The sequence below is a fragment of the Lepisosteus oculatus genome, chromosome 9 (assembly GCF_040954835.1).
Source record: "Lepisosteus oculatus isolate fLepOcu1 chromosome 9, fLepOcu1.hap2, whole genome shotgun sequence".
Taxonomy (NCBI): Eukaryota; Metazoa; Chordata; class Actinopteri; order Semionotiformes; family Lepisosteidae; genus Lepisosteus; species Lepisosteus oculatus.
In genome coordinates, this window is record NC_090704.1 from 1,047,142 (window position 1) to 1,187,595 (window position 140,454).

General features: G+C 45.9%; 6 protein-coding genes and 1 long non-coding RNA gene across 25 annotated transcripts in view; 4 read left to right on the plus strand and 3 right to left on the minus strand.

The window, feature by feature from the left end:
* Positions 1-5,707: 5,707 nt before the first annotated feature.
* Positions 5,708-17,917, minus strand: LOC107078355 (uncharacterized). Of its 4 annotated transcripts, XR_011190363.1 has the most exons (4): positions 17,147-17,917; positions 11,910-12,076; positions 8,018-9,061; positions 5,708-7,274 (listed from the first exon to the last, which is right to left on the minus strand). It is a non-coding gene; the product is annotated as an uncharacterized lncRNA (long non-coding RNA). The 4 variants fall into 4 exon arrangements; XR_011190362.1 differs by lacking the exon at positions 5,708-7,274 and having other exon boundaries at positions 7,439-9,061; positions 11,910-12,070; XR_011190361.1 differs by lacking the exon at positions 5,708-7,274 and having other exon boundaries at positions 7,439-9,061.
* Positions 16,930-51,888, plus strand: LOC102689813 (serine/threonine-protein kinase N2). 4 transcript variants are annotated; one of them, XM_015355239.2, is made up of 22 exons: positions 16,930-17,208; positions 28,720-29,020; positions 37,039-37,193; positions 39,449-39,578; positions 40,115-40,260; positions 40,369-40,582; positions 41,164-41,349; positions 41,879-41,988; positions 42,905-43,048; positions 43,159-43,234; positions 43,575-43,746; positions 44,356-44,479; positions 44,796-44,944; positions 45,172-45,247; positions 45,541-45,632; positions 46,015-46,191; positions 46,419-46,481; positions 48,212-48,288; positions 48,373-48,515; positions 49,167-49,274; positions 49,489-49,569; positions 49,752-51,888. In XM_015355239.2, the coding sequence occupies exons 1-22, from the start codon at positions 17,020-17,022 to the stop codon at positions 49,953-49,955; spliced, it is 3,117 nt and encodes a 1,038-aa protein (XP_015210725.2). In that variant the 5' UTR covers positions 16,930-17,019; the 3' UTR covers positions 49,956-51,888. The 4 variants fall into 4 exon arrangements, with proteins under 4 accessions (XP_015210725.2, XP_069049968.1, XP_015210724.1 ...); XM_069193867.1 differs by having other exon boundaries at positions 16,931-17,208; positions 44,811-44,944; XM_015355238.2 differs by lacking the exon at positions 16,930-17,208 and adding an exon at positions 26,816-27,205.
* Positions 51,889-54,182: 2,294 nt separating this feature from the next.
* On the minus strand, positions 54,183-64,505 carry gtf2b (general transcription factor IIB). Its single transcript, XM_006634711.3, has 7 exons — positions 64,399-64,505; positions 62,094-62,200; positions 56,701-56,834; positions 56,230-56,376; positions 55,969-56,098; positions 55,058-55,339; positions 54,183-54,691 (listed from the first exon to the last, which is right to left on the minus strand). Exons 1-7 carry the CDS (start codon positions 64,413-64,415, stop codon positions 54,558-54,560), a joined length of 951 nt encoding a protein of 316 aa, XP_006634774.1. The 5' UTR covers positions 64,416-64,505; the 3' UTR covers positions 54,183-54,557.
* Positions 64,506-65,782: 1,277 nt separating this feature from the next.
* Positions 65,783-75,712, minus strand: LOC102689615 (kynurenine--oxoglutarate transaminase 3). 6 transcript variants are annotated; one of them, XM_015355303.2, is made up of 15 exons: positions 74,091-74,481; positions 73,758-73,849; positions 73,268-73,362; positions 72,937-72,995; positions 72,379-72,523; positions 71,776-71,925; positions 71,585-71,671; positions 71,041-71,166; positions 70,588-70,708; positions 69,959-70,035; positions 69,465-69,554; positions 68,599-68,785; positions 66,995-67,068; positions 66,711-66,797; positions 65,783-66,064 (listed from the first exon to the last, which is right to left on the minus strand). In XM_015355303.2, the coding sequence occupies exons 3-15, from the start codon at positions 73,358-73,360 to the stop codon at positions 65,999-66,001; spliced, it is 1,362 nt and encodes a 453-aa protein (XP_015210789.2). In that variant the 5' UTR covers positions 73,361-73,362; positions 73,758-73,849; positions 74,091-74,481; the 3' UTR covers positions 65,783-65,998. The 6 variants fall into 6 exon arrangements, with proteins under 6 accessions (XP_015210789.2, XP_015210786.2, XP_015210791.2 ...); XM_015355300.2 differs by lacking the exons at positions 73,758-73,849; positions 74,091-74,481 and adding an exon at positions 75,589-75,712; XM_015355305.2 differs by lacking the exons at positions 73,758-73,849; positions 74,091-74,481 and adding an exon at positions 74,551-74,907.
* Positions 75,713-84,247: 8,535 nt separating this feature from the next.
* On the plus strand, positions 84,248-98,992 carry lrrc8c (leucine rich repeat containing 8 VRAC subunit C). Of its 6 annotated transcripts, XM_006634709.3 has the most exons (3): positions 84,248-85,162; positions 90,417-90,559; positions 93,894-98,992. In XM_006634709.3, exons 2-3 carry the CDS (start codon positions 90,422-90,424, stop codon positions 96,159-96,161), a joined length of 2,406 nt encoding a protein of 801 aa, XP_006634772.1. In that variant the 5' UTR covers positions 84,248-85,162; positions 90,417-90,421; the 3' UTR covers positions 96,162-98,992. The 6 variants fall into 6 exon arrangements, with proteins under 6 accessions (XP_006634772.1, XP_015210785.1, XP_069049974.1 ...); XM_015355299.2 differs by lacking the exons at positions 84,248-85,162; positions 90,417-90,559 and adding an exon at positions 90,674-90,751; XM_069193873.1 differs by lacking the exons at positions 84,248-85,162; positions 90,417-90,559 and adding an exon at positions 91,179-91,383.
* Positions 98,993-109,134: 10,142 nt separating this feature from the next.
* On the plus strand, positions 109,135-126,804 carry LOC102684942 (leucine rich repeat containing 8 VRAC subunit D). 2 transcript variants are annotated; one of them, XM_015355291.2, is made up of 2 exons: positions 109,135-110,478; positions 120,563-126,804. In XM_015355291.2, the coding sequence occupies exon 2, from the start codon at positions 120,565-120,567 to the stop codon at positions 123,055-123,057; it is 2,493 nt and encodes an 830-aa protein (XP_015210777.1). In that variant the 5' UTR covers positions 109,135-110,478; positions 120,563-120,564; the 3' UTR covers positions 123,058-126,804. The 2 variants fall into 2 exon arrangements, with proteins under 2 accessions (XP_015210777.1, XP_015210778.1); XM_015355292.2 differs by lacking the exon at positions 109,135-110,478 and adding an exon at positions 110,627-110,900.
* Positions 126,805-128,093: 1,289 nt separating this feature from the next.
* The window catches only part of znf326 (zinc finger protein 326), a 12,511-nt gene continuing 150 nt past the window's right edge, over positions 128,094-140,454 (plus strand). The window contains exons 1-14 of one of the 2 annotated variants that reach the window (XM_015355397.2): positions 128,094-128,154; positions 129,260-129,338; positions 129,578-129,624; positions 130,353-130,437; positions 131,911-132,268; positions 135,107-135,272; positions 135,804-135,823; positions 136,061-136,106; positions 136,191-136,290; positions 137,035-137,182; positions 137,466-137,565; positions 138,321-138,451; positions 138,970-139,065; positions 140,005-140,454. The exon at positions 140,005-140,454 is cut by the window's right edge and continues 150 nt beyond it. In XM_015355397.2, coding sequence (XP_015210883.2) covers positions 129,262-129,338; positions 129,578-129,624; positions 130,353-130,437; positions 131,911-132,268; positions 135,107-135,272; positions 135,804-135,823; positions 136,061-136,106; positions 136,191-136,290; positions 137,035-137,182; positions 137,466-137,565; positions 138,321-138,451; positions 138,970-139,065; positions 140,005-140,142 — 1,512 coding nt within the window. In that variant the 5' untranslated portion in view covers positions 128,094-128,154; positions 129,260-129,261 and the 3' untranslated portion in view covers positions 140,143-140,454. Of the gene's footprint in view, positions 128,155-129,259; positions 129,339-129,577; positions 129,625-130,347; positions 130,438-131,910; positions 132,269-135,106; positions 135,273-135,803; positions 135,824-136,060; positions 136,107-136,190; positions 136,291-137,034; positions 137,183-137,465; positions 137,566-138,320; positions 138,452-138,969; positions 139,066-140,004 lie in introns of those variants that run through there. The other variant, XM_069193874.1, reaches the window with a different exon arrangement.

Genomic DNA, 140,454 nt, shown 5'->3' on the forward strand with positions numbered 1-140,454 from the left:
TAATGGCATGCATTCTCATTAAGTCATTATTTACATGTCCTGGGGCTTTGCAGAAGCAATGTGTCTTGAATTGTGCTCTGAACTGCTGCGCTGTGGTTGCCGAGCTTTGTAGTACAATCTTCTAGTTGTCAATAAAGACAGCTGTTCCTTCCAGCCAGTGCCAGCGCTGATGCCCTGGCTGGCCAGGCACTTTCTGTGCTTGCTGACGCTCCTGTTGGACTTGGGTTGAGGCGCCGAATGCTGTCTGAAATAGTAACGCACTGCAGGGCACGAAAATGTCAGTGAATTCATCAGTCTTGTGTTTTCCATCCTGTGACAAAGCCCTTCAGTTAAGGAAGCAAGCCCTCGCTAGGAAGTGAGGCAGGCCTGTACCTCTCCATGAACTCACAAGTCCTGGTGGCTGGAGACGCTGACACCTGGTGGGTCTGTCAGGCCAGAACTAACCATCCAAACTGGGAGGTTGTAACGGAGCCACTGACAAACCTGGGTTTAGACCCCTGATGGTTTTAAGAGCTTGTCAAGAATAGGGCTGCGGGATGAGAGTCTTTCAGAACATGTCCTGTTTGATCAAACAGAGTAAATAACACAACCTACATTAGCGATGTGCACGCACAAATGAGGCCTCCTCGAACAGCTTGATTGGACTGCAAAATATGATTTCCTGGTCACCATTTGGGCCATTATTTCTTGAATTTTTCATAACAGATGTGCTGCTTTGGGTTCTGGGTAGGATGTCAACTGATGCCCCTTGTCAATGTGGGTCCAAAAAACCTGTGGAATGTCGTCATGCTTCAGTGGTGTTTCTGATTCTTGACACTTTCTGCAAGTTGTTTTTCTGAGAACACCAGTGACTCCTTGAGTGAAAAAAGTATCTGTCCTAATTGAGCTGAGCCTTTAAGGGAAACCATACCCCCACAGAAACCATTCAAGGAAGAAAATCAATATCTACTGACAACCTTAAGGAGCAGTATTATTCAATTAAATTTTTCGGGCTTCTGAAAATTCTGAAATTCTACAGCAGGACCTGCAGAGTTAAAAGACAGTGCGTCCCTGAAAAACACTCACTTCTTTTGTAAGACCCTTGGTACCTCTCTAGAACACATGGTGTCAATGTTGTAAAAATTTGCTTGCACACAAGCTAGAACAATACATGCCAAGACAATGGGGGCTTGGAATTCCTGCACAGAATATGTACAAAAGTAGTGTCCTACCTATTGTGTTCAGCACACCCCAGTGATCATGTGCAAATACAGAGAGAGTGATATCTGCTGCAGCTCTTGGTAGTGATGCTCGTGTCAGTCTCAGTGAATGTGTACAACGAGCTTAACTGGTAGCACTATTTTTGGCAATTAAAAAAATAATTACTGTACAGTACAGTAATTGTTTCAGATAAAGTATGCAACTGCTATGAATAGTGACTGCTCTAAATAAATATCCTCCCCATCTAGCAGTCAAGGGAAAAGGGTTAAGAAGGAAAAAGATTTTTCTTCTCCCCAGAGTTCAAATGCTTTTAAACTCTGAAATGTGTGTTCAATTAGGAGTTTGTAATAAGGATTAACATTCTATCTTGAATGCATGACAATATTTAAATTGCTGGTTTATACATGTCTGGAAAAAGCGTGGTGACGGTTACAATGAATGGAAATGAGAATGTCTACTTAGGGTACATCCTATTTCGTCTGAGCGCGCTTACTATAAAGCTTTAATGCTGCTATCTGTCCTCCGATCGAGTTAAAATTGGTATTCTTTATTGAGTCTCTGTTGCTGCCTGAGACTGCCTTTGAAAAACAAATTCCTCAGAATAAAGAAAAGAGATTAATTTATCATTAAGGCTCTGCTTAATTGAAGTCAATTCTGAACAAACTTGAATTCAATTTCTGCTCATTAAATTGAATGTGCTCTGCTTTTCTCCCATCATTGCTTTGAGCTCGCAGCTGAGAACAAGGGACTAACTTCAAAATTATTAAATTGAGGAGAGTTTATTTGGCCTTCACATGCCAAAGCTGCTTTGATGAGGAGCTTTTTTGGCACAGAAAGGAAGGAAGAGCAGCTGGAGGAAAAATCAAATTGAAACTAAGCCTTGGAAAATTGAAGAAATCGCAAGCTTAATAATATTTAATAATTAAATTTCCACAAACAATAGCAGCAAATGAAGTAATCTGCAAAGTGCGCGAAGTCATTTGCATAATTGACGCCAGTCCCCTGTAAATGAATAATGAAGATAATAAAAGATGTTGCTAAAATTGGGCACAATAACAGCAAAATTTCATCAAGCCATGCTCTCTGATTAATCTGCTCTTGCAAATCATCGCTGAGAGGGGGAGCGTGATTAACCGCGCGAGGGACTGCTGCAGCAGGCAGCCTGCCCTGTTTCCCCGTTTCTGTGTCCCCGGGCCACGAGCGAGCTCCTCTCCCTGCAGCTGCTGCGGGCTCTGTCTGGCACAGCACCCCTGCAGGAGCGCAACCAGCTCCCCCTCGCCCGCACGCTCGTTAACCCCTGCTGCACCGGCCCCCGCTGCCAGCGCTCGTTAGCCTCCTTCTGCTTCTCCTCTGCAGCCACTTCAGGAAACAAGAAGCAAAGGCCTGGAGGAAAGAGTTCGGGATCTTAAAAGAGACAATGGAAAGGAATTGCATGGCGCCCTCATTTCCCAGCTTGCTGGATGCTTTTCGAACCCGGCACCTGCTCTCAGGTGTGCAAGAGGCCTGGTCTTCACACCCACGGTTCCTGTCTTGTTTTGGGGAGGGGTGGTTATCACCATCAAATAGGTTTTCTTTTTTTTTAAAAAAAAAAAGAGAAACGCTGCTGTTTTCATTCCAAGCTTATCTATAGATAATGCATTTAAAGCCAGAAACATCACGAAACCTGTGCAGATTTCATTAATGGGGATTCATCAGAAATGATTAACTGTAAGTTCTTCCACAGGCAACGAGGGAAGAGGCACCACCTGAGAGGACTGTACTCTGGAGCACAGAGAGATTCTGAATTGGATGTTTCCGTCATTTCTAGTTAAATACACCCATTGTGCAGGGACGCTTTTATCTCACCATATTTTACACTGCTTAAAACAAACAAGGGAGCATACACCATTCTTATTGTCTGTGACATTTTATCATTACTTACTATTCCCGTATTATTTCAGAGAATTGCTTCTGCCCTTTATTAACCTGAAACAGCAGCTGCCAGAGACTGTCTTCAGCTGTGATATTAAGCTGATAAGATGCATTAGCAGCGAATGCAAATCTTAGGTGGAGTGACAACCATCTCGTCTTAATGGGGAAAAGACCTAGGAATAGGAATACCTGGCTATAAAGGGGCACAGAAAATCGAAGACGCCCCATTAGAAACACAAGGCTCAGCCTCACAGGCAGGCAGGAGAACAGAGCCAGAGGGGGCTGGCACTAACGCTCACCACGGAGAGGGTTGGCAGGAACATGTGCTGCAGCCGGACCCCGTTACCGTTCTCTGTCCGGTGTGCAGCAGTTCAGGCCCTGCAATGTGATCCTATATTGTACACAGAACATGCTTATTGACCTATGAGGTGCCTTTTTACCTGAGCATTATCGTCCTGTAACACAGGCCTGCAGCACAGACCAGTATACAAATGCATGAATAGTGTCACGAAGACTAAGCCAAACACCAGGCAGTGTCCTTTTCTGCCCACAAGCTCAAAGCAGGACATCAGCTCACTGCCTGGACGTTTTGGGGTGTTGGTTCATCTAGAAGCATTGTTGCTTCCCTGGTACTTTTCAACCTTCCTGCTACAGATCTACAGGCTCACCCCTCTTTTCCAGTATCGGAGATGGAGGCCTCATGGCTCAGAAATCCAGGAGAAACAGCTTGTTTTCTCTAAAAAGAAGCCTGGGTCCGACCTTAAATGTGGGACTATTGCAGGAGAAACAGGACATAAGGTCCCCCTACAAATAAGTATGTAGAATTTTAAAAATAGATTCTTTCAATTACTTCCCCTTTACAGATGACAAGTGCTTCACACTGTCATGATTGCCTATTGAAAAAGCTGATGAACTGTTAGGATTTTTTCAAAGATAATACTAATACTAGCAAAAGTCTTCTTCTAATGTTTACAAGATCTGAAGCTAGGCATCACTTAGATGTATTTTCTGTCTATTATATCCTTAATTGTGTTTGCACTTCATAGTCAATTTACTTGATTAAATTCACATTCAGAACGATCCAGCTTCAGGGGGCAGGGGGAGTCCTTCAATACACTCTCATACAAATCAAATAAAAGTGCTGTGAAATAATCTACAGCCCAGTTCAGGGTCGGCATCCTTTAAACTGCACTCTGTCCAGTGTCAGGTTTCATTACGTGTCAATGAAGCAGCTGGGTCAGGTTTCAGCAGCACAAGCACCTTCCGGGACCTTTTAGCAGAATTTTAGCGTTTGGTGACGATATTTTCTGTGTGTCGCCTGCTACTGCACGTTAGATATCTTCTGAGCACATCCCCATTTTCCTTTCTGTGACCAGCTCGCCATAAAACTCACAAACAGAAGTGGCTATCCAGTCGTTTATTAAGTTGTGTCCCAAGTGTACAGCCCCACACGTACACCCTGTCTCCTATCAGTGCGTCTATCTGGAAAAATTATATTTTGGCCTTGTAGAAAATATGTAGAATTGTAAATACCTTTAGGTCCCGCTGTTTGTTTTTTACATTTGTGTCCTTGGTTTTGCTTGAAGCTTAACTAGCACACCTCAGGCAATGCCACAGTCTCCAGTGAATTCCAGTGAAAAAGCATATAAAGGACACCTCTAGTCAGCCACCACCAGTCTGACAGTACTTTAATTTTGGTACTCCTCAAAAATGGATTTTACTTAACTGTTTTTACTTCAATATTTTTATATTTCAATTATACTTCAATATTTTTATTTTGTTATCCGATTTTACTTTTTCAAAAGTTGTGGCTGTCGGACAGAGCATTTCCACTGCTTTGAAGAAAGGCATACTCAAAATAGAACAAACTGAAACTTGAAAGGCATGAAGAAGGTCAAAGGAAACATTGCTTACTATTTGGATGCATATAAAATATATTTTAAAAACTCAGTGTTCTGCAACTGAGCCCATTTGTATTCCTACCATATACAAATGCACAGCTGAAAAGTGTGCACACACTCACCCTGAACTGACTTGAGTCTAATCCTGATTGAGCTATGAAAGCAATAGAAAGCCGAAGAAGCTTTAATCATCTTAAACAGTCCACTCCTTGCACATCTAACGGTGTTCAGGACTCAGATGTCAGAGTGGTAAGTAAAGGAACAGATCGGGGTCACAGCAGCATCAGAGCTGCTGCAGGCTCTGGAAACAGCCAGCCATGCTCCGGGCTCGCTCTACTGACAGGAAGCAGCGCTCTCAGAAGCCCAACTCTTCAGATGCACTTCCCTTGTCAACACGTGCTGCGGTATATCACATCAGGAAAAACATAATATACTGCAGGACACTTAAGTGCAGAAGAATCCAGGTTATCACCCAGTAATGTTTATTATTAGGACCATCAGATTAATGTCTTATTGCACCGTTTCATATTTAATTATATCTGTATTATTTCTGTAAAGGTTTATTACACTGCTTGGCAAGCCGTGTCCACCAGAATGTGTTTCCTGTTGCTGTTCATATTGTGTATTTTTTTTAATCAATGAAATAATTTTATTTCAGTTAATGAGATTTACAAATCATTTGAGTTCAGAGAGTACTTTAAGACGACAGGTAATTTGTAAGTTGCACATTCGCACACACATTAAATGGATTAAAACTTCATCAGCCCAATTTCTAGAATGTACACTGGAAATAAACAGCGGAGAGCTGAACAAATCAATTATCTGTTTAGAGAGCTGTTTCTTCCGCACTTCCGAGTCCTGGCCCTGGTACCTCCTGCCTGCTCGGGCCTCAGCTGTCAGAGAGCACAGATACTGTACGTCGGTCAGCCTGCTGGGGTTCCAGTCTGGTGGACACGTCCCAAAGGTCAGCCATCAGAGTTTCTCCCAGTTTGCCCTCTTCCATCAGTTCAGAGGCGCATCTCAACAGACATGGTGGAACTTCTTCTTTGAAACACTTGCAATTCAGACTGGATTTCTGCACCCCAGGACAGTGGACAGTGCACACTGTCAATTGCACATCATTGAAGTGCAATATAACTTCAGAAAGCAGCAGGTCCGCTATTCCTGCAGTCCGTTACATTTGGCCCTTAGATATTTTTGCAATGATTAAGGCACAGAGTTGGCTGTTTACTTTCAGAAGGCAATGTGTCATTAAGATTAACCTCAAATTATACCTCCCAAATTACCACTCACTTTTGATTTGAATGCCCCTATTTATTAATGTAAATGAAGCTGTATGAAACTCTTCAGATCTTTTGATCTGTAGCTCTTTTTATAAAGAATAGAAGTACAAGATACAGTTTTTCAGAACAGTACGATGCTGTAACCATGTTTTTGAGGATGTATACTGTGAAAATTGGCTCTACCTTGTGAAGGAATGAGATTAACATCCCTAAAACTATTCAAGGAAAGCAAACATTCTGTGTACTATATCTCCCCCTAGAGGCAAAAGGGCAAAAAACATACAATATACAAAAAACTGATGTATATCAACATATTTTTCCATGTCCCTCTGTGCATATATGAAATATGCAAAATATACACAGCTCTTAAAATACCCCCCACAGCAATGGTGGGTTAATGACTTCATCTCAAAGTGCTTTACAGAACGACAACAACAATAAATAAAAAGAATTGACAAGATAAAACAAAATTACAATACATAGAGGAGACCGTGGATGGTGGTGCTAAGTATCGCAGGAGCAGAGGGGTGAAGAATGGAACCAGTAAAGTAAAGGCTTTTCTGAAGAAGAGGGTTTTGAGTCTGGATTTGAAGGAGTTTGGAGAATCAAAGGGTGGCATAGAGCATGTGAAGCTTTTCAAAAGCACCTGGCATTACACGCTGGTGGTGAGACTGCTGAGTCCCTTCAGAAGGAAGACTTCACTGCGGAGACTCGAAGAGTGCACAAGTGTACTGGCAGGGGAAGCGTTTTAGGGCAAACACGCTCTTGATACAGGAAGCACAGTCATGAGACCCAGGACCATTGCCCACACATTGCACATTGTGCAGTAGGTCTCTGCCCAGCCTCGGCAGGGATGTCCATTTTAATGATCTCGTACCCGACTGGACTGTGATGAACAGGCTGGTTGGGTGCAGAAAGGTAATTTCATAGCTGGCTGACATAAGCAAAGGGGAATATTAATTGACGCTGGTGGACATTTCTGAAACACACAAAAACAATTTGTGAATGAGTCATGTACTGATACAGTCCACGCTTCGGCAAGCACAATATTAATCAATGAGGTATTCTAGTTTTAAGAACCAAGGATGGCAACGAATGTGTAAAGAGATCTACTTCAGCCGAACAAACAACAATAAACAAACGTTTTATATCCATGAGAGCTTTATCAGCCCCTTCCAATCCAAGGACCCCGGTGTGTGTTATTTACAGGAGAGGTGCAGTCCCTCTACGCTACACAGCAGGGAGAGCAGAGAGAAGCTGCTGCTCCAGGTGAATCCAGAGACCTTCAGGGAGGCCAGACTGTGCAGCCCAGAGGACACGCTTCCTCTCGTGAGCAGCGACACGGGATCTTGCATGACCACGCAGTGTTAGACCTCACAATGACCTGAGCAAAAATAAGTCCCTTCCTACACCTTGTCACTGTGTCGCAAGACACGTGGCTAAAAAGTCAGATTGGGGCTATACCGCAGCTCATACCAGCGGCGCTAATTCAGGAAATGCCCCTTTCCGGACACAGGGAGCTCCTCCACGCAGACGGCCGGTGCCCGTGGCAGCAGCACTGCCGGCTGCCTCCCCTGCAAGCGCACACGATCGGGCCTGACCTGGGGAACAGTGCGCGGTCAGCCCCCCGCTCTCATTACCCTGATTAGCAGGCGAGTGTAACTGGAGCCCCAGCCCTGTGACTATTCAGGCTGTTTGTCATGAAAACCCCCACCGGCGTACCGAGCCTCAGAACCAGGCACGACAGGTCGGCCTCTGTCCCCCGGCTCCTGCGTCACACGTCCGCCGGGCGCCGTGTCACTGAGAACCCCAGCTGAAATACACCCGACCAGCAGCATCCCTGCGCCTCCTGTCGCTGCACCGAGCGTTTCATAAACATTATTCCCACCATCTGCTCCGCACCGGGTGGATTAAACTTGGGGTAAGGTGATCCGGGGCGTGAGCAGGCTCTGGCGGTGATTGGAGGGGCAACAGTAAATGACTCTGCTAACTGAATCTCGAACTCCGGCGTCTTGAAACGCAATAGCTCCGTGAGCGCAAAAGCCAGGGTTTGATTTCAACGCGTGTGTATATTTTAACCAAAGAAGGCTCTGTTTTGCTAGAGCTGCAAATTAAATCAAATCAGGACTGATATTCATGAAGCCTGGTGTCACATCAGCATTGCTCTGCTCAATATGCACCCGAGCGGCTTCTGGCTTCGTGGACCAACTGTCTGCGCGCAGGCTGACCTGGAAGCGGCTGTGCTCAGCTTCGCCCTCACTCGCTCCCCTGAAGTCGAGGTCTGCAGTGAAAATGTTCCAGCATTATTTCTCTATCATCAATTCAAAAAGGAGCTAGAATACTAAAACCTACATTACAACACAGGCTGAAAATCCTGCTTTATACACAACAGTGATTAATTAATAGTGACAAAGATTTAAGTCAGGAAACCGGTTAATATTTCAAAGCCTTGAATATCTGGGTATTACTTTTAAGAATTAGCAATGATGATGATTATTGTTATTGTTATTAGATATTATTCTGTGGCTGAATTAGGCCAGGGCTCCAGTGTGCAGAAGAGGAGAGACGTTTCTCATTGTCACACAGGGGAAGGTCTGAGGGCCTGAGCCCACCTGCAACACAGTTTTTCAACAGGTCGTGTTAAGTGGTGGCAGCTTTGGCGCTGGCAGGCACAGGAGCCAAAGGGAGGTTTAGGCATGGTCCCAGCATGAGCCCAGCCACGGGTGAGCGGGTCACAGGTCGGGGGTCGCAGGTCACGGGTCGCACCTGAAAGAGAAAGGCACCTGAGCTTCATCCCTGCTGAAGGACTCCTCTGAGCCCTCAGTGGGATCAGCTGACACAGCAGGCTGCTTTTAGCTTCAGCAACAAGACCTCTGTGACGGGAGCTTTCTGAGCCTCAGGTTGAAATTGGATCATCGGCTCTGAAAAGCTTTAATGACTTCATCCCTTCCTGCTGCAGAGGGCAATAAGATGGACCGTTCAGGAATGCTTTCTGCAGAAGCCCCTGCTGCAAAGTTCTGTGGCAAGTGTATTATTCTCAGTGTGCAACGACCAGCATTTTAAAGATGTTCTTTTCCGTATTCGAAGTTGTTTGGCCACTCTGCGTAAAAGAAGTCACCAGTGGTCTAGGTCACAAGGTGAGGGGAAAGAAAGAGCCATTTGTGAATGCTGCCGCAAAAACATGCACTTCTTCCTGATTCAGCGGGGAAGGACAGGGCGAGACAGCAAGCACAAAATTAGCCGAAAACCCCAACAAACAGGCGGACAGTCCGGAAATTTATTTTTCCTCACACACCCCTTTCTGAACCAAGACCTGGTCTCATTTCACTGTCCTTATTCTCTTCCTTGCCAAAATCCTCTTTCTAGCGGTTTTTACTGTGTGGGTCCTGTTCTGCGTTATCAACTTCTGGACTCGTTCTGTCATTCCAGGGGTTGCCAGCTCTGCCCCTGGAGCCACAGCCCAGCAGGGCAGGAAAACTGGGACCACATCTGCGTTTCGAGCAGTTTAGTGAATTAATCGATCCCGTCAGGAGTGATAACCTTGTGGTCCCTCAGTGCTGTAAAGATTTCATATGACTCCTACATTACTTAATTGAACAAACACCTGATACAGTGATCAAAACAAACTGTTCCAAAGTGCTTCTGTTAAATTATTTATCATTATAGTAATAAGTGTAGGTGTAGCACTAGGAATTCACATTTTGTGGCATACAGCAAAATGATCTTAATTTGTATGGATGTCATTAAGTAGTGAACAGAGCAGTGTTTCAAAGTGTACAAGATCTTCAGTTACTTCTCTTCAAGAAAGTGCATATCACTTCAGTTATATAAGAAATAACAACAGCTTTCGTTGCTCTTAAGTACTTGTGCCGAATGGTCTCCTCTCTTGGAACCTCTCCTATGTCTTCACAATGGGAAAACATGTATTGAGTTACGCAGTGTGTAGTCTCCCTCTAGTGGTAGGTGGGGCTTCTGCAGCGCAAACCCTCAGACAGGTAGACAGAGCACTTTATAGAACAACATAAAATGTAAAATGTACCCTACGTACTCATTATCTGTGCATCCTTTAGATTTTCACGATTAGACTTGAAACCTAACAAAACAATAACCTAGTAACATTAAACCTATCAAAACAATAAAAATAAGTTCGTAAGTGTTCATCTAAATTTCACATTGGTAAATAAACGAATCCACTGGGCTGCTATATGGCTTATTGTTCTTATTGTTTGGTGCTGTATTTTGCAGTAACAGTGTATCCAGGTCACTAAAGGTTCGGCTGTTAGTTTTACTGTGAGAAACTGCGCAAACACAACACAGACCTGCGCCGACTACAGCCCCCCCAAAAACGATCAGCAGAGGACGTGATTCAGCCCATCGATTGGCCCGTCTACTGCCTGGACAATTTGGTCTCCATAACATACAGTATTCTCACTTATTTGTCCACTCGTACCCAAAGTGATGCACAGCAAATAAGCTATTTGCACTTGTTTTGTCACGAGGTCTTATTACGCTGTATAGTCATCAAAAACGGCAGCAGATCACCGTGCCGTAAAAACAGCGGAGACTCTAACTTGCTCTGGACATGCGGACTCTAGGCAGAGTTAGGCACATGCCAGCCCACAGAGTAACAAAACTGCCCTGAAGACACCGCGCAGCCCTCAGGAAAACTGCTGCTGCGCTGATTAGCACGTTTAAAACAGCTGCATGGAGCTTCGGTTTTTAAACACCTGGTGGAGCCCAACTCCAGTCCTGGAGGGACCGTCCAGCTCCAGTCCTGGAGGGACAGTCCAGCAGGAGTTATAAATCCGGACCGTCCAGCTCCAGTCCTGGAGGGACAGTCCTGCGGGAGTTATAGATCAGGACCGTCCAGCTCCAGTCCTGGAGGGACAGTCCTGCGGGAGTTATAGATCAGGACCGTCGAGCTCCAGTGTAAGCATCTTATTGTCCACCACAACAACACATACAGACAAGTGCTCTCAGAGTGGACTTTTTGAAGAAGAATCTAAGGAAGAATTGAAGTGCACTTTCTCCTTTGGTTCACAGCTTATTTCATTTTCTGCTCTCCACAGATAACAGCAATGAAAGCAATGGCAGACATCAGCGAACCCTGTCCATTGTGTCATGACATAATTAACCACCAGAGGGAGCCAGATTGACACTATCACTCTGAGACCAATAATTATAATTATCCTTACACTTTAAACAGCTCTTTTCAGGACACTCTACTCAAAGTGCTTTACAGGTAATGGGGATCCCCTCCACCACTACCAATGTGTAGCCCCACCTGGTTGATGCAACAGCAGCCAAAGTATGCCAATAGTCTCACCACACACTAGCTGTCAATGGGGGGGAGTGCAGACTAATGAAGCCAGTTAATAGATGGGGATTATTAAGAGACCATGATTGGTAAAGGCCAGGGGGAAATTTGGCCAGGACTCCAGGGTAACACCCCCACTCTTTTCGTGAAATTGTGCAATAGCTTTCTGACTTATTTCATTGGTAACACTTTATCTGAATGAAGCGATAAAAACTCTGTCATAACTTCTTTATAAACACAATGCAACAAGATAAAACAACATGCATCAAAACCGTAGAAACTGTTAAAAAAACACACCTGGACCCCTGTTACTGAGCTGCATCTGCAGCAGGTCCTTCCTCACCAGGACAAGCCAGAAGGCTTCAGTGCCCAGCTGGAGCTGCTCTGTCATGCCTTCACCTGCCTCGGTTGGGACAGCACAGCCCTCAGCTGCTCGCTCAGCCCCGTCTCAGCTCAGCCTGTTTCTGGCCCAAAGACAAAGACAACACAGCAGACAGCTCAGCCCCTCTGCATGAACCCAAGACCTGTAAGCTCTGCAAGCACACACTCCTGGCACCAGGCATTTCTTATAGACCTCTTCAATCACAGCAGCTCCCTATGCTGCACCAGCGACTCCCAGCGCAGGAACACCCAAACTCAAAGGCAGACACGTAGTAAGGAAGAAATGGAAGAGATGTGCTTTGCCAACTTGGACACTTTATAGAAATCCCTTCCAGGAGAGGAATGGTTGTAAAACAGCTCAAGACTAAACTGAGCTTTAAGCAGTACCATTAAAACAAATCAACTCTTTCCAATTTTTAATCAGGCAAACACATAAATCTATCTATAATCTACAAAAGCGACTGTGTTTTTAGAGTTACCAACACCGATCTGGACCAATACTATAATAAGAACAGACAGCAGAACTACACACAAAAAAACAGCTTACATTTCATCAGGTTTATTTTATTTGGAAAAGCTGTAATAGAGACATTTATGGTTGTTTTGTCTCTGTCCCCCTTTGCAAAGTAACCCTTTTTTATACCACATAAAAAGGTATTATTAAAAACACCACGAGATTATCAAGTGCGATAAGGCAGCACATGGTTTATCGCAGGATGTGCAATTGTTAACACAGGAAGCTTCTGGGTCGCTGTCGCAGTGAGCAGTGGTGTCGGAGAGCTGGCCGAGCCGGCTGCGGGCTTTCACACCCAAACGGCTCTCCCCCAGGGTCAGCCGCGGCCAGCCACACACCCGCCGAGGCTCCGAGACGTCCAGAAGCCCCCCCCTCTCGGCCGTTCGCTTCCTGCGTGGGCCGGCGGGCAGCACAGAACAGACTCGGACGCCATGCGCCAGGCTAGCTCAGGGGTACCTTCACAAGGAGCCCCGAGAGCTGCACAGAGACCGAGGTCCCCAAGCGCATGCCGTTCAAATGGATGTTCTTCTCCAACCTGAGGAACAGCATCTCTACAATATAAGCAACTACAAGGAGTGGAACTTCGTCAGGTCCATATTTATACTGCTGGGAAAAGTTATTTTAGCATTGCTTACAAAGCATTCAACGTGTGGAAATAAAAGTGATAAAAAGACCCTGTGAGGTAGTCCCCTGTGCTGCCTCCACGTGATCGACCAGCAGCTAAGAGTCAGCCTCTGGTTAAAAGTTCTAACAAAGGAGCTTCATGCTGGCTGGAGTCCTAGAGCCTCACTGGTCAGGCTGTCACGGATGCTAAAAGAAGTCATTTCTCTGCCATGTTCATAAAACGTCACCCTGATCCCTATCCCATAGGTTTGTGTAAATCACAGAGACATCATCTTTGCATAACGCGGAAGGTAAAAATAAAGTAAATGAACTGCATAAAACCTTCGCTTTGCTCTCCTTTTTAACACAGGACCTTCTGTCTTAAAAAGTCATATGGAGCAAAGAAAATCCCACAAACGCATGAACACCAAGCACTTCTCCCAGTAAGTACGGGAACTTTTACTTTCACACAAGCGCATGTGGTTGTTTTAGTCTTATCTTTCAGACACAGGAAACCAGATTTCTCACCTGGTTAGCAACAGCAGCTTTGAATTACTGGCACTGGCTGTTTGATTTAGCTGCTGTGTGGTTTGTGAGAGAAAGAATCTTGGGTTTCACTGGCAAACTCAAAAAAGCGCAAAGTTCTGCATGGAGAGATCACCTGCCCCAGGAAAAAGAGCTGGACCTGTGGAGATGCGGAACACAAAATCTTTTCCCCAGCTACCTGCCTGGCAACCGGTAAAGGAGCAGCTCCTGTGATTGCTGAAGCAAGACACCATGATTTCAGTTATAAAGACAAACAAAAACGGAATTAATTACTGGAGCTGTTTCTTAGCACCATGTGTTAACAAATATGGTCTTAGATATCCACTTCGGCAAGCCTCGGGAACTTATGAGAGAGGTTATCATTTTTTATGACACTGGTACATTCTCACATTTTTTATTACTACTTTAGTGTTTCTCCCTGATCCTGCTGTCCACTGGCACCTTCACCCTGATCACAAGAGACCGCACACAGAAAAACAGGTTCTGATCACTGCAACCAGCCCAGGCGGCATCATAAATAGGAACTTTGATATGCAGGTCTGGATAAAAACAAACACACAGAGCAACTGCAAGGTAAAGAGAAATTTCCTTTTTATTTACAGTGTGCAGGAAAACACTCACAACAACCAGACCACAACAAAAACCTTTTTGAGCTGCTAGCTAGACTTCTTTGATCCTGAAGTTCAAGCAGGTAGCTGTGTCAGCATGCGTATGCTGCAAAAGAACAGGTAAAGGTTTATTCCACGCTGAAAAGACAGAGACACAATGTTTCGGCTGTCTTCAGGTGTGATAGCTGTTCCTTTCTTCAATCCCCAACAGAACCCGGGCAGCTAAGCTGCTTACCAGCCTCTAAACGACAACTGTCAATCTCTGGTCTCTCTCAAAACTCACTTCCAAAATTACTCAGATTCACAGGTTCCGCAGTTCCTTTGTCCCTCAGTCGTTCGCTTCCTTCTCTCCTCCCTCTGGTGAATATGCCCAGCAGAGGATCTGACCAGTTTCCAGACAGGAGACAGGCCAGCCACTGGGAGACCCTGCTTCCTGCTTTTAAACTGTCATCCAGCCAATCGCCTTGCACCGACCGGTCAGGTGACTGAGGGCTGCAGCTCATTGCCCACAGGATCCTGGGGAATGTGGTCCAGACAAGGTTCTCCATCTTGTCTGAACCCACTGCCCTCTCACACAGCTGCTTAACCCTAACTCCTCGAGGCACTGTCAGAGCTGACACCCTGGCTTGTCACAAGACATTGGTGGGTGAGATGCTTTGATCATTCAACTACAACAACCTAGATGGGCTGAAAGGCCCATTTTCCTATGTCCTTCGGGAGCAGAGCGCAGCCTAAAACTATATCAATAATGTCCGATACCAGCAGGGGCTGCTGTGGCACAGTGAATCCTATAAGCCCTCTAACTCCCAAAATCTTCTCTAGTCAACATCCTGGACTGCAGAAACCAGTTTCACTTTACCACTGAGTATCATAGGGATATTCTCTAATCTGGAAATAACCTCCATTTTCACCTTTTCCAGTCGTAAGACTTTCCGTGTCCCTTCAAAGAGAGGAAGAAAGAAGGCCAGACTGCAGCACGGATGATCAGAGTTACTCAGTCCCAGCTGCTACTCAGGCACTGCAATCGCAACAGACACTTCCATCATGAGGCTACAATTTGCAGAGGTTAACATCTGTACTGTGTATTAGTGTGGAATAATACAGCTATTTGAAAAGAGCAGGACAAGAATTCCTTAGATATTGCAAACACACAGCTCAGAGCAGCCATCCCAGCCACCTGTGGGTGAGACGGACTGGAAACTCGTCACGCATGTGTGAACAGGGGGCTGGAGGCTGACAAGCTCAAGGCCTCTCTTGGCACCGAGAAAACGCGCCCGGTTTAAGACCATGGCTCTCTTTTTCCAGCTCCCACAAAGGTCAGTCAATGACAGAGGGATTTGCGAGAGTCCCCTGAGCGCTCTGTGGGGGAAAGGCCAGGCGCCAGGCGATAGCGCAGGCCCAGGAATTCGCACTGTGGCACCACACTGAGACCAGCGGCGCCCCGGGCCCACGCGCTGTACGCCACAGAGCAGAATAACGCCAGCTGTCCGGCTTGCGGACGGTTATCACCTTGCTGCGCGTGAGATGACCTTCCTACAGGCGTCTCTGTCGCCAAATTTTAGGTCACCACCTTGGATAACTTGAGCAGAAATTTCAATCACAAAAACAAAAAAAAAACGATAACACCGTAACATTATGACCTCCAATGTAAATAAAATAATCCATTGTGTGAGCAGGAATACATCTCTCACATTTCACCTGGCAGTTGTAACAATGCCCAAGAAATGACCAAGCTTCTTCCCCAGAGCCGTCAAGCTGGTGACCTCTCCCCACTTGTTCCTGTGCCCCTACACCACTACATACACCACACGTCCGACAGCTGAATGTAGGCCGAACTTGCACTTAAATCTGTACTTGATTGAGTTGAGCCATCTGATAATCGCAGTACTATTCTGCACTGTTTGCTCCGTTTTGTGTACTTTTGCAGTTTTTAACAGATATGGGTACTGTCCCACTGGTACCATACTTGTTGTTTACACTGTTAGTGTTATTGTATTTACTGTCTCTCGTCTTGCTTGCTGTTCTATATATATATACTGCACCTGAGAAACTAATAAGAAACACTTTTCATTATTCACTATGCACCTGTGTAAGTATAATAACAAATAAACTTAAATTGAATTTAATTAAAACAATTAGCTGAAAGCACCCAGTTGTAAACTTTTTTCAGTTTTACTGGGGTGCATTATTAACCGCATCAGGACACACCTCTCCAGGCTTGCAAATTCTGGGTGGGAATAGATACATCCATATCCCTAATGGAGAAACAATTGTTACTACTAGGAATTTCTACCGGTTATTATTATCCTATCGTATAAATAGTAAAAGGAAAGATCGGGAGGGGGCGAAACAGCCTCTTCTGTTTCAGAGTTGTCACAAGTATGACGTCTGACACTCACACCCCCCAGAGCAGCCAGAAGCGCCTTGCCCACACCTTGGGGAGACGGGCAGGAGTCGGGGTTCACGGCCATGTGACGGACCTGGGGGGCTGGCAGGACTGAGTAGGGCGCCGAGCTGAGGAAAACCGCCGGCTCTGCCCCAGTCCTCACTCCAGCAACCCACAACACAGGAGAAAAAACAAAACTACGCACAGTTTATACTCAGAGAAGCACCCCCCCCGTCCCGTCCCGTCAAGTCCCGCACACACACACACCTCCCCCCACCCCCCGCAAAAAAAAGGGCAGCAGAATTATGGAGATTCCCGTTTTTCCAGGCTGATGTTGTCCTGCCGGGACAAAAGCCCGCTGGGGCTCGAATGGTTTTGAATTTTAAGCCCCTTAGAGATAAAGAGGAAGGCAGCACGGGAAAGGCAGGCGGACGGGCGGGCAGGCAGGCAGGCGAGAAGTTGTGTAGCCCGACTTGTTTGTGTGTGTGTGACTCACCTCCCTTCTCCGCCGAGTTTGAGGCAAAGTTGGAAGCCAAGATGGCGGCCGATTCGGTGCAGGTAAGAAAACTTAGCAACTGTTGCACTTGAATTTCCATGCCCCCCGGAGCCGATCGGGCGCCGCCGGGATCGCCGCTCGCCTCCGCTCCCCGTCCCGCCGGGACGGGCGGCCGGCCCGGCGAAAGGTTGTTCTCCGGACGATCAATTTCGGGATGAGTTTTCCTCTTTTCTTCCCCCCCTTATCCTCCTCCTCCTCTTCCCAGAGGGTTGCCTGGGAAGTAGGGATTGAGGCCTGGAAAATAATTAAACAAGGTCCCAACTGTTGCATCCCGTACGCGGGGGCTCCGCCGAGCGGCGGCGGGGCTTTTCCTCGCCGGTTGCGCCCCGGTTGGCGGAGCGGGGAGCCGCGGCGTGTCTGAGCCGGCGGTCCTGCCGTCTCCGGAGGGGATGGATCGGGAGGGGGCGAAACATTAGTCGCCGGATAAACAGCATCTCCGCGTCCGCCGTGTCCCTCTTGTTCCTGCGTCGAGAAACCGTGCCGACCAGCCGACTTTAAAATAAACACACATATTTGTAACGCGCTGGAGAAGCCGGGAGACGTTTACAGTAGCTGAGGGAGGGGGAGCTTTTTAAAATGTGTCGGTTTGTTTTCGGGAACTTGCTTGAGACATGTCGATACTGTCTGGATTTGGAAGTGGTTTCAGTCCCTGCTGTCGGACCCAGTAAGCGGACAGTGGGGTGTCCGGGCGCAGGGCTCTGGCCGACCCGACCCGTCCAAGATGTCACCCCGGACCTCTTACCGGCAGAACCCTGCGGGTGGGTCGGTACCCCAGAAATTCCCCCTCTCGGTGGTGTTTCTCGGGGCGGGTTTACAACCTACTTTAGGAGGGAAAGCTCCAAATGATAATGGTTAACAAAAGTAAAATGGGGGGTTGGGAAATGTGTTAAATCTTCGGGCTGGGTATAGCGGGGCACTGGTCTTTAAATAGAAATGGGACTTCCTGCAACTTCAGTCGATTAGGGAGTTTAGTGATACAATCGGAGGAGCGGGTCCTTCCCAGCCTGGGGCAGCACGTGAGGTGTTGGGGATCCCAGCGGGAGGCCCACTGTAGCATCCGTGCCCTAACAAATCTTGTTATTTTAATAAAAGAATCCCAAGTCTTTCCCAATGCAACAAGCACGAGTGATATATCTTAATGTTCTAGCGCAAAGCAAATTATAATTATGCTTCGTGACTAAATCTCTGGTTAATCTGTGCAAAATATAAAATTAAATTATAGGTTTCTGTGTACGACAGCGCCTTCCTTTTATGTGTTCTGCCGTGTTTCACAGACTATATCTCTGATGTGAGTATGTCCGCTTGAGAGGTTTGTGATGTTATTAGACCCCATTCTGCGGAAATTAGAGATCTCGGTAACGGCTTCTGCGTTATTAGCCAAGTGAGTCAGGGTTTTGGATCAAAGGAAGGAGGAAACTTAGTTTGCTGAATGTAGAACAAAACTATCTGATCTCCGATTCAGCTCAGCAGAGAAACAGTAATGATGCACTAATTGCAGCAGCTGAAACGTTTCTCATGTCGCTGTGTTTTGGGGTTTGGATCTGTAGCACTCGTTTTGCACTGTTTTATCTGACGCTCCTATTAAAATAAAGCGAAGACTTATCAAAAGAAATCTGCTGTGTGCCCCGAGGCCGTGACGGAGGGGTAGCGCGATCGGCAGTGCCAGAACTAAAGTTGCTTGTTTCGGGTTTGTAGGTGATGTTTAATGATCTGTCTGATCGCTGGTCTTCAAAGTCTTTTCTCATTCAGAGAGCGTCCGGCCCAAGGGATCGAAGTTAAGAACCTACAGCGCATAATTCAAATTTTAAAGAACCCACTTCTTGAAGGAGAAAGAGGGGCACAGTAAAACATCTTCAGGGTGTGGGCAGGTGGCTGCCACAGTCCGCGCTGGCGTTATTTATGGACGGCCTCCATCTCGTCTGTGACCTGTGGGGGTCATCTCGCCCTTTAGCCAGTGGCTCCAAGGGTCTTATCTAGTTGTTTCTTGGAAGAACCCCCGGATAGCACTTTTCCACAGCCACAGCAGCTTGGTCCACACTCCCGCAGCCCCTTCTGTGAAAGCTCTTCCACGCGTGCACCCTCGGGTCACGTCTCCCTGCTCCTCCTGGAAGCCGACGTCTCGGCTGCTGTGTGAACTGGTCTGCAGCACCTGCTGCTTGAAGGAAACTGGCCTGTGCTGGCGGTGGTGGAGTAGAGGAGGGGAGTGTTTTTACAAGATGGCTGTGCTGTTGCTGAAATGTACATTTATGCACCAGTTTAGTTGTGTCACTAAAGTACCCGGGTCTTGTGGGATGGAGCCATTTGGAGTTTCAAAGGGTCCCAGAGCCCTGTTCTGCGAGAGGCATTGGGAAGATGAGGGTTTGGGCAAGCGGCTCTTCGGGTCCAAACTATTCCCCTACGGTACTCCGGTTCAAGCAGCGCTCTTCCCTCTCATGCAGGCTGTAGTGGCTTAAGCACACCAGAGGACCGCCAGGGACGAAGTGCCTGTTGATGGAACAATCACGCCTAGATCATATCAGAAACCATGTTAACTCAGTCTATTAAAAACATTCGCTCACTGTGAGGAGGGGAGGGAAAGTCTTGGCACGTTAAATCATTGAGCTTTATGCACTGCTTTTAATCCGTGCTTAATTTTGAGAAAGTGCTCAAAGGTTTTATGGTCATGCACCCCGGCATCCACTGCACAGATCCAGTTTTATTAAAGCTGTCTTGTTGGAGGAATTAAATAAGTGTTTCCACGCTGCAGCCTGCCTGTCTGACTTCAACAGTCAGAATGTGAAAAGTTTCTCTTTTTTCTGCCTTAGCTGCTGGTCATTGGTTTACAGTTCATTAGCTTTTCCCTTGAATGGTCTGTGAGTGAGCTGGTGTGTGTAAATAGAAAGCTTCTCTTTTGCAGACGGCGGTGTGGAATTAGGCTGGCTGTGACGTATGTTTCAGAGCCTGTGAGTTGTTCTGCGCTGTCTAGAGCACAGTGCTGGGGCTCTGAATCAGCAGTACCAGTGCTCTGACAATTACAGTATTGCGCAGAGTTTTAGTGATGCTTTTTCTCTCCATCAAAAGAGAAGATTGTGCAGACTGGCGGTTTGGCTGCTTCTCTTCTTCAGGCTACATGGTCCAGGGTGTCCTCTGTTCTTTTCACCTGTACAGCATTTGTTTTTTTCTTTGTTTTCAGTGGCTTCTTGTGAAGACGTCTTAAAGAGCCTGGTTTCTTGGTTTATAATCCTACAAAAGCAGTTTGCCAATATCTGAGTTAGGTAGAGAACATGTTGGTGTCGGTGCACTTTCCTCTTGTGTGGAGTGGCAGTCTTCAGCCACTCCTGACTTTTTCTCCCAGTCAGGACAATTGAAGAGGGGATCAGTGTGACCGGTGGTACTCTATAATTAAAGTGGCCTATCTGATTCACATCAGAGCACTACTGCATAACAACCAGCACCTTAATTCTTATATTGATCCTGCTATCTATGAGCTACTAAAAATCGTGGCCTTCGGCAGCTCATTATTCTGTGTGGAGTGGAATTGCAGTGTACTAGACTAAAGTGTCTCTTTGAGGAGCTGTTTTCATTAGGCGGAGATGCACAGCAGTCTCTTCACCTCTTTTTAATTGCTGGACACCCTAATCCCTTTGCTAGCTGGCACATCAGACCTGTGTTGTTGCTGCTTCTGATTGGATGCCTTGATGAAAACGACTGTCCGGAGTCTTTTCTTGTCGTGTTGTGTGGATCGCTGTGATGCTGTGACCTTTACTGTCCATTCCATCCCTTGACCCATGTAGAATTTAGGTGAAAATAAAACAAAGCAGCATACGCATGTTTATCAGACTGTTAAAAGTGGTTAGGAGTCACTTTAGCATTGTTGTTGTGATTTGGTTTTGTGTGTCGAACCCGCCGGGATGTGACGTGGAAGTCAGGGTGTTTACAGACACACCGGGCAGATACAGGGCAGAAAGGGAGCATCTTGTGTATAAATCACCACAGCTTCCCTTCCTGCCCTGGGTCTGGGGTGTAAACACTTCAGGGCCGCCTGGCTCCTCGTCTTCCACTGATTTCGGATGGGCTGTTTGAAGTTCTGGTTCACTGATGTTCCAGCTGCCAGTGTGTGTGGTGTGTCCGGTTTCTGTCAGATAGTTATCACTTGCAGCAAGGAAAGAAAATTATGCAGTGTAATCATGGAGGATTGAAGTTTTTAGTATATTGACGAAGTTTGAGTGCAGTCTGCTTTGTAAGTGATCACAGACAACTTTGACAGTTTGGATACGACAACAAGTTAGCGTGCAGTAATTTGATGAAGAAACAGTAATGCTACAATACCATGGCAGTTTTCTCATTAGAGGTATACTCCAAAGTTGCTAATAAGCAAGGGGAAGTTTTTTTTGCCTTTTTCTACGTTGCTATTTACAAAAAATATTTTTTCGGAACAAAGCTGCACTTTGAAAAAGTTTTGCTTTCTTGCTTCTTGTCAAGTGCTGGAGGACGCAGCCAGATTGATCCACAGTTCAAGTTTGTCATTCCAGCCATATACAAGTATACAGAGGAGCGAGATATCGTTCTCCAGGTCTACGGTGTGAACTGCACTACAGACAAGGCACTGACAAGACAATGCTATAGACATTCTACAGGGTACGGGGCACATAATGCAATTTACTTTACAGGATTGTGTAAAGAATACATCAGACAGTGTGCCTGACATTAGGCAAAAAAGAGCTACATTTCCAGATGTGGAGTAGGTGCAATTGGTACCAGGGTGTTGAGGAGCCTGACAGCCCTTGGAAAAAAGCTGCTATGGAGTTTCTTGGAGACTCCATAGACAGACTCCACAGACTGTTTCCCTGCAGTTCCAGGATCAGGCTGTCTTATCATTCATGTAAAAACATTACAGTTATCACTGTGAGCAGGACTGTGGGGCAGCAGCTTATCTTACTGGTCATAAGGTTTAGAATCTCCGGGACCCCCTGAGTGGCACCCCAAATGCCACTCCGTGTGGGTTGCTCATTTTTCTAAGGCTCACTATAGCTCTGAAAATGTCCTCGTGGTGTTTTGGTCAGCGAAGGGTTCTCAGCCCTGCTCCTGATGATATTAGCTGAGAAGACCTAATGATAGGATGAATTTGACCTCTGCAATAGTTCCTCAATGTGCAGGGGGTTGACTTTGAAGTGTTATGTTTTTCATGGCCCAACTTCTGAATAGAACAGCTTGCAAAGGTTTGAGTCAAGCAGTGTGTTGGTTAAGGGTTGAATCTCGAGAGCTTATTTGGAACAAGTACCAGCTGGTGTGGGGGTGTCCAAAACATGATGGGGGAACCCTTGAATTAGTATTTATTTTTTGTATCCTAGTCCATTTCATATAGATGTAAAAGTGTATTTAGAATGGGATGGGTGGCTGTGAAAGTAGAGGCTGTTTTGTGTGTCAGTTGCTTGTTGAGGTATATTTTTAGCAAAGACTAAGTTGTAAAATTGGTTTGTTTCACGGGGAGCAGAGGTAGTGCACAGCTGTGATTGTACCAGCCAGCGCCATGCCAATCTCCATCTTACAAGCCCCTAGGCTTGATTCCTAGGTTGCAAAAGAGTAACCAGTTCAGTTCCTATTGCTAGAAGGTACTTTCTTGCCATCTTCTCCTGAAACGTAAAGCCCAGAAGACCATTGGGCAGCTCTTCTCTGTGTTGTTTACTTATTTCTGATGATAGTTCAGTCTCGGGGAATTTCTAAGGGATTACATTGTGGTGTTCAGTCAGGTTACGGATTTCCTTCCCTTTTGTCCATAACACCCTGTAACATGCACCGGCTGCAGCTTTCTTCAGACTCTTAGGGTGTGTCTTGTAAGTTCTGAAAACTAAGCCCTCAACAGGCTCTGGAGTTTGTGGGTTGGTTTCTGGGGGGGCTGGTTTGCAAAGCTTGTGATCTCAGATTACAGACAGGTACCTAGACTTAATTGTAATGCGCAAGGAGTGAAGCTGTGAAAGGAAACTGATCCCTTCAGGAGGGATGCAGTCAGCAGGACACCTTGGCTCATTACAGGTAGTTCGTTTCGCAAGTATCAGAGAGCAGGTTGAGCAGGTCTCCTCTGTGGGGCAGGGCTCTCTGGCCGGGGATGGGCTTCAAGCTCGTCAATCATGTGTGACGTTGGAGAGGGGGTTACAGGGTTAGGAAGTGGGTTGAGTTTATGAAAGAAAAGCAGGTTTCAGTCATATTGTAGACTGAGGGTTTAGATGATGTGTCTCAAGGCATTTTCAGTCCTGCCGCAGCTCGGTGACTTTAATTGTTTGCGCACCAAACTGTAGGATTGAATTGTTTTAGAGGATTTACCGTGTTTTTTTCTTGGTTAGCAGGAGACATTTCTAACAGTAGGTTAACAGCTCTGTCACATGGGAATGTTATAGACTGCATGCTAAGGAACAGCAAAAGCAAAAACTGCATATCCTTCTTCCTGTGACTGTTATCCGGCTACAGAGGATTACATGTTTACATGCCCATATTAGGACTGATCTAGGATAAACCAGCGTGGGGCTCCGAGTGGACTATGAAAGTCGCCAGATTGAGCCTTCGGCCGCAAGTGCTCTTCGGGGAGTTTTTACCATAAAGATAGAAAATCATGTTCTGCATTCAGTTTAATAACCCTCTTCTTACCTAGAGTGTGTTGCATGTTTTTTTTTATACTCAAGACCTCCATGAACTCCACTACTGAACTATTTGCATTTCTCTTTTACTGCTTTGTTTAAATGCTTTTTTTAATGACCGATAACCTTCCATAACAAGGCACTCTGAACACGTCAGTCTGAAATCTGTTTTCTTCAAGACAACATGTTGAAAAATTGTATTTAATTGGGCTGACATGCATATAACTCTCTGTGCCCTACGATTCCAGTGCCTGGATTTATTTGACTCTGTCTGAGTGACTTTGCCTGCACCCTCATAGAGCAGGAACACATTTTGCTTTCAAAACAGTGTAAGTCAGCAGACTTTGCTGGGGATTCAGTTTTTTTAAAAAACAATTTTTAGAAACTGCTTTTCAAATAGAAACTAAGTTATTCCCACAGGTGACCCTGCTCTCCACCGCAGCACGGGCAAGACTCGTGCCTCACGTCTGTGTAGCTGAAGGCCCTGCTGGCTTGCAGGGAACAGGCGCCGTACAATGACATGAGGGTTTGCAGTTATTCAGAGCAAGAGGGCACAGTCCAGCCGTTGGACGGTGTTCAAGCAGAAATGAAGATTACAGCAGCTCTGTGCTGGTGCTGAAGTTTGTTCCTCATGCAGATCTCTTCCGGCATTGTTGTTGCGCTGTAGAAGTTTTTCCCTCCCCCCCGCTGCAGCGTGGGCTCGCCTCCCGGCCGTGTCCCTGGCTGAGAAAGAGCTGGAGTCGCGGGTCGGAGCTGGCGGGCTGCCGTTGGGTCGGAGCTGGAGGGCTGCTGTTGGGTTGGAGCTGGAGGGCTGCTGTTGGGTCAGGGCCGGGGGGGCTGCTGTTGGGTCGGAGCTGGAGGGCTGCTGTTGGGTCAGAGCTGGCGGGCTGCCGTTGGGTCAGGGCCAGGGGGGCTGCTGTTGGGTCAGAGCTGGCGGGCTGCCGTTGGGTCAGGGCCGGGGGGGCTGCTGTTGGGTCGGAGCTGGAGGGCTGCTGTTGGGTCGGAGCTGGCGGGCTGCTGTTGGGTCAGGGCCGGGGGGGCTGCTGTTGGGTCAGGGCCGGGGGGGCTGCTGTGGAGATGAGCTGTGTGCAGCCCAGGGGGCCGCCGGGCAGGCTGGGTTCCTCCTCTCCGTGTTCCCCTGTCCGTGGGGCGGTCCGCTTGGCGTGCTGCGTGGGGCCGGGGGGAGGGGCTCGGGGGTCTGCTGGGGCCCCGAGTGAGAAGCAGTGGAAGCTCAAAGCGGAGGTTAACCCCAGGCAGGGGGGGGGCGATCTCTTCGGCCTGCGGAGGGCTCTGCTCCCGGAGACGTGAGTGCTGCCGGGAGTCTGCTCCACGTCTGGAAAGGTCCAGAACCGTGGTCCCGGCTCGTAGGCGTCCTCTCCAGGCAGTACTGCAGTACTGGGCCTGTGAGGAAACCGTGAAGCTCTGCGGCGCCGCAGTGGGAGACTAAACCGTGTGGTGGCACATTGTGACCATGTGACACCCCGGCTCGGCCACCTGTTACCTCTGGTGGGAGACCTTAAAGCAGCAGAGCGTCTGGCCGTGCCTGGTGTCTGAGCGAGTCTGCTTTCCCCAGTGTTGCTGGGTGGAGTGGAGAGCTCTCTAATTCCCTCTAAGGAGGGAGGACCGAGGTCAGAGTTTAAAAGTGTTTCTGGCAGAGTTGAGTCATTTTGAAAGCGTTCTCAAATGGAAAATGCTTTGGGGATTGAAAAGGTTTACTTTCGAGTTCTAACTGCCCGGTGAGGTGAGGGTGTTGGGGTTTTTTTACGATCTGGAGACTACTCCCATTAAGTTTTGATTTAAAACGAGACAGTCTTTCAGTATGTGGGCTTTTAGGTAAAATGTTCCAGTCTGCAGGAAGCTGGAACGAGCTGAATTAAACAGTTGATTGTGTTTTTCAAAGTGAACACTCTCTAAGTATTATAGCTGGAAAGTGACCTCTGTTTTACCTGTGAGTCATTCTGCAGCAGGGCTTCTGTCAGGCCATTCCCTGTCGGTACCTTGCACAGCGCTCGCGGTCTCTCTGGGAGCAAGTGGCCTTCGTTAGCAGGTATGTCAATAAGGGAGAGACGTGTTCAGCTGGCTTTGGTCTTTCCTCTTGCTCATGCCTCTGCCAGGGACTTTCTAAGGGCCGTGTGAAGGTCCGACCTGTGTTCTGCACGCTGTGAATGGTTTACCTTCGTAAGGGGTGTGTTTCTTTACCTCATGTGATTGGTGATGGAGCCAGTAGACAGTGAATTGGATTCATGCACATCTTGTTGTCTGCCTTGACTGCTGGTCCTCATGAGGGTCTGAGTCTGAGCTCGCAGTGTGGCTGTATCCACTCAGCAGCGGGACGCCTGTTCCTGCTCGGCTACTTGGCAGTCCTGTGCAGGGGCAGGATGGGATACGTCCTGATGGGGGCTCCGGTCCATCGCAGGGCGCGAACTGTTTCTTTTTTTGACCAACAGGAATACACTGTAACCGAAAGGTTACAAAGTGTGTAATACCTGGACCTTACAGTATCGAAAATGCAGCCTTCAGCCATTTACGTAATTCCATCAGCTCTTTTTTTGTCTTTCATTAATTACTGGGGTTCTTGGCAGTTCAAAGCAAAACACAATACTGACAGTGGTTGTTTCAGTGAGTTTAGTGAAGAGGCTCTGCAGGCAGTGCTGAGCCCTGACCTGAATTCCCTCTGGCTGGGTGTCACGGACGTGGTCGTGATCGTGTCCCTGGTGCCGCGTGAGATCTGCGCTCGCACTGCCTGACGCCCGGAGCCCCCTGTGTCCCTGGTGCTGAGAGAGGGCTGCGCCGCATGGCCACACCCAGCCCGCCCCCTGGTCTTGCCCAGGAGCGCCTGCTGTGATCGCTCGCTGCCCTCTGGCCAGTGTGTCCAGGCAGGTCCGCTGAGACAGGAGGGCTGACGGCGGCTCTGCTCTGTGGGCGTGGCCCTGCCATTACGCAACACGTTCCCTCCCGTGCTTCTTTGTCCAACACAGCATGCAAAGCCATGAGGGTGGTGCAGTTCAGCAGGCAGGCTCCACAGGCGGCTGCTGTCTTTGGTGGAGTTTATTTTAAGGCCCTGCTTCCCCAAGAGTCAGATTAAGTGCTGTACACGCAAACACATTACTTGTCTCTGTCTGCATCAGCATGATCTCATCCAGGGTTAGGATAAGCAGGATTTGTCCTCTCCAAAGTGCTTATCGGCTATACTGATGTGAGGGGGCGTTTGTAAGCGGACAGAGGCTGTGAGGGTTTGATATTGATTTTTGCTTCTCGTGCAGTATGGGGCTGTTTGTGGAGGGGGCCTTCAGTTTCTTCCTGGATCATTGAGGTGTTTCTGGGAGGGAACACAGTGACGAGAGGAATTAGGAACATGCTTGGATTTATTTGTGCAGCCGAAGTTATGGTAAGAAACTGCTGGGCCTGTTTTCTTTCTCCTCTTTCTTTTTTTTTTTTTGCTGACTTGTGAAAGTTTGGATGTGGTTCCTGAAATGTGAAGTATTTTTAACTTTGTCAAAATGTTTTAGAAACAGTTTGAAGACTCCGCAGCAACAGTTGTGCCCTTTACTTACATGAGACTGAAAATAACTTCCAGTTCACCGCGGTGTTTTTTTCCTATTTAAGAGGCTCGAGAATTGATGCCTCAGCAGGAGAGCAGGTTTTGGAGAAGTGCAGCTCCTTCAGAGCAGCTGTGTGAGGCTGTTGGGGCTTCGCAGCACAAGTCCACCCCTCCCTGCTGATAGCTGAGCCGTTGCATGCCAAGAGCAGTGTGTGACGAGTGATAATGGATCGCCTGTTGCTAGCGAAGTGCTCTGTAAATGGCTTCTGTGTACGTGAATTAGGGTGAGTTAGGGGTATGTTGAATTTAACTGAAATCCACGTCTTTTAACAATCCAGTGGAAAGCGGAATTTGGTTTTGAAAAGTGCAGCCCTATCAGCTTTTGCTAAAGAGTCCTCCCTGATACTGTCAGTGTGTTCTTCTGGGGTCTTTTGTCGATTCTGATATTTTCGTTTACATCATGTGTTGTTTTGCCTTATAATACAATGTTCAGGGATGTTGAGAGATGTTCTTTAGCATTTTAGTATTTCACAGTACATTCTGGTTCAGTAAAGTAGCAGAGCTATAAGTAGCCTACACTAAATGGCAGTACTTTGTTAGTTTCTCAAACTATGGCATTCTACGAAGTACAAATTTTTAAATCAAGGACAGACATGTTAAAATTAATGGAATCCACATCTTGTTTCATTAGAGGTTAGTCAGCCTGTGTCATGAATGCTGTCAAACTGCAGTGCATACTTCTTAACCTGCGGCTTATCACCCACAGCATGTTGTGCTGTTTTAGAGGAGAAACGTCTTGCTCTCAGGAATGAGGCTTCTCAGTGTTGTCTTGAAATGCAGGCTGTTGTAGCTGCAGTTTGTGTGTTTGAGGTCACATGCTGAGTCTTGCTGTGCACTACTTACTCAGCAGCATAGCTGAATACTGCTTTGGTAGTTTATCACATGATGCCCTGGGAGACTGCATGTTTATTCTTATGTAAAGTTTATTTCCTAGTTTATAGTCCATGTGTCATGCGCTGAAGGACTCTGCCCAGTCTTCATGATCTTAAACCTAGAGGAATGCCCAAACGAATTTTGGAAATATTGATTTTGTGCCAGCGGCCACAAGGCCTCTCAGTGGTGAACTGTTTGAATCTTAGTAACTGTCACCTGCTGTATATCATCTCATAGTCCTGACCTGGGTTTTTTTTTAGTATGTGTTCATTTCACTAATACCCCTGCATGCAAGAGGAGGCTGGAGGCAGGTGTTCAAGAGTCAGTAAGTTGCATGAATATGGCGAAGCGGAGGTGTTGCCCTTCATGTCTGGCTGTAGCAGCAATGCCTGGCCTCCGGTCTAACCTGTCTGACTCCTCCCCTGCAGGGCGATGCCAGGAGCCACCTCGTCTCGGAGCGGCTCGGGCTGGGCCACAACCTGGACCTGTCTGACACCATGGTGCAACAGAAGCTGGACGAGATCAAGGACCAGATCAAGAGGGAGATCCGCAAGGAGCTGAAGATCAAAGAGGGGGCGGAGAACCTCCGCAAGGTCACCACGGACAAGAAGAGCCTCGCCTATGTGGACAACATGCTGAAGAAGTCCAACAAGAAGGTGGAGGAGCTGCACCAGGAGCTGCAGGAGCTAAACGCCCACATCGTCGTGAAAGACCCCGAAGAACTGTTAGGTACAGTACTGCTGTCTGGGCCGTAGGGGCTCCACACGCCCTTAACATTAGCATTACAGAGAAGCTGCATGACCCATGAGCCTCCATAATTCAATTTCCTCCTGTGGGCGAAGGGTTTTGGAAGCAGTCCTGTCGGAAGCAGGGTGGAGGGTTTATTTCTGGAGTCCCCTGGGGAGCACCCGGGAGCTCTCCTCGGCTCATGCTGACGCACCAGCCACAGGTGAATCACCCCTTTTGTAAAGCCCTGAATAACCAGTTCAGTCTCCTTCTGTTTTATTTAAACCTCCCGGGCGCTCTGAGGAGCATGCATGTAGCTGGCACATCTCTCATTTCAGCATCCGTGTGTCAGCCCAGTACCCTGCAGAGCTATTTTCCTTACCTTTTCACAGGCCAGCGTTCGGGAAGGTCAGAGGTTAGCTTTTGTAAGCCTTTAAAACGACAATGAAGTGAAAAGATGCATCACAGTTTTAATGCTTAAAGCGCCATTGTGGTTTATATTGCAGAGTCAGTATCTGAAAATACCACACGCTAATTAGACTCCAAGGGGATGTGTTAACGAGAGCTTGAGAGCTTTTATTAATTGTGCAGGGCAGCAGGGAGGAGGTGTGGTGAGGGCTCTTCTCTTCATCGGAATGGTTGTGGGTTCAAGCCACAGTAAGCAAAGTGCTTCGCCTCTGTTGATCCCTAAGTACCCAGCTGTGTAAATGGGTGACAGTGTAGCTGTCAAATAAAATGAGTTACGAGTAATGGCAAAACTGAATACCTGACCAGTATTCAGAAATAGGAGAAAGTCTGAGTGTTTATGGGATGAACGAAAAGACACTGTGTGGAACAGGCCAAGCGCTGAAGTCAATTAGCCAAGCTTACTTTCCTCATTGCTGTTCGTTCAGTAGTGCAGCTTGGGGTGTCCGTGTTCATTTGCCTTCTGCGGGTGATGGGGAGAGATTCGGACCTGTGCGTTTTGAGTGTGGAATTTCCAAAGGCACACGTGTGGTGGGAACTGCAGAATGTTTTCTGCTGCAGGGCTAGACTGAGAACCAGACTGAGAGAGGTGTTATATTTAATGAAAGCAGACAAAGATTGTTCTGCATGTGTTATTTAATGAGCCATGCGTGTGTTCTCGGCACGGCTGCCCGTCTGCAGCCATATATAAATGCGGCGCAAGGTAGCTATTTTCAGCAATTTTCCCAGAGCGAGACTGGGATTAAGGCAGGAAGTAGCTCTAAGTCATGAGGCACAGCTTGTTGATAGAGTTCCTGTGTGGCCGTTGTGGGAGAGAAACAGCTCTGAACTCTCCCTCCAGGCACGTCGTCCTGCTTGCACTTGCGAAGGTTTACTGCATTTTTGCTGTTTTTTTGTACTGTATTTTAAAGCACAGGCATATGGGAAAACTAGGGTTCTGCTGTATTGAACGGGAGAGAATTAACACTCATTGCATTGTGTATTCACACTGAACGGGGGCAGCTGTAATGTCAATAATAAAAAAGGGACTTAATTTCTCCTCCTGAAATAACTCCCTGTTTTCTGGAAATATTTCCAGACGTTAGGTTTGGAAAATGCATCATTACCTTTGTGTGTACTTTAAGTGCTGCTACTGTATCTTGTTACTAAAACAAAGAAATCAAACTTTGTGTATCACACCTTAATACTGCTGAAGGAATAGTGGAAATATAAAATTGAAGCCCAGTTCCATAAACCGTGTCTTCCTGGCCTTCTGTTCTAGAACTACACTGAAATCCTCTTGCTCCAGAAGACTGTTTAGGTTAATGGAAACGTTGGGCTGTCTTGTGGACGTACTGCTTTCTCTTCACAACTGAGAATGCTGGGAAGCGCTTTCAGCGTGTTGCTTTGCCTTAAGCACAGATAAAGCCGCTTGAGCTCTGCTCTGTTTCGGGGGCGTGCACACGCCGTCCTGCTCAAGGGCACCGAGACCCTGCCGGTCACTGTTTTCATGGGAGGTTGCCAGGTTGTGCGAGGCCTGTCGCAGTATCTACAGCACACCGTTAAAACATGAAGAACCGATGGCCAAAAAGAGGAATTATAATGTATATTTTTTTCATTTTTATTTTTAAACTCGAATGCTTACTGAGTTAACAAGTATAGCTTGCAGCCTAGGCTTCTTTAAACAACTCCACGGTCTGTTTTTGTTTTCACTTAATCTGAAGATCCAGAGCAATCTGCGTTACTGGTTATGTAATCTGAACGGGGTGAAGATTGCATCATTTATTGATGATCTATGTTTAAATGATCTTTAAACTGCAGATTTCCCTTTCTATTTTAACACTGTGGCATATGGCAGTTTTACTGCTTTTCAGAGACTGCAGGAGCCCTGTGGAGTCGTTTCCTTTACCCCGCTGGAGTGACTGGTACCTTGTTCTGACCTCACCAGGCAAACAGCGAGCTGCCAGGAGTTGTGATTGCGAAAGAGCCGTGTTGTCTGGGTTCAGTTCCTAGACTAGAAGGAGTCTGCCTGCAGGGAGCCTGCAGCTGGGGAGCCTTTGTTTGTTACAGATCTGACTTGGCTTTCTGGCTCTGCTGCAGGTCTTCATAAGCTGGCTGAGTCTGCTTTAGAATGCGGCACTTCGGTTTACGAAACCTCCTTCAGATGTTTCAGACTGGGGAGACACCTGCACAGTAACAGTCGCATCTGTAAAACTCTACATATTTAACTCTTTTTTTTAAACATTGCTAATGCCTTCCTAATATTATAAAATGCAGATTAAGATACTTGATGCTTTTTTTACATCCAGTTAAGCATATGAATTGCCTTCAGTCTGTAGGTGCAGATGACTTTATATCTTACCGTCATGGACACCAAAGAGATTCAATGAGATGGGGGCAGTTTGTCTGTGTATTAACATTTAACTCTGCCCCCTTTGCACCATAACGGATATAAAGTGTTTCTTACCATTGAGAATGGCTTCATACCGTTAACAACAGCATGTTTCTCCACATTGCACTCCTGCTAAGGACATTTGTAGAGCCTTCAGTGTTCAGTGAAACGGAATCGCATTGAATTCTGGTGCCACAGTGCTCTTCAGTAGTGCCTGAGTCATTGTTGACCTGAGGAATGTTTTAGGTACTGTAATGCAGCAAAAAACCTTTTGCTTGTGCATGTTGATACTGGCAGTGTTAAAACCAGTCTAATTAGTTTGAAACACTTGGGAAACATGCAGGCTGTTGGATCCACCTGGAAGAACTACACACCATCTTGCCATTTTCAAAGTTCAGGTCAGGCAAGCTTGATATCTAAAGAATCACTATGGCTTTCTTTAGATTGGACAAAACCCATTTCCTGATTCTTCCTCCATTGGAAATGTCTCAGCCTCCTTAATTGCCAGTTTGCGTTGTCAAGTATCTCGTGCACGGCCACCGGTGCGTGGTCAGAAACGTCACTCTGCGAACAGCAGAGTGAACAGCTTGGGCAGCGCTAGATGTGCACATCTCACTGTGGCCCGAGTCCAGCCACTCTGCGGACCCTTGTGAACAGCTTGGGCAGCGCTAGATGTGGACGTCTCACGAAGACAGTTTGTGGAGGTTGCCTGCCTCATTACTGTTTATCAGAGAGATTAGGCAAGTAGTTCAGGTGGGGAGCTGCGTCAGCATGCATAGGCTGCAAAGGAACAAGTAATAGGTTTATTCCCAGCTATAAAAGAGAAGAAAGACAACACAACGTTTCAGCTGTGGAGCCTTCTTCGGGTGTAGAGCTACCCTCTTATTTATTTGCTTACCTGACACCCTTAACCAGGGCAACATACTGTACGTCTGATACAGGTTTGAATAAAACAAGACGGTACAAGAGACTTCCTGACACAGCGTTGTTGAAACATTTTTAGTGAGTAGTTCCTGAACCTCTTGCAGGTGCTACAGAGCAAAGTGCTTCCAGTGACACCAGGAGCAGCAGGTGCTGCATGCTGCTTAGCCTGTGAGAAAGCAGAGCAGGCAGACACCTTACCGGCACCCTTCAGTCTGGAGAGAAGAACTGATTTCGCTTTCATCTAGCAGACTGCAATGCTAACCCACTGCAGTCACAGTATAGTACGCAGATGTACAGTATTTACTTCTCTGCCGGTGCTTAATCATAAGTAGCTTACATTTTAAACTGTGTATATTAGAAAGGTACATACTGTACATTGCATAAGTGGTTTATATGAAAGATAAACCCCAGAAGCATAACTGTTGGGAGTGGTTTTGTAGTGATTATATCAGGAAGGACATTTTCTCAAAGAATCTGCTTGATTCAATTACATGGACCAAAGTCTGCAGCTCTGTTTCCTGGTGGGAGGTGTGTTGGTCTTTTCAGGGCGTGAAACAAAGTTGCTAACTCTTGTCCGGTGCCTTGCGGGACAATGGCTGCTCATCACTGCCATCAGTTATCAACCAGTAATCTCTCGGCCGCCCCTGCTCTGCTCTGCTCTGCGTGTGAGTGTGAGTGTGAGTGTGAGTGTGAGTGTGAGTGTGAGTGTGAGTGTGAGTGTGAGTGTGAGTGTGAGTGTGAGTGTGAGTGTGAGTGTGAGTGTGAGTGTGTGAGAGGAGGGGGTATATTTCTGTGATGGGGAAGGCTGAGGACCACCGCTGGACGGTGCGCCACCCAGGGGTGTTTTTGGCGAGGGGATTGTTGTCGGAGGGTGGTGACCGGTTGTTCACACGAAGGAAACCTCAAAGCTGAATCCAGAGCACGTCGCACTGTGGCGACCCCGCTGGCCAGGGGTGGTCCAGGACCAGGCCTGGCAGGGGCAGGGAGCGCGCGTCTCCACGCCAGCGCTGATGTCATCCACTGGCGCTCCGCGCTGAGGCACGTCCAGGGAAACAAGGGGGAGGCAGCTTCAGTTTTCTTAAGTTCACAGACTGTCCAAGACCTCAGTCCAGCTTAAAGAATTAAATTAGATTTTGATTTTTATTACTTTAACACTCTATGAAAAAAAAATCGTAAAAGGAGAGCATCTTGTTAACGGTAAAAGTTAAGCATTAACTTTGACTTTGTGGAACTGCTGCAGCTACAGGAGTTGCTCAACAAGAGCAGTACACACCAGCTGTGAGTGGAGCGAGTGCTTGTTTACTTCTTGGATAGCATGGAGGCTGATCTCCTCACACCTCATATTCCATGCGTAGGTGAAAGGCAGAGAGATTTTGAAATAAAGCATTTGCTTCTTATACACCTGTACCTTTAACAGTCCCTTAGAAAGCGATCTTTTACCCGAGGAGTGGTTCATGCTAGCCACTGGTGCTAAAAATAACACAAAAATCCCTGTCTGTAAGTTGTAAAATGTAATGGAAGGCTTCGGTGTGAAAGTTCAGCAGTAGTGTAATGAGTATGGACAGCCCCCCGGAGGAGGTCTCTCTCGGGAATCTGAACAGCCAGGCTGCGCAGAGAATCCCTTTTTATTAAGAGCACACAGTCCGATGTGGTGTAATGATTTACAGAAACCACGGCAGTGCTTGTGTGTAGATAACTGTCAGATTATTAGTGAATGTTAAGTTCCCACGTAGCTATAGTAATGCGTGGGAGCCTGTAGTGCCAAGTCGGACCTGATGGTGCGGTGTGGGAATTCTGGGATCGCCTGATCCCGTTCTGCAGTGGCTGGAGGTGAAGAGGCTGGGAATCCCACTGCCGTTTGCCAGCAGGCAGGGAGTTCACACCCCTTCCCCATTTCAGTACCTGCTTGTGAAAAGCCAGGGAAATACGGGAGGTCTGTCAGGAGACAGTCGTTTGTTTCACTGACACGCACTTCAGCCAGGAAGCATAAAATCAAACATACAGAACTGCATTGGTTAGGGATCTGCATAGTGGGTTGAAAATGAGTTCACAATAAGTCAATATGGAAGTGTCGGGAGATAAATACTGCTGCACGTCTTCATTTTTTTTTATACAGCCCTATGAAGAAGCTGTATTTTCAGCTGTATGAGCAATACTGGAGAATTACATTCAGTCCTGTTCTAAAGGAGTGTTTTGAATGAATGACCAGTACTGTTTTGTTTTCTGTCTCTGAGTGCATCGACACAGTGTGAAAGCGCAAACACTATTGGAAGTCCTCAGTCCATGGGTGAGGGACCTCCTCCACAGCCCTGTGGGACAAGAAACAATAAGCTTGTCTGCTGTACGAGACCCAAGGCGCAGTGGAATTAAATCATTTAAGTTTGATTAGTACCAGATCGTTTAGGTACTACGAAGAAAGCAAGAAAGAAATGCTCAAACAGTAACTGATATGGTTTATTCAATGTATTAGGTATATTCTATCTAGATAATGTGTCATGTGTTGAGCAAATATTATGTACCATTGTTGTAAATCAAGGTGTTTTTTTATTTTTAAAACTGGTCTTAAAAATGCAGCCTAATTTCAATGATACTGAACTGAAAATATAAGTATATGAAATATTGTACTGTGTGCCTTTTGGCCTCACTAGTATGCAGGATACTTTCTTTTTTAAAAATAAGCATTACAGAAAATGCATGCATTTGAATTAAGAACTGGTTAATGGACAGGAAACAGATTACAGATAAGGAGTGAATGAATTGCTGTAATTAGCGGAGTACCTCAAAGATCTATGTTAGGATTCTTCGTGCTTTTCTAACGTGCAGAAGGCTGTAGGACCTGAACCTCTTGAGTGTTGAACAAAAAAGATCACAGAGCAGCCGATGCCAACTTTCAGGATCCTTCCTGGTGTTGGAGAAGTGGACCTCTCCGACTGCAGGAGGGCTCCTGAGCTGGTCAGTCTCAGTTTCCCTGCATCTTGACTGAAGAGGTTTGAAACTCTAAATGTCCGAATGAATGGTCTGGGAGAGGGGGGGTTTAATCCCATTGCCGTTCGCTCTTGGCTCAGTGCGAGGCTGTTTACCGGAGGGGTGACACTGTAGTCCTTCCCAGAGCGGCAGGGACGTTCTCACCGAAGTGAGTCAACGGCCTGCTTTGTTATTCTTAGAAAAGGGCTGTGACAGGGCTTGCCTGGACAGGCCTCTCTCTGGCAGAGCAGTGACGGGGCATTCGTTTTCAAATCAAGAACATTGCGTAACAGTGCAGAACGCTTGTTCCTGTTTGTGGTATTAAAGTCTAAATTTGACAACACCTGAAATCCCGAGTCTGATTCACAGTATGTTAAAGTTCAGCATCGTGCACTGACAGGTGGTGGTGAAGATCTAGAATTTGAATACAAAGCTTTGTGAACAGTTCTGTCTCCCATTTTACCATCTGAAGTTAGCAGTACCTGTTTATCTAGTTCATCAGCAGTACTCCTTACTCACAGGATTCTTTCCCTTCCAATGAGGTCTAGTTTTGTTGAATCACAATACACAAAAGTTAATATTTTTAATCAAAATGTGAAATCTCTTATGGAACACCTTTTAACTTATTGCACCCTTACATATGAGCAAAAACTGCAAAGAAAGCTCCAGAAAGTAAATTGTTGATTGCTTATGTATTCATTTTATTTGCTATAGCTAACCAAATTTAGTTGAGGTGCACGACATTGCTGTGACACGTCACACAAGATCACACTAGAATCTGGAAGGTCAACTGCTACCATCAGGCCACCTGTGAGTCTGAAAGCTCCAGAGGTCGAGGCTTGAGGTGGGTTAAAATGTCCGTAAATCAGTGGAATTAACCCCCACCTGTTCCAGTGCCCCTCGGTGTTACAGCTCTCAACTCGCTTCTTATCAAGTCTCTTGTCTCCTTACGACCGCAAAGAGAACTTGGGAGACATTTCGTTTGAATGTTTTTTTTTCCCCAAGTAAAATTGCGCAACAATAAGAGTAACAGCTGAGATGAAACTCTTACATGCCCGTGAGAAAAGGTTCTTGCAGTTTCCTCTTGGCGCTGCTTCTTGGGGACGTCTTGGCTGGTGTTTGTAGGGAGGCTGGATACTGTAAGTAAGTGAAATTGATGTCCCAGCGCTACAGAACACCATGGGGTTTGTATCTCTAACCCATCGCCATACTCCTTGTGCAGGCCATGGGCGGTGAGCTTGTTGGTGCAGAATTGTCGGATTTTAACAGCTGTTTTTTTTTTTTGGTTTTGTTTCAGATTGTCCCAGAACACCAGACACCCCCAACAGTGAAGTGCGCACATCAACCAACAGCAGCAGACTAGCGGCGCTGAAGAAGCAGAATGACATCGAGCTGAAAGTGAAACAGGGGGCCGAGAACATGATACTGATGTATTCCAATGGGTCTTCAAAGGTAACTCTCAGAAATGTCACTCTGCAGATTACTGGAATCAATTTGCAGGGCTAATGGCGCACCTGTTGTGCTGAGATGCACTTCTGTGGGTTAAATACTGATTATGATGTTTGAGAAAGAGTTTGTGTCCAGTCTACAACAGGAGAAAGTTGGCCATGATCTCTATACTGTATACACAGATATGAGATGAGAATTGTTTTGTGTATTGTGCTGCTACTTCCTCAGTTTACTTTCACCTATGTTAGTATTTCCAGAATAGTTTCGTTATGACAATCAGCTGAGACTGATTTTCATGACAGACTTGGCGAGACCGCAAAGCATTCATAATATCTGTTCAAATGAGCCATCGAATAATTACAACACTGATGGCCAGTATGAACATTTACAAACAAACCATGATACTTTGTCCAGAACAGTTAAGGCAAATGTGAAACAGCAAATTGCAATGTTTCCAAAAGACTGTAGCCCTGAAACTATTTTTAACCCTTGGGAATCTTAAAAACAAAATTCTTTGATCCGACAACAGACCAATCAAAATGAAAACAGATGCTGAAGGAAACAGTATATGCAGCATGAAAAGTCAGACTTGAACGTGTCCTAAGGTTTTTAGGCTGTTTTCAGAGGCATTTTCTACAGGATCTGTAAGCTGGGAAGACTCCATCAGTATAGACAGTGGAGTTACTGTGTTAAGTCGCGGACTGTTGCAGTATTGTTTGTATTTGCTTCTGGCTGTAAATAGCATTCTGCTGTGCTTGACGTGGCTGGTGTTGTCTGTGTCTCTCATCCCAGTGGACGCAGTCATGGTATTCTCAGCAAGTGGGAGATCACAGGGTGCCTCTCGCGACAGAGGCACAGGGCTCCGCTCAGCCCCCCTCTCTCCTCTCTCCTCTCTCCTCTCTCCTCTCTCCTGTGCTCTCTGTCCCTGCGTGTGTGTGTTGTGATTGTTACTCACGGGGATAAAGCCATCGCCTCAGACATTATCTAATGAGTTAGGCTTCTTTCTTGAGAATGGAGGGGCTTCCTTTGAGACAGCCAAAATGCAGAAATTTGGATTCGTTTTTCTACGGCAGCAGTTCATTGGAGTCTTCATACTGAGAATTTAACCCCCAATCCATTTAATTCATAGATCTAAAACTTCTGAGCTAATATTTGGTTAAGTCCCCTGCTTTCAGTCTTGTTGTAAGACAGGAAGTAGGTGGGGTGTAATCTGTACATCATACAGTACATTGTGACTTTCAGGGCAGTCTAGTTGAACTTGTGGAAAGCTTTCCTGGAACATTTTCAAAGAAACGTTGATGCTTCCAGATAAGTGCACACGTGACATCTCTGCAGCCCAAGTGTGTGGCGACTGCCTGTGGAGCTAGAGAACAATACAGTCATGCCTGTTCTTCTTGTTACGTCAGATTACATTATCATGTTGTGTCATTTTTACGAGCATTGTAAATGAAATCATTTATGGAAAAACAGACTAAATTTGGGTGTTTTCTGATTGTCCATCAGAGTGGCAGTTCTCACTGTAATGCAGGAGGGCACATAGAGCTGTGATTGTTCTGTCCAGTCCTTTGACACTGTGGTAACATTTCTTTTAGTTTCTAACAGTCTTTTTATTTATAGTAGTTGAGTATTAAGAATACTTTAGGTCTGAAGTATTCTTATTTGCACTAAACAAATGAAGTACGGTATGGTCCAGTCCAGACCTGACTTTTAGCTTCTCTGGAAAACCACAGCTGTAGCCACACTAGTACCACTGGGCAAAAAATAATCTCCTCTTCCTGCTCATATTTCCTGGTTTGTGGGACCTGTTGTAAAAGCTAAGCTACTTAAACAGCACATTGTAATTAAGATGATATGGATTTATTCTGCTTCTCAAGCATTTCCTTCATTTGATTTAGAACTCCGGTCGCACTTGGAAAAGATTTGAACTTGCATAGTACTTTATGGTTTCAGTAAACAAGCTTATTATATATCTGATGCCTGCAGTGAAAGCACCCGAGTGTTTCACTAGTGCAGTCCCAGTGTATGACCTCACTCAAGAGTACAGCAGTCCCCTACACAACCTGCCCGATACCAGTCCAGAGACCAGCAAGATTTTCTGCACAAGCACGTTGTCAGCAGCTGGCTCCTGTTTCCCTTTTCCGCTTGTTCTGGGGAAGTGCAGTCGGTTACATCTGGAGAGTCCTTCTGTTTAAAACAACGCGTCCTTTCAGTTGTTTAAATATTGCTTTTTCGTTAACGTTTGCTTTTTTTTTCTGCAGGACCGTAAACTGCTTGCGACCGCTCAGCAGATGCTCCAAGACAGTAAGACTAAGATAGAGTTCATCAGGATGCAGATTCTCAAGGCCAGCCAGACCAGCGAAGTGAACTTCGAGAACAGCGACGGCCTTGGTGAGTCAGCTCTCCTGGGGCGCTCATGTCAGGAAGCGAGTCTTTCGGCTGAAGCCCAGGTTGAATTAACACGGGAGCAGAGACTGTTGCTCCTCCCAGCCTCGATCCCTCTTGGCGTGTTTGGTGCTCCGGGAGCTGTGCTGGGACTGCGATTGTCCCCGTGAGACCAGGGATGTGCCAGTGCGGGCAAATTCTCGCCTTGATGAATCTGTGCTCTGCGGGTTTTAAAGGGCAAACAGCAGTGATCTTGCAAGATGGCTTCCCAGCCAGCATTCCTGTGGGACTGTACCGCACGCTCGTCTCGCCATCCCGGGAAGTTCAGGCAGTGGGCGCTTGAGGGCCGGCGTCTGTGAAGCTCGGCCGCAGGCCAGCCCTCCTGTCGCCGGACTGTGAAGTCGGGGCTCCGCCTGCGAGCTCGGTGCCGCCGGTCGGGGGGCGCAGTGTAGAGGGTGTGCCGCTGGGCCGGGGGGGGGGGAGGAGGAGCGGTGCGGTTGAGGAAGAGCGCGGTTTAACGGGCCGCCCCGCTGTCCCCGCAGCCAAGCCCATCATCAGCCCGCTGGAGCTGCGGCTGGAGGAGCTGCGGCACCACCTGCGGATCGAGCACGCCGTGGCGGAGGGCGCCAAGAACGTCATGAGGCTGCTGGGCTCCGGCAAGCTCACGGAGAGGAAGGCCCACTCCGAGGTAACCGGCCGGCCACCGTCCCCCAAAAAAACAAGTCGATAAGGCACGGCGCGTGCGTTGAAATAAAAAAAAAACGTACCTCTCCTTTTGCGTTTTCTTTCGATCCAGGCACAGGCGAGGTTTAACGAGTCAAGCCAGAAGCTGGATCTGTTAAAGTACTCGCTGGAGCAGAGGCTGAACGAGCTCCCGAAGAACCACCCCAAGAGCAGCCTCATAATGGAGGAACTGTCTTTGGTTGCATCTCCTGCGCTAAGTCCACGACAGAGTATCATTTCCACACAAAACCAGTACAGCACAGTGGCTAAACCTGCTGCTTTGACAGGTATAGACACCTCACGCCTGCAGCTGCAGTGTCATTTAAACAGAACAGAAGGTAGAAATTGGTCTATCGGAGACAGAAATGGGATTTTCCTGAAAATTATTCATGGTTTTGCTAGTACAATCTCTTCATCCCAGTCTTACATTAACATTTTTTTATACATTGTCTGATGAAAATGAGAAACCAGCCCAAGAAGGGATTTGAATCTGTGTGTGTGAGCAGTGTCAGCTTGCATCCAGTATCCTGTACCGTATCGCTGCCAAGCCTGCACACAGGGCAATTAGTTATTTCTGACGCGTTTAGGAACCTATACCTCACTGTGTTTAAAAATACTGTGAACAGCTGCCCAGAAAACACAAAAGAAGCCGCTGTGAACTTGCACTTCCTTGAATTATGGAGTCCCCAGTTCCCAGTGCAGCACAGCCTTCGCTCTGCCCTTTGAAAAGGTCAGGCCTAATGGTCATCGTGCCCAAGTGCCTGGCGTCTGCTTGCAGGGAAGCGTGCCTAGCGGCTAATTCCAGCCTTCCTCTGTGCGCCCCTGCCCCGGGGAAGGCCTCTCTCTGACCGGGCTGGTTCTCCTGCAGGTACGCTGGACGTCAGGCTGATGGGCTGCCAGGACCTGCTGGAGGTGGTTCCTGGCCGGTCCAAGGCCTCGTCTGTTCCCCTGCCCGGCTGGAGCCCCAGTGAGAACAGGTCCTCTTTCATGAGCAGAGGAAGCAAAAACAAGGGGGGGAGCAGTCGCAACCTCTCCAAGACCGACGACCTGTCCAGTTGAGTAGCTGTTTTTCCGGGTTTGCTTTCCCGTTCGGCAGAGTAGTCAGATTCCAGCCCCGCGTCACCTCAGCTGGTGGGGAGCAGCTGGGCCTCTTGAGAAGGTTAGGAAAGGGGAAGAGTTAGGGGACCAGTCTTCACGTGACGTCAGTGTTGGCAAAGGAGGGACGGGCCCCTTTCTTCCTGAAGCTGACAGGCAGAAGTGCAGAGCGGCTCTGGGATGGGCTGGTTACTGCCGAGGTGAGAATGTTCTGAAAGTTCAAATCGTCATCTCTGTCCATGTACAGCTACTTTCTCTCCTTTAAACATTTTAAGGCCTTGAAAATGTTACTTACAAAATGGGATTTTCTTCTCCCAGTCTTGATTGGGATCGTTTTCCTGTTCGTCTTAAGAAGCACCACTTAGAAGCTCTTAGCGGCGAGCGGAGAGATGTTATGCAATGTGCAGACTTTTGAACAGTGAAATGTTTTGTTTAAGCAGCCAAATCTTCTTAGAGAGTTCAGCTGAGTGGTGGCGATTTCTTAACAGATGAGATCAGTGCGGTGCTGAAGCTGGACAACACGGTGGTCGGGCAGACCAGCTGGAAACCGATCAGCAACCAGGCCTGGGACCAGAAGTTCACCCTGGAGCTGGACCGGGTGGGTCAGCTGTGCTGTACTGGCGGGAGACTAGGCCGCCAGCCCCGTGAATTAAGTGTGCAAATGTTAATCCGGGATTTGCTTGTCGTGAGGAGACGATCTGACTGAACTGCAAGTGAAAAGCAGCCATATGGAGCTGGAAGGCAAATGGATTAGAAACAGTACTTCATTTTCCTTGTGCCACCACTCTCTGTCTGCAGCAGTAGTGGAATTGCCATTAAAACTATACAGTATTCGCTTGTTCTTGTCAGAGGATTTCTTATCTTTCATGCATGAACAGTGCGCTGGGCCTTCAATATATAACAACAATCTTTTGCTTTTGTTTTCATTTTTTCATATTACTAGTTAGTTGACATCTTACACTGGAGCAGAAAGAGGAGAAGAATCACGGATTGGTGAAATTCACCAGTGATTAATATGAAGTTCTGAATTTCCTTTACTGTGAAATGTCTAAGAGCACTAACATTTCCTCCTCACAGTGTTTTTCTCCCTGTAAGTTCCCTAAAGATGTCTTTCCAGCAGTGTGTACAAAGCCTCAAACAGCTTGATCGACTCTGTCCTGGGCACCACAGATTTGACAGAGGAGGCTATAGGCTATGTCTGCTTAGCAGTGTGATTGCAGCAGTCCTGAGCTGGGAATTGCCCACTGCATAATAATAATTACTTTATTAAATAGCAGCACCTCAGCACTTTTTTTCTGTCTTGTCCTGAAACTTGAAAAAAAGGAACAAAAAATGCAAACCTCGGGACTCTCTTTATCCCAGAGGGTTATTTTTTATACTTGGGCTTTGATAATGCCAAAACATTTTGCAAAACTGAATCTGTGCACTGTTGAGCCAGCATGCTGAACCAGTTTCTGTCCATGTGAGGAAGGAAGACGATGACGGATCTGCTTGTACTGGTCTTGTCCCCGCAGTCCCGCGAGCTGGAGATCTCTGTGTACTGGAGGGACTGGCGCTCCCTGTGCGCGGTCAAGTTCCTGCGGCTGGAGGATTTCCTGGACAACCAGCGACATGGCATGTGCCTGTACCTGGAGCCCCAGGGCACTCTCTTTGCTGAGGTGCTGGCCGTTTGCTCTGCCTGTGGTCTGACAATCTGTTCCAATAGGTTCCCTGTCTGATTCCACCCCACCTAATGCTCTGAATTCTTCTCTCACCTGCACTTCACCAGGTTACATTCTTCAACCCTGTTATAGAGAGGCGGCCCAAGCTTCAGAGGCAAAAGAAGATATTTTCAAAGCAGCAAGGTAAATATTCCTTCTTGTGTTGCTTTCGAATAATTTTAGTTTCTGTGTGTGGTAGTTTTTTTTTTCCTTCACTGTAAAGCAGTCAGTAAGAGTGACTGAGCGAGTAATCCATCAGTCAGTTGAATATTGGCAATGCATATTGAAATCACTAATTTCTGCAATGCGGAGAAGTCTGTTGTGTATTAGAGATGCTTTGAAATGTTTGAAGAAGTTTCCATCGTGCTGAATATTATGTATCAGAATCTTTGTTTCCAGGTAGTGTTCCTGTTCTGTACAGTCTTCATCATTCTGGGTTGGGTGCTGTGCATTGCTTTCTGCAGCTGTTCTTATTCACTCCCAGGAAAAACCTTTCCGCGAGCGCCCCAGATGAACATTAACATCGCCACATGGGGGCGTCTGATGAGGAGAGCGATTCCCTCGGTCAACAACTCCAGTGCCTTCAGCCCGCAGGTGTCAGAGCTGTCCTCCGAGTCCCCATCCACCACCCAGCCCAGCTCCCCCACCTCCCCCAGGTACTGGAATACTGCACGAGCGCAGCCCCAAACACAGTCCTTCACCCAGTCATGATGGTGAAAGGAATAACAGCATTATCTCCCAAAAATTGGTGGAAATTAAGCACTCTTTTATAATTTGACTTATATATAATCATACAATAGTCAAATTGCTTTTATTGTTCTAAACATTTTTTTGCACTCATGTAATGAAATTGAGAATAGGTCATTAGTTTTCTGCACTTGTTTTGAGTTAGATGTGGAATTGTGGTTGCAAATTACACATTTTTCTTATCGGTTTTTCAGCATGCACTAAATATACTGATGGTCCAAAGAAACCCATCACTATGCATGTATGTTTTTGAAAAATCTTTACAGATGTTGGATATTGGTTATTATTTTGATTAATTGATCATTCATGTCTGACCATGGAACAAGTAAAGGTTTGTTTTTCTCTTCTTCTCTTTCTGGCCTGGAATAAACCTTTACTTGTTCCTTTGCAGCCTTCGCATGCTGACGCAGCTCCCTGCTTGAATGTCTGACCCCGATGTGCTTGTTCTGATGCTCAGTGTAGGAGCTAGGCCTGTTTGACCTGCTCTGTTGCTCTAATTCACTTCGCTCTGTCTGCAGTGATCAGACAGTGATGAAGTTAGACTTCGACAGAGAGCCCACACCGACTCCGAAGCTCCAGTCCACAGCGGTGGAGACAAGAGAGCCCCTGCCGGAGAGCAAGATTCCTGACCGGCAGGTGCAGGTAATCCCTCTGATTTCTGATCAGGAGATCCCGGCGTGTCCTGGTGCCTTGAATAGGAGGCTTGTTTGTAAGAGCCGTAAGGCTCCACAGCGACTGACCGTAACGCAGGGGGACGCCTGCGAGTGACCCGTAACGCAAGGGGACGCCTGTTACGGCTGCGTACAGTAGTTGTTATTCATTGAAAGAAGTTGCAGTATTTCTTAAATATAACTGGATCCTTTTTCATGAGAGCGAAATATCATTTTAAGCTCTTTAACAAAAAAGTTCACCGTAATCCTTCCTTTCCTGCTGTAAGCTTTTTCCTCTTACCTTGGAGGTGCTTATTTTGCAGGATGCGTTAGCGACTTTTGACTTCCTGAACGACAGGAATAGCATCGTAGTGAAGCCCGACTCCGAGGGCCTGGAGGAGCATGAGGTTCGGCAGCCGGACCTGGAGCTTATAACAGACCCATCCACAGACGTCAGGTACTCCCGCCGGCCCGCCCGCTCTCCAGTGTGCCAGGGAGAGAGCTGCTGTAGCTTAAACCTCATGAGCCCTCTGCTGGGTTTACATCCCATCAGCTCTCATATTCAATTGTATAACATCAGTAGTCAGTAGTTACCTCACTGGTTGTTTGTTAATGATGTATAATTGTCTCACTGCACAGGCTTAGTAAAAATCTTCCTCAACTCCCTGTTTTTACATTTTCTAGGGGGCAGCAGCAGTTTCATTCTGGACTCTCAGACTTCAAATGTGTTGCTGTCCTGGGCCGCGGGCATTTTGGAAAGGTGAGCAAATCCTCCAGTAATTCTGGTCTTTAAGCAGGTGTCCTGGTATGAGACACAAGTCATGAGTAATAATTCTGTAGTTCATTTCCACGACCACGTTCTTAAAAAAAACGAATAAAAAGATACAACTGTAAATGTCTTTTCCTTGGTAGCGTTTAAAATCTTTTATTATATTGTAAGAGAGCTGTGCTGTTTCGCTCGGTCTCCTTCAGAGTGTAGATGCAGAGACCTGATCAGATCAGCAGCTCTCATGGTTTCAGGCCCCAGTGATGCAGCTTGTCTCCCTTTCGTAGGTGCTGCTCGCCGAGTACAAAAACACAGGGGAGATGTTTGCCATCAAAGCCTTAAAAAAAGGAGACATAGTGGCGCGCGATGAGGTGGACAGGTGAGGCGCCCTGGTTGCTTGTCTTGGGTCTCGTTCAGGGAAGGAGTGTGATCCATTCGGCAATCATGCACATGATCCCAGAGCCCTGTTAGAATGAGAGCTCAGCCCTGCCCTTGTATCCTCTCTCTACTGCTTCCCTTCTAAGTGTAGCGCTCGCAGAACGGTGATGTCAGACTTTTTTTGAATAATATTATGCAAATGTGAGACAACAGACCCTTTTGAGCAGCTTGAGGAAATGTGGAGTGAGTCTTGTTTTGAATTTGCGGGATGGCTGTGGATCTGTTTGGAAGCAGAGGGGCAGTAAGGGGGCAGAAAGGGGCAGTGCGGGCCTGCGGCCCTGGTCGGGCCCCTGTGTGCTCACCTGTGTCTCGTCTGCCCTCAGCCTCATGTGTGAGAAGCGGATCTTCGAGACTGTGAACAGCGTACGGCACCCGTTCCTGGTGAACCTCTTCGCCTGCTTCCAGACCAAAGAGCACGTGTGCTTTGTGATGGAGTACGCCGCGGGCGGAGACCTGATGATGCACATTCACGCCGACGTGTTCTCTGAGCCCCGCGCTGTGTAGGTGACGCTGGTCTGCACACACTCTGCGTGGCGCTGGGGGGCGCCGGGCTGCCCGGGTGGGGGCTCTCCCGCTGGGGAGGAAAGGGGTCACCTGCTACATGTAAAGCACTTTGGCATTAAAATCACTTTACAAATTCAGTAAATAGTTTATTATTGTTATAGATTGTTGTTGTTGTTATCTTTAAAAAATGTGTTTTAATTACGTGGCATCTCTTGTTGAACAGGTTTTATGCTGCCTGTGTGGTCCTGGGATTACAGTTTTTGCACGACCATAAGATAGTGTACAGGTAAGATGAACTACCTCTGCTGTCCTGTAGCCGTTCGGACAGCGGCTTGGCACAGCCTAGGGCTCCGTCTTTCCTTTAGGTTTTGCTGATAACTGTTCTTTTGAGCAGCTTAATAATCTTATTAAAAGTTAGAACCCAAATGCACAGAAGAACAAACACTTCATGTATTGAACAACCTCATGTTTCTGGATTGCTTTTTATTGGTACAGAACTCTAATCTTGACCACAGCTGGAGATGTATTTTTATAGCCATTCTGCCACCAGCAACATGTGAATAGCTTGTTTGTTAACAGTTATAAATGGATTTTTAATCTGATGTGTTCCTGACGAGATCCCTTTTGGTTTCTGCTTGTGGCCCCAAGTCCTTATTTTACTGCTAAATCTGAACCGTCTGTCCTGGGCCGACCCTGTCATCAGCATTTAGCATTTTATAGACTTGGTTCAAATCTCCTCTCAATCTGCTTACAGGTTAAAGGCCTGAGCTACAATCCCCTGAGAGCAGGAATCATTGCTGCTCTTCTTTGAACTGAGGCTGTAATGTCCATTTTGTGGTCTGGTGACCGAAACTGAGCACAGTATTTCAGTGGTGTCATGCTAGTGTGTTGTGAGGCTTGAACATAACTTCCCTGGATTTGCCTTGTGCGACGTACTCAGCCATTTCATTTGGCTTGTTACTGCTCCCTCGGCTTGTCTTGACGAGGACCTGGGCGAATCGCCATGAGCACCCAGATTGCTTTGTGTAGATCTGTCCACACGTCTCCGCGTGAAATATCACACCAAGTGTCGCCGTGCTGTTGTTTTGTTAGTAAAGTCCTGAGCCACTCCTTCTTCACTACTCAGTGTGTTTTTATATTGAACAGGGTGGCAGTCTGGACTCAGGTATAGCTTGGAAAAAGCTCCTCAGACTGGTCCTTATGGTACACCAATGCTTGCATAGACCTATCTAGAGATGATGGCCCCTAAGATGACCCAGTCTTTCCAATCTAACCAGTTTTCAATCCACACTCATGTTTATTTGGTAGTTTTTGAGAATTCTTTTTTTTTTGTTTTCTCAGAATTGGGGGAAAAAAGTCAGATGCCTTTGAGGAAACTGCCATATTTCCTGTTTTTTAACTGTTCTTTTAGTTTAGCTGAATCGTTTCCATTGCGTTCCCAGTAACAGAAGACCGGGTTTGATCTGTAGTTTCCTGGATCAGTTTGCCTGCAGTTTTATGAATCGGTGTTCAGTTCCCACAGTCTGTGGTTACAGTCTGCTCCTCAGCTGAAATGACCTCGTTGTGTGTCTAGGAATACTGTGCCTCATTTCCTTCAGCACAGCGGAGAAAATATCAGGCCTCTGCAGTTCATGAATTCTAGGAATTCTGGTCCCAGTTATTCCCCTGTGTTGGTTATGCTAAAATGTGTTCTGTAACCTGGGGATTGTTATAACAATTATAAAAAAACTGAAATATTAATTCAGCACATGGTCTCTGTCATCTACTATTAGCCCCATTTTATCTTGGAAACTCCTTCAGTCTTTACAGTTTTTATTGGAAAAAGTATTGAAAAATGGTTTGGCCTTATTTTTAGCCTCTGCAGTGCTTTTCTGTCTCTATTAATTTCTCCATGAATCCGTTTAGGCTGTATTTTCTCGTTTTAGAGAGAAATTATTTGCGGGCCTTTATCGCTTTGTATCCAGAGTATCTAGTTGAACAGTTGCTCTGATTATCGTCTCTGAATTGCATTTTCAGAGATCTGAAGCTTGATAATTTGCTGCTGGACACAGAGGGCTATGTGAAGATTGCTGACTTTGGCCTTTGTAAAGAAGGTATGTAATGGAAAGTAAAAGTTGCCTTCAAAGCTCATTACGTTTCCTGTGTGAACACAGTTGACTTTTTCTCTACCTTGCTAGGGATGGGCTTCAGAGACCGGACCAGCACGTTCTGCGGCACGCCGGAGTTCCTGGCTCCAGAGGTTCTGACCGAAACCTCGTACACGCGGGCCGTGGACTGGTGGGGGCTGGGGGTGCTCATCTTCGAGATGCTGGTGGGCGAGGTGGGTGTCCTCCCGCTGGCTGGCGGCGCGGCGAGTACAGCGAAGTGACCGGGATGCGTGCGCGCAAGGAAGTCTCTGCTTCAGCAGGGGGCTGTTAATAAAGGCTGTGAGGAGCCGGGGACGAAGACCAGGAGTAGGTTTTGGCAGGATGTGGCTGCTGGGGAATTCCTAGCCATCTGTGAGGGTCCCTGGGTGAGAGGGGGTGAGGCAGGGCGCTGTAATTTAAATCCCACAGGCATGTGTGTGGCCATAAAGCATCAGGGTATTGAGAAGGGAGCAGAGCCATGGCCTTGAATTGAGTTTCAGGCAGGGTGAGCCGTTTGCTACTCTGCGACTTCAGTCCGTCCTCGTGCATGACAGAAACCCTTCCTGTCGTCGAGTACTGGTGCCCACGGACCTTTTCACTCCTTTTCTGCACAATATCGTCAACTGCTGTATGATTCTGTGAAGTTCTTTGTAGCGAACTGTTGTATAGGATGTCTTTCTCTGTAATAGGTGTGGAATAGGTGTATGCTTGGTTGGTTCTGGAATCATCTGGGCATGTGTGATTTGTGAAGTGGGCACATTCCTGGTTTTAACATGTGAATGCTTATGGATTCTGTCTGTATGATTTTTCTTCAATGTGTGTTACTCATCTCCCCGTCTCCGTAGTCTCCATTCCCTGGCGATGATGAAGAAGAGGTGTTTGACAGTATCGTTAACGATGAAGTCCGCTATCCTCGGTTCCTGTCCACAGAGGCCATCTCCATCATGAGACGGGTGAGTGTTCGGGGCTCGTCAGCACGGACTTTCCCCGATTAACATCCTCTTCCCTCCTGCTGTCGGCAGGCAGGTAATACCCCCTCAGCTGAAGCAGAAGGTTCTGCTGAAATGAGTCGCGTTCCGGACCGTGATGGTTTCCTGCTCGGCCCTGTTGAGAGCCGTGTGTGTGGGCTGTGAAGGTGATTCCCTCTCTCCCTGTCCCTGTCCCCAGCTCCTGAGGAGGAACCCCGAGCGGCGCCTCGGGGCTGGAGAGCGAGACGCCGAGGAAGTGAAGAAGCATCCCTTCTTCCGGGTGCGTTCCCACGCCGTTCCCGACAGAACCGCCGGAGCCGGCCGGCCGCCCTGCCCCGGGACAGCCGGGCCGCACAGAGCTTCTTCCCCCAGGCTCGGGAGGGGGGGAGTAGGGGAGTGAGCTCCGGCCTGTAGCGTGCCGGCTGCCCTTCCTCACTGCGGCTCTGTCTCCTCTGTCGGCAGATCGTCGACTGGACCGCGCTGCTGGCGAAGAAGGCGAGGCCCCCCTTCGTCCCGACCATCAGGGGCCGCGAGGACGTCAGCAACTTCGACGACGAGTTCACCTCGGAGGCGCCGGTCCTCACTCCGCCCCGGGAGCCCCGGGTCCTCACGGCGGAGGAGCAGGAGATGTTCCGGGATTTCGACTACATAGCCGACTGGTGTTAGCCCGGGGCCTGTCCCCCCGAGAGAGGCCGCCGCTCACTGCGCCACGCAGACCAGAGCTCCTCCAGCCTTCCCCTGCGCTCTGTGCCATTCAAGGACCCACGATCTTAAATGAAGATTTTTTTATTTTTGGTTTTATTAATATAAGGAGCTGCCATTTCAAAACTGAGAGAAGTGGCTTCGAACTGCTCTGGTCCACTTTGTTGTCTGAGCACTGGGAATGTTTTGATGGACTCGTGTTCCTGAAACCGCAAGCCCAAATCTCCGTAGGCCGATACCTTGGGATTGGTACTGCACCAGCGAGTTTTCCATCCCCGAGATTTTATTTTTTTAAACTTTTTCAACATTCTGCCTTAGATAAAAGTGTCATGGCAACCATTTCAATCTTTTTGAGGCCACAACGTGCCAGGTTTCGACGCCGAGATGCGTTAAATGCAGAAACACAAGCGTGGTCTAACCAAATTAAAAGGCAGCGACTGTCTTGACTACTTTTTAACCTGCAGCTTCGCCAGAAGTGTGCACGAGAAGGGGTTTTAATCTCAGATTTTATTCAGAACACTAATATTTTTACCCTGCCTTGTCCTTGTATTTATTATGTCTGTTTCCTAGATGCCTTAATTTTTTGTGAGTCATCAGTAAAGGGCTTCCAGTCGACAGCTGACAGTGAAATCCTCCCCAGCCAGCTGCCACACGTTGGCCGTCCCCAGACTCTGTGAATGTGAACTGACAGCTGTGATGTGGGCCGAGAAGACCCCTCTGCAGAATCTCTACAAACCACCTCATCCTTGTGAAACCGGTCTGACATGCTCGTGACATTCTGCTCCTCTGCGGTTTTCAGATTCATGTCTTTCCATCATCCCACCTTCTCTGTACCATGATCAGTGAACAAATGTAAGTTATAGTTTTATACTGTATTTTAGTACGTCAGCGAATCTTGCATCTGCTGTATAGGGTGACCATGTTTTTTTTATATATATTATATATAGATAATATTGATATTATCAACTTGTTGAAAAGTAGCTCAGAAATTGAAAGCAATTCTGGACGCCTGAAATGGAATGTAAAAATGTATATTCATAAATGTATATCTTGGCGTACAACATGCCAAAGCAGGCTGTATTTTAAATTGGTGGTGCTTTCCTAGTATGGTGCCTAGTCTGGGCTGTGTTCAAGGCAGCAGTCCGGTCGTTGTGCTTGTGTTGGAATGGGTCTTTGGTGGCAGTAATTCTGTTGGAACAGGGAACCTGTCGGCACCTTTCATTCAGATACTGTGGGGCTTGGCTGTCTCCAAATGATAACTTGACACACGCAGTCTCTGTGCCACAAGTTTTAACATTTAAAGCTTCCTACAGAAGACAGTGCATGAGAGACGCAAGGACTGGGCGGCAGTGAAGACCGTCTGTGGAGATAGCAGGGTGTTTGATGGTAAACAGATCCAAGCCACTAATGGCCACAGTGCTCATTACCAAAACCTTTCAAAGCAATGCGTTTGAGATGCAGCCTGACATGAACTTTCAGTGTTTCAATTCAGTGGCACCTGCAAAAGGTGGGGAACATGTTAGAAACAGATGGGGTTTACTTAGCTCAGCTAACAAAGTTGTACAGTAAATAAATGTTTTTAAATATAAATCACTAAGGGGTAAACTAAGAGGGCAGGATTTATGTACACAATTGAGCTGAAAGCACTAATTTTATCTATGTAGGTTTAAAATTATCAACTTTTTATCCTAATTATGAACATGGTTTGTAAATACGTTTTCTATATATTGTATTTTCAAAGTGGCTGCTTGAAAGCATGTTGAGGAAGGATTGATGCTTCAGTCTGGTCCACAGCGTGGGAGACGTGCAAGTGCTCACAGCTGTGACCTGGTGGAAAATGTTTTTGCGGTCACTATGCATATCATGAATGCACAAATTAAAAATTTGTAATAGAAAACCTGCTTGCTTATTTTCTTTCCTTCTATAAAGGGATGGTAAACTAATTTTGCGGACAGTCGTGTGGATAAAACGGGATATCAATGTTCCTTAATAAATATGATTTCAGTTGAGCCGAGTATCAAAAGCATGAATTTAATAGCCCGAGAGCAGTAATGAGGCTCATCGTGTAACTGTGAGATCAATAATGTTGCAGGGTGATACTGATGGTAATAATGAAATGGTCCTGTTACACCAGTGTAACTTGTGTTTAGGTATTCTTCAAAAAGGAAATGTTTCGAGCACGATCATGAATGTTTGGAAGAAGAAAATCCTTTCAACCAGTTTGCTGTGGATTTATTTAGAAGGTATGTATTCAAACCAAATGAAAAACCTGAGCAGTTTTAGTCCTATTCATGTTAATTCAGGTTCTGTTATCTTATTTAAAATGTCTGTCAAATGTGGACAATGAAATACAAATCTGCATACAGGCTTGATCCATCCCATATAGTTTTTAGAAAAATGTCATTGTGCTGCCAACATCACTTTGCATGTCAGAATTTTTCACCTTGTCCAATATTGCATTCCAGCACAGTAATCCACCCTGCTATTTTGTTTTGGATGGTCAAAACATTTTAACTTTAATAGGAAAATCAAGTCCGTCACTGGATAAGACCTCATTTGGGGTTTGTATCTATTCATCAGGTCCTATCAAAATAATCCCAGATGTCTGGCGAGTTGTAAATCTACATCTTTAAAAAGCATTTGATGGAGAACGGTAACGCCTGATCCCCAATTCCAAATAAGTTCATGGTGACTTTCTATTGATGTTCTACTGCCTTCTTCCAGCCTACACTCAGATGGCTATCATGTTAAAATAAGGCTCTGCAGCATGAATATCTCAGTACCAGAGCCAGGTTTCTGAGCATCCAGTGAATAATGGGGATCTTCGAAAAGGTTAAGATCTGTCTCCTCTTGGAACACTGCAGGAACATGAATGCTTTAACATTTCAAGTTAGACAAAGAGGTGTTCCTGAAGGACCAGTGGGAGGCTTTAGTTAGGATGTCTACTCAGCTTGCTGTTTAAACAAACAGCCACAAATTAAGAGTGCCAATAGAAAATCGCATCAGTAAGGAGGAGGGCGAAAGGGGAGCTTAGCGTTCAGCTGTTTACAATTTTGCCAGGAACAGAAGGCAAGCAGAACCAGCCTTAACTCAGGGACACGGCTGATCCACAGCAGATCAAATGCAAATAAGTGACATTTCGTTTCTAACTTAATGAACAAAAACCATTGCCGAAGCACAACAAGACCCAAACTTCCCCTCGTGCTGCTTACCCATCAGACTGAAAGGTTTCTCGCTTTCAGCGACAGTGCTCATGTTTGGAAAGTTCTTTCATCCACGTCAAGGCAGCGAAAGAGCACTCTTGCTTTCAGGCAAATTGCCTGAATGAGCCCTACTGCTTTAAGATGAAAGAGTGCTTCCTGTTATGTAGCTGTTGGAATGAGTGATAAAGCTGTATTTACAGCAGTTTGCTCAACAAGTCCCACCAGCCACCAAGTTTTGTATTTTAAATGGCACCTGCTTCACAAACAAGGATTAACTCCTATTGAGAGAGAGCAGGTCATTGATGCTTACGGTCTAAAGAAAGGAAATCTTATAAAAAAACATTAAAAATCTGTAGACCTCCAAATTTAGCACAAAAAAATTGAATTAATGCACTTATGTTCCATCTCACAGGCTGCAATTAATAAGAACTAACTTACAAACAGGTTTGGTTCACAATTAACATCCAGGCAGCATGACTGATCATGATGAATCCACCTTAATAAGGGGGGAGTGTCGAAGTTCTTCAGCCATAAAACAAAACTCTGTTTTGAAGATCTTGTCAATTTGGAGAACTGGCTAGAAAAGAGAAACGCCACTTCAATGTAGCCGTTTAAAAGGTTCTGTGGTTTATGTGGAGTCGGGCAGAAAAGTCAGGCTGTATGAAAAGCAGAAAGGTGCTCAGTCAGACCTTCACAATGTGGGCAAAGCGAAACAGGAAACTACTCTCCTGAGGAACGCAGTGTCATGTACCTGGTCTAATGGAACACTAAGGGAAGTCTTAGCAAACCCCTGCGTGTACCATAGCAGTACAAGTGAAGTAATTCTTTCAGTTTTGAAAGCAGCCGATTGACAGAATATTCCATTTCAGTGGCACTTTATAGCTCCTTCTGCCACTGTGGGGTGGCACCCAGGCAATGGACTACTACCCAGTAGCAGTATCACCTGTTCACAGCACAGGGCTGAAATGAAATTTCTTCAGAAACTGTATCAACATGATAATGGAATTTTAATTTACTAAGTATATTGCCTACAACTGACAAAATAGAACTTGCTTATTTCCTACAAAAGAAAGTGTAAATACAGTATGAAATCAGTGTTATTGCAACCAAATATGTAAATACACATTTCACATGGACATCATATATACAGTATATATACACATAAATGAAAAACTAGGCAAGTACAGTCAGCTTTTTTCAAAGCTTTGGAATGTCTCCTGTACTCCATCATGTACCAACATTTTTCTTTTTACAAAAGTTCCCGCTCTTAAACAGCAAAAAAAAAAATCCCAAGTTTTATTCCTTATAAATTTGATTTAGTAAAAAAAAAAACCCTAAAAGCACAAGGGCGGCGCAGGTCAGTTTACAGCTGGGGCAGTTTGTCGACGGGGGTGTCAAACTTGAAGTCGGGGGGAAAGAGGTCGGCAGCGCGGGGGTAGATGAGCCTGTAGGACTGCCTGATCGTGACGTCGGCCACTCCTGCGATGTCTCCGATTTCTGAAAGGCATACGGTGAGAAGCCGATTAAGCAATGCTGCAATTAATGAGATCTAAATATATGTGCTCCTTGACAAACGGCGACAAAGCACAGCTTCACGAAGGCTACAAAGGGTTCCTGCCTCCGTTCCAAATGGAGATCTTCGGGAGTGAAATTCTAAAAAGGCGAGACACAAAGCTCTGAACACAAAGCTCTCCAAGAGCCTCACATCCTTCAAGGTCTCTCAACCCCTCCGAGAAGCCACGCCACATGTTTAAGGGGGAAATGCAAGTTAAAGCAATAGACCAGTCCGGGTTACTTGGGCTCTGGACTGTGAAATGCACCCCCACGAAGCAGCAACAGAGTGGACCGCAGGGCGGGTCTTGCCTTTCTGGGTCTTCTTTTCCGCGGAGGCCTGGGAGGCCATGTAAATCGCCGCGGCTGCCACGGAGATGGGGCTCCTGCCCGGCACCAGGTCCAGCTCCACAGCCTTCCGGGCGATGTAGGTGGCGGCGATCTGCACCTGCTTGGGCAGCCCCAGGTTGGAGCAGAACCTGGACATGAAGTCCCCCGTGGTGATCAGATCAACGCTGGTCTCCAGGGCCTTCAGGATCAGCTTGAAACACCGGCCGATTTCTTTTTTGGAAATTCTGGACACCGCGCAGATTTCTAGGAGGACACGGGAAAGGAAAGAAGAGTTTCGCGAAGCAGAAAGTCACTTGCATATAGTTTAGAGTTTAGTTGCTCGGATTTTAAAGAGCGTACATGTATTGAGCACGAAACCAAAGTATAACCACAACAGGACAATAGCTGGATTGACTTGCTTCTGGACTGTAAGAAACTGAAATGATCTCCGAACCCCTGCCAACATCCCAAGGGAAAAAGACTGGGAAAGGATTTAAGGAAGTTTTGATTCTGATCTGGACAGAAACAGCAGATGATCAGAAAATCAGTTAAGTGACAGAACACAAAGGGAGGAGTGTAGCCTTAGACTGCAGCTGTTTTCAAGTCAAAGTGATTGTAGCAACATGCTTGTAATTCTGTTACTATAGCAAAAACATTCATCAAACGGGATTTATAATATTATTCAGCTACTAACCTAAAGGGGCATAACCTCCTTTAGTTACACTACAATTAAAAAACAATGAGAGCTATCACTTGAAATTAATGTAGCCTGCATCCTGCTAACCCACACTGCCTTGAACACAAGTCTGGCAGTAGGATGCAGTGAACAGTGACAAGGGTTATCTAAGATTCTGCAGAACTCTGAAGAATAACCCACAAAACAATCTGCCTACCTTTAAATGTTCGAGGAACTCCTTCTTGTCTGCAGGCGATATACAGGCAAGCAGAAGCGATTGCATCATTACTTCTTCCCTTCAGGCTTTTCTGCTCGTACACTTGCTTAAATAAGTTATTTGTTCGGTCCTGGGAATTGGAGATGAAACATTTAATTAACCTTAGGCCTTTAACTTAGTGCCTCCATTAAAAATGCCAGCACTTGTTACATAATGCTTAGCAAAACAAACACAAAACGATGGGAGCCATCGCGCACTCACGATGATGTTCCTGGGAAGGTTGATTCTGTCTGCCATGTTGGTGATTTCTTTGAACGCATTCAGCATGGCCCGGTCCGAGCTGGACATGGTTCTCCGGTTCTGGTATTTCGAGTTGCCAAACTCGTCGAAGCTTGCTGCCCCAGTGCCCTTCAATCAAACAGTTCGCAATTACAAACACTGCAGTGCTCCTCATAGCGATGCAATGCGCAGTACAAATAATGAGGACATCAGCAGAATCAGGAGAGCAGATGGCAAACTGAGGACATCACAACAAGATCACTCTTAAAATAAACCAGATGGAGCTCCACTCCCAAGCTCTGCTCTCCTGTCCCTTTTCTTTTACTGTCCTCACTCCCAGGAGAAACAAGAGCCGTGGGATTCGTCTGCTGAAACATTTTCCTATCTTCACGAGGGTCAGAACAAATGGGTGCAGACTTCTGCACAGGTCAGGTATGAGATCCATGATTTTACCTTGCTGATCATTGTGGTCAGGTCTCCTCCATTGAGCAGAGGGTTCTGGGCGTCTCCAACTCGCGACGGGTCTTTGGCAGCTTTGTCATTGCTGAACGTCCTCCATTCTGATCCTACATCGATAACTCTGTCACCTATTGCAAGAGGGGTGGGGACAAAACCACACAGTCACACACAAGCAAGGCCAAGACCCTAGCATTTTTAAAACTGCTGGAGCCACAGTTCTCAGCCTTCAGCCTAGTGAACAGAAGAATGAAAAACACTACATCTGCAATAACACGGATTCTCCCTAACATGTCCCAACTAATCTTATTCAGTTTTGCTCAGCAGATGCTTGGAAACCAAACAGCCTCGGATCCACAGTGCCGATTACCGGCCTGCTATGGAATGCAGGACATTACAATGCTCCTTGGAAAAGCCGACACTCTCACTGGGGGCATATGACGTTATTCCTCATTTTGTATGGAGCAAGTGGGAAGTTCTGTAAGTTTCCAATTTTAAACTATGACTCACTTCCATGTGAAAAAAAGTGCCACTTTTAGGCTGGAATCCAGGCCTCTGCTGGGGATGTTATACCTTACTCTGACTGGGGCCAGGGCACACAAACAAGGCAGCCCCAGGACTTCAGAGAGCCAAAGGCTTCTTACTGATGTGCAAGAGATGCAGAATCTTGATGTGTGTGAAACACTGCCTCACACCCCCACAGCTGTCACAAAAAGAATGCCTACTCATTCCCCTTACCACAGACAATTTTATTACGGAGTAATAGTTTAAAAAACACTCATCCATCCTAGCAAGAGGTGGTTAAGATGTTACAGTGAATTAATCAATTCGGGAAGACGTGTGCCAATAAATACAGCCATGAAAGACAAATCCCACAACAGCCAGTCCAAAACTGCTGTTAGATTTAAAAGAAACTACGTTAAGTTTTACGGACAGATCTTGACATTTCGGAAATACTGCCTGTTAACTAGACCACAGGCCACTGTTAATAGGGTGCAAGGATCCTTTCTTACTTTTTGGGAACCACCCCAAAATAAAATAAAAAATTACAATAAACTAGTTTAATGCCACACAATGTTTCTGCGAGCTCTGTATGGATCAGACAGCCATTTGACAATGGTAAATACCAAAAGGTTTAGACAGCCGTGCTTTAAATTACAAGAGGGGGACTGATCCAAGAATTTATAATCCTCAACAGCACAGAGAATTGACACAAAGCAGGAAACAAGTAAAAAATATGTGGAAGCACATTTAAAACTGTGAACAGAAGGTACTTCTATACACAAAGGTCTATGGAACAAATAGCCCAGCCTTGTTTTTGAAGGCGATGCCCTGGCTTCTTCCATGAAAGGTCTGGATGAGATCTTTGGATTAATTTGCTCGACAGGCACCTTGGCCTGTTCCCGTTTATAACCCGTCTGACTTTAAGAGCGCTGCCGGTATTAAAGAGGTATGAGGCAGACTGATGTAGGTCAGCATAGAAGGACACAAAGATACATCTGATGAGGCTTGGAATAAAACCGAGAAGATATCATACTGTCGGTTCACAAAAAAAGCGCTTTCAAGCGTTACAGAAATCAATCATTACATGATTTACTTTAAGACACCAACACCACACTGACTGTATAAAACCATAACCAAATGTTTTGGACCATTATATCAGTTTCAAAGAACCACTAATTAACGTGCTGAACCTCTATCAGATCTTTCAGAATTGATCATTTGTTGAGTAAAAAAAGACTACCATATTACTGCACATTCTTAAAACATTTATGCTACACAAAACATTCAGCTTACTAGAGTGAGCCATCAATTATGTCAACACTCAGAGAGAAATGCTACATACTGCACCCCAGCCTTGATGTCGGCACAGAAATCAATAAATCATTACAGCTAAAGAGTACAGGGGTCAGGGAATTAAAAAACTAAACTGCTTGCAGTCTGCATTGATTCAACAGAGATGGATCAGAAATTTCCTCCAATGCCAATTTTTTTAAATTATTCTTTTATGTTTTAATGGGAACTGCATTGCTAGACGTTCTGCAGCTCTAGTTCTCAAACCACAACCCACTGTTTTTCTAAGAAAGGGAATTGAGAATTAACTGGTCATGTTCTTCTTTGTTCCAGTATTTAAGTCTGAACAGTGCTGGTAATCTGTTTACTTTGTTAAAAGAACAAAAAAGTGTGCTCAACTCTCATTATTTTAGGATTATTTTGTCACCTATCAACTTCCTCATTAGACCAAAAATGAGCCTGAAAAAGTGCTAAACATCCTCTGTTGCTAAAGTAGTCTCAAACATCAAGACAAGATGGTTTGTGGTGACCTTACATTTTAAAACATTAACCCAATCTTATGGCAGAGGAACAGGACATGTCAAATTTAATCTCGTGTAAACAAGATGCTAATCTTAATTCCAAACAAGGACCTGAAACACGGACAGGACAAAACATCCTGCTTTCCACATTTGCGAAAAGAACGAATTCATTTTTGAGGGTCTACTACCACCTAGTGGCTAACTTAGATAACTGCAGCGTTCACCTACAATCGTCATTGTACACAATGAAATTGTTTTGGATTGGCCTTCGGGCGAAATCTTGCCCGTCTCTAGACAGAAGCAGCAACATTTTTATCTATATCCCAGAGACGTTTAATGATAATGGTGATAACTTTTTACTGACTAAATGCCTTGAAAATCGCAAAACAATAATGAGCAAATGTAAACAACAAACATCACAGAGTGACCTCATGAATCCTACACCTCGAGCCAGCCGTTCTCATGTCCATCAGTAAAATGCGCTTGGACTGACTTCGGTACAATTCATATCTTGTACCGTATATCCGTGCTACCTTCGCCACACTGCTTGAAAACAGGACTCCCTGTGTACTCGGTACAGCCTGAACGTCTCAGATGCCCACTGGCTCCCACTGTCCCTACCACACTAAGGCATCCATCCCTCTGAATCGTTGCTCTGTTTTTCAGTCCCTCTTTATTACACTGCCAGGGGTCCAGCCAGTGATCAGACCAGCACGGGATCTGGGATGACAGGATGTGTCCCATGAGGTGTGAACTCCTGCAAACGGGCAGGTCCTGCACCCCTAACTTCGAGCCAGCAGGGACTGAAGGCCTTCCCTCCAGGGGAATATTTACCCTTAAATGCTTCCGATATAAAAAATCCATGCAATACTGCATCTCTTCCACTGTGCTATATTCCATTCCAGGTTGTAACCTCTCAGCAGCCTCTTTTTTCTCAAGCTGTTTAGTGCTTACTGTCATTTGAACAAAAATATTTGTTTTAAAACTTGGGCAAGGTCCAGCAGAGGGCTGCCTCCCACACCAAGCACTGCACAGCGCCTTTAGGACTCACTCAAAAAGGATCATTTTAAAATAAAATTTTGTTAATGGCCACAACATAGGTGCTGGCCAGCCTAAGTACAGTATCATTTAAACTTGCAGTTGTAGTGAAAGGTGGTCAAGTGTAATCTAAATGAACATCTCAGTAACATCCATGATTCCAGTTCCACATTTCCTGTGCGGACATGCGGAGTGTGAATGGGATGTTATTCTGCACAATCACAGGTGTGTAAACTGTGACCCCAACAGCCTCATCATTCCCGAGTTTCCTAAGACAGATGGCCAGAGGAGCACTATGGTATTTTATACAGATTCCATGAAACACGCATCACAATACCAAACAAACACTGTTCAATCTTTAAAAAAAAATCCTTTATTTGAGCAACTTTCACAATTCTTCTGAACACATCCATCACGTGAAGCGTTTAAGGAACAAAAGTGCAATAACTGACAGGAAGCCTAAATTCAAAAGGGGGATAAAAGACCGAAAAAATAACTGCTCTCTCTCCCAGGTGCAGGAGTACAGTCTGTTGTGTGTTGCGTTACATCAGGAGAGAGGGGACACATTCCTGGCTTTGTCGCGGAAGCATGGAAGTGCGAGGGCGGCGGCAGGACCCCCCCCAGCGGCTCGTGCGCCGTCGCCGTGCGCCGCACACTGTCCTTGGCATCGCTCGACCACTCACTGCCATGTGGCAGAAAGACGCAGAGGGCAGGAACCAAATCCACTTATGCAAACATTTTGCAGACTCCACAACCTCACAGCTTTCAACAGTCGCTGGTATCTCAACTCCTATTACTCTGCAGAACAATGTCACTCCTTGTCGCCAACGATTAACGTTCTTCTCTGCAATCCGCAAGAGGGGACAGAGGGCACACAGAGCTGTGGAACGACTGTAAGAACTAGAGAAGAGTTCATTTCGGTGTGTAGCAAGTTAAATACGGAAAGACCAGATTATGAACCTGAAGCACATAGAAATTTCCTTCATTTTCCGATTGGGTACAAGAATTCCATAGTTCACCACTCTAACACTAAAAAATGAGTCTGTACTCTCTAAGAATTTAACAAAGCTCATAATTCTGTTATGGGATGAAACCTTAAAGACAGTAAGAGCCTCAGCTTAGCTTCAGAACAAACCAGACCTTTCTGTGAGCACTGTATTACCGCAAAATGCAATAAAAACTAAGAATTAAACAGATAGCACTGAAAAGGATCTTCTCTTAAATATGGTATATAAAATTCACTATTTACCATTACCAGTATTAGAGAAGATGCTGTGGAAATGTCACAGAACCTGCGCTCTGCACATGACAGCACAAGGAGGAAGCTCAGCTCAGGTTTGTCACATAGTCCCTCTGTCCACAAGCTGGAACCTGCAGTAAATGTAACACCAGACGGGGTTTGTAGTCCAGACTCCTCTCATCCCCCTCTACCTGGAGATTATCAAGCCATTCCTCCAGATAGTGGAAGAATATCTGATCCCCGACACCACTGACCGCTCGTGTCAGCTCACCTGGGAGAGCCCTCCTGACACACCTGCTCTGAGCCGCTTTGGGCAGCCATGATGGTCAACAGACACCCAGACAGTCAAAAGCACCAATGCTTAGTATTAAAACAACCAGGATTCCCTGAGCTGCAGCACACAACTGGCTGACCAAATGTTGATTTTAAATGATAAAAAATAAACCACTTAAGAATGAAATGACTTCAAACCCCAGACCAACAGATTTTTGACAGTGTGCCCAGTCGAAGAGGACCCGTGACCCGAACCGCTGATATAGTCAGCCTAAATCTAAAAAAAAAAAAAACGCTTAGTCATGGTTAGAAGATGGACACATTCTGTTCTCCAGTTGGCGGATGTAGCTTTCATTTTCCTGTACTGCCTGAATCCGTGCGCATCAAAACCCAGCGCACCAGAAGTGATGTCATAGGGCCGCGGCAGTCAAGTCAAAGCCTGTCGATGCCCGAAAGCCTCTTTACTGTGACAGAGCCTGCTGCTCTCTGGCTTCCGAACGACGACGCGCGCCTCGCTGTCTTACCCACAACCAGTCCGCACTCGGGGCAGATCATGTCTCCGGCCCGGTAGTCCTCCACCAGCATGGCATCGGGGTGGTTGGGGCACTGGACCTTGGGAAGGGCATCTCCACTGCGGAGAAGCAACCACATGTCAGACCAACAGAGAACCCGCTGGAACACGCCGTTACCACATGTAGCAGCACCGCCACAGCCAGAACATTTCAACACGCAGTGGTCTAGCAGGTCTTCAACAGGGAACACTTCTGTCCCTGCCCACTAACGAAGAGCGACAGGGTAGCATTGCCTTGAGACGGAGGTTATGACAGGAAATTCCAGGGAAACTTCCAGGTAGCAAACGGACCTCAGTGCTCGGCCAGGTGTACCTGCGCAGGATTGACCGCCGACTTCCCAGTTCGGTCAGAGGCGACGGTGCTGGAGTTCAGCGCAAGTCTGATAGAGGCCCAACTGTACAGCACCAACTTGTAAATGAGGCCGAAATTATAAACGCTTTTGAAAAACTTCAAGATGCTGTGCCAGAAACGAAACGTAAGTAGCTTAATTTTTGAAGTTTTGTTGTGAAAACCATTCTATTGAAGTTCAAGAAGGTGCACGAGCTGCACGAAAAACTTGGACACAGGGTTTCTATAAAGAAACTTTTAAAATGATTCCTGACGCATGCTGCCAGTATACAAAGTCTTTTAGCTTATTAACAGCTGTACAACTATCTAGAATTATTCTTATCGATGTAAAATGTGTTTCTGATTAAGTGCAAAATCTCATTCCTAACAATTTGACAGTGATGCAACTAATGTGTCTGGCTCTGCCATCGTGGACTGACTACGAGCTTCATTACTTAGCTGATAAAACAATTACCCTAGTTTCCCTGCAAAATACTCCTAGAACAAAAACTACACAGCATGGCTTTCAAAGTACACTGTGTCCTACTGCAGATCAGAAAGCCAGATATGACCAGAGAATTGTTTAGCAGCAAACCTTTGGAAGAACTTCAGAGCCGATTATATTGTCCGTGTTGTTTTTTGTAAACATGCTGGCTAACCCAGATGATAGTTACAGGCTTTGTAACAGCGGGAGTCCTATCAAAGGACGACTAGTGTAACAATGACACACAAACAGGTGAGAATAAGGTCTATGAAATCGACAAGTAGTGGAACAAACTGTTCCAAACCTCCATGCTATTTAAACCAAGCGCAGGGCGTACAGTTCCAAGACAATTCGTCCCATATTTTCACTTCTGCACATCCATCCATGTTTTAACCACTTTATCCAAGACAGGCTGGCAGGGCAGCCGAAGGCTATCCCAGCAAGCAACAGGCACAAGGCCAGATACACCCTAGACGAGACGCCAGTTTTACTCAAAAGCCAATTAACCTACCAGCATGGCTTTGGACTGTGGGAGGAAATCCACATGAACACGGGGAGAACATACAGACTCCACACAGACAGCAGCCCGGGGCCCCAGCACCGCTGGCCACTGCGCCTCCGTGGCTTTTACTTCTGAGGTTTCCAAAACCCACACTGCTGCGTAGCGCCGTGCATCGTGAATAAGAACGGAATGGAAAGAGCTCACGTTCCGTGTTTGAACCGAAGCCTCCCTCTCGTGAATAAGCTCAAGCTAGAAATATGCTCTTTCCCGAAACTATAAAACACGTCTGATACTAGAGAACACCTGCCGTCAAAGCAGGTCAGAAGTGAAACACAGGGGCACCGAGAGCGCTGGCGGGGGGGTGTCTGTACAGCGGCGGTGTGCTGGGGGGGGGTGAGTGGGGCCCTGTCGGTACATCAGCTCCGGTTTCGATTCTGTCATCGCTCTCCGCTCCCCCAACTCGCACCCCCGCCGGTCATCTCACCGCACTGACAGCCGGACAGCCTGCCCGAGAGTGAAATCAACGCGCATCCCGGGCAGCCGCGGTGCGCACCACGCAGGCAAGCCAGACAATAGGCGAGCCGACGCGCACGGAGGGCAAGGCAGAGATTAAGCCAACACGCCTCAATCCCGCTCGCCACGCAGTTTCGACCAAGCACCCCCGTGTGCGCGCCCACGCACACGCCGGGTCCCACGGGCAGGTTTGTTTCAGACACAAAGAGGGGATCAAGCGGCCCCGGCGAGTCTGCTGACTGTTCACGGCGCCCCCAACACGCCTCCGGCTCACCCCGAAACGCAGAAAAAACACCCAGTACCGCCGGCCCCCCGTTAATGGCACCCCTTCCGAGCTTGTTTTCGATACTTTTATCTCCCCCCCCGCCCCTGTCTTGTTTACCGCACAAGACCTTAGAAACAACAGAAACGTATGATTAAAAAATACCAACCGGCTAGTAGACGCCATATTGCCTTCAGTCGAGCTCACCAACAGCGACTGCGGACACGCACTGCGCCCCACCTCTATTTATAGCTTCGCTCGTCACGTGCCCGAGAGCGTACGGGCAGCCGAGAGGCCCAAACTTCATACACGTCCTTAATCACTCCCTTTGTCGTGCAAATTTCCAAATAAAAAAAAACATCATAATTGAAGTTTCAATACCACTTCCATTTGCATGTAATACAAATCTGAGACTTTAAACTCCAAATGCACGTCATGAATCCTGCGCCATTTTACCACTTTGACTTTTACGGAATGACAGGCGGTAGGCATACAATGAAGGTTTTTCATTTCGTACGTGAATAAAAATCTTTATTTTTTCATTTTTTACCGCATTTTGTCCAAAGTACATTAACTACTTTAATTTATTTGACGCAGACAATACGATCAAGTACGCTGCTTTGACTTTCGAGTGACTTTCTAAAAGGCAATAGAAAGATAAAAATAACGAATGGAACGATTAAAATAATTCGCAGACACAGCTAAAAAAAAAACAAACTTTGACAATAAAAACTTCATAACGAGCAGAAATTATTTTTCACTTGCATAGATTTAGTCAGGGTAGAGAAGGTTTTAAGAAAAAAGATTTCAAATATCAAAATACTCCGAAGGTCCAGGCGGAGGTCTGTTCCTGCGCCTCGAGCCTTCTCAGAGCTCAACACGTTTCAGCTCCGTCGGCACACAGACTCAAAGACACGGCAGGAGCGACACATTTCAAACCCCCTCGCTGCCCAAACCGTATCTACGGTCCTTCTCTTCCTGAATGCAGAGGCGGAGCGGTGGCTCTGTGGCTCAGGATCTGCGCCTGTGGCTGGAAGGTTGCCGGTTCGTATCCTGCGGCCAGCAGAGAAATCCTACTCTGTTGGGCCCCTGAGCGAGGCCCTTCACCCCAGCTGCTCCAGGGGCGCCGTATAAATGGCTGACCCCCAGCTTCTCTCCCTGTCCATCTGTCTGTGTCTCATGTGAAAAGAAATTCCTGATGCAAGAAATTGTATATGGCTAATAAAGTGGTCTTATCCAACTCCAACAAGCTTTTCGTAAAATTTAATTTAATCAGTCTCTCATAATAAGATTGCTGTGATAATTGTGTAAATAACTCTGAACTGACGTTTCTTTTTATTTCCCATTTTTAGGAACAGGAAAGCATTTCAACACATTCTTAGTTTCCGACAGATAAGACCTGTATATTAAATGTCCTTTAAACGGCATGAGGGTGAGATACGAGCTCCTCTCCAGGAGAAAACCACCTCACAGGACAGAGATAACTGCAGGGACCTTGAGGAGAAGACAGGGGAAATGCCGAACGCAGGATAATAAAAGACTTTAAGTAGCACTTGCAGGAAAAAATGCTTTAATGGTATAATGGAAAAGGCCACTGCATCACACAGAAATACTCAAACCATCACGGTAATAAACTTGGTGATGCAAAACAGCAATACTGAAATGTTTCAATTAGCTCAAATTCAACGCATCATCAAATTCAAAACGTAACATTCCCTGCAAGATAGCTAACACGGCGCCGGGCCAGGGCCAGGGCCAGGTCTTCACTATCAGACAGGCGCCGCTCTGTTCCAGTTCTTAAGAATCTCCTCTGCTGCATCTAACGTGTCGTCTCGCTGCAAAATAAGGGAAAACAAAAAGTCAGCGCAATGCTCAAACTCTACAAAACTCGCCAGCGGGATCAGTATCCATTCATTTCAAGCTGGCCTAAACGGATAACTGGAATTCAGGTGATCAGCTGTACTGTGTCAGTCATATTCAATACAACTGGCCTGGGCCTGAAGTCCTGACAAGCCATGAGCAGGGCCACCATTCTGGTGTCCCCCAATAAGAAGAAATACGGCCATCATGAAGGTCACTCAGCTTTGATTTGCCGTTTTACACACGGCACGTTTATTGTGCTTAAACTGCCTGCACACAGCAGCCTTTACCATTGCTACCATTTGCCTTCAGACAAAAACAAGTTCCTGTCTTGGCATTTGCCTTTAACGTTTTTTCAAACCTTTTTTAAACAGAAGCCTGTTTAAATTTAAGTTCATCCTACAAGAGAGGTATGACCGTGAGAAAGCAAGGCCTTGTCTCGTCTTGCTCGGCCACCCTCAGGGAAACTCCCACTGCCCACAGGCCAGTCTCAGCCCGGCCACAGGAGACCACGCCAGGCAGCCCATCGCCTGCAGGACAGGCGTGCTGCCAGCAGGGGGAGACTTGCTCGGGACACCCAGGGAAAGATGCCTTCATAAAGGCAGAAAAGCAGCAGGCTACCTTGATGAAACAGAATCGGATGTATTTTTCAAACTGCTTCTTAGACTCTTCTCCACAGAAGGCAGTCATTGGAATAGCTGCGAGTTTCTGGAAGAGAAAAGAAAAAAAAGTCCAGAAGGGCCCCAGGTTTCTGTGACTCCAATAACATCCTAATTGCCTGCTCATGCGGTAGGGTCTGCCTCATCTGATTTGTTTTGGGTATGGGCACTCACTGCCGCTGTGGAAAACTCCCACAAAGCACACACTCAGCACTCCCCAAGCACAGCAGGAGGAAAGAGCTGTACCTTTTCCTTGATCATCCACTTCACAAACTTGTAGTCGTACGGCTCGTCGTCTCCTGCGTGAGACAGGTCCACGTCTGCGCAGACAGAAAACATTGTCACGCTCGGACACAGGCTCTGCAGTGCTCAGAATCCACCAGACGGCTCACGGACAAGAAGAAGTCATGCAGGCCATTTCTCTCTAGTGTATCACGTTTAAGGCGAACGGTCATTGTGCAGAGCACATTCCTCACACCAATTTCTTTACACTTCCATACTCTTGGACTACTTTTCTGCACACTTCTACCCTCCCACGCTGTGAGCAGGAATGCTGGACAGGCAAGGGAAGTCAGGAACTAGAGCCCTGGTGGTGCTGTGATGTGCTCTCCATGCTCGATACAGATTAGCCGTCTGTCCCAGCCCTCGGACCACAAGTACAGTTTTTAACTCTGGGAAAAAATCACTATGCTACTTATTAAAATTAAAACAAAACCCTTCATCACTACACTACACTGACAACAGAACACAAGTTGCTGTGCATTACTGTTCCTTCAATGTGTAGAATAAGGAGTCCTGTTTGATGTGAACAAAGTCAGCGTTGTGACACAGTCCTGTCAGTACGCAGTGTCTTGAACTGCGACAGCTCTTGTCTTTGCTGGACAGAAGAGCTCATTGTCTGTTTTCTTCACACTCATTGCCTTCTGCCGAGATCAGTCTCCCAGCACCACTGGGCTCTTCAGCTCTCGTACCAGGGCCCTGCCTCCCCTCTGTGAGCAAACGCAGTCAGAACAGGGCCCAAACACTGTCATAGCTTTTGTAAGAAGAACAGATTAAAGGCGGCAGTGTGGCCCGTTGTGTTTGCTGCTACTCGTAACCCGTTGGTCTGAGGTTCTCAGCCAGCTGTCCTGTGTCAGAACTGTTGGAATCAGTTTAAATGGGCAAGGGGTTCCAGTTCCAAGCACCCACCACCCTTTGTGTAGAGACGGGTCTCCTGATCTGTCCCCTAAATGCACATAATTTCCACTTGTGTCATAAGATTTTTGATTCACTGCTGATTAAATGTTTTACCCATCACATGTCTAATGTACTATGAAGCTGAGGGGGAAATATGCTAGCAGTGTATGTAATCCAATTCCCTCTTTTCACTCACTAAAAATGACATACAAATATCTGGGAAACGTGTGTGTAAGGGGCTCACACAGACTGCGAGTGCAAGCTCTTTGCCCTAGAGGCTCTAGAGGTGAACTCACGGCTCACACCAGGGCCACAGTGACTCACTGGGACAGAGCTCATCCCAGCTCCTGTAGTGTCTACTGGTCTGGAGTGCTGGCGACTTCCCCCAGCACGGGACACTGGTCCATCACAGGGATGACACCCCAGCAGTACCGGTGCCCAGTTATACAGCTGGGAGGACGGGAGAAACTGGGCTGAAGTATCTCACTGAAGGAACAGCAGTGTCTGCAGCAGGGACTCGAACCCACAACCTGTCTGTGATGAGCCCAAAGCCCCCCCCCCCATGACGACGTGGAAACAGTGGCCCTCACTGATCTGCGGCTATGTGAGCCTGGGACAGTTTTCCAGAAGGGCAGGACACGTTCCCGAAAACCCCGGTGGAACAGCCGACTCACCCAGCGCAGACACGTCCGCGAGCATGAAGTAGCCGCCTTCGGGAACGACGGGTCTCATGCCAGCGGATTCCAGGATCCCGGCCATCCGATCCCTCTTGCCCTCCAGCTCGCGGGCGAGAGACGAGAAGTAGCAGTCGGGGTCACCCATGCGCTTGAAGTCCAGTAGCAGGCCCTGAGCCACGGCCTCCTGCGGGGCAGACATGGGGCCTTCTCAGTCGCAAGAGCACAAAAATCAGTGCAAGGCCAGATCACTTTCCCCTTCATCCTCCCTCAACTGTCCGACGGGAGCACTGTGGTCATAGGCGGAAACACTGAGCAGAAGTACAATAAAACCGAGAGGAGGAGACGCTTCCCTACACAGAGGGTGGTGGGAGTGTGGAACAAGCTGTCTGGCCAGGTTATTGAAGCTGACTCGACGCAATGGCTGCACGGGATCGATTCCAGTAACTACTAACTGCAATACCACATTGGGCCAGGTGGGCTGAATAGCTCCCCTGATTTATAAACAGTTTTTCTCATGATGCCACTAGGGGAAGAACGACTGAGGGACACGACCTGATTTTCTACAACTCGCTTGGTGTGATGTCTTCAGCGGCTCATCATGCTGTCGGACCAGAACAGAACAGGAGGATCACACAGACCAGTCCTCAGCAGGACGGTTTACATTTCACCTGGCACTTCAGAAGACAGGGTCAGATCCGATCAAGGTAAGGCGACAAATTTTAAACTTGCAAATCACAGATTTATTTTGCAAATGAAGCCTTTGAATTCTGTTCATTAAAAATACCTTCAGTATTAAAACTAAACATTCAGTTTCAAATGTGAAATATAAGATAATGTCACAAATGCAAAAAAACAGGTTTTACCTGTAAGGGAGTGGGGCAGGTATACAGGGTGTTCTGCATGACTGTCTGAAGATGTTTGATTAGATGTTCTGGACCAATTGACCAGCCAAGCTGAAAACAAAAAAAAAGAAAGTCATTTGATCACTCTGAACCTAAACTAAAAGTATATATAAAGTGTATATTTCTAGAAGAGCTGTCTGACAATAGGCAGGTGTCTATCCGTGCACATGGTGGGGTAAATGCGGTCATATTCCAGGCTGACCGCAGATCTCTCACCACAGCTGCCTTGAGTCCAGACACACAGCTCACACACTCTGTCTCTTGGACTACTGATGTGGGTCCTGTCTTTATTCTTGCGTAGTGAACATGCACACAACTTGTACACCTCCACACGTTTCTGCCGAACTCAGCTGCTCCCACTAGTGCACGATCAGACCTGGAGCAGAGGGAGCCATCTTCCCAGAACAAACGCACTTCTAGAGCCAGTCAGGCCACGGGCAGCTGGGTCACTCTACCTTCCATCCAGTCACGCTGAAGGTCTTCCCCGCACTGCCGATGGTGATGGTTCTGTCCCACATGCCAGGAAGTGCAGCTTTAAAGAAACAACTCCAGGTCAAACTCCAAAACAGTACAAACAGTTTAAATTTGAAGCCAGTCGTAGACTTCCTGATCACATTTTAAAGCCATTAACATTTACTGACGGGAGAGTGCCTTACTGCTTCTTGAACACATCTGGTTAGGAACCGCACAAAAATAAGTATATATTTTATTTTAAAAGAACAACCGATAATGGAAATTTTGGGTTTCAAATATTTGGAATCCATCAGAAATTTAACACAGGACTCTTAAAACTCAAAATATTTTTTTCCAGAATGTTATTTGGAGTGGGAGACTGAGTAAAGGAGACATTTCTGCTTCTTTGTAAAAGCTGTATGTTTTCCCCGATTCCTGCAGAGCTCAGTAAAAACAATTTTGTAGAGGATATGGACAAAATCTTATTATCTACAAATAAAAACTATAAAGCTGAGCACTGGGTCACCAGTAAAAGTAAAAGACATCTGCACAGAATGAGAAAGATATTTCTGCAACGACTCCGATTATGAGCCCACAAGCTGTGCTTGTACTGCAGTCCCGAACGCATTACCGATCTTAATGTGCTCCTGCCCCTTGTACACCAGCCACTCGTACACTTCGTCGCTGAAGCACAGCACATCGTGCTGGACACACAGGTGGGCAATCATCTGCAGCTCCTGCTTGCTGAAGACCTGCGAACACAACCGGGGGAGCGCTCAGAGTCTCGGTCAGGGGTCCCCAGTCCGGACTCCGGAGAGCCCCTGTCCAGTTAATCTCGCAGGTCACCCTAAATCGCCTGTTCTTAAGAGATTAGGAACCCATGTTTAAGCAACTGATCAACTGGTCCCGAAGCTGAAGAGAGCGGAAGGATACTTCAATCTTTTCTTCCAAATGATCTTTAAAGTACTTCAGCTGATCCTAGATCAACTGCCCCAGGCCTTTCGAGATTGAGGATACCTGCAGGACGGGGGGCTGTCCAGGACCAGGGCCAGTCTGCGAGAGTGGAAAGGGGCAGAGCTCTCACCTTTCCCAAGGGGTTGTGAGGTGTGTTGACGATGATGGCTTTGGTCTTCGAGCTGAATTTGCTCGCGAGCTCTTCTGGGTCGAGCACCCAGTCTGCACTGGTGATAGCAGAGCCTTCAGACATTTTCTGGTGTTTAAAAACAGCACAGCAATGTGGAAAGAATCATCAGTTTTGTATTTTAAGGTCCTTTACATCCAACAAAAGGCATGAGCTACTATAAGCACATGAACTGCATACAAGCTATCAGGAGGTACCTTATCTAGTACTGAGCCCTAACAGCTAGACCCAAGTACTAAAGGTGTTCTGCACAGATACAATAACTCATAATCTACTGCACATCTGACTCGTTCAAATTCAAAGCATGTCGGACTCCACTGTACGTGAGGCGAGCTCCCTAAGTGGAAACAGGGTTCAAGAGCATTACTGACAATTTTAAAATAAACCACAAACGTTACACACATCCCTTGGCACACAGTGTGCAGATCCCCAGACAGATTAGACGGATTTGCTTCTTTCTACATGAACATACAATGATCAGACTCACAAGTCTTAGCGGTATCAGGATGGGCTTTGCTCCGGCCATTCGGACCATGGGCACGTAACAGTCAAAGAAGGGCTCCATGATGATCACCTGCAACAGTGAGTTTTAAAACCCAGTTCTGAGAGAACCCGGGCTTTGTGGGACGTCAGGGGAGTCGTCAGGAGCGGCGACAGTCCGGCCAGGGGGACACTCACCTCGTCTCCTTCCTCCACCAGCGCCTGCATGGTGCTGAACAGAGACCCGTAGGCCCCCACCGTCACCAGGACCTCCTTCAGTGGGTCCACCTGGCGGCCGCACACCGCGCCGTACACCTGCGACAGCGCCTTCACTAAAGAGGGGTGCCCCTGCCGGGAGAACAAGGGGGCGAGCTGAGCACCGCCTCTCAGCGGGTACAGCGCCAACAAACGGCCTCCGCCAGCCTCCTGCCGGCCCTCAAGCTGCGGGAGACGCACCGGCGCTCGACCCAGCATGAAGCCTGCAGGCAGACCTGCATCTCACGGGCTGCAGCAGGAGAGCCGTCGGCTCCAGGAGCACGGCCACGCTGCCCCACGCGTTCCCCACCACGGCCCACTCCAGACGTTTCACTGAACACAACAGCCACATGTCTACTGCATCTGTGGACACGTACAGCCAAACACTGGATCATGCACAAGTCTGTGAAAGTGATCCACGACTTTGGACAAACAAACAAACTTGCCTACTAATTAAGAAGAGTGCGTGTCTTCCGGAGGGACGAGAGGCGGCAATCTTCCCCAGCCCCCCCACCCCAGCGTGCCCCGACGCCCCAGCGCCCTTACAAAGCCCCGGGTGTACTGGTTGAGCCTGTCCACGGACACCGCCCTGGCCAGCGCCTCCGTGACGTAGGGGGGAGGGGGGAGATCTGGGAAGCCCTGCCCCAGGTTGACGATGGAGGGGTCAGCAGCCACAGCGGAAAAGGTCACCCTGCGGACAGACAGACAGACGGACAGACAGACACACGTCACTCGGGTCTAGGGCGCTGTGCTCCACACAACCGAGGCCGAGCCCCGAGATCGAATCCCCAGCTCAGGCGCCCTTTAACCCTGCAGCCCTGTGAGATCGCTTCCTGCGCCCTGGGTTGTGATGCGCATGGATTCAGGCTCACTGCAGCACAGGAGCATGAAAGCTCCACCCGCCACTAAGACAGAACAAGAATAGTGGCGAGACAATGGCATTCTTCGAAGCCGTAGTGTTCAGCAGATCTTTTCTCTCTTTGGTAGCTTTTCAAAACTTTGCTCCGGTGAAATAAGTATCAAAGAAATCCTCAGACACAACTGACTGGTTGATGTACAGAACTGACACCTTTCAGCTCTCAGGGGGATCTCCACTGTACTTACCATATGTTTTTATCGAGGCCTTGGATTCTTTTGGTATTTTTGTGCCTGAACGAAGTCATCTAAAGTTTAAGGGAGAAAAGTAGAATCAGAAATGAGGTTTTCTCAATCATTGACTCAAAACATAAAATACATTTTTTTTGTACATTACAGACACATTTAAACCTCTTTGATGTAAAGAAAGTCAAAAGACAAGGCATGAAAGTATGGCAGACACATGAACACATGGTATGTCCTCTGGCTCCATTTAAGTCTTGACATTGCTTGAAGGAGGTACTGTAACTAAACAAGAATGTTGTCTCCTATTTTTGAACAGTGTAAGACAAAGACTCACTTGAGAAGTAGACAGGCACTGACGTCTCCAGGAGATTGTTCTCGGCAAGCTACACACAGCAGGACAGCAGCTGAGGGCGTGGCGCAAGTTCATATCTGCAGCAGACACATGCCCCGCTCTGTCATTTTCACGCCTATAATATTTTGAGTTAAAGCTAACTATACATTTGAATTTAAAATACTGGTTAAAATCACATTGATTAATATTATTTAATCTTTAGGCACAATGGTCATGCCTGTATTTGGATTATTTTTAAAGCAATACACAAGATAAACAGGTTGCTTATACACACTCCGATGTCAATTCCAGTACAAAAGGCTTAACTGGTGTATACTGGTGACCAGTAGCTTGTAGCTCAGTGAGTTTTAAAACCCAGTTCTGTAGTCACCAGTTTTTTACAGCACCGCGTTTACATCCACAGTTACATACCACACTACTGATAAATCATTACCAGCACACGTTAATGGGTGAGCCATTTTGAACCTCTTACCCCATAATAATAATAGTCCATTCAGACCATCGGAAATCAGTTACCGGAACCAGCTGGAATTTCAACCAGGACAGAACTGACCTAACACAAATCTAAAGTAAAAACATTAAACATTTCTAGAGCTGCTGTGACCGCTGGTCCGCACACACTGAGATCATCAGAACAGAACCGGGCTTGGAGACTGCACTGCCGAGCACAGCGACAGCACCGTGTGGGTTAAAAAACTGCGATACGGGGGAGATAGCTTTTACTCCTGACGTCTAGGCTTTGTCGAATTACACACTGTACACTGAAAGACGGGGTTTAAACCAGTTTAAACTCCAGACACCTCACCCTCCAGATGCCCCTCCTGGCTGCACAACCATGCAAGATCGCGGCACAGCAAGAGACCCGACCCCGATCACTACCTCCCAGGGCAGTAAAATGGCAACACCGCTTTTCAGGTGTTCACTGTTTTCAAGTGTAGGTGTCTCTCCACCGGGCACAGTCACTCCCCCTCGGCCCGTCCAACCAGAGCCGAGCCGCAGCGGTGCAGATTTTATTGCGCGTCTGCGCAGATCCGGCGAGGCGCTGCGCAGCTGCTGCAGGTCGCTGCGGCCCTTGAGCCAACAGGGCGACGCAAACGCTTCAGCAAAAACGTGATCCGCGCCGACGTACCCTCAACCATGCACAGCCGCACCAACTATACATTAAGGACCCTCAATTGCATCGTAGGTTTCCACTTTTTTCGTCTGCCCGGTGTACAGCTAACACATAAAACACATTTATTTATGCCTGAAAAAAGTATGTGAACCTTTATAAGCAGATAATGGACTAGAATTTCCTGGTCACAGTAACTTCAAGAGCTTCAAGCACGTCGATCTCCGACCAAAGTAATATGAGGATTAAATCTCAGTCCTACTAGCTGCTTCCATTATGCAGAAACTGCGCAGAAACTGCAGATATTCTGCTCCTCGCATCTGTAGATTGACTAAAGCACTTTCGCGCAATTTATTTTCAGTTTTAATTTTGTTTCTGTCGCTTCCCCTGTTGCGGGAGGAGCCGGTGAAGTGGTGGCACGCAGAGGCATAAGTTTGTGATGAGGAACGGCGGCTGGCTGCCAGGTTGCGGGAGAGACCTCGTTGTTGCACTCTTGAGGAAAGTACTGCACCCAAATTTCATCTGTCCCCTTTCTTTCCGCTTTAACCCATTCCGAGCCGCCGGGGTACGGTGGCCCAGACGTGCCATTACACAACACGCAACACACAAGAATGAGAAACAAAAAAAACGTACACAACACAAACAAAAATGAGTGCACACACAAAAGTGTGTTCAAAAGGGAAACAGGTTCTCGCAACAGTCATGACATCTGTTGTTAGGCGAGAGGGGAGGCGACACTGTGAGCAAATCTATAATTTATCTGGGCCATACTAAAGGTTCATATAAATATTTATATGTACAGAATTTTCAAAAATAGTAACGCCATAATTTAATTTCAAATACGGAAGTTACATATTTACATTTGTAAATGTAAACTACTGAAGGTTTTAGAGTGGGACACTCGCATATAAAACTATATATAATGTGCTCACAGACGAGAGCAGGCTAGGAATTGAACCCAGGCCCACAACACTACCACCATCGCCACCTTTTCAGTAGTCGTATTTTTTAAGCTGTCCTGCAATAATTAATAACACAAAACAAGACGTTGCTTATGCATTGCATGGTAACAAATGCGTCCAATCTGCTTTTCGATTTTTCTGTCTCCACTGGAAAAACAAAACCCCAAAACAAAGCACCTATTACTTAGGAAAATTTTACGGATCAACTCTGTAACATAAAAAAAACTTACAATGCTGAATGTGTGCAGGGCTCTTCGATGTCCTGAGAGAGATGTGTGTGTCAGTCACAAGGGACTCTAATGGTGTTAAAGAGGCACTACATGTAGCACAAACGTGTAGCTCAAACTGTGCTTTGGACCCATGGGGTCATTACCCTCCTGAAATATTGTGAAACCCTGCACATTTGTAAAAACGGCCACGATCAAGACTTTGACCAGCCTAAGGCATAGAAACACCCAAACCAAGCGGAAATAATATATCTTTCACGAATGCGTCGTGAATAACTTCTTCCCTTTCGACAGAGGGTTTGTGAAAACGTGGGAGATCCCGTGTTCAAGGCGAGCAGGAGCCGCTTGAGCGGGACAGCGCGGAGCGGGGCGTTCACAAGCGCACCAGCAGGGGGCGCCAGCTCCATGGAAACGCACAACCCGGCCCCATCCGAGCAGTTGGCGAGAGACAATATTCCAACCGAGTGCAGCGGCTATGCCGACAAGGACTTTTACATATTACAAATGAACAGTTCCGCAGAGAACGTATAGATGATATGTTTTAAATGAGCGCATTAATAAACTACAGACCAAAGCCTGCATGTAAAGATTTGTGATTGATTCCACCGCAGCGCCAGTGACCTGTTTTGTGTGACTTGACTTAGATTGCTTACATTTAAGGTTTCCTGTTACGCACAGTAAAACCCAAAATATTCTTTTGACGAATGAGGCCAACGGATCGCGTCTTCTCAACCTTCAGAGTTCATCCCTCCGCTCCGAGGGCGTTTCTATTTCCATTGTGTCTGGGAAGTTAAGGGGTGGGGAACGTTTCAATCTGAGAATATGGGCGGGTCCTAATTAGCACTGGGCATGTTTCTTTGGCCAAGCTGCGCCTCCTGAAGTTCGCTAACATAATAAAATACGGCCTAGTCTGTAACGAAGGTGCCCAATTAAACAGTTTAATAATAATAATAATTGCTCACACACATATAGCGCTTTTCTGGACACTCCAGGTGTTGGGGACTCCCCTCCACCACCACCACCAATGTGCAGCACCACCATTAAGTCGTTTTTTCGTAGTAATATAATATATAAGTCCACACCTGGATGTTTTTTTAATACCAACTGAAACAGGTTTGTAGGTGGAAGGTGTTCAACACAGATATTTTGAAGTTCCTAGCTAACCCTTTATATTGTATTGGACTGTCCACTAACACAAAATATGCTGCAGTCATTAGAAATGTGTTGTTTATATCAACAGAGTCATGATGTCAAATACTTTAGCAATTAATGTAGGCTAATGCAACTGAGTCGTATGGGGCCACAATCTATCAGAAATATGATAAATGAAAAGGTTGTCATTTAAACCCCTTTAGTACTAACACATAGACAGGATTAAGCTGGTATCAGCCAATAGGAATAACTGTCCATAACATGTCGAACATTTCTGTTCATTATGGAAATTTGCAAACACAGATTCTACACCACTTCTAGCAGTAGCACAACTCTGCAAACATAGTGCACAATGCACAACACGGGCTTAATATTTAAAGACAATGAGCCCACAGTGCAACCTAGACCGCAGTTTAAATCGTAAACACAGACCTTCCTTGTATCCCAGAGAGGACAAAATCCTAACAAGCAAAACCAGAAAACATTAATCCAAATAAGCTTTAGTAACATCATTGAAAATTACTGGAGACCTAACTTTGATTCCATATCTGGGGAAGATTATGGTCTGAAACAAATATGTATACTGAATTCCACATTAACATTTTAATAAATAAAACATCTCACCAATAATTAATTTTCTCCCCATGCAGCCATCTTTATTTATTGCTGTGCAATTTACATCGTATTAACAATTTAACTGGCAAATCTGGTGCTTAATGCTTTGCACTAAGCTTTGTTTTTAATTAAATGTGCGAGGGATCTCAGTTTCTGTCGTATCCCCTGCTGAGCACAAATAGTCATATTAGAGAGAGCTTTTCACATTCACCAACCATTTAACTAAATTAACTAGCTATTACAGGATTATATTACAGGTTTTACTGGGAAATTAAATAAGGAGAATACAACTGGAAAAAACCTTGTGCTGAAGAGGTTTAGCATAGCAGGCCTGACATGTTTTTCACATCCCATCCTTATCATTTTTAAAGTGCAGAATTGAGAAGAAACCTTTTCTGGGCTCATCTGTGTCATCTGTAATGGTGAACAGCAGAGCTAGATAGGGGAAGGAAGATTATTAATGCAAAGAATATAAATAAAGTCTGGGAATTTGATCACAGCCTGTAGATCATGGATTTTTAATGAATCTATAGGACATCTTAAGTCAGAATGGGCCACTAGAAACTACATTTATGAGGCACATCAGGGACAGAATCTGGGCAGAAAGGTCTCCAATGCCCAGGATATCCATTTTCAACAAGAGTTCAGAACAAAGTATTAATTAGAACACAAACAGAATAGTAGTTATTCACGTTGTAAGAAATATATGTCATTAATAAACTGTAACAAAAAGCATTCATCAATAGAGATACACATTGCAAACAACACATTGAATCTTTGAATTGCACATCATTTTGCCCTCTTCGTTAAAACAGATTTTAAAACAGGAATTCTAGTGATTGTTTCCCACAGTTTACAAGAGCCAGAAAATGGAGGTTCAGAACGTGTGTTTAATTGTAATTCAAAAGCACACAGTCTGGTGTTGGACCCAATTTCTCTGGATTTCTCTATGCAATTTTACTCAGGTTAGTTGTCTGAAAGCTAACAAAACTGCTCAATCCTCAGCATCCTCATTTGAAAATCACATTACGAAATCCCGTGGACCACCTCGTTCAGTGTTTGAGACAGAGCTCAGAAATGTTTCCGACACAAGATCCCCGTTTGTCTTCAGACGTGCTCTGAGCTGTCAGACGCTTCTCACGGATTGTATTGATAATCAGTACATGTTCAAAGTTGTAACCAAGTTAAATGCCCAACTTTTAATTAACTGTCTGTTCTTTAAATTTCATTAACTTACTCATTTATTTATAACCCAAGTTACACATTAAAAATGAATCCTGAAGGATAGGTTTTCTTAGATTATCTCAGCAGCACGCGCCTTTTGGGTCTAATTATCGAAATTAAAGTGAATTTATAATGCTTAGAATTTTTTTTGCACTGCTCTTGCAATTTAATATTTTATAGTTTTCCACTCCGTTCTGAATTGGAAAATTGCGCTCCGCCGAGACACACTGGCTACAAGCACAAGGAGCAGCCTGCAGCAAAATTCTCTTCTGTTTTTTTAGTTTAAAAAGATTAAATATATTTTTCCTTTTCCCTTTGGTACATTCAGCTACTAAAGCTTATATTTTAATAAATATTGAACATGCGCATTTAAATTCAGCATGTTTTTTTTTCTGTGGCGGCTTGCTCATTTATTTAGCTGTTTTGATTAGAAGCTCAGGGCATTTTTGACCCGTATCCCGCTTTCTCTTCTTTAATAGTTTCCTGTCTAAAGTCACTATCGAGTCTTGGATGACTAGAAAACATAATGAGTAGCTGTACTGATAACAGAAAATGTTCAGCTGTATGTTTAACTTGCGCCAATGCACTGTTGTAACCGTTCTTTTTTTATTTGCAAGTAAGTTATAAGATATGCACCCTAACGGTCAGAAGAAGGACTTCTGAAAGGGAATCAAAATGTACTTTGTTCTTAATTTCTTGTGTTCTGGGTCAATACAGTAGAACACGAGAGTTTAAGCGGGCTGTTGAAATCCACACACAATTACAACCCCAGTGAACAACACTGCTACAGTACTTCTGCCACCGCAAAAATAAATACGATTTTATAAATACAAATATCAGCCAACTTCCCCCAAACTCATTAACCCACAAGTGCTGTCGACATTGTTTTTATTCTGCTGGAAGCTCTTTACATCTTTGAATTGGCTTCATTGCTCTGCTCTCCTCCCCACTGATATCTGGTGTGTGGTGAGCGTTCTGGCGCACTATGGCTGCCGTCGCATCATCCAGGTGGGGCTGCACACTGGTGGTGGTGGAGGGGAGTCCCCATTACCTGTAAAGCGCTTTGAGTGGAGTGTCCAGAAAAGCGCTATATAAGTTTAAGCAATTATTATTATTATTATTATTATTATTATTATTATTATTATTATTATTATTATTATTATTATAGTGAAGTGTGTGTCGGTGTCAGAATGTATTGGATATTTGAGGCCAGTGCCTTTTCACGAGTTTAGTGGACACCCTTATCCAGGCTGAGCGCAAACCATAACACAGAGACATATTTGAGTCTATCAGGAAGAAAGTCATGGGGGTTTATACTCATTAGCCCGGTAGCCAGCTTGGCAAATTTTCAGCAGGGTCCTGTCGTCTGATTTGAAACTCGAGAGAGCAGCGAGACGCAGGAGACATACTAACAGCAGAAGCGCACGCTGAAAAATGTCTGTTATGGCAAATCAATATTTACAGATCAGTGCAATGCAGGAAGCTTGGTTTTGTGTTTCTTTTTTAATGGCTGTAGAGTGACGCACATTTTCTGGCCAGTTTGAGCTGAGCTTCCAGCACGCAAGTGTCGGCGGGTCAGACTGAGCAGCTGTTCAAGCAGAAGAGAGTTGCGTGCAGTTTATTTCAGTTCTCCAAGCCTGGTTATATCTACACCCCCACATGGATTCGGTGCCCAGAGCACACATCGTATCAAGGTTAAAGGGTGCTGACATCTCTTTAATTCTTTTGTGTTTGTTTTTTTTTTTACATTTCCACGTTCAATCCTATCCGTTAGCGTCTGACGCCAATCCCAATGTCACGGCATTTTCCGTGTCTCAGCTGAGTCCAGAGTATTTCAAACAGCAAGACACGCACAGCGTTTTTTAGTGACTAATTATGTCCTGTTCTGAATAAACACTCTAGTCAGAACTGGGCAGAAACACAGCGAAAAAGTGGAAAAAAAACACCGTTTACTTTCCCTACCCAATATGTACACACCACACAGAGATACAGGACTCTTGGAGGTTTTGGGGGGGCTCCCTGTATTTCCTGTTTTGAACAACATTCCAAGATGTTGCATAGTTCAACATTAGACACAAGAGATTGAATTAAATATGCGATTTATAATCCTTCTCGTCATGTATGCAAAATGCCTTTCCCGCAGTGTCGTTTCAGTTGAGCTAATAGGCTTTCGAAGTTGCTCATTCTTAAGTCACATTAAATTAAAACACTCCTCGGTTTTTTCGAAGGTCAGCATGTTTGGCCAGATATTTATTCTACTCTAATTGTTTCCTGCCACACACCCCGTGTGGGTTGCTGTGCAGAATCCAGCAGAAACATATGGTTTCAGCTCCTGTACTTGGCTCCTAATCATGCTCACTTGGGAATCCCAAACGCTGTAACCTGCAATATTTTTTGAACTAACAGCACTTATGACTAAGATAAAAAAAAACGTGCCACAGCCTACTAAGATTATTGGTGCATCAACAACAAAAAATAACATTTACCTGCTGTTGAACCGTTTTCACAACAATTAAACCCACGAGGCATGAACTTGGGCTAAGCTTACAAATATACAGTACCTATTCAACGTGTATTCAATAAATAGTTTATAAAGGAACAGGTAACGGGTTTATTCCCAGCTGAAAAGAAAAGAAAGGAAACACAATGTTTCGGCAGTGGAGCCTTCTGCTACGCAGCCTAAACGTTGTGTTTCCTTTCTTTTCTTTTCAGCTGGGAATAAACCTGTTACCTGGTCCTTTGCAGCCTACGCATGCTGACGCAGCTCCCCACCTGAACTATAGTTTATGACATATATTCTATAAAAAAGTAGACAACATCCCTATTACTTCATATTGTGAGCCTCCAGCGATATTTCCAACATTTTGGCTCTCTGATGGCCTGTTTGATGTTTTACGGAGGTAGGTGCTTGTATCCCAGGTAAATGGTATACACGTTCCAGTTCACGTAAAGTGTTTTTGGGTTGCCCAGAACAAAGGGAACAAACAAGCGAGGGTCATTTAGTAAGTCCTGCGCCACTGTGTCTCAGAGCTGCCTGCTGGCTGCGCTTGATCACTGATGCAACAAAGCTTGAATTCTCCCTGGCGGGATTCTGCATCTCCTGCTGTATGTAGGACACTACCTATCTCGTCTCCAGGCTGGACAAACACCATAGCCAAGGACAAGACAAAGACAGACACTGCGTGGCAACAGACCAGATATCTAACTTGTAGGGGAGCCATTTAGTTTCTGTTTGATGGGGGCTTATTTGAACACTATTATTGAAATAAAAGTATTAGAAAAATGTACGTTTATTTATGTATTCAATTTCTGTGGACTATGAGAATGTGAGGATTTATGTGCTTTCCAGTAAAAACTGCCTGTTTTTGCTTCAGTTCAGTTTGCCCAGGTCAGTGGCAGATCTGAAGGACAAAGATAATGGGAAACTGTCTGGAATGTCAATATCATTGCAATTTGTCTAATTTTATAAATGTTTTTTTTTTCTGTGCTGGACAATTCATAACATTCCAGCCTCTTTCATTTTAACTGGAAACTTTTGCAGACAAATGGAGAGATTGGTGTCTTGGTTCCAACCAGGCCAAGATGAGAGAAGGGGACTTCAATGAGTTTTTCTCTCGATCCCAGTTGACCCTCTTCTCTTCTGTCCACAGGCTCGGCGCAACGCTCCGAGTCTCCTCAGAGGGGCTTTCTTTCCCCAGTGCGCTTCGTCCACGGTGGGGCATCTTGGCCCGCTGTCTTTCCATCCGAAAGCTCTTGATTGCGGTGCTGGCTGTGTTCTCTGAGCACAGGTGCGCCCACTGTCTCAGTCTGCAGGCTGAGCTGGCAGAGAGCAGCACCACATCACCTTCAGCAGCAGGGCAGGACTTGCAGAAGCCTGGAGCTCCAGCTCACGCACATTGATCCTGTGAGGCAGGAGGAGCTGCTCTGGTGATGCAGACACTGACGCTCGCAGTCCCAGCAATCCAGCCGTCCAATTTAGGAGCAGCCTTATCCAGCACTGGGTCACGGGGGAGCTGGAGCCCAACCCAAGCAGGGGGCGCAAGGCGAGATCTACCCTGCTGAGGACAGCAGTCCATCGCAGCAGCCAGCTCACAGTCAAACTAAGAGATGTCTGTCTCCAGGCCCTGCCGCCGCGACACTGTTTCTGCGCAGAGCGGCACACAGCCGGCCCGAAGCACAAGATCGGCATCCACAGATGACGAGAGGAATCTAGCGGGATTAGAGCATCCAGGACAAGGAACATGGGGAGCAAGAGAAAGCAGTTTTTGGAAAAGTGAAGAAGCCAGAGACTTTTGTCTTAAGGAGAAGGGCATTATTTTTCATTGGGATAGGAAAGAGGTGTTGATAAAAGCGACGACCCTTTGGATTCATCTGGATTGCACCCTCTCTCTGTCTCGTGTTCTTTTTTTCAAATTGACTGTGAAGCCAGATAACAGGCATCAGCAGGTCATGAGAGGCATCACTGTGCCCACTGCCTGCTACTCTCAGCATAAAGCTTCTGTTTCATGTGGCTTTAGTCACAGCATACGGGCTAATGTACTTGTACACCTCGTGGTGGCTGATCCAAAAATCCCTCAAGCTGTACTGCTTTGATTCTGTTTGAGATCAAAGCAGCCCCAGTGACACTCCTGATGGGGAGAATAATTTTGCATTAATTAAATAATTAATTTGCTGGGCCAGTACAACCTCCTGTTTTCCAAACGGTTTTCGGTTTTCTTATAGGAAGCCCGTGAAAAACAAAATGCAGCAGACTGCTCTGAATGATCTGTGGCCCACAGAAAGGCCGAGGGTGAGCTCCCTTTCTGTGAACAGTGATCAGAGCAAGCTGGTCCTTTGCTTCTTATCCAGATTCCTTCTGCATGCTGAACAGTACAATACACTAGAAGTGAACATTATTAAACTCACGGATTCTGTGTGTCCCTTTCTAATAGCGTCCCACACAATGAGCCTGAACCACATGTCCGGGGACGTGGCTCCAGACTCCCGCAACCCTCTGTGTAAAGCAGTGTCTCCCCGTTGTCTGTCTTGAATGTCTCTACTCTTCCACTTGTGTCCCGGTTTCCCTGTGGAGCTGCTGAGGCTGGAGGAGTCTCTTGAGCTGACTTGGTCAAGACGTTTCAGGACAATGATGAAATCAAGTCCTCACATAACCAGCTCTGTTTCAAGCTAAAAAGATTCAGTTCCCTTAATCTGGCATGACCAGTAAATTACAGTGTTGCCACAGCACATACAGTCAGTATTGGACTTTCCTGGATTTAAATCGCTTTCCCGAATCTAAATTGTACGCTGTTAACCATATAATCCAAGCATTTTCTGTTGCAATGTTGGACGTTTCAGAGGCGGTGAATAATGTAACACCTTAGTTTAAAACCAAGGACACAAACTGCAGAAGTGATTTTTTTTTTCGTTCGAATACAGCAAAAGCCTGGCCATCGACGTGTTGAAATATTATAACGCGTTCTTCCACGTGGCCTTCAACTGAAAAGTTAAATTATTACAGGGAGCAGTGTAGTTCAGCACCTCTTTGATGTGCCCTACGAGTTTCAGACATTTCAGCCGTTTCGATTCAACCAGATGAGGCTTTGAAATTTATAGACGGATTTTTTTGTTGTTGTTGTTGTCGAGAACGAGACTGACCTTTTGTGGCGTATACTGTATATAAAAATAGACCCGCTGTTTTGAAGGAAATTCGCTTTCACAGACACAGCGAGTCTCCCGGGATGCTGCTGGCGGTGTGTTCATTTTCCTGTCATAGAGCTGCGCTTCCTTTACGAGCGTACATCCAAGGTCTCGTCTCACAAGAGCGGAAATTAACGCCAGGGAAGGATATTCGTCCCCACAGATTCGTTCTTCAGATAGAAGAATACCTACAGTATACCACTCAGTCCTTGTTTACAGCGAGACAGGTCCAGCGGAAATACATCTCTCTCTATACAGTATATATATATATGCCACGTTTTTTACTCCGCGTCTCGCTGACACAAAAGGAGAGGATGCGCCTGACGAACCGTGGTCTTGTCCCAGCCCACCCCAGCCCGGTCCTGTGGAGGTGAAGTCCGCTTCAGTTTCTGGTTGGGGAACAGAGCCGGGGCACGAACCCCCCTTTGCCTCCCCCCGATCAGCTCCGGGTTGTGTTATGTTTCACGTTTCTACAATACAGCCTTTCAGAGATTTTCTCACCAAGTCTCCACCCCGCCAGTAGCGCGTCTGTGGTTCCCCGCAGACATCTACAAGCTCAACGAGTAGCGGGACGTGAGGACACCTCGGCCGGGGGCACATCCCCGGCGGCGCTGAGCAAACACGCAGGCGAGGGGGCGAGGTGAGAGCAGACCTGACGTCAGATCTCACTCCGGCGGTCCCCCCCTGAATCCCGCGTCCTCGCCTGCCGCTGTGGACGTGGACCCGGACCCGGGGCGGTGTTCAGCGCCGGTGCCGACCCGCTCCTGCTCGGGGCTGGCGTGCTCTGTAGAAGCAGCGAAGGGAGGCGGCGGGAGGACGGACGGAGCCTTTGAAGTTTTTCATTCAGATACAGTTACTCCAGGCGTGGTGACGTGCGGGAGAAACCCCCCAGCCTAAGAGCTGCCCGGTAAGATCCCTTTGTTTTACGGATGCTATTCTCTGCTAGCAACTAGAGGGGAAACGGGCTGGGGCACGGGAGAGCGATTTTTTTTAACAAGGGTATTTTGATACATTGTAAGGAAAGCACGAGGGGAGCTCAGTTTCATTTCTGTTTTTAAAAAGAGAGTTTTTTTTTAGTTACACTGTAATTAACCCCGCCACCGCGGTCTCCTGTGAGTTGTGTTTATGTCACGTTTGAGCTGGGTTTTCGTGGGGACCCGGGAGGAGAACACGCGTGTGGCTCGCTGTAAACATGTGCGGCTTGTCGGCCTTGGCGGTTTTGGATATTACTGTATTCATCTTGCGCACCACTGAAAACTTTTGTTTCTTCCTAAAAGTAAGCGCCTAGAGGTCACGTTACGTCCTCTGCGAGCGTTTGCACCCGAAGGGTATGGAGAGCCACAACATTACGATACATGTGTACGTACGCACTAGGCGCGACAGATGAAGAAAACAACTTTTGTTCCAAATTAACTTCAGACATGGACACCATTCAATCCATGTTAATATTGCAGTAACCAGCATAAAATGTTTTTTTTTTTAATTATTTGATCATTTTATCGTCAGGCTCGGTTGTGAAGGTGTTATTTCAGTCGGGTTTCTTACTCATGTGTTAATTATATGCTGAAATCCATTATAATAACGGGTTTCAATTCTCCTGGAGGCCCCTGGAGAAGAGGGGGGTCAGGAGGCCGGCGTCCCCGGCAGAGGTTACACCCTGTCATAGCGGGGATAAGGAGGTCTCCTTGTTTTGTGTTTTTGGAGTGCGTGTTAGTGAAACACCCCGCCGTGGAGCTGTGTTATACACAGCAGGGATAAGGCGACTGTGAGCTGTCCAGGTCACAGGGAGTGGTGTGGAATTTGCGGAATTGTGGAGTTTCCTCCTGTTCTGTAGATACAAACACAGTGTGCGGTTCTGTGCGTGGCTGTGTGCAGCACCGCAGAGCTCAGAACCGGCAAAGAACAGCCGTCTCATCCATGGAATCTCAAACATCCGGCTTGATTAAGAGGAATCTCACCCGTGGAGCTTAAAATATCTTTAAAGAATAGTTGACATAAACAGGAACTTACAGATAGATGATGGCTTGAGTTCTCCAAATTGTCACTGAATAATACTTTTGGGTGGCTTCATGGTACTTGAAGCATGTTCAGGGGAACAGTCGCTGTAGAATCCTTTTACTAGCTGCTGTCACACAACATTTAAAGGAGTAATATCAAAACATTTTTTGTCAGTAATGCCAACACAAAAACCAAATTCACTTTTTGCCCTAATCTGGCTTTTCTTACTGGCCACGGCAGTTTGTGTTTTAGTATTGGGTGAGCTGCACACTGAGTGGATAAGATGGCGACAGGCCTTGTGGGAGACTGGAATTAGGGGTGGGGACAGCCTACTGTGTGTTTGTTTGTGTTTTTCTTTGTGAAATATGAAACTCTGTAATGTCTCCTTTCATGGAGGCCAGGAGAGTATCTGAAAATCTGAATTTGCTTTCTGGAGGTGAAGGACACAAGGAGAAAATATTCAAGCCTTATCTGGCAAGGCTAACCGTGAACCACTTTTGAGGTTTGTTTTGTAAAAAAAAAATCAAAAAGTCTAATTTTTAAAAATAAAAACGGGGAATGGATTTTTAAAGCCTGCTGAAAAAAAGAAAAACAATACATCTGAAAATGTAAATGAACGTGTTATAAAAATGGTGATTATCAAATCAAGCTCCATGCTTTTAGCACTGCGGTGACTGGAGAGCCTGTAGTGGTTTTCTCGATAAGGTCACCTTCAGCTCCTCATTTAAGAGGCTATTAAAGTCCCTGATAAAGAAAATTGATGGTCTCCTATCTCTCATGTTTAGACCTCCCACAGTGCACTTGGAGTATTTCTGTTCATTGGACCTCAAGAGAACCTCCATCTCCTGGTTCGGCACACTGAGGCAGTGGCAGAAGGGTTCTGAAACAGTACTGGGCGGTGACCGTATTAAAAACGTAAAGCAACATCCTCAGTTCCCTATTCTGTGAAATCTAAAACAATTCTGCTAACCCAGACGTTTTAATGATGCAGAAAAAGTGTTTTACTTTCATTTTAGACTAAATGTGCACACCTGCTGCACAGTTTAGTAAAACCCATCAACGTATTAATATGGTTCGATTGTGCCGTGTGTAATTACATTTGCTTTTAAGGATATAACTGAACCCTGTTAATGTCCAGAGAGAGAGAAGAGCAGGATTCCAGTTTTCAGTTGCAGTATAAATATTTAACTGAGATCGTGTAATTAAGAGCATTACTGTGTAGCTAGATCACTGTATTAGCTCTTAGTTTGACCCTTTAATTCATTCTGTATAATTATATATATAAATCAGTAAGAAATAGTGTATGTAAGTGTGGCTGTTTAGATTGTTAAAATAACTTTTTGTTACTGCTATGACAATAAATGAACCTCGCAGAATTAATTATAGCTGCCACCTGTTGAGTCAATTTGTGTTCATGTTAGAATATTTCATCATCGAAAACACAGAAGGTGGCAATGCACAGACAGGTAATACTGTGCAATATAATACAGTACTTTAAACTGTATATAGTTTAAATAATAGTTCTTTGTCGTGTTGAGTGTGGTTATGCAACACGCTGAACATTGTTGTCGGAGCCATGTTAATTCAGCTCTGAAGTGGTCGGTGTGGCTCAGTGAATGTGTGCCTCCGATGCTACTGTGCCACTCGTGAGCTCAGCAGCAGCAGCCTGATGAGGTGAGGCCAGGGCACCTCTGATGGACCCCGAGTCCGCGGCTTTCCTGCCCAGAGAAGCAGCTTCTAGAACCATGGTGCTCATACTCCCCACAAAGGAATGGGATCAACGGACTGGCCAGTTTTGAAGGCTTCTGTTCACATTTGTGTTCTGCAATGATCACTGCACGGCAGGCGGTGTCTGGGGTCATCGCTGTGCTGTAGCGCACGAGGGACGAGGGTGTCCCGGCCTGTGGCTTTGCGAGGAGTGGACTAGCCAGGGCAGACTGGATAGGAGCTCCTGAACTGCAGTGGCTTTGACACAGGAAGCTGAGCAAGGCCCCGGTGCCTGTGGTTTTTTTAACGGGGGGCTTTTTAAACGGTCGGCAGAGGACTACCAGGGACTCCACAGGGGTGGCCTGCCCAGTGTCTGAAAAGAAACCGCGGTGTGTTGCGGAGACAGATGTCGCCAAGGGGAACAGAAGTCCTCTGTGATCAGTGGGGTCTCCCAGGGGAGAGGCAGACTCACTGAGCAGCTCTGCAGAGGGAGAAAGTAGAACGACACAGACAGGAGTCCCTGACAGCCTGATTGTGCTGTTGGGCAGAGCAGGCCATGTTGAGGATAACTGACTCATTGGGTATTATTTATTAACCGAAGAAACAGCACTCATTTAGTGTTAGCAAGCTCATTTGTTGTTAGCAGTTAATATACACAAAGGTCTTTTTAAAACCACTCTCAGTGCTCCTTGACAGTGTCCCGAGCTTAAACGATCTTAAATTCCCCGATGCTAATAGTCTCACTTAATTTATTTACTGCTCTGCTGTTATGCTGTCATGGGAGATTTTAGGCAGATTGTATTTTAACCGAGGATTCTGGTGGGTTAGAAATGTTTGCTTTTGAAAACGCTTATCATTCATCAGCACTTGGGGCTTCCCCACCAAAAACTGCCCTTCCCCCCTCACGTGCACCTCTCAACTGAGTCACTCACAGAGCAATGGGTTGATTAGATGGCATCAGCTTTTTTTTTGGTGGTGGCAACTTTGTACAGTACTGTACATCCTTTCAGCTCTGGGAAGCTTCCAGAAGGTCGTTGCAAATGTTAGCGAATCCCCTTTCTAGCACTTCAAGAGATGTCAAAACTCTGCTCTTATGTTAAATTAACCTTGACTCTGAGGGTAGAAGGATCCCTCAGTCACTCCTTCTTGAAAGGGCTGCCAACAGGCTCTTGCAAACGGGACTGATTCCTGAAAACTGTCCCCAAGTCCTTTAGGGTGAATTCTGTCTTCACAGGTTATTATCTACACTTTACACTCACAAATGTCAAGATACGTGCAGCTTCATTGCCTCCAAACACACCATGGGTTATTAAAATAACAGCTTTTATTTATATGTGCTTTCCAAAAACCTGCCAAAAAACGCACAATCATCTTGCACTTAAACGTAAAAAGAGCAGAGCACAGTAAAGTAACCTTTGAAAAGGATCCTTAAAAAGCTCTCGTGAAAGGTTGGATCTCCAAGCACGTTTTGAAATGTGTTTTGGAGCAGTGAGTTTCACAGACGTGGGGCTGTACAAGAGCGATAGTGCTGGCATTCAGCAGAGGGAGAAAGCCTGAATCAGCAGGCTTCGGATTAACATCTGGACTAAATTCATTAAATACATTCTTAAGATAACCTAGAGCTAGACTGTTCAGTGCCGTATGTAAACAGGACAACCTTAAAGTCCACTTGAAGAGTAATGTGCTCAGGATGGGAGTTTTAGCCACAGAATATTGGACATATTGAAGCCTATTTAGTACCTTTGATAATAACTCAGTAGTATTTAATTACATTTATATAGTGCTTTTCATCCCAAATGATCCCAGAACCCTTACCATACGGGAGGGGACCCACTTTATCCAGCACTGAAGTGTAGCTCCACCAGAGTGACAGAGCGGAAATAACTTTCAGGGAGTTACTAGTGTAACTTTCGGGGAGGGTGGGAGGTACAGGTCTGGCCAGGACACTAGAGGACACCTCGGCTCTTACAAACAGAGCCACCCAATCTTTAATGAGTCAGTAGCCAGGACCTTGGGTTGACGTCTCTCCCGAAAAAGACAGCACCTCCAGCAGCGCGGTGTCTCCGTCGCCACACAGCAGCACTGGTGTGGAAGTTCTAGTCCACGGGGAGGAGCGCCCCCTATTGGCCCAGCAACAGCACATACCGCACATCCCAGTACAGAGTGGGCCCACCCCTCCTGTAAGAGAGTAAGGCTGCTGTCTTACCGGCGTCCAACCGCGGTTCATTGAGTAAAGGCTTGGATCTGTATTTCTGCCCTTGCTATCTTAGCTAGCGTGAGCTCCAGATGGCAGCGCGGGCCGAGGACAGGAGAAGAGGGAACAGAAGTCGCCTCGCGTGGCCCGGCGGAGCTGTTTTCTGACAGCCACTTCCAGCCTTGTCCTGTCCTCACGGAGCTTCAACACCAGGCAGGGGCGAAGCAGCGGCACTCCTGACGTCCCGGTGTTTTTTCCACAGGAGCCATGATTCCGGTGACGGAGTTCCGGCAGTTCTCGGAGCAGCAGCCGGCGTTCCGGGTTCTGAAGCCCTGGTGGGACGTGTTCACGGAATACCTGTCGGTGGTGATGCTCATGATCGGGGTGTTCGGGTGCACTTTGCAGGTGAGTGTGTGTCTTTCAGCTGGGACAGCACTCCCCAGCTCCCCTCTCCTTACCTGCTGGGGGCTCAAGGGTCCTGCCAGACTTATTGCTAACTGTTGCTCATCCCCGCAGACAGTAAGCTGAACATCCACAGGAGAACTCCAGCTTCATTGAGAAGGCTTCCCAGCAACCACAAGCTTCTCCTTTTTCCAGGCACGTTCCTTCAGGAGGGCTGTAGTCACGACAGGGGTGTGACAGTGCAAGCCTGTTTAGATTCACAGGTTTTCTGAACCTGAATGTTTTCCAGCGCAGCTAATATCTGATGCCGCTGTCTTTGTGAAGTAATCTTGTCTTGCATCGCACAGAAGCTGAAATGGGATGTGTAAGGACAAGCATGCAAGATCCAGGATGTGTCAAAGCACCGATGCTTTCCGAGTGCATGAAGTAACAGAAACGCAGAGTTCGGGTTCAGGGCAGCGAGCGGCTGGGCCGAGGGGGAGCTGAGCTGGTGGGCAGATGGGATTGAGTTACCAGATGATAGTTGAGTAGCAGCACAGCTGAGGTGAAAGCGGACGACAGGGATTCCAATTTCTCGTGCGTCAGCTCCGCCGGGCAGTGCGACCCGGGCGCTCCGAGCCAGGAAACGCGGGGCTGGAGGGAGCAGACGGAGCGCGTTGCCCTTTAGAAACCTGCGTGGCCCCCGCGAGGGGGGCAGCCGGCCCGGGGCTGGGGAGGAGGCTGGGAGGGCGCTGGACGATCACAGCTGGACGAGGGCGCTGGACGTTCACAGCTGGACGAGGGCGCTGGACGATCACAGCTGGACGAGGGCGGGGGTTTCGGCGCAGGTGCCTGAAGCCGTGAAAGCCCTCCTTGCAGACACTCGCAGTCGGTCTGTTTCATCAGTCCCACTGGCCATCTGGAGACTTGTGATTGAGGTCTGAAGCTTTTCAGGACAGAAGAGTTTTTAACTGTTTTAGAGAAAACGCAATAGTCACTGAAGGCCTTTTTAGCGGCTCTCTTCCCCTGATCTCCTAACGATGTCGCGGGTCTGAGTCATCACCGTTTCCCAGTCAGCAGCAGCTGGGGTATGACGTCACCTCTAATCCAGAGGTTCCCAGCTCTGACCCTCGCAGTTCTGAGGTATAAACAGCTCTTTGCCTGGGACGATGTTTAATCAGAGCAGAATTCTGCAGGAGGGTCCAGAGCTCCAGAAGTCCCAAATTGGAAACCTACTGCTCTAAACCTTGTGTGGTGCTGGCAGTCACGTCAGGAGAGAACTTCACTGCTCTGAAGCAGCAGCGGAAGTGCTGGTTGGATTTAACAAGGAATTCTAATGGCTAAATATTTTGCTGTGATGTACACGGATATAGACTGTTTCAGTACTGATGTACCACATCAGTGTGACGGCAGACAGCTTCACGGAGGTCCTAATAATTTACTTCACTTTCTTTTATCTTACATGCTGCAGAGACTTAAATAGAACTAAAGAGAGGAAAATGGTTCCATGCCTAGAGGAATCTGAGTGATGGAGAATTCAGTGTGAACCGTTGAAAAAACATCGACAGGATGTGGGCTGTGTCAAATCTTATAAATACACAGCAGTCAAATAAGAGCTCAAAAGCATACAATAAAATTGTGGCATTTCCTGTGATACCCAGATGAATTGTAAGGTTTTTGTTTTCTGGAAACTCTGTTCAGCAGAGCAGCATATTCCGTTGAGTTTTGCTACATGTTTGTTTTTTCAAGTGACTTTTGCTGCTGATTCATTGTTTCAAATAATGCCTAGCTGAGGCACAATGGACCCTAAAGCAGATGGTACGTGTGTTTTTTTGGGACATTTTAAGAGCAGCTGTTTGTTGAGGATATATGTATGAATAATTGAATCTGCAGGATGAGTGATAGATTCCCAAGCCTTCCAGGAAGGACTACAACTGGCAGACAGAGTAACAAGGAAAAGGCTACAGAAAACTGACTGTGTTCTTCTTATAGATTTTCTGGAAATAGTGCAAAACCTTGAAATACTAAACCACTGGCTGTGATTGGGGAAATACTGCTGGCATGTGTGAATATATGTGTATATAAAACAAGGGTCACTCAGGCTAATACTTCTCATTTAAAAACAATCCTTTGACAGGAAGGTGCTTAGAATTAAACTTTACCTTGTCTTATTGCTGCATCCAAAATACTCCTGCAGAGTGCTGCTCCTGCCAAACTATTAGGCCTGGTCCTTGATTACATTGTGACTGAGAGTAAAACTGGTATATTACTTTATGGGTGATCCTTGTGCTGTATTTCTATATTTGCGTCAGTGAAGGTGAAAATAAATTGTGGACTTTTTATGCAGTGCTCAGTTTTACAGTTTATAATGAAATTGTAAGCCTGTGATTTAAAGTAGGAGGGTGCACAAGTGATTGACCATGGTTGGGGTTTGACATCTGCCAGAGCCAACCAAAAAGAAGGAAGAGTTTGGAATAGGCAGGCAGGTTAATGGATGTACTTTTTGTCCAACTGTCTTTGAGTGAGTGTGGCTCCCCCTGGGATGTACAAGTTCTGGTGCTTCTCCTTGCTTTTGGCATCAATATTTTAAATGTTGTCACACAAGAAGAACTGAAACACAGACACTGAGATTCAGTCTTACACATAAAAGACATCCTACAGATACAGCAGCAGCCAAATCCAGCAGACAGTCACAGTTGTAAGTTTGGTGGGAACTAGTCAGACCTTTTGTTTACTTTGGAATACAGATTTATTATCAATAAACTTGTTTTTTACTCGGCCCTGAAACTACTGTCTTTTGGCTGTCTAGCTCTTTAAATATAATGTTGAATTACGGTCATCTTAAGCTCTTCACAGTGGCTAAATATATTCTTTAAGTAAAATAAACAGGACTGCGTCAGTGTTTATCATAACAGAACAAAGGAAATCTGTTCTTTCTCAAGGCATCTGGGTGAATTGTTCAGCTTGAAGTTCTGTTTGCTGAGCTCCTAAAGAGTCTGTTTTTAAAAGACATTGAAATCTATGAGAAAGAATGTTGGTGTGGAAGCCTAGGTGGAATTTGTAGGTCTTTAGTACAGATTAGTTCAGTTTTTTATCTGACACAAGCTGCATTGCTCTGTTTAAGTGCTGTGGCTCAACATTATTATTTTTTTAAATCTTAGCCTGGTGTTCTTTGTAAGAAATCAGAAGCAACTGAGCATGTTTTTCTTACCGAATCTGTTACATCTCCATAAACTACACGTGAAACCAGAGTTCTTTTGTGGGCTACGCAGAAAAATGAGGACAGATGTTTTTTTTTTAAATTGTAATGATACTGTACTTGATTTTCAGCATCTGTCTGTTTTATCTTGTGTTTCAGGTAATGCAAGACAAAATCATCTGCCTTCCCAAAAGGATGTCCACGCCAAACCAAACTCTCCTCAACACAAGTACTGTGGTTCCCCTAGAGCCTCCCTTAACAGTCCCCAGTCCAGCCTCTTCTGTGCCAAATCCCCAGGAAATGAGGGGCTTGAAAACCAACCTGGACCTCCAGCAGTACAGCTTTATCAATCAGATGTGCTACGAGAGAGCACTGCACTGGTACGCCAAATATTTCCCTTACTTGGTTCTGATCCACACTCTGATTTTCATGATGTGCAGCAACTTCTGGTTTAAGTTCCCGGGATCCAGCTCCAAAATCGAGCACTTCATCTGCATCCTGGGAAAGTGTTTTGATTCACCCTGGACAACCAGGGCCCTGTCGGAGGTGTCTGGGGAGAACCCGGAAGAGAAGGACAATAAGAAAAACAGCCTGAGCAAGTCCGCCGTGAACGTGTCCGTCACCGAAGGCAACCTGGTGAAGACCCAGTCCCTCAAGTCCATCCCGGAAAAGCTGGTCGTCGACAAGCCCGCTGCGGGAGCGCTGGACAAGAAGGAAGGAGAGCAGGCCAAGGCTCTGTTCGAGAAGGTCAAAAAATTCCGTCTGCATGTGGAAGAGGGAGACTTGCTGTACATCATGTACGTCCGCCAGACAGTGCTGAAAGTGCTGAAGTTCCTCATAATCATCGCGTACAACAGCGCCCTGGTGTCGAAGGTGCAGTTCACGGTCAGCTGCAACGTGGACATACAGGACATGACTGGCTACACCAATTTCTCCTGCAATCACACCATGGCACACTTATTCTCCAAGCTCTCCTTCTGCTACCTGTGCTTCGTCAGCGTTTATGGATTCACGTGCCTCTATACCTTGTACTGGCTGTTCCACCGCTCCCTCAAAGAGTACTCCTTCGAGTATGTGCGCCAGGAGACCGGGATCGACGACATCCCCGATGTCAAGAACGACTTCGCCTTCATGCTCCACATGATTGACCAGTACGATCCGTTGTACTCCAAGCGGTTTGCCGTGTTCCTCTCCGAGGTCAGCGAGAACAAGCTGAAGCAGCTGAACCTGAACAACGAGTGGACGGCCGAGAAACTGCGCCAGAGGCTGCAGAGCAACGCCAACAACCGCCTGGAGCTGCAGCTCTTCATGCTGTCCGGCCTCCCAGACACCATTTTCGAAGTGACGGAGTTACAGTCCCTGAGGCTGGAGATCATCAACAATGTCACCATACCAGCAGCCATTGCCCAGCTGGAGAGCCTGCAGGAGCTCTCCCTGTATCAGTGCTCTCTGAAAATCCACTCCGCAGCTGCTTCGTTTTTGAAAGAAAACCTGAAGGTCTTGAGAGTGAAGTTTGATGACAGCAGGGAGCTGCCAACTTGGTTGTACACTCTGCGTAATTTAGAGGAGCTCCACCTCATCGGTTCCTTAAGCCCGGACATGTCCAAGAACATCACCCTCGACTCCCTGCGTGAGCTCAAGTCCCTCAAAACCCTCTACCTGAAAAGCAATTTCACCAAAATCCCCCAGTCCATAGTGGATGTGTCCAGTCATTTGCAGAAGCTCTACGTCCACAATGATGGCACCAAGCTGGTCATGCTGAACAACCTGAAGAAAATGGTCAATCTGGTCGAGCTGGAGCTGGTGCACTGCGACCTGGAGAGGATCCCTCATGCTGTCTTCAGCCTGACCAACCTCCAGGAGCTGGACCTGAAGGAGAACAACCTCAAGTCCATCGAGGAGATCCTCAGCTTCCAGCACCTGCGCAAACTCACCTGCCTGAAACTGTGGCACAACGGGATCACCTACATACCTGAGCACATCAAGAAGCTGACAAGCCTGGAAAGACTCTACTTGAGTCACAACAAGATCGAGATTCTCCCTTCCCACCTCTTTCTGTGTAACAAGCTCCGATACCTGGACTTGTCCTACAATGACATTCGGTTCATCCCACCCGAGGTCGGAGTGCTCCAGAGCCTTCAGTACTTCTCTGTCATGTGCAACAAAATCGAGAGCTTACCAGATGAGCTCTTCTTCTGCAAGAAGCTGAAGACCTTGAAGCTTGGAAAGAACACTCTGTCAGTGCTGTCCCCAAAGATTTCTTACCTGGTTTCACTGACGCACTTGGAACTGAAAGGCAACCACTTCGAAGGGCTGCCGGCCGAGCTGGGGGCCTGCCGGGCACTGAGGCGTAGTGGGCTTGTTGTGGAAGACGCCTTGTTTGAAACGCTGCCCTCTGAAGTACGAGAGCAGATGAAAGCAGAGTAGCTCGCTTGCTTTCTGCAAAATGCCAAATGTCTTAAACTGACAATCCAGACTGTCTGTGTGACATTTCAAATTAGTTTATTGTCAAACTACAATTTATCATTTGACTTTTTTTAGTTGAGTTTATTATGTTGTTGACATCAGTCGTTTCGAAGAAAGTTCTGTCGGTATACATGTTTACTGAACTACATTTATGTGTTTTCATATTGCGTGTCCTAGATATGAATATTGGATCACCACTTAGCTTCAGTCTCCAAAATATCTCATTTCTCTTTTGGTTTATATTAAAATCTGGTAAGGTTTTTTTAATCAAATAATCAGGGCTGTTACACTATGCAGAAACTGACATATAAAGAATGTTTGTTCAGCTCGGCTGCTTTCAGCTGCTTGGTGGAAATGGCTTCTGAACGTGGGTATCTTCTGTGTGGAGTTTGTGTGTTTTACTGTGCCTGCCAGGGTATTCCACTTATTCTCTGGTTTCTTCCCACCTCCTAAAGAGGTGTGGACTGGTGAACTGGTATCTCTAGACTGACCCTGTATGTGTGTGTGCCCTGTGGTGAACTAGTGTCTTGTGATGGACTGCTGTCCTGTCCAGGCGGTGTGTGTGTGTCCTGTGATGGACTGGTGGCCTGTCCAGGGTGTGTGTGTGTGTCCTGTGATGGACTGGTGGCCTGTCCAGGGTGTGTGTGTGTGTCCTGTGATGGACTGGTGGCCTGTCCAGGGGATGTGTGTGTGTCCTGTGATGGACTGGTGTCCTGTCCAGGGGATGTGTGTGTGTCCTGTGATGGACTGGTGTCCTGTCCAGGGGATGTGTGTGTGTCCTGTGATGGACTGGTGTCCTGTCCAGGGGATGTGTGTGTGTCCTGTGATGGACTGGTGTCCTGTCCAGGGGATGTGGGTGTGTCCTGTGATGGACTGGTGTCCTGTCCAGGGGATGTGGGTGTGTCCTGTGATGGACTGGTGTCCTGTCCAGGGGATGTGGGTGTGTCCTGTGATGGACTGGTGTCCTGTCCAGGGGATGTGGGTGTGTCCTGTGATGGACTGGTGTCCTGTCCAGGGGGTGTGTGTTTGTCCTGTGATAGACTGGTGTCCTGTCCAGGGGGTGTGTGGTTGTCCTGTGATGGCCTGTCCATGGGATGTGGGTGTGTCCTGTGATGGACTGGTGTCCTGTCCAGGGGGTTTGTGTGTGTCCTGTGATGGACTGGTGTCCTGTCCAGGGGATGTGGGTGTGTCCTGTGATGGACTGGTGTCCTGTCCAGGGGGTGTGTGTTTGTCCTGTGATGGACTGGTGTCCAGTCAGGGTGCACTGAGCTGCAGCTCTTTCTCTCTGGGGTTGCACGTGTACTGTAACACTCAACTGTTTAATTTCATTCTTTTTTTAAACATGGTGATACGATATCCATATCTAAGCCATGATTTTCTGAAGAGGCTTTAGAAATCACACTGAGTACTTTTTAATGGCGTTTCAGTATTTATTTTTGTGTTCCTAAAGCAAGTGACTGTCATTACAATTTCACTCCTGTTTATCCAAATATTTATGACAAATACTATTATCATATTTATCACGTATGTAAGAAACTACTACAGAGTATAAAGTCAAGGCGTAGTTTTGCACACCAGATAAAGGGTGATTAGCTGTGTAGTTAGAAACTGTTGATCTTAGATTCAAAATACAACGGGCTACCTGTAAGGCCACCTGTCTTCATGTGTCTCCCAGCCACACAAACCTCCTGCTGATCCAGGACCTGTCATTAGGGGTGTTAAATGTTATCTGTGTTTCTTGTAATTAATTATAAGGGAGACTACCTCAAGGCCGGAATGACAGCCAAACTAGTCTTCTGTATTCTCATCTCAGGTAGTCTTTGACATCTTGCAAAATAATGTCTGTAAAGCCTTGTGCATGGTTTATTCTTCCAGTCTGTGTGTCCGTTCAGTACTCGTGTCCATTTGCGATGGTGTTTATTCACACCGGTAGTGTTTAAATGTCTCAATGCCGCCTTAACCACATGTAACACTGAGTGGCCTACAGTCAGGACAATACCACGCTGCCTTTCTAAAGTAGTCCTATTTTGTATTATTTTCATATACAAGTAAAAATGAAGAAATACAGCTTTTTTTTTTAAACAAATGAATTGTCATAAGCTGCTCGAACATGTAAGATGCTGCCTGGACTCTTTTCTTGCTGACTCTTTTGAATTATTGCCTCCATGGTTCATTATGTGAAGGTCTGTGTGGCCAAAATATTGGCTGAAACTGACTGGATCAGTTGTTTTGAAGGACACACCTGGCTTTGTGCTTGAATGACTTGAAAAAGAAAAGACAGGAAACATCACTGCTCCTCCAGTGTCTTTTTGGTAAAGCATGAAACATCCAACAAACTGTAATTTAGACAGATTAGACAGACAAGCACCACACACAGCAGGGTGTCGTCTAATTGTAGTTTAATTGTGTCAGCCGCTGTTTCAGATCACATTTAAAAGAAACCCTTTATTTAAAAGAAATACTGCCACCAGCAGTGACACATTTGATTTGACTCATCAGACTGGGGCGGAGCGGTGGCTCTGTGGCTCAGGATCTGTCTCTGTGGCTGGTGGGTTGCCAGTTCGTATCCTGCGGCTGGCAGAGGAATCCTACTCCACTGGGCCCCTGAGCAAGGCCCAGCAGTAACCCCAACTGCTCAAGGGGCGCTGTGCAAATGTCTGACCCTGCGGTCTGACCCCCAGCTTCTCTCCCCCTGTCTGTGTGTCTCATGGAGAGCAAGCTGGGGTCTGCGAAAAGACAAGTTCCTAATACAAGAAATTGTATATGGCCAATAAAGTGATCTATCAGATTAAGCGATTCTCCAGCTGTCTCTGTACAATGTGCCAACCAGTGTGGAGAAGTGGAGAAGGGAAATATGTAGTGTGGTTAGGTTTCAGGGCAGAAAATCGGAAGGCAGTGGAATGGCAGTTCATTTCCCCAGCCATCTCCTTCTTAAATTTTCCTGGATGAGTCATCTTTGGTGCACTTTCAAAGGACCAAGCTGTTACAAGGCCATTAAGCAGAAACAAAAACACCTACAATAGTTTTGCAGAAAGATGAGTTTTTATATTCAATAAACTGGTTTGGATAAATTGCTTTTCTGCCACTCTGACATCACTTCCTGAAGCTAGGATTTTAACACTGTTAAACGTTTTAGTATTTTGTGTCTCTGTATTTAAACATATATTCCAAGTGAGGTTGAAATTTTGTTGAACCAAGGAGCAGTACCCACAGTATTAATTTTACAAAACTACAATTTTACTACACCTTTGATTTTTTATGTTATCTTTTTTAAAGCATTGGTATGAGAGGCATGTTAGAAAATGTTTTCGTAAATGTTTATTTTTAGCAGTTTCTGTGCTCTTGTTCTGAACAATAAAGAGTGATTGATGGAGAATCCTGGTCTGCTGAGTCTGGAACCTGGCGGACAGCAGCAGTCCTCTGAGGGCCATGGGCTGCCCTCTCTGAGCCACAGCAGACACACCCAGCAGCGCAGAGAGCAGCTCCCATTCCTTCTCATCCTTTTCACGACCTGAAATGGCAATTCAGAAATACTGGTGATGACTAAAATTGCTTGGGAATAGGATTGAAATAGAATTTCTAACCTTAAGAAGGACTTTTTTGGTAGAATACCAGCTGTGATTGTAAGAATTCCTCCACCTTCATCTCCATTTCCCCCTCTGATATAGTGCCTTATGATGTGCGTCTCAGTCCAATACAGTTCTTGGTGCAGAGTGCTGTGTGGCTGTGTGGGCTGAAAGTCCTCTTGTCTGGACTTGCTGATGTTCAGATGTACGCTGACCAGCAGGGGCCTCTGTGTGGCCCTGTTGTTAAGAATGCAGTTCTCGCCGTGTGAGCTGTGTACAGGTATACACAACGCTGTAGTGCTGCATGGGGATGAGTCAGAATTCAGTGAAACCCACCGGCAAAAAAAGCAATAAAACACACTGATTAGAACCATTTTTCTTTTGCCTTTGCTACTGTCATGGCATTTGCCTTCATTTTTTCCTTCCCTTTTACAGATTTTGTTTTAGGCTGGTAATGAAGGGTGTTTGCTACATTACCACCTCGTGGACGTGCAGGGCCCTGCTCTGTTTTACTCATCAGGCTTGCCCTGGCACACGTGCCCCCTGGGCTGGGACAGTGTCGTTAGTGCACGGGCTCCCACTGGAGCACTGCGGTAATGACTGGGGTGTGCGCAGGAAGCTGTTTTCTTCTGAGTGGCCTGCTGGGACACTGCGGGACCTTGGCTCCTGGCCGGGGGTCTGTCTGGTTGGGTGTGTCCAAGGAAGCAGAGAAGTGACGGGTCAGGAGAGTTCGCTTCCATGCTTACAAGCACAAAGAATACGTCTCTTAGTGTCTGAACCTGCGTCTCCTATAATCACGTTTCTATTTTAGTTGAGTGATACATTTTACATTGCGAACCGCTGACCTGTGTCACCACATCTGCACCTACACTGCTGCAAAACCGTCTGGAAGGCTCATCCCCCTTGACTTTCGACCACTCTCGCTCACCACAGAGATGGAGGGAGCTACACCCAGCCCTACTGCTGAAGCTCATACCCTGGCTTCTTTCAAGAGACATTAGCTACTAGCACCCAAATGAGCTCAATGAACCAGTGTGAGTCTGAGCAGCTGGCCCCTGAGGCAGGGCCCCAGGTCCTGTCTGACACACGTCGTACACACAAACTGCGTTATGGCTCAGAGCGCAGGGCACGTAGTGCTGCCAATAACAGTGCAGCTCAATACGAGACAGCGCGCTGTGTGATAAACACGTCTCGGCATGTTCCAAGTAAACTGCTGCACACGTATGTAAGGATTTTACATTACCTTCAGAAGGTACCCAGTTAAGATCTGGCATAATTCTCTTGCATTTTGCCACAAGGTCAAGTGTTGCGTCATTTTAACGGGTAGCAAGTTTCTGTGGTATTTGGCACATGGGTAGCGAGGGCAAGCAGTTAAGTGCAAGTCAGTTATATATGTTTGCTTTTACAATTTCTTTGTTGTTTTTTTTTTAATCCTGTGTTTAATCCTGGGGATTGAACTCAGGACCTCGCAAGGGTAGAGTGAGTTTTATCAGAGCTGCACCCTCCCCGGGAATCTCACAGCCTTGAAACTTCCAAGATCTGGCCAAGTGGCACCCCTGCCAACTCTGCAGCGTCACTAGTGCCACAGCCTGGCGGCCACTAACAGCTTTATAACTAGCCTGTGTTTCCCCAATCTGGTACACGGCAGCAAAAAAAACAGAAACTGGGAACACTTTCCATCTCTTTTAATGATGTTAAAGTACCTCTAAGCACATCTGGACAACAGGCTACAGCAGTTGTGTGTACATAACACTTTGTACTGTAGTTACTGTGGTACCATCACGATTACTATTAATGAGCCTGTAGAGGCACTTTTGAAGTCGAAGCACTTAGATTCTTTTTTAAAAAAAGCAGACCTTGCATTCCTGTTTAGGTGAAGTAAGCAATTGCTTCTTTTATTACTTCCTGAGTGCTTTACAGTATTGTTGTGTTAATTGGGCTTTAGGACATCTCTTACTATTAGATCAGCGGAAGGACAGATCTGTTGTTTTTTTCTGTGGCTCATCACAAAAAGAGCTGATACTAAATATACATGAGAAACTGTCAGGGTGCAGATGTGAGCTAGCTCAGGGCTAGCTCTGCTTTTGCCCCTACCCCTCCTTGTGAAACTGTCCGCTGATGGTTTAAAAATGAGGTTCACGGTAACAGGGAAATACAGGCGTTTCCAGTGGAGCACCGTGTCTCCAGAGCCCTGGACAGACTCCTCCTGCTGTTTGGGCACTCTGTGGAGACGCCCCTCTGCGCTGGAGCTACTGTATCAGCAATAACAATCCTCTTCGCTGCCGAAGAAAAAACATAATGAAAAAAAAATCAGCTCATGCAAAAAGAGCCCCCAGGAGACAGCGGGAAAGCAGCAGAGGTGGAAAGAGTGTGGTTGCTTTCTGAACAGAAAGTACAGTCAACTGCGGGCTGTTTCCGGACTGCGCCAAACCGAATTGAAAATCCACAGGAAATTGACGAACGCAGACTGCTAAGTACTGCTAATACCCGCAAAATAATACCATCTCACCAAACCCAGGTTCACATATTCTAGAGACATTTCTGCATAGCCTAATAATTCGCATATTCGCATATAAATATAAAAAAGTCCGGGAGGGGAATCATTCCTATAAACTTCATAACAGAGACCCTGCTAATTTAAGTTTTTGTCGTGGTACACTGCGTTAACATAAGAATAGGTCAGTCTCACTGAGTGAGCTAGGCTACAGTACAAACAAAGCACAATAAGAATATTCTGCCACATTTCATGACTGGCGGTTTTGCTGGTTTTTGACGGTCGGTGTGCAGGACTCCACATGGGGCTAGGTGGCAGTGTTGTTGAAGAGATTGCCTTGAGGTCAGTAAACAGTTCAGCTCGCCACACCATTATCACAAAGACACACATAATCAAATTATTTTGATATCGCATCTTTATAAAAATCACCCCCAGGTGTTTTACGTACAGCCTTGCACGTTCACCACGCCTGTGGTGGTGGTTTCACATTTACTTGCTCAGAGATTATTTTTAAAATTCACTTGATAGTTTCACAGTTGTTTTTAAAGACGCAAAATGAAAGAAAGTCTATTGTTATCGTTTTCACTTCTGTTTTGTAAGAGATATCGGTTGAAATGGTGGAGGCTCACCTAATTTGCTTTAATTAGAGATCGCTCAGCCAGATGTCCCTTATTTTCTTTATTATAAAACATTACTAGGGGTCTTCAACCTTGCACCTGGAGAGGCCCAAGACACTTTCAGTTGAGTAGTTCACATCATTTGAGATCGAATTGTGGAAGCCATTCAGTCTTCACGACCCAGAGTAATTTTCTAACCGACTCTTCAAATTCAGAGGTACGGGGAAGTCTGAGCCTATCCCAGCAAGCAACTCTGTTGAAGCCAAAACACAGTTCATTTAGGAACAGACAGTAGATATTGGGGTTCTGAAGTACCTCTTGAATTAAACCCTTGATGTCATTTAATTATGCAATAAGATGTTCATTGTTTGCTGAGGAAAGGAGGAAGGACACTCAGAATTTCAACATTCGATCTGATCTTCATGCAAGTCAGAGCAATAGGAGAAAGAGAAGAAACTGTAGCGAGCTGTAACTATGGTGCCTTAATCAGCACACACTTTGCATGTTTCTATTGTTATTCCAACAAATCTCAGCCAGCATTTACACATCTGAAGATCTTTATTATCAAGTCAATCAGCTAAGACTTCTATGTAAAACGACTCTCAGTTTTTAACCGTTAATCCAGCTGAGCATTTTACTGGAGCTCTCTGAGTAAAGCACCCCACTCAACGGCACAACAGCACCGCCCCACTGGAGACTGGATCTGAGCCCCCAGATTCCCAGCACGATAAAATGTTGATTTCTGTTGTCTGAGTTGCTTTACTTCTTTACTACTCACAGGCAGGAAAAAGACTTCCCTGTTTGCGCCTGTTTGCCACTCATCTCTTGGTGTTAAACCAGTGAGATACAAGACTCTGTGCACTTGTAACATGATAGGAAATGATGTGTACAAAAAAACATCAAAGGCGCAGCTGAGCTGCCGGAATGAAAGATGTGAATCTTGCTCTTGGATTAAAACACGTGGCCGGGTCCATCAATCTTCGCCATGGTCTTTCATCTGGCTTACTTAACAAGACATGGGCTCAGACAAGACTGAGCATGAAAAACCAGCAGCCAGGCCAGCCAGATTCCTGAGAAACTGTGGAAGGGGGTTGATGATCAAGCGGCTCAGAACCAGAAACCTCCCAGATTATGGCTGCTGCTATAATGGAAAAATACACCAGTGTATGAAAAGGAAGAATAAATCCTTTCAGCTAAAAGGGGAATATAGTTGACTATTCAGGAAGGGAATGTCAACAATTCAGGATCTTCATCGAAAACCAAGCCAGACAATAAAAAAGAAAAAAAGACAGAAGTCAGAGGTCAGTTATTTATCAGATCAGCCATAATCAAAAACTGTAAATTCCTGAGTAAAGCAGTTGACAGGGGCTAATTGTACTTCAAACTCCTGCTGTTCTGTTTATGGTCCCACAGGCTTGCTTGTTTTTAAAGGTATCTCGCCAGATCCCCTGCGGTTCTGCAGACAGAACAGCGGCTATATGTGGAGACCAGCAGCTGTGGGAAAAGCTTGTAAAGTGAGGGGACCTCAGGGCCTCAGCCTCGTGACTGTCTCTGTTCGTGCGGTCCGCAGGGGAAGAGGCAGTAAAAACACACCCTGAACGGGAGCCGCAGATCTCCTTCTGCAGGCTTCACCTTTGATTTACAGCTGTCTGAGCCGCTGTGTTTCAGAGGACAGGCGCACAGCCAGAAGCTGACAAGCCAAAAAGTACAAAGTTCTGACTGCGGGAGTTTCAGCCGTGACAATTCCCTACTTAACCCGACCATCCATAAAGCTGGAGTTAGTGTTTAAACGGCTCTTTACTTCATGAAAATACTAATTCTACAAAAGACATTGTTCTTAAAATAAAATGTCATCAGTTCATGAAATATTGAGTGTTACCTACAGGAATACAGAATGAAAGTGGTGTGAGTGATATAGTCCATTCCAGGACCGAAGTTGGCCGCGGCCCCAGACGTGTCCCCTGGCAGGCAGAGAGGGGGCCCACAGTGGCCCAGGTCAGAGGTCACCCCAGCTGAAGAGTCACACAGGGTCACGTTAACACAACCCGTTCAACTGAAGGCCACCGTGAGGCCAGACAGGGCGGGGCAGGGCCAGGGGACATCTCCAGTCCAGTGCGGACGGTGAAAGGATGATGAATTAACTGCGGTGCGCTGGGCAGGGGCGGCAGATGTTTTGTAGCTGGAGGTGGGGGGCGATTACCCCTCCTCCCCCGATCACCCTTTTCTAACACCCCCTCTCAATATGGACCTTGCAAAAAACAGATGTTTAATCACTGAGATGTAAAATTATTGCATAGCACTCCTCGTCTCCTAGTGATTGATAAATGTCAAAGCTCTAACCACAGGTCAACAGCTTCCCTGTAAACTGTCTGAGCGGCTTCTTACACAGGCCGAACAGAACAGCATCCAGCTGGAGGCAAGGAAGGGACATTTGAAAGCAATACTCACAATACTTTTTATTTTTAAACCAACAGAAGAACAGCAGATGAAGGATGTCAGAGTCGAAGATGGGAAACATTCACATAACGATGAGGAAATGGCTGATGTATTAAACGAGTATTTAACTCAGGTGCTCACCAAGGAAGAAATCAACAACAGACCTCTTGCTGAGGAAAGACAAAGTTCTACACTAAGTAATATTTACACAGATAAGGCAAAATGTTATGGGTACTAGATGAACTTAAAATAAATCTCTGAGAACAGAGTGTATTCTACCAATTGTATGTTGGGAAATGTTATTAGATTAGCACTATAACAGATGTCATTCATAGACCATTAGAAAAACTCTATGACTTGTCACTCTAGACAGGGGTCATGTAGTAGATCGATAGGGTGAGAAAAATGAACCAACTAATAAGGTCATGTAAGATTATGGAAACAATTATTAGAACGAAACTAGAGGATCAGCTGTAGTGAATGAGATTTTAGGGTATAATCAGCATTGATTTAGAGAAGGTAGGTCTTGCTGAACTTGTATGGCAACAGCTGAGACAGATGCAAACAGAACATTTTATGTGTTACAATTAGACACAGAATGCTTTTGAGAACGTTACTCATAACATATTCATTGTAAAATTATAGTTGTTAGGCATCCAAGGAAATGCAAGCATTTGCATGACGTACTGGTTAATACTGTAGATAAAATACAGAAAATACAAATAGGGGGTGAACTCTCAAATCAGGATGATTTAATTAGGGTTGTACCTCAGGGGTCTGTATTAGGACCTCTGCTCTTCCTCATTCATATCACTCAAACTTTGCAGAAGACAGCAAACAATGTAGAAGCTGCAAAGGAATGTCCAGATGATTTAAACAAAATTCAAGACTAGGCACACAGCTGGAAGATAGCATTTAATGTGGACAGGTGCTGCGTGTTACATCCAAGTAGCAGAAACATTTTTCTTAATCAAATTAATATTTCAACAAATCTTTTGCTTTACATTTCCACAGCTCTAACACTTTGAAAGCAGCATTTGTGAAGTTCATTTTGTTATTGACTGAAGCCTTATCTTGAACAAAGGCAGAAATCTGCCTCCAAATGCTTGCTTTGATAAAAAAAAAAGTCAATATTGCTGTAGCAGTATTCACATTACAGTTCTGGCTTCTGCTATCCTTTCCTGCAGCATAACAGAGTGGGTTCATGAAAAGGTTCTCAACAGAGCTTGTCTTATTTGTCGCAGGGATAAATATATAAAAGGTACTGCCTGAGAAGCCATTCCTGCTCACTACAAATCACTCTTCATCATCGGCTACAGGAAGGGTCATCCTTTCTGTGCTTCCTCCATTAATTAATCCAAAGATCTCATCTCAACCGTTTTCGTCAAAGAATCCGGGGCGCCGACCTCCACAGCCATGACTGGGTGGCCTGTCGCCTGTGCCCTCTGCACGCAGAGGTGCTGCCTGCTCTCAGTCTCCCACAACCCCTGCATGGAGCTGCCCCTCCCAGCAATACATCACTCGGCATCTGTTCCCATTCTAACGCTGCTCCTGTGCGTGTGCCGTGCATTACTCAGCTGTTCTAAAAGAAGAACGGAGGAGGATGGTGCAGACCCTGCAGGTCCTGTTGGGAGTGAGCGCTCAGCGTCTGAGCTGGGGGGGACAGCGCAAGCACAAAGCCAGGCAAGAGGGCAGACTGCAATCACAGCAACACTCGTCCCTTGCTAAAGAGATAAAGGACTGCAGTTGTCTAGATACTAATCATTTCTACAAGATGTGTGTTAACAAATGCGCTTGTTTTTTTGCGCTCTTGTGCGCCGTATTACACAGATGTGCTGCGGATCTTATATTCCTTGCATTCAGGAGCACGATGAAAAGGGGCTGGAGCTTTTACCAGACGGTGACCCGCTGACAGAGTGGTGCCATAGCAAGGCCATAGCATGGTCAGGCTTATTGCCTAAATGCTGCATTAAACTAAGCAGGAGTTCTTTTCCCCCCAGCCCAGGCCGATACCCTCTGAGCTGCCTGTAGTCTGTGTCTAACACCCACTTACCTCCAGCCCACGCGACAGACCATCCAGTCTGAACAGGTTTAGACCTGCGCTTGCAGGCAGCTCAGCTCGGGGCATCGTGCCAAGAACTGCATAACATCCCAATTACAGGGCGATCTGGGAGCTGGGAGCTGGGAGCTGGGAATCCTCCTCATCAGCATCCAGCCCTGGAAGGAGCCCTGACTCTGCTATCTGTGTTCCTCTCAGTCTTCCTCTGTGACACAGGGGCCCTCCTGCCCCCAGCGCCGTCTGGCCGCAGGCTGCAGCCGGGAGATTAGGGCGCCCCCCGGGGGTCCCACACTTTCACCCAGACCCTGCAGGGGGGTGAGACCTCACAGCTACGCCCCCCGCACACCTCACAGGGTTTCATAAATAAAGTGACACTGTGTGGGCAGTGTGCGATCCGCACTGTACAACGCTCCTGTGCTGAAAGACGAAGCATCAGAGGGAAGAAGGCTGTGTTTTCTGTGCTGAGTGATCTGCTCGTGCTGAAACCCATTCCCCCCGGTCCTGGGCTGCGTCCCTGGAATTCTCCACCAGCCTCCTCTGGCCACAGTCCACTGACTTGCAGTGGCAGATGAGGCCGAGTCTTTCTAATCCTCTTACTTGGAGTCAGGTGGTGTGTTAAACTCCTGTGCGCAGGGTCCAGGTGGGTCTCTGTCTGCATGCCAGTGACCCGCCAGCAGAGTGACCAGTACTGTGAGCTCCGGCTCTGCACCACAAGCAGGAAGGTCTGCAAACGGATGGACCCTGAAGTCTCCATTTTTTTAGCTTCAAAGCATCAAGCAGTTTTTGTAACTCTCTCTCTCTGTCTCTTCTGAAAGAGTGTGTGCTTTCTGCTTGGCTGCTGAACTGGACCTCTTCTTTAAAACACTGGTCAGCTTGTTGCTGAATGGCAACGTGCCCCTGAGTTAAGGTGTGAACACTAAAATGACTAGGCTACATTTTTATCAAAGATAAGACGACTAATTGTTACAACTGCTGATTTACGCTGCAGTGGTAATGGGAGTAGGTCAGTAGTGTATTGTACTGTAAAGCAAAACAAGAAAGCAAATACAGCCGAGCTCCACCTCTAGAGCACATTGATTAATCGCTTTTAAACTGCAGTATCAGGGTAACTTTGACAGGGCTTTCAAATAAGTTGTGTTACATGAATATGTCAAATAAGAATGACTGGTTTCAGATAAAAAGACTTCACATCTGTTTGCCAGCCAGAGAACCGCTTATCAGAAACACACACTGGTAAACCCTACACCACCGAGACATGTGCAGATGACGGAGGACTGCAGACAAGTCAGCTGGTCAGATTTCTCTTGCAAGTGCAAGCAAATAAAAGAGCACCCATACAAAAATATTGAACCCTAGATGTTTTTATGAAGTATTTTATTTTCTGTTTGCTTTCTCCAAGTCCAATCCTGAGCAGGGAACACCTGGTTGGTCCTGAAAGTGGTGCTCCTGGAGCAGAAGGGGACACTGGATTCTCTGGGCCACTGGGCCAGAGCTCTCAAACCATACCCCCGTCTGGTGACCAGGGCCACTGTGCTGGTCCACAGCCCTGTCTGTAGTCAGGAAGGTAACTTCCACAGCAGAGTCACGTCAGCTAATCGGGCCAGAGCTCACACATCCTGGCGTCTGTGGCATTAAGCAGTCTAGAGAGCTTGTGACTCCTCCTCTGGGTGGGACACTGATTAATCGTAGGGATGATCCCCTCAGCAACACTGGTCCTCACTTGTGCATCTGGGAAGGCTGTAGAAACTGAGGTATAGCACCTCACTTGATATACAACATTGGAGTCTGCAGCAGAGACTCGAACCCACAACCCACCAGTTAGAAGTCCACAGACTTACCCACTACTCTCTGAAATGTGCCGTATCAATGCAAATAATCACACCTAAAAAACTAGTTAGCATGTGGCTGCTGTATACACTGGCAGGTGAATGGATATGTAAGTTCGCAGTGAGAGTTGGACATACAAATAGGACCCAGTGGTGGCTGGACATCGCTGTCAGTGGGCTTGCAAGACATACCCCACCCCCCACCTTAATGTTATTGAATTTTAAAACGCGCACACTGCTCTGCGGCGACTGCTGAAATAAGTGTTTGGGACCGGTGCGGCAGTCGGATGCCGGTCTGGTGTGTTTCAGAGGCGGCCGTCCCGGACTTCCTGTCCACCAGACCGGCGGAGAGCAACACCTGCCCCTCTCCACCTTCAACCCCTCGCTTTGTCGAGTCTGGTCTTTGCCTGTTTCTCCCCCCCTGTAAACGGAGAGAGGAGCGCTGGCATCGTGCTTTGAGAACTGGTCCAGACTGGTTAGCTAACCGTATCAGGCGCACATTAAATTGCACCCTCCTATCAGAATAAGAAAACGGGACAAAAGGCTGATTCACTGTGCTTTAAAGGAGGGAAAAAATAACTTGTTCTTCTCCTGTGTTCCTTCGCTTCTTTTTGTTGTTGTTGTTGTCGTCTTTGCCTACAGACAGCAGGGAAAACAAAAGTCCTGAGGCGGTTTGGTACAGGAAAAAAAACAACCGAGCGCTTTCTTGGCGAATCATTTCCAGGACATTTGAACGCGTTACCCCTCGGTGTTGCAGGAAACTCCGCAGACATGCCAGTAGCTACCAGACAAAACCGGAATCCGTCTGCACCCTCCGGAAGGTGAAGATGTAATGCCCACGGTGGGTGAGGGTGAGACCCGCTCGCTAACCCGGTGCCCGGATCCGGGCTGCAGGCAGCTCGGCCAGCCGTGCCCCACGTCGGCTGCGGCGCAGATCAATTCCTCCCCGCTCAGTGCGCGGCTGCTAGGACCTGCCCCGACTATCGCCATGCCGCTGACGCTGCTGCGGTGAAGGTAAAGGCAGAAAGACGGACGGAAACGCAACGCGAAGCCCCTGACGGTGGCGGCGGCGCTTGGATCTCGACCCGGGCGGGCAGCGGCGCGATGGTGTCGGGGGAGCCGGGAGCCCGGGCGCAGCGGGGCGGCCAGCAGTGACGAGCCGCCGGGGCGCCGCCGGAGCCGGAGCCGCACTTGCAGCTGGACCGCTGTCGGGGAGGCGCCGGTGAATTTGGGGGGGGGACTCCCTAATTGTAAGGCCGTGTACGCGGTCTGACGATACAGTAAGTGTTAATTTCCAAACGCCGTGTCTCCCGAAGAGCGAAGGTGCCCCATAGTCGTGCGTTAATGCTGTCGGAGTTGCCCGCATTTCACTCGATCGCTGAAGCCCGGCTCGGAAACGGGCACTGTCGTGTTTCTGCCCGTAGTTTCGTGGGGGTTTTTTTTTTTGTGTGCAAGATTTATTGCAAAGTCGAGGTAAACATGGTAGCGGGTCGAGTTTGCGGCAACATGGCTTCAGTTGTGCGAGAGAGGAGGTTGCGTAACGCCAAAAACTTCTTCACCGCACACCTCGCTGGAAACCGACGTGCTGGTCTGAGCGACCTTTCTGCAAAAGCCGGGCGTTATTTGTCGTGTGTTTTAGGCTGTTAAGTAGGATGCCAACGGCGTGTAACTCGCACAAGGCGAAAACCACACCGTAGAGCAGGTGAGTAGCAGGCTGATGACACGGGCGGACTGGACTTCTAATGTCTTCCGCCAAAGAAATCTGGGCGAGTGGAAAAAGTCGGTTTTCTCCAACTCTGCGAAAAGCCTCTACTTCTGCATTGGTTCACCGATATCCAGTTCGAGTTAACTGATAAAGCAGATCAGTCCTGCAAGGCTCGGCGAGTCAGTGGTACTTCACGCTGCGATGGAGCGTTTCTGGGACCTGGCGACGTGTCAGCAATTGTGAATGTTTTACTCTCATGTTCGTGTTCGGTAGCGAAACTTTCAGCTATTTTTTTGATACCTTAGTGATACTGCACTAAGTGATGGCCCAGGCACCGAAGAGTTACTTTTTTTCTGTACTATGTGTTGTGGGTTGTTGAACATGATATTTTGTACATCATTTTCAAGAAAAAGTATTCATGTGGTAGAGTCGCTCTGCGTATTTCAGGCTGTTAATTCCTTAACTTATTTATTCTTTTAAACTGGAAGGGGTGGAAGTTAGTAAATGGTAGTATAGGTTATGTCTTTGCCCTTAAAACGGGAGAGAGGGGTTTGCTCAAGAATGCAGGACTGAGTGTGATGTAGATCAGACACAGCCCAGCAGATATTAAAGATCAGGACTGTCCAACTGCAGGACAGTCCAGCAGGTATATATGGTAGGCCCCTATAAATCAGAAGCATTGTCAGAGGTGTGTAAGAGCTGAACTGCAAGGAAAACCTGTCGAGACAGAGGCCCCCCTCTGTGTCTGGAGTGTGGAGGGCTTGTTCAGGTCAGGGCTTGCGCTGCATTCTCTACCAATGTGCTAAGCACCCCTGTGTTTTAAATGAGCACCTAATCACAAAAACCAAAGGCATGTAAGACCATTATGTTAAGAACATGCAGTGCCAGTCCTGAGCATGGTCTAGGCCCTGTTTGGCAAAGCCATAACATTTTCTTGAAGAAACACCCCTTGGGCAGTGAATTTGGTGCTCTAATTGCCCCAGTGCATGTCCTGACAGACAGCTCGTGTCAGGCGTGCTCATTTGTAAGTAGGCCTCATCAGAGATAGGAAGGGATGGACAGAAAGGATAGGATAGGAAGCAATAGAACAGGACAGGAAAGGAACTGAATCGAGCCCAGAGCTGCACGAGCACAACGGCCTTCTCCCTCTTGCAACCCTCTTCTTCCTGTGAGTGTTTTGTTCCTCAGAGAGTGCCCAAGTAAGCTCTGTGCCTTTTCCTTGCTTTCAGCTTGCTTTCAGCTCAGACCTGTTGGAAACTGCCTCCTCAAAGCTGTTGCAACTTGAGCACATCTTTGTGATGAGCAAATAAATGTTTTGCAATGTGATCCAGGCAGGGTAAGGCAGGGTTACAGCTGAATATTCCCGTTTGAAATTTGTGTTCTTAGCTCCGATATGATTCTGGGGTATTTTCCAGATTTAAAGCTGTTATTGGCTTGTCTTTAAAACTTCGTAGGCTTTTCCGTTTATCTGCATTAACATGCCTGTACAGTTCAAAACCTTAAGATACTCTGTGGTGTCTCTGAAGTTTGTGTGGTAGAAATGCTTTCCTTCCAGTTTTGTGTCAAGTTGAACTTTGTCCGTGCTGGAATACGTACTCCGCTGCTAACCGATTCTTCATGTAATTCTGTTCCCAGTCTACAACTGGGAATAAAAATAAAAATGAAACACTGCCTGGGCCGCTTGACACTGTCTGCAGTGTGTGGTTAACAACATGGCCACACATGTCCATCTTCTCTTCGTTCCAGGTGTTTGTGAAAACAGCTTGAGATTGCTTATATTGGAAATTGTCGTTTTAAAGGCAAAATATATCGTGGGGAGAACTGATGGAAGTCTTCAGCCACCAGGGTAATATCAGGGCAGCATACTGACTGTGGTGCCGCCCAGTGTTGATACCAAGCGCCAGGCAAGCGAATCCCTTTCAGAAAGTGTTGTGCTGGCACTCGTGGCTGGTGTGTTGTCAGAGCAGGAGAGCAGGGCCTATTCTGTGCAGTTAGCCATGGTCTTCGCTGGGCTACACGTTGCTGGGTGTGTTTCACAGAGATGGGAAGGGCTTCTCTCATCTTTGTGCGGCTCGATCACACTGGTGCCGGAGCCAGTTGTTTCCTGATGGGTCGAGATCTTTGCAAAATGGAGGATGAGACCAGCTTCTAAGAGTGAACTTGGAAAAGATAAAATCAAGAAAGGTCATGCCCACAGGATCCTGTGCTGCCCTTACCGGGTCCTTCCTTCTGCAAACGTTGTTGAGGCTGGGGCAGTGTCTCATTTTTTATCATCATTGTAAATTGAAAAAAAATCGATACATCACTTGACACCTTCATTGAACAGCAGTGTATTTAGAGTAGTCTGCTGCTGTAGCTGTGTGAATCTTTGCTCATACAAGAGGACAGTGACGGAAGTGACAAAATCGCCAAATCATGTATTCAGCAACTCGGCTAATAGGTTTGTTCCCGTAGTCCGTGTGTCAGACTGGAAGGTAACAGGACAGCTCTCTGCCCAGCTGAAACTCGAGCATTAAAACCTTCACGTGAAATTGGCCATGTTCATTTTGCTCTGTTGGTTACACCAGCCGTGCTAACCTCTGCAGTTGTAAAAATTCTGTGTCCTGTTCTGTTTAAGAAAATACATTTTTGTATAGATCAGGACGAGCACAGGTCAGACACCCTGCAGCAGGCTGGCCCAGGGTGGGGCTGAGCTCCACAGAGCGCCTGGCTGGAGGCATTCAGGCAAGGAAACAGGAGGCAGGGTCTGTTCTGCATTAAAGCCTCAACAAACGATTTCCTGCATCGTTCACATTCTTGCTCATTAGCTTGAGGGCACATTATTTTGTTTTCTTCCTTGCAAGATGGCTGATGTCCTCCGTCCTTTCATGCTGGGTAAAACGGAGCTGGAGAATCCCGATCTGGGGAGTGAAATCCAGATCTGGGTTTTTATTTTGTGCTGGAAAATAACCTGAACCGCATCAGAAGAAGGATGTTTTGTTCCCTATTGTAACTTTAAGAAAGTTTAACCTTGAACTGTTTCCTACCCTGACAAAGCACAAAAATGATTGAACGGCCAAAAACAGTGGAGCTCTTGGCTAATTTCACTACTTTGTTTTATAGCCTATATTATTGGCAGAGTGGTTTTGCTGTGCTTTATTATTGAAGAAAGAGCCCTTTCTCTTCTGTGCTGCGGCTGTTTAAAAGGGCCCATTCCCTCCCAGGTCATGGCTATTAAGATCCAGTATCGGTAGTGAAATATGGTCCACCGGTAATCAAACTTTAACAGACATTACACAGTTAATTTGTCCTGAAAACTACAAACATCAAAGTGTTTAAAAAGGCCTCGCAGCTGCGATATTCCTATCTCTACCACAGCGGCCTGTGGAGACTGTGGCCACACGTCTGTTTGAAAGGAAATGACTCATGGTACTACAAGTTAATAAGCAATTTTAGAAAATGTACAATATAAGCTAAGTGCGTGGTCCTATTGTTTCATATTATATCTCTAATACAGCATTTGCGTTTCTCTGCAGTCTAAAACATATCTGCCATTCTTACCTAGTAAACGAGAGAGGGACTGTACCTCAGCTCAGACAGCGCTGGAGTTGGTGTAGCTCCCTCTGGCACTCTACAGATGATATTGCCTGGGGTTTTATTCAGAGGTGAGGGAGCTCCGTCACCCCTGGCAGGGATGGGTTTCCAGCAGCACCACAGCCCTGGGACGTCCAGAGAGCAGATTGCATTTCAGGACGATTCGGGAGAGTTGGGCCCGTGACCCCGGGCCGCTTAGAGATAAAACTCAAGGCTGTTGGAATCTTGAAGTTGCCCTCAAAATAAAGGAATGTGTCTTTTTAATGCTAAACCTTTACTGAATTGGTATTGCTTGGAATTACCATGGGGGGCCTGTCATTACTGTCGTATGAATTTTTAAAAGCAGAAAAGCATCTCGGATGTTTATTTCAATTTCATTTGCATCTGTCCTTTGCAGCCATCCTTATTTAAAAGTTCCATTTACATTGTCTTTGAATGAGTACCACGATTTGCACAGTCTGCTGTTTACATAAGTAATAAGCTGCACTCTGCTTACTTTCCAGAAGAGCACGTTGCTTTGGTAGTGCAAATTAGGATTCTACTTAAATCACGATGAGGCAGTTTTTGAAAAACGGCCAATTGCAAATGATCAAGTAAAATGGAAAATTATAATTATTCCAAACACTTTTATTTTTTTACATTCATGGAAGGCTATTGTATTGTGAGTCTGCTACAGTAATTATGCAGCACCAAGTTTGTAAAGGTTCAGCGTTCTGTTTACGCATTAATTATTCAATTCAGCTGCTTTACTGTCACATCGACTTACAGTAATGCATCGCCAAAGCAGCCATTTGAGAAAAAAGTAAAAAGGAAAGTAAAACACAGATAATCCACACAATAAGCATTATAGTAAATATATTAACAATTGTTAAAGTATTTTATTACAACGCGAAATACTAAAAAAAAGTAGATTAAAATAAATTCAGGCTTCTAAACCTCGAGAGGCTACTGGCCAGCCCACACCATCATTATGAGGCCCGCCCATTTCTACTGAGCCAATCGGAGAGCGCGTCCACAGCGGGGGAGCCAATCACTGCAGAGCTGGACGCCGGGAGGAATGCGCGAAATTCAGGAGATTGAGAAAGTGGGGAGCTTAGCAAGGAGATCCAGGAGCATGGGGACAGGAAAACCACACGCACACCAACCAGAAACACACCACGCCAACACAAAACATAGAACAGTTGCAGTTTTAAAAGGGGAATGGAGACGCTCTGTGGGCGAGTTGACCTGAATTCTTCAGCCTTATTCCCAACGTTCGCAACATGATCTCTCTGGGGGGACTGATGAAATCCCCATTTGGCACCAGCAGTTGTCTGGGGGCAGGGAGAAATGACTTCACCAACTAAATTTAAGGGGGACTTTAGGGAGGCGAGACCGAGCTTGCCCAGAGTGGGATTTAGCCAGGACACAGGGATTAACACTCCTCTTACCAGCAGTGCCCTGGGATCTTTAATGGCCAAGCTGGCATGTCCTACAGCACTCTGGGCCGTTGGTTTGAAAATTCTGGTCCAGACAGCCAAGTCCCACTTATTGCAGCCAGGTTTACCTTACAAGTCTCTATCCCAGTGCTGAACAGGCTGAGCCTTGTTTAGCATCTGTGATCTGATGGGATCGGGCTACAGGTTGGTTCCACTGCCTCTACATGTCATCATCGTGAATCGCAATGTGTGTGGAAATGACTCTGGTGTGGGGGCTGTTGATTTCACAGTTCGCTTGTTATTTCTCAACACTCACAGAAGGAGGAACTAAGTTCTGTTTCTTTTGTGTCGCCTAAAGTACTCCCTCCCAGTTAATTTTATGCATCTTTATCCATAAATAAATGCAAACGCACCTTTCAGTTGATTGGAAAGGCTTATGGATTCATGTTCAGTAAGGTACATTTTATTTCTTAATCATAAAGGTGTCTTTCAAAGAATATAACATGGATTTCTGCAGTTTCATAATGTCTACTGACTTGTGGTTAAATTGAAATGACTAGTTATGTTTAAATTACTGTAATGTTGACAATTGGAGCTGAAAAATAGGATGACAAGAATGATTTTCATGTAGGCCTACTTTAGCATTTGTCTGTTAGAGCATCTATCTTCCAGGGAAAGCCCACACCAGGAAGCTCCTGGCAATGTTATCCTTGGTCTTGTATTAAATGGGATGTTATCCCCTTAAGACATGGCCCATTACATGGTGCTGTCCCTTGGACTACTGCACAACAAGGTGTGACTTTTCCACACCTGTATCTACTTGCCTACAGTTTAGGGGGCGTCTGCCACGCTGTGTTCTTCAGTGTGTGCGGTCTTGTTTTTATTTACGAGCTGATGGACTGTTTCTTCAGGCCACAGGCAGCAAGGGCTGGCCGTTTTCTCCAGCTGCTTTAGCAGGATATCGGAAGAGTGCTGCAGACAGTAACAGGGAGCAATTGAGCTCAGGAAGCAATCTGTTGGACTTAAAGGGACAGCCTGTTTCGTTTCTTAATGACTGCGTACCTCATTTAAATGTATCGCATTTAAATGTCTTTGTTGCGGTTTTTGGTGAGGTTGTGGAAATGCCGCCAAAGTGCTTTCACAGGCGATGAAGGGACAGTGTTACACAGCGGGAGCTGCATTGCTTTATAACGGGTTTAAGAGCTTCATCAGGGTGGAGTCAGAACCTTGAGACCTGCTGTTCCGTCATGTGTACGCTTGCTGGAACAGGCTTTGAAGTAAGTTTGTCCCTGAGATAGTTAGAACAGACAACAGAGATGGAATCAGAAATAAGAGTAGGCCGAGTTAGAATAAATAGACAAAAGTACAAATGAAGTGACCTGTCTCATTCCAGTTTTCTTTCATTTTGCCATTATTTCTTTTAGATCTCTTAATGCAATTTCATGCAGGATGATTTCACTGGCAGACACTTACCTAGAAATTCCTCCCCTGGCCAGAGGCCAGAGAGAGGAAAAGAAGATTTTCTTAAATCCCACACAAGTTGGGGGGGGTGGTATTTATCTAAGATATCCGCTTTCCTAATTGGAGAAGGTTCTTTTCCCTGGAAGGCTGCTGTGCTGGAAAGGGAGGGAGGAGGATGCAGTTGGAAACCCAGACAGACAGTTGTTCAGTTGTTGAACTCCCTGGGGCTGGCGGGGAATCGAGAAACGATCAAGGGGTACAGAGGCTGCCTTCCCCAACCCGCTGTGCCCCTCAGCACCAGCAGGGACCAGCAAATAATCTCCCTGCGGAAGCTGCTCCCTCTTCTCGCCATCAGCGAACAACAGAGACCGGAAGGGAGAAAGTGAAACTCGAGAAGCTCGAGCTGAACAGAACGAGAAGTGGTGGCGCCTTTGCAGGGCGTGTGTGTGTGTCCTGGAAAAACGAAGGGAAAAATTTCTTTCTGCTGATGTCGTGATGCCACAAATGAAATGCATCCTTATACTGTAGATGCATTTTTAAAATATATTAATGATGAAAGCGACAGGGTTGGTGTCTGCTTTCTGTATATTTACTTCTCATCTTCACCAGGGCAGTCTCTGCAAAAGTCTGTCCCAGGAGGCGTGAGATCGCAATGTTGCAGAATATAGATGTTGATTCCTGCGCCATAAGATCAAACACAGCGAGTGAGCAGATCTTCGCCATGAAGTCTGGCTTTACAAAGGCTCTTGACTGGAAAAACACTGGCTGGATCCTTTTTCACCTTCTTATATTTCAGATTAGCCTGAGCGCTTTGCACTCGGTGAATTGGATTAAGAAACATTAATTATATATGATGAAAGGGCTTGTCAACATCCCTACCTATTCACGTTGAATTCCCGGGAATCTCGGCAGGCTGTCTCCAACAAGCTGTATAAACTGACTGGGGGCTGCGCTGAACATTTGTATTTTGAGGTCTATCAGATAACAACATTCACCAACGATAACAGCTGTGGTCATGTTTGCTCCAGTGAAAACATAGTTTGAAGCTAAACTCCAAGCCTAGGTTAACAGTAGGCCGTAGAGGGCTGTTTGTTTTTGCAGGGTTGTGGGAATAACTTTGCTGAGCACCTGTATTTGTGATTGAAAAGGTCTTAGTTACTTAAATTTATTGTCCAGCTGCAGGTCACACAGTAGTTACTTTTGTAGCTTGAGATACAGTTAGGCAAAATACTGAAAACATGACCGTTTTCTCTCAAAAAGAGTCAGGTTTTTAATTTATGCTGAAGTCCTCTTTTTGCATTCGATACTCACAGTTCCAGCTGTCCTCCATTGCAGCACTTAAGGATTGTGATGGATCATCCCTGCAGCTCCTTAGACTTAGTGTGGTTACACCTTCGGTGCATTTATTCTTGGAGATAAGGAGGAATGAGACAGGAGAAAATCTGTCAGAAGCAACAAAGCACATGGGGTGAAAATGGGGTTGGAGTATTTAAGTCTGGCTCTCAGTGCTAAGCTTTTAAGAGAATGTAGTTGTTTTCAACGTTGTGGGTTTGGATTACAGCTTCCTAAAGTCTGTGCCTGCAAATGAATGTGTGGAGCCATGTGGTTTTCTGGACTGCACATGCTTTTTGTTGAAGTCCTTAGATAACTCCCAATAGGTTGGGACAGTGATGCAGACCGTTAAAGTGATGTTGAACTGGATGAAAGAAAAATAAATCTTCAGTTATCTTAGTAAAAACACAGGCTAACTATGACTAACCTATGAGATGATACCTAAGACTGGTTAACAATGTCTTGCTCCCCATGGGCTATTCTGAAGTGGCCTGTTTAGTTCTGCCCTGGGCTGCACAATGTGGTCTCTCTAAATTTCCGTCTTAATCCAGCTGGTGCAGCAGTGTCTTACTCCTCTGCCTGACTTGTTCTGCATTGGGGTAACTGGTGCAGAATGGCCGCTGTGTGTCTCCCAGGTGAGGCTACTGGTGCAGAATGGCCGCTGTGTCTCCCAGGTGGGGCTGTTGGTGCAGTGGTGATTGGGCTGGGCCCTCTTCTATGTATAAAACAAATTTTCTCCTTAACAAAAGAACAAAAGGTGTTACACCAGAGAAACCATTTCTTGTTTAGCAGTGTAAAAACTGGCTAAAGATGTCTGAAAAACATCTGCATGGCTGAGAGAAGAGTGTTGAATTTCATTGCTCTAACAAAGCACCGCTGACTTTGCTTAAGAGCTTCTTGAGGCAATAGTTTTTTTCCACCTTCCTCCAAACTCATCCTTAAAGCAATTAAGCAATAAAAAAATAACCAAATTTCCTGTTAAGGTCTGAAGATATGGACTTGGTAGAAAGTTTTTACTGAATGAGAATGTTATGGCTCTATTCCAAATGACTGCAGAGCAAAACCATAAGTGGTACAGTATAAATGCACGTTATAATTGTTCTTTCTGAGTGCATTTCCAAATTAGAGTTGGAGTACATGCAAATGTTCTGACTCAAATCGACACCACACCACCCTCATCACACACACAAGCGTAACTGTGATACTGTATTTTTTAAAATAATGTTCCAGCTTTCTTTGTCTGCAGAACTTCAGCTTTTCTAGCTAAAAGAATGTTGTTTTATTGAGCTGAAGGCATCACTTACAGGAATGCATTGTGCTGCGTCCGGTGCTCTGAAAGACGATACACAGAACACACTGATGTTTAACATATTCTTCAAGGAAAATGGAAAGGGTGCAAGCTGAGATGTTCTCAGACATTTGACCCACTGGTGTTCAGTAGTTTGCAGTTTAGTTAGTTTTTCAATTGAATGCTCCAGTGTGGGATTGCTTTACTGGGCAGAAGAGAGGAGCTAGGCTGCTGGTGCGGTCATCATGCGCTCCTGTCTGTCCCCTGGGCTTCAGTGTGCTTGCACTGAGGGACTGAAGGAGAGGCTCATGTGGAACTTGATCTGCTTCGTTAGTGCATGCTGATGTGTTAAGTGATAAAGGTAAATTAAACGCATCGGCAGAGGCAAGCCTGTTTGATGGGCAGCGGTGGTGTTTTCTTGTCAGTGTGCAATTCTGGTCAGTTTTCCGTCACTAGGTCCATGCGACCTATCATTTCACCTGTTTTTTCTGGAACTCTTTGCAAGACTGGCGCTTTTTACGAGGTCGAAGTCCAACTGTTCCTCTTTGCTGCCTTTCCCACGATTCTCTTCTTTCCTTGTCTTGCAGGAATGTTCACCCTCACGGAAGTCGCCTCTCTCAATGACATCCAGCCCACATATCGGATCCTGAAGCCATGGTGGGATGTGTTTATGGACTATCTCGCTGTCGTGATGCTGATGGTGGCGATATTCGCCGGGACAATGCAGTTAACCAAAGACCAGGTCGTCTGCCTTCCCTTTCTGGAATCGGGTGAAAAATGCGGAACAAGAGGCGGAGGATCGAATGCGTTTACAGAGCCAGGAGATATGACCTCTCCCACCCCCACAGGTGTCTCGCAGTTAACGCCTGCTTTTGATGGGAAGAGAATAGTGGGCCAACCACAGCCTACAGGGGTGAAAACAAACTTGGACTTCCAGCAGTATGTCTTTGTCAACCAGATGTGCTACCACGTGGCCTTGCCTTGGTACTCAAAGTACTTTCCCTACCTAGCTCTTATTCACACGATCGTACTCATGGTCAGCAGTAACTTTTGGTTCAAATATCCAAAGACCAGTTCCAAAATCGAGCACTTCGTGTCGATCCTGGGGAAGTGTTTCGAGTCACCGTGGACGACGAAGGCGCTGTCCGAAACGGCCTGCGAGGACTCGGAGGAGAACAAGCAGAGGCTGACGGGCGCCACCTCTTTGCCCAAGCACGTGTCGACCAGCAGCGATGAGGGGAGCCCTAGCCCGACCACCCCGATGCTGGCCAAGACCGGCATAAAATTCTCCGCTGAAAAGCCTGTCGTTGAGGTTCCGGGCATGACCATTCTGGACAAGAAGGACGGGGAGCAGGCCAAAGCCCTCTTCGAGAAGGTCAGGAAGTTCCGTGCCCACGTGGAGGACAGCGCCTTCATCTACAAGCTTTACGTTGCTCAGACTGTGATCAAAACATGCAAGTTCATCTTGATCTTAGGCTACACTTCAAATTTTGTTGCTACAATCCATTTTGAGCACATCTGTGAGCCAGACGTCAAGCACTTGACCGGGTACTCTCAGTTTTGCTGCACTCACAACATGGCTTTCATGCTGAAGAAGCTGCTCATCAGCTACATCGCTCTCATTTGTGTGTATGGTCTGGTCTGCTTGTACACCCTCTTCTGGCTCTTCAGACGCCCGCTGAAGGAGTACTCCTTCGAGAAGGTGAGGGAGGAGAGTAGCTTCAGCGACATTCCCGACGTAAAGAATGATTTTGCCTTTCTTTTGCACATGGTTGACCAGTATGACCAGCTGTATTCCAAAAGGTTTGGGGTCTTCCTCTCTGAAGTGAGCGAGAACAAGCTCCGGGAGATCAGTCTGAACCACGAGTGGACCTATGAGAAACTGAGGCAGCATGTAACACGGAATACGCAGGATAAGCTCGAACTTCATCTCTTCATGCTCTCAGGGGTCCCTGACGTGGTCTTCGACCTCACCGACCTGGAGATACTCAAGCTGGAACTGATTCCTGAAGCCAGGCTCACAGCCAAGATTTCCCAAATGATTAACCTCCAGGAGCTGCATTTATACCATTGTCCTGCCAAAGTTGAGCAGACGGCTTTCAGTTTTCTCCGTGACCACCTCCGGTGCCTTCATGTAAAGTTTACAGACGTTGGAGAGATCCCCTCTTGGGTCTACCTGTTGAGGAACCTGAGGGAGCTATACCTAGTAGGCAACCTTAACTCAGAAAACAACAAGATGATAGGTTTGGAGTCCCTTCGAGATCTGAGGCATCTGAAGACCCTGCATCTCAAGAGTAACCTCACCAAGATCCCGACAAACATCACTGATCTTTCACCACACTTAACCAAACTGGTTGTGCACAATGACGGGACAAAACTGTTGGTACTTAACAGCCTGAAGAAGATGATGAATTTAGCCGAACTGGAGCTGCACAATTGTGAGCTGGAGAGAATCCCGCATGCCATCTTTAGTCTGACAAACCTGCAGGAGCTAGATCTGAAATCCAATAACATCCGCACGATAGAAGAAGTCATTAGTTTTCAACATCTTAAAAGACTAACGTGCCTCAAACTGTGGCATAACAAAATCATCAGCATTCCTTTGTCCATAAGTCACGTCAAGAACCTGGAATCTCTCTACTTTTCACACAACAAGCTGGAATCTTTGCCTCCACCTCTTTTCAACCTCCAGAAACTGAGATACTTGGATGTTAGTCACAACACCATTGCGGCAATCCCACTAGAAATTGGCTTTCTGCAGAACCTCCAGCATTTTGCCATCACTGGAAACAAAGTGGAAGTTTTGCCTAAGCAGCTGTTTAAATGCACTAAGCTAAAGACGTTATTTCTTGGGCAGAACTGCATTTCCACGATCCCTGAGAAAATCTGCCAGCTAGCACAGCTCACCCAGCTGGAACTGAAGGGAAACTGCCTGGACCGTCTCCCCTCGCAGCTGGGACAGTGTCGGCTCCTCAGGAGGACCTGCCTCATCGTTGAAGACCATCTTTTTGACACTCTGCCTCTGGAAGCTAAAGAAATGATCAATCAGGAGTCCAATGTTCCCTTTGCAAATGGCATATAGGTGATAAATTAGCAGAACAAAGTGTTTCCAATGGTTTAATTTTGGGATGTTCTTTGTAGTCTTGTTTCCTGCACAAGCTCCCTGTACTCAGGAGCAGGAAGAGATCCCATCTTCGTGCTGCTAGTCAGGCGGAACATCTGATGGATGGGAGGTTTGTCTTAGCTTGACTTAGCTGATGGTTTGAACTGTAGGAAGTCAGTTGACATGATCAAGAAGGGTCCAGTTAGCATGCTGAAGACTTCAGTTACTGCAGCGTTGCCTGTTCCACACAAGATAAGTGGGGTTGTGGGTATTAGTGACAGTACAGGCACTGTTTCAGGATTTGTGGACAAACAGTCTACATGTCTGAAAGAAAAAATAAAGCAGCTGAAGTCTGGAAACCTGGAGAGAAACCCATAGCTGCTGAAGAAAGTAGTTCTGGTCATTCTTTTCCATTTTATATGTTTTTTTTCAGAAAAAGACCAGTGATTTGTTTTACAATGCTTGTGCTGTTCATAGCTTTATGCTGTCTCACTGAGGGGGCTCCATCACCAAGCTTTAAGATTATTAGAGTTATTGTTTGTAATCTGCTTTTAAAAAGCTTTATATCCGAATATAGCTCACAAACTTGAGTTTGCTTTGTTAAAACGTTTTTTTCTGTTCCTTGTGCTTGACCTGATTCTTAGCTGACAGTACCTGTACCACCTGGCTCAGAATTCGGTCGGTCACTGTTCGTCGGGCTGCAGCCTGCTGTGGTGGCGTTCTGTTTCTGTACTGTCGCAGAAGAAGCGGTGAGCTCCTCTAACACAGCTTGCCTCCGTGGCGTCACGGCGGCTTGCGGGGGGGGCAGTGCACAGCTGACCGCTTCCGGGTCCAGTCGCCATCCTCTCTGTCCAGGTCCGGAGCATGGCGGGACCTGGCTCCCTGGCCGCACCGAAGTTTCGGAGTTTCTTTTCAACAGAATAACCGGTTTTAAAGACTTGCCTGCGTGGGCTTCATCTGCCTGAGAGCCCCTGTAGCTCAGAGCTCTTGATGTAACTTCCTGGTGTGTGCACGGTGGTGAGAGCCAAAGACACGTGCTGCAAACCTGCTAGCATTTACCATTGTAACCCTGGTGCACCGTTCCGTTTAGGAAATGGGGAGAGAAAACATGGCTGTTGTCCTCTCCTTTGGTGTCCTTCATGTTCCAAACAGTATGGCAGCAGGTCTCTTGAGCAGTGTGTCCTCATGGTTCAGGTTGGAGGACCCTTCATGAATACACACACCACAACCTGTGCTACAGCGCTTTCAGGACCGAACCACCAGTGCAGCAAAAGCATGCTGACTTCGTCCTCAAAGCGCCATAATTCACTTGAAGCATCACATTTCTTTCAACAGTGGCATTTTTACGTTTAGTTCAGGGGTTAAAGAAGAAGTGTGAACAAACCAAATCAGTTCAGTTATTAAGTTGCACATGGCAGCAGTTGATTAGAATACATCTTTGGGAAAAGGAGTGTGGTGAGGTTTTAATAAAAAGGGTAATGTATACAGACAGGGCAATGATAGTATTCATCCATTCTGAGAATGATAAAGCTTTAAGAATTGTCTAGTGTCAGGCTTTTTGTACATTTTTTGTGATTTTTTTAATGCTAAATTGAGTAAAAATGTGTTTTTGTTACTGTGGAATGTATAAGGCATTTCATTTTCCCTCCAAAAAAACACAATACATTTTAATGAGTATGCAAAAGGTAACCCATGAACAGCATATATCTCTGAATGAACAGATACCTTCTGTGAGGAGAGTTCATGCTCTAAAAGTAGGCGAAATATGCAGTGCTAAGTGTTGATACAGATCTGTCACACATCCTACGTATAGGACTATCTCTTGTTGGCGTCTTGCGTTTAATAGATATTTAACAACAGAAATTATTTCTGCATGGTGTGGAGAGGGGGCCAAAAGAGGTAAAGTAACCCTAGAGCCTGTTATGTCACTCGATATTTTTGTGAGACTACTTTACACAGAGCTTTCATTTTGAATCGGACAAAGACGACCCGGGTGTGGTCAGTTAATATTTCAGTGGTTGTTTAAAAATAATAAAATATGTAATTAATATTAACAATAAACATAATCTTCAAGCCGTAAGTCAGACACAGGCTGTGGGTTGTCATGATCCCTGCTCGGTAAACGAGGCTTACTATTATGTGCGAATGACCAAAAACGTCATTTTATCTCTTTTTTTTATCATTTTATATCAGCTTTTATCATTTCACCTGTGCTCATCTAGCTCACATACACTGTTCTATGTCTTCAGTAAACAAGACAGTCTCTCTACAGAGCTTCATTACGGACTGATTTCCCTGTTCTACTCGGTCTGGACTGAAATAAGCCCCGCAATGTAAAAACAGGCCTCTAGGCTCCAGCTCTTGAGCTGTGCTTGGAATGCAGTGGAAGCCTGATGTGACTTGAATCCAGGCGGATGTGAGTGAATATTCAGCTTTACCCTGAGAGCCAGGAGAGGAGGAAATAGCGACGTGTTTCTCATTCCATTCCCCTTCAGGGACTTTGTTGCTCGTCCTGTGATTAAATATCCCTCATTAAGTCCTCCTGAAGCTAGCTAGATCTGACAGCTGGGATAAACCAATTTTGCTTGTTACTGGTTTTGACGTTGTTAACCCTTGTTAAACTTTCAAATGGCTTCTCGTTTCCATGGCGCTCCGCTGGGCCCGTGGAACAGGTGTGTCCGTGTGACAGCCCCAGGGCCTCTGGAAGTGCAGGACCCGCCGGAATCGAAGGACCCCGCTCTGTGTCCGAGTGCGCTGTTGCCTGGGAAATCTGACACCGCGACACAATATCCCCTCTGTTTCCAGCCTCACCAGACCAGGCCCTCGCACAGACGAGCCTTTACTGACATTTTGCTTGTCTTTGAGGATGTAGTAGGACTTTTAGCCCACACTTCTAAGTGTAAGAATTTGAACAAAATAGGACAAAGATTGAACTGGCTTTTCTAGATTTCTGCCCACAGTATACGTTCTCCATACAAGCAAGCTCATTGGTTTAGTTTAGTATTTTTTGCTTTGAATCTGTTTTGCTTCTTTGTGTTTTTAGTGTAGTAAAAGCTCTGACATTCACCCATACGGTATCAATATTTAAAGCAACTGCAAATTGAAAACTTGATAAGGAAGTACTAGGGGAAGGACTTCATTTTTATTGTACTTATAAAACTTTTGTTTCTGAGGATCAATATAAAAGGTTGTTTTTTATTGTACAATAAAAACTATGGGCACGGTTTGTTTAATAACATAAGTAAAATATATCAGGATAAATCGAACCCAATAATCCCTTCTGTGAGGCATAACTGTGTGGCCAAATAATGATTTGAAGTTACCTGATTTTATACCAAAAATTAATGTCTTTTCTTATGGTGTTCTTGTGTATACCAAGGCCCACCAAATATTTTCTTTAATTTATGTAAATCATGTATGTCTGAAATGAATGCAGCAAAATGGACTCATTCAGCTTCCAAGGTGTCCCCACTGAGTGCTTCAAGGAATAAGGATGACCTGTGCACATTTGATAAAAAATGCTGCAGTAGCTCTGCGTGTAGTATACAGGATGTCTGAAGTTTCTGATTTGACATCAAACCGTGGACAAAGTGTCGGCATATTGCAATAATCTGAAAAATGTATTTTAACGAAATTCTCCAGTAAATTCTTGTTCTGTTTGTTTTTTCTAAATGCTGTATATAATTTGCAAGATTTTTGGAAGAATAAATGCGTTAAAAACATGAATATTTGAGTTCTGTGATTTGTGCTAATTAACAATTCTGTGCAGAACGTGAAAGCTGGGAAGCATCGCATTGACTTCAGTGTTGTCGATGGCCCGACAATTAGGATATTGTTTAACCTTATAACCTTATCAACAAAATAAGTTGTGCACGTTAAGAAATACCGTGGCACGTGTAATATGTTTGTGTATATATAGGTTCCCTCTTATTAGGCTGTGTAGAGATGCCACCAATATTTAATGATTCCAATCTAGGAAATTTAAAAATGTATTTCGTTAATACAATATTTAAAAAGAACTAAATTGTGATTTGCTTCCTCCTTTTAACTTGTTCATTAAAATATGTGTAAACGGATACTATGTTTAATTTAAAGACGAATGTTTAATTTAAAGTGCCTCACTATATTTCATCCTGTTTTTTCGATGCTTGGAAATATCGTCAACAAACGGCCTGTTACGTTTATGAACAGCTGAATTTTAAAAAGCCTTTAGGAGAAGGGAGCGTTTATTACTTATTGTTAAAATATAGGCCTTCAGTGCAGGTGGAACTAGTTTCCAAGAACTTTTCGTCAACTTCATTTGCCTGGACGGACGAGGAATCTAATTTAAAGATCATGTTGGAAACAACGGAGCAATTATCGAGGTGGACCTGCTCAAAGGACCATCACAAAGAAGCATTGGGAAGTGTATTTTTCCTGAAGCACAGAGCGCCCCCTAATGGGAAAAACGGCGAATATAATTTCTTAGTGAAAAGTAAATTAAATGCACAAAATGAAAACCGAGATTTTTAAAGCGTGTTCAGGGGTTTGTTCACGGGCTCATACGACAGTTGAAATCCATATTCACAAAATTTGCTCACGAATTTCAAACCTTGAAATTGATCTCATTTAAAAAATAGGATTGGTAGACTTCTGATCATTATAGTTTTTATTTTATTAACATGGTCCATGAAATAGTGACAACTTTCGTTAAACGTAACACATGAAGTATTACATTTTAAGTGCATCAATTTTCTGTAGTCTGTAGTAAATTCTAGTCTTTGCCTGTTATTACATAGAACAGAATCCATAGTATCGATACCCTGATTAAAACAGGAATGGGTATTTACAAATTAAAAACCTTTGTGCACGTAATATGAACTTGGTAGACGAGTAAGCAGTCAAGCAGTTAGGGGTTTGACAGCTAGTAAAGGTTTCAACTCACATTTATATTCTGATACATAACGTCTAGCTCTAACGCTCTGAGGTTACGCTTTTGTAGCCCGGAACGTGAAAAGTGAAAGACGCAATTCCAGCCGGACCTTTCTGTCTGTAACACGAACAACAAAGGGGGCGAATAGCATCTGGATGTTGCAGGTAAATACTGAACATGCTACAGATTTTTCTCATGTTTAAGTGTGCCGCTTTCTAGAATTTAAAACAATATTAAATGTTCTTGATATTTATATATCTCCATATCCATGTTTTATTTCATGTGTGCCGGGCGATTTTTTTTTTCATTTTTGCGCAGCTCACCGGGCCTTTGTTGAATATGATTAAACTGAAAAATGTGTGGGAACGTCTACCAATAATTTCATGGTGAAAAACGAAACTGGGAAACTGTACTACACGAAGCTATTGATTTCTTGATTTAGTGATAGAGGCGGACAATAATTCGTAACTAACTGGTTCTGCGGAAAACGACGCTCCTCCGACCTATTGTACTGGGATGCCGTGGTGAATACGTCCAGTTTTACACAAGCGGATTCATAATGCAATCGGATGCCTGTTTAAATATTTAAAGACTTGTATTATAACCACATGCAAATGCGTTTTAAACCTAACATACGCTTTTGACTGTAATCGTATTTTGAAGACTAGGGTGTGTCCAAGTTAGACCTAGCTTTATGGTTCTCTTTGGTCTATTGTGTTTTAACATTTATTTTATACGTATTTAAATATATTAACCAAACAGATAACTATATTTGTTCCCAATAGTGACATGATTACTGGTGGTTTGTGAAACAGTTATTTAGTATTTTATAAGGTGATATGTTTTATATTTCACCGGTGGGGAGTCCAGGTCCTGGACAACCACAGTCCAGCAGACTCTGTGGGTCACCCTCAGATCCCAGTGCCTGAACAGCTGGAACAGAATTTCGTTCTGTCCCCTTCTGCAGGCGATTTGTTGAAATAAGTAAATCACGAAAATGTCATGAAATTAAAATATTCCACTGCTGCCTTGATTGAACCATTGAACTTTCTAAATTGCTCAAAACCGATGTGTTCCAAGTCTTCACAAATTTATTATTTAGAGGTGACGTATAAGATCTGCTGGACCTATAGCACCTCAGGTGTTTTTAAATATCAGTATTCTCAAAGGGTGGGGTGTGGTTTCTTGAAAAACCCTTTCATACCATCACAGTTGGTGTCTTTGTTGTTGCTCCTTCAGTTAACATAGCTGACATGGTTCCGTCTACAGAAATGATTCGTGGAAATGGCAGAGGACGGTTTGGAGGACCAGCTCCAAGACCCCTAGAACCGTACAACTCCTTTGAAAGGTGAATTCGAGCGCACAGGGAACCGTTACGTGAAATATTATGACTGCTGCAGCCCAGGCTCGATGCTTTAAAGCCGAGTTTTGTCCCAGTTGTGAGTGTGCTTCGGTGTAATGTCATTAGCTTGTGCTTCAGTTAGGAGCTAGGTTTTGTTAATAATAGTGCATGTTATTTTATCTAGGTTACGGAGGTTTTTATTCTTCTTCTACATGCAAACTTAAGAGCAAACATTTTCTCCGCAGGTACTCGGAAAAAGAAGACCTGATGACATCACCCTTGGGGAGTGGAGGTGAGAACCTTCGAGTGCTGCATTTCAGGAATGTGAGAGTTTACAGAGATGAAGGAAGCCCTTCCACACGTTTAGCTCATTTGTTCGTTGCTTGTAGCCAAGCAGTCTGAGGATCTTGTCCAGCTTTTTAAGACTCGGCAATCTCTCTTTTATAATGTGACCAAACTTGTGCACTGAAGAGTGTGCTATCAGTTAAATATTTTGGTAAAAAACATCAGTTTTGCTGAAGCTTTTGGAGGAAAAAAAAAAGACCTGTGGTGTGCTTTTTAATTTGAAGTTTCTGCTTTGTGGTTGCATGACTTTGTATTACTGACAGTTTTCCTTCTGTGCCTAGCACGTTTTATCTGCTGTGCCTAGCATTGCACGCTTCCTGACTCATCTTGTCTTTGCTCCCTGAAAACTTTCTTGGACTTGGGGAAAAAATAACAAGTAACCCTATGATGGGTTTTTCTTATCTTCTAGTGTAGCTGAATTGTATGTAGGTTTATTCCAGTCTTGGCTAAGTGACTGTTCTAAATGAGGTCTTATTAAAGCCTATTAAAACTGTACAGTGTGCTAATTTGAAGATGTGGGACTGCAGTGGTTCCAAAGATGTATTTTTCTATCTCTGGGAGAACCATAGTGACATTGTCATTAAAGGTGCTGTGTGACATAAACATGATTTTTCTGGAAGCAGTACAAATTATCCCTGTAACATAAAGGTGCTGTTGGTTTCTGTTGGTCTGCAGATATGAGCCATGGCTGTTCCCAGAGAAGGTACGCAGGCCCGGTCTCAAGGCCCTTTGACAGCTTCGAAGGAAACAGTCTTGAAAGGTAGGAGATATTTCTAGTTTTTCCAAGACAGAAACGTTTATTCTGTTTTTCAGGCTGCATTGAAAGGATAGTATTTTTTCCATGTCTGTGTATAATGTTTACACGTCATGGAACAAGACAGAACTGTAGTGTTGTAAACGGAGTTTACAAGCTGAATGTGATTTGCTCTTTCCCTAAATATGTACATAAAGAAAATTGATTTTGCTTAGTTATTTCACAGTTTACAAGCATAAATAGAACTCTTTAGTTTCTTCTTGTATTTCTGTATTGTGAAAATGAAATATTTTATTTACTCCCAGAAAGATTAGTTTAAAGTTAAAAAAAACACAAGTTTAAAGAGACATGGCTTTATCATCGTACTGTCAGACTAGATGGATATTATTTAAAACCAAGCTGACAAACTGTTTTTTTCATGACATAATTTTAATCACATTTTCCAGACTTTATTTTGGAAGACTGGTTTGTAAAAGAAAAGGTATTGGCTCTGAATTCAGCATGCTGTCTTCCTGTGCTGCACACACTGGACATTAGCTAGTGATATTCAGACTTGAGGAAGAAAAAGAGGTGATACGTGGATGTTTCATTGTTCACAAATTGAAAGGATGCTAATCTGTTTTGTGAGTCACCTTGCATTAGGACTTCTGATTAAGCATATAAACAATCATCATGGTTTCCAAAACAATTGGAGACATGTAACGTTACTAGAGTCATTGGAAGGGTCTGTTGCCTTTAGAATTAAACCCGGTAGTTTCAAATTACTAACAGCTTTTGAACTTCAACTCAACATTGGTGTAGCTTGTAATGTTACTTGCAATTTTTAATTTAATGAGCAGTCCTGTGTGTGCTTGTGAGGAAGGTTTTGAAGTGCAAAAATGTATACTTAATTTCTCACACATGATGTTATGTCAGCTTAAAATTAAATGTTTCAGACCTACGTGTGGTGCTGCCATATTGTTGAATGTTTTTCCAAAGTGATAGTTTTAATGAAGCTGTTAGCAATTCAATATGTTTACATTATTTATTGCTTAGAATAATCATTAATATTGAAGTTATTCATGCTGTTGATATTTGGAGGCTGTTGTACAAAATCATTTTGAATCAGGACTGGGCTGTCATGGAAATCCACGATGGAGTTACGCAGAGCCAAGAGTAATGTCCGATGTGCACATCGCAAAGAGCTACTCCCTTTAGCCAGTGGTCCCTCTGCTTCACTTTGGTGGGGATGTATTTATTCATGGTTTCATTTGGAGAGTTAGTCCTGCAGTACAGCGTTCACAGAAAAATCCCCCCTTATTTAAACTCAGCTCCTGGATTTTGTGCCCAGTCCTGTTCCAAGATATGCGCACACAGTTCTGACACTCCTCAAAAAAAAAAAAAAGCATCAGCCTGATTTTTCTGTTTGAAGTTGTGCTTTGTGTGATCTCTCTCCATATACAACCGTTCACTTCTTTCCTCACTCTGCGACTTTTCCAGGTTCGGACCTTACGAGTCTTACGACTCCGGGTCTTCTAGAGGTAGCCGAGATCTGTACAGATCTGGCTTTGGAAGTAGTTTTGGTGGCGGATTTGACAGCTCCTTCCCGAATAACCAATTCGATAATGACGTGTCTAGCTGGGAGTCGTCCTACCTAAGGTCCGGTTTAAGGTCTGGCTTTATGGATAATGCTGGAAGAGGTGGTTACTCTTCCTACGGCAGCCTTTCTTCACCCCATATGAAGCCTGCGCCTGTAGGCTCTCGGGGCAGAGGGATGCCTGCTTACCCTCAAAACAAATTTGGAGGTAGAAGCAGTGACCTGGGCGGACCGACTACAGTCAGAGGCCGAGGCAGAGGAGTAAGTACAGAATCTTTCGGGATTCTATTAACTCACCCTTTCTGAACCCTTGTGACGACAACAGCTGCAGCCGCAACGTATCTGATCAGCCGAGAGAGAACTTGGCATCCAAGCAATACAGTGTGTGTGGCCTTCTTGACCGGGCTCAGTCATTTATTTTTCAACCAGAACTTGTGTCATTCTGCATCATTGCGGAAATGGGATTGCGAGCTCCCCAGACTGCTTCTGGGCCTAATTTGCAATTGAAGCGCTGCAGTATGTTGCCAGTTCAGTGCTCTTTTACCTCCTACATTTATCTGTTAGAACATAAACAAAACTGGCCAAGGATTTCAGACTGGCAAAGATAAGAAATTTGATGGTCATGACGAGTTTTGTATTTGTATAACTCGGTGCATCAAATAAATGCTTGGTTTTACATCAGTCCCACTTTCAAAATCTAAAGAAAGTTTTAAAGTGTTAATGTGAAGTGGCCTTATGCTGTATTGTTGGTCACGCATATTTTTCTGTCGTTGTATAAAATCAAGTGGACATGAGATGAATTTTTGCGGAGAGTTCATCTTCCATTTGTCCGAATAAACGAGCACAAAGGAGTTTCACTTGAAGAAATCCCAAATGTTTTGGGCTCTGAGATTCTGTTTTCTGTTTTTCTAGTCAGAAGGGCTGTATTAATAACTGAGCCAAAGGTCTTTGGAAGAGCTCGGAAGCAAGGTCAGGGAGTCGAATCCTTCAGGACATGGACATCTTCTGGCTGACAGCGTTTAACTAGGGTGGCTGTTGCTGAGACAGTAAAGCTGTTGTGATTATTGGTTGTAATAGTCAGAGCCTCCTTTCAGCTATATAGGATTTTGCAAGTCAGGGTTGTGGAGCTGGTCGGTGTTGTGGTGATTAGTTCTTGATGGCAGTGCTCATGTGCAGCGTTCCAGTGAGAGAGAGAAGGACCAAAGCCATGTGCTCTGCTCTGTGATCTGCCAGTAGTGAAGGGAAACACTGCTTGGATAGGGCTGGAATGAAAAGACCTTTTTACTCTGAAGCACTTGGCCTGCTCTTACTCCGATTTAAATTTCTGAAAAACTAAAAGTTTTTTTTTTCTGAGAGAGGTTATCATTGTGGCGATCATTCTAAATTTAAATCCCTGGACTTTGTGATAAAATTGTGGTTTTAATATCATTAAACGTGTGAATTAATGTGTTAGATGAGCTGTTATGGCTGAGTTATCACATTTAAGAAACTAGGAACTCCTGGATATCCATGTGACACATTTATCTGGTTATTAAATGTTCCGGGAACAGTTTTCATTCCTGTATAGTTTTGGAATATTGCCTTTTTTAATGTGTGTGTTTTTATTACTGCTTGGCAATGCTGAACCCTAGCATTTTTACCTTGGTCGAGGTCTCGCCACTGTAGAGGGAACTGAACAGTGTCATCAGGGAAGACCTTCCGGTTCACCGTGTTCTTCTAGCTCTGTGATTCTGGTTGAAATCGCACCTCTTCGGCTGAACGGCGGTTCATTGGCTGGGGGACGTGGTGCTTGTGGAGAACAGCATGTTTTACTTGTGCTTAGGTGCTGGATGCAGAGCCCAGAAAACAGCTTTCCGACACTAGAAAGTGATTGCTAAAGGCGGGAAAAAATGAACCACTGAAACTTTGTGATGCGTTGCGATGGTCTGTTTTTTACAGCCGTCTTGCAAAGCAGAGTCCATTTTAGGTATGCAAAGTAGGAGTACTTAACGTTCAGAGGCAGAGAGAGTTACATCTTTTTACAACCGGTTAACTATGCTGCTTGTTAAAGATCTTATATTTGTCTCACCGTGAAACAGTGCAGTTAACAGCTACCTTCAAATAACCCTTCAGAGAGCAATGGTTTCAACGTAGTATTACAGGTTATGTAGTATCATTTGAACTTGTGTGTCATGTCTTGTTTGTAAAAATATGGTAACTGCAAAAATAGCTTTGCAGCTGTCCTGTGCTTTCTTACTTACACCATGCGTTGAATTGGCTAAATCATTGTTCTCCAGTAAAGCTTTCAGTGAGATTTTCATCTTTTTTCGTTTTAAGTGGAAACAGAAATTCCTTTAAAGATTTTCTCCTTTCCACGTGTACTAAAGAAAAATTATTTTATGTATACTAAAGCAGCATATTGGTATAGTATTTACACCTGGATAAGCTCTGGAAAAGTATCTCTTAGCTCTGTGCCAAAGTTTTATACAAAAGATACTTCATTGTGAAGAAAGCACAGGGCTTGATGATGACACTGATTTAGACCCCGTTTTCTAAGAAATGTACTTGTCAGAATTTAATGTTTTTGACCAGGACTGAATTTTATGGCTCACAGGTTTGTTTTTGTAAGCCAAGTGCTCATGTTCTAAGAGCCTGGTGTTTGGACCAGTACTTTACAGCTGATATGTTAGTAAGTTGGTGAAAAAGCTGAATGCTAGAAGTGTAAATCCTTTAAATGTGCATATTTTCTTTTTACTTTAAGCAAGGAAAACTGATTTATTCTTTTGGGGTACCCCAAAAGTCGTTCTGCAGTAGCAGAAAGTTGAACTTGAATTCCAGTGATTTTTGGTATCGGCTCTTAATTTGTTAAAACCAATATACTGAACGAACAACTCAAAGCTTGTTCATTCAATAAACAGTCATCGGCATATATTAAAAAGAGCAGAAGCTGAGAACCAGGATGTACTCCAGAACACAAGAGATTTTTCTTTCCGTGTTTTTGCCCTGCAATAAAAGAGCAGCCTTGTCCCGCATTATGAGGTGTAGGTCTGAACCGGGCCGCAGGTTGTTTGCTCCTGAGCTCTTGCAGTGCTGAGACGATGACGGTCTCTCTCCTTGCAGCCCATGGGCCAGTTCGGGAACCCCCCGCCAGGCTTCCAGATCGACTACCAGCACCAGCCCGCCTTCAGGGGCGTGAAGAGGAAGATGATGGCGCCCAGCAGGCCCAACACCTTCGTCAAGAAGCAGAAGCTGACCAAAACCGGCCTGGCCCCGAAAGGCAAAATGGGTAAAATGAATAGAACGACTCGATCGGTTTGCCATCGCATTCGAAAATTCGGGGTTTTGTTGGAATTGGGACCCGGTAAAACGTGGGTGTGTGTTTGTCATGCAGCAGCTGGCAGAGGGGAATACTTCAGAGCTGGATACTTCGCTGTCAGTATGATTTCGCATGTAGTAGTTTTCTGCTTAATTATGCAGAATTTGCCCTTTTCTTACCTTTTGACAGTGAAGTGGACATCTATACTTCCAATTAATCTCTTTAATGAACAGTGATTTCATCATAGAATTACAGCTCATTTAGGGTCGCCTGAATTGGCATGTCTTGTCTTATATGTAAAAATCTACAGTAGTTTTTCAGCTGTCCTGTGCTTTTTTATTTTAGTATATCAGTAAGGTTTGCAGTTTTCTAATGAAGTGTTTGGCTAGCACATTGGATTACCCACTTCAGCAACTTCAGCCTATTTTAATAAATTTTAAAATAAATTCAACAAGTTGTGTGCACTCTTGTTCTTACACATTTTCCTCTCTGTTGTTCCAGGAACGAACAGCCCTTCTGAGGTAATGCTTTGTTAAAGATTGACATGGAATGGTAGTGTTCTGAACTGAAGACAGTGTCTCAGGGAGGCCTTGTCTGTGTCTTTTTCAATGTAAAGTTATTTTTCACTGCATGAGAGATTCGCATCAGACTATTTTATTGTAGCATTGTGGTGGACGTGCTGCAGAGCAGGCTGCCTGGATGGCTTTGGTGCTGTTTTCCTCTCTGTCCTGGTGCTGAGCTGCCCGTCTCCATTGCAGGCTGGTGGTGAAACGGACGATGGAAACAACGGCAGCCAATCAGAAGGTATTACTGTCCTTTCCTGTCTCCTGGGCCTGCGGTTTTCGTTCCCGGGGCCTGTCTTCCTAAAACTGTCCTTTCTCCTACAAGCCACCATGGAGGAGGAGAAGCAGAGAAAAATTGAGGCCAGGAGAGAGAAGCAGAGACGGAGACGCGAGAAGAACAATGAAAAATATGGAGATGGATACAGGTGCAGAAATGTTTTTAACACCAGGAGTCGATACTCTTTCTCCTCCTGTCCTTCCTGTCTGAGATGTCCCGCTGTTGATCAGCTTGGCTCACCAGTATGGTCTTAGACCAACAAGGGTCAAGTGGTGGCAGCACACACCTTCCTCCAGCGTGGTCCCCTTCAGGGCTCTTTGCCCTCTTCCACGCTCTTAGTCCCACAGTGCCTTGCACAGGAGTTAGCATCCGTTAGAGGAGTAACGCTACAAGCCCGCAGATGACCAGCACAACGCTTTGTTGTGTGGTCAGCCCAGGACACCCCAGCCACCCCTGGCAGGAGCCATTCAATTGTTTGCCACTGCTCGTGGTCCCAGTCAGTTTGTGACAGCCCAGACTTGAGCCAGTGATGCCGGCAGCTCCTTTAATGGAATGCCACTGTGATGTGGGCAAGCTGGATGGAGAAGGTTCACTCTTTTTCTGACACATCACCTTGTTTACTGTTGCTTACACTTGTAGTGCCTACATTCTTGCAAAGAGCTTTGTAATCGACATACATGTAAGTAGCAGAGAGGTATTTCAGATGTTTTAGTGTGTGTTGTGGTGCAACTGCTTCGGACTTTGTGAAAAACCTTTTGCTTTGTCTAAGGTTAAAACTGTAAGTAACGGGGAAAACGCATATGCTTTTTATGGGCAGAAGGAGCTGCAGGGTTTCACGCGTGTGGTTTGCGATTGCAAGTTCTAAGGGCCGAAGCCTGTGTGTTTTCTGCAGATTGGCGTTCACGTGCACTTTCTGTAAGTTCCGCACGTTTGAAGAGAAGGACATCGAGAATCACTTCGAAAGCCCTTCTCACAAGGAGACGCTCGACTACATCCAGAAGCAGGCCAAATTCGATGATGGAGTCATTAACTTCTTGCATGTAAGAACTGTTCACGTTCCTTTATCTCAACATGGTGTCTTTTAAACTTTATTTTCTCTCAGCTAAGTATTCACTGAAAAAGTCATTGATAATGTTGTAGAGAACAAAACAATGAATGACGAATATCATAATAAAATTCTGCATTAACAAAGACCAGATTAAAGTGTGGTCAGAGAAAATGAGAAGTCACCATCCTTGTTTATAAGGAGTTTAAGATGAACACTTACTATAAGCTCTCGGTGATGTGTGGATCCGTCACTGACGTTGAGAATGTCCCCTGCAGGAGTCCATGGTCAACAAATTTCGGAAGACGGTGTCCCGGAAATTGAATAACAACCACCCTGAGCAGACCCTAGAGGAAATTCATAAAGAGTTAATGGAAGGTAACTGGCACTGTTTAGTTACGTCTGAGTGCTGGCTCATTTTTTAAAAATAAATAATGACAGTGTAGAATTCTTTTGTGTCATTTGTCAAATGATGTTAGCTTTATCTACTTTTGGGACTTGGTGAGGGTCAGATATGTTAAACCATAAAATCCTACGGCGGTGTACTTTTTCAGCAGGCTGTAGTCATCTTGGGGGGAAATATCCAAATAAGCAGCAGTCGTGGAATGGTGCCGAGTCGCCAAAACCAGGCGTTGGAAGGGTCCCGTTCTTGGAAATAAGAGACTTGTAATCACCGGAAGTGCAGTGCTGCTGGTTAAATAGCTGTGTCAGTTCAGCAAGCTCTGTACAAGAGCTCCCACAATATACAATATAAAATGGAAATGGCCAGCAGACTGACCCAACGAAACCCATTTTTTTAGTATGTTATTTAAATGGCATGTTCAACTCTGTACTATAAAAGAGGGGTCTCCAGGCGGGTTTTGAAATGGTCAATGAGTCTTTGATGGATCCGGGCAGTGAATTCCACTGACATGGTGCTGTGCACAAGAATTAAATGACGTAGAATCAGTTTCTTGAGTCACCCCTTAGCATGTCCGTTCATGCGACTCCCACGTGTGATCGGGAAATGGGAATTGCTGCCATGCTCTTAGCCAGGGTAGTGCGCGGCGAGTCAGGTTACCGGCTGGTCATTTCCTTCTCTCCGGGGTCTCCGGGCCCGGCTCTGGTCGCTCACGATCTCTTTGGCTGTGCAGGAGTCACGGAGGAGGACTACATGAGGAAGGTGGAGGTCATCCACTGCGTGGCCTGCCGGGCTCATGTCCCCGCCGTCCTGTCCTCTGTGCAGCAGCACCTCAAGTCCAGCGACCACCAGAAGAACAAAGTGGTACGTGCCCACAGCAGGGAGCGGCTCCGGGTTTCCCTTTGGATTGGGGCCGTGGGGGTTACTTTCATGCAGAACCCGCTTCTCCCAGTTTTATTAGCAGACCTTGCACTCAGTAAGGCTCCTGGTGTAAAACTGAAAAGAATTTGCCTGGTATCAAATCTTGGTGTCGCTTTGCTTGGCGGAGCGGTGGCTCTGTGGCTCAGGATCTGCGCCTGTGGCTGGAAGGTTCACATCCCGCAGCCGGCAGAGGAATCGTACTCCATAGGGCCCCTGAACAAGGCCCTTAACCCCAAATGCTCCAGGGGCGCTGTACAATGACTGACCCTGCTCTCTGACCCCAGGCTTCTCTCCCTGTCTGTGTGTCTCATGGAGAGCAAGCTGAGGTATGCGGAAAGACGAATTCCTAATGCAACAAAACTTGTATAGGGCTGATAAAGTGATGTCATGCCTTGTTAAAGCTCCGACCTGCGTATCTCATGAACTTCGTGAACTCTCTGTAAACCTTCTTTCCCCAAAAGCTGTATAAAGAGCAGCTGAAGAAGGAGAGCGTGCTGACAGCTACCAGCATCCTGAACAACCCCATAGTCAAGGCTCGCTACGAGAAGTATATTAAGGTAAAGTGCCTTCTTTTTGTGCACGGTCCCATTGGAAAGGCTGAAAATGTCTGTCTTCTCTTTGCCAAGTCGACAGTTCGTGATGTGTGTATTAATGAAGCTCTATCATATTGCCTTACGTATCAAAATGCGTGTAGCGTTGTGTATATGCCTTGTGGGTAATTAGTGTAAAATTTGCATTGATGCACAGTGAAAACGAAAGTTTATTTCAGCTGCCAGCAGGAGTGCTCATGAGTGTGAAAAAGTTGTAAGAGGCCTGCGTGTTTTACTGTGCAGGCCTTAAAATAAATCCAACTCCGTTGGGCTCTTGAGCAAGGCCCTTAACCCCAACTGCTCCAGGGGCGCTGTATGATGGCTGACCCTGCGCTCTGACCCCAGGCTTCTCTTCCTATCTGTGTGTATTATGGAGAGCAAGCTGGGGTCTTTGAAAAGACAAATTCCTAATGCAAGTAATTGTATATGGCTAATAAAGTGATCTGGTCTGATCAGGTGACCATCTCCAGCGCCCCACTGTGGTAAACGTGCTGTTCTTTGGATGAAATGATGAGAAGAGGTCCTTAATGCCATTAATGGTTCAGTGGAAGTGTCTGTCAGAGGTGCCCTGGCTGAATTCTGCCTGGGTTTCCAAAGTGCAGCACCCCTGAAGTTCCCCCTTGCTTCAATGGGTGCATTAGTTTCTCACTTCTGCTGGCACAGAACGGCTGCCGAGTGTCCCTCGGGTGAGGCTGTACCTCAGTGGTGGGTTAACTGATTTCTCTTTGTAAATCACATCGGGATCCTCCAGGGTGAACATTACGCTTTATTATCGGTTCCTAGATATCATAGGACAAGGTGAAGCATTTTGTGCTGCTGAAGTGGATCTTCTTTAACCTGAGGGGCGACGCGTTTCATGGGCAGTACTCTTCGATTGATCAGATTTGGTGATAATTATGTTACCAGGGGGAGGATCCTTTCGAGGTTGAAGCCAAAGACGAGCCTGTGGAAGGCAGCCAGCAGGACAGCTATCAGAACGACGCGGACCTGACCCAGTTTGACGACGGGTTAGGCGAAGACAGTGTGGAGCTGGAGGGTAACTGAACACCGCCCACACGACAGTGTGCTGAATCCCTTGGTCTACAAATGGGGGAGCTGTTTTTAACACGAACACTTCCTTAAAAGAAATCCATGCCTGTTCTCAAGGGGCATCGGAAATACAGTATGTTCGCTGCTCATTTTAAACTGCCTAGCATGGGTACAAATTAAACTCTGTAACTTTTTAGGCACAAAGCACATGTATTATCAGTGCACAGATTTCCTGTTCCCCCTTTTGGCCTGTAGTAGTGTTGTCCATCTTGTCAGTGGTGGTTGTTAACAGGTTGATCCATTGTTTCAATTCTGTAAGGAATTTCC

Excerpts from the sequence above, each read along its gene's own strand:
- LOC102684942 (XM_015355291.2), top strand. The coding sequence starts at position 120,565 with ATGTTCACCCTCACGGAAGTCGCCTCTCTCAATGACATCCAGCCCACA.
- LOC102689615 (XM_015355300.2), bottom strand. The coding sequence starts at position 73,360 with ATGAACTTGCGCCACGCCCTCAGCTGCTGTCCTGCTGTGTGTAGCTTG. Across the intron at positions 70,036-70,587 it reads GCAGGAGCACATTAAGATCG|CTGCACTTCCTGGCATGTGG; the intron begins GTAATGCGTTCG and ends GTTTCTTTAAAG. Across the intron at positions 68,786-69,464 it reads CCTGCCCCACTCCCTTACAG|GAGGCCGTGGCTCAGGGCCT; the intron begins GTAAAACCTGTT and ends TCTGCCCCGCAG.
- LOC102689813 (XM_015355239.2), top strand. The coding sequence starts at position 17,020 with ATGGTTTTGAATTTTAAGCCCCTTAGAGATAAAGAGGAAGGCAGCACG. Across the intron at positions 40,583-41,163 it reads TAAACCTGCTGCTTTGACAG|GTACGCTGGACGTCAGGCTG; the intron begins GTATAGACACCT and ends GTTCTCCTGCAG. Across the intron at positions 48,516-49,166 it reads TCGAGATGCTGGTGGGCGAG|TCTCCATTCCCTGGCGATGA; the intron begins GTGGGTGTCCTC and ends CCGTCTCCGTAG.
- gtf2b (XM_006634711.3), bottom strand. Across the intron at positions 56,377-56,700 it reads TGACCACAATGATCAGCAAG|GGCACTGGGGCAGCAAGCTT; the intron begins GTAAAATCATGG and ends GTTTGATTGAAG. Across the intron at positions 54,692-55,057 it reads GGAAAAGAAGACCCAGAAAG|AAATCGGAGACATCGCAGGA; the intron begins GCAAGACCCGCC and ends TATGCCTTTCAG.
- lrrc8c (XM_006634709.3), top strand. The coding sequence starts at position 90,422 with ATGATTCCGGTGACGGAGTTCCGGCAGTTCTCGGAGCAGCAGCCGGCG. Across the intron at positions 90,560-93,893 it reads TGTTCGGGTGCACTTTGCAG|GTAATGCAAGACAAAATCAT; the intron begins GTGAGTGTGTGT and ends CTTGTGTTTCAG.